Source organism: Arvicanthis niloticus, chromosome 9 (genome assembly GCF_011762505.2).
Source record: "Arvicanthis niloticus isolate mArvNil1 chromosome 9, mArvNil1.pat.X, whole genome shotgun sequence".
NCBI classification, from domain to species: domain Eukaryota; kingdom Metazoa; phylum Chordata; class Mammalia; order Rodentia; family Muridae; genus Arvicanthis; species Arvicanthis niloticus.
This window is the reverse complement of record NC_047666.1, coordinates 65,937,547-66,081,725: the sequence shown is the minus strand read 5'-3', so window position 1 is coordinate 66,081,725 and position 144,179 is coordinate 65,937,547. Positions and strand designations below refer to the sequence as shown.

At 42.7% G+C, this 144,179-nt stretch overlaps 3 protein-coding genes and 2 long non-coding RNA genes across 7 annotated transcripts; 4 read left to right on the top strand and 1 right to left on the bottom strand.

Moving 5' to 3' along the window:
- Positions 1-13,345: 13,345 nt before the first annotated feature.
- Positions 13,346-27,109, top strand: Klrb1 (killer cell lectin like receptor B1). The gene is made up of 6 exons (XM_034511947.2): positions 13,346-13,478; positions 18,935-19,033; positions 19,651-19,725; positions 20,905-21,059; positions 21,360-21,475; positions 25,451-27,109. Exons 1-6 carry the CDS (start codon positions 13,394-13,396, stop codon positions 25,590-25,592), a joined length of 672 nt encoding a protein of 223 aa, XP_034367838.1. The 5' UTR covers positions 13,346-13,393; the 3' UTR covers positions 25,593-27,109.
- Positions 27,110-67,748: 40,639 nt separating this feature from the next.
- LOC117715186 (killer cell lectin-like receptor subfamily B member 1A) lies at positions 67,749-74,736 on the top strand. Its single transcript, XM_034511866.2, has 6 exons — positions 67,749-67,992; positions 69,006-69,104; positions 70,120-70,194; positions 70,899-71,053; positions 71,354-71,469; positions 74,261-74,736. Exons 1-6 carry the CDS (start codon positions 67,872-67,874, stop codon positions 74,400-74,402), a joined length of 708 nt encoding a protein of 235 aa, XP_034367757.2. The 5' UTR covers positions 67,749-67,871; the 3' UTR covers positions 74,403-74,736.
- A 4,085-nt stretch (positions 74,737-78,821) lies between these two features.
- LOC143443548 (uncharacterized) lies at positions 78,822-95,033 on the bottom strand. Of its 3 annotated transcripts, XR_013112643.1 has the most exons (7): positions 94,977-95,033; positions 94,590-94,889; positions 89,499-89,563; positions 86,829-86,987; positions 83,735-83,877; positions 81,890-82,014; positions 78,822-80,361 (listed from the first exon to the last, which is right to left on the bottom strand). It is a non-coding gene; the product is annotated as an uncharacterized LOC143443548 (long non-coding RNA). The 3 variants fall into 3 exon arrangements; XR_013112642.1 differs by lacking the exon at positions 86,829-86,987 and having other exon boundaries at positions 94,977-95,032; XR_013112641.1 differs by lacking the exons at positions 86,829-86,987; positions 89,499-89,563 and having other exon boundaries at positions 94,977-95,028.
- On the top strand, positions 83,876-86,995 carry LOC143443549 (uncharacterized). The gene is made up of 3 exons (XR_013112644.1): positions 83,876-84,097; positions 84,844-85,109; positions 86,852-86,995. It is a non-coding gene; the product is annotated as an uncharacterized LOC143443549 (long non-coding RNA).
- Positions 95,034-100,053: 5,020 nt separating the features above from the next.
- LOC117715661 (alpha-2-macroglobulin-like protein 1) lies at positions 100,054-142,733 on the top strand. The gene is made up of 36 exons (XM_034512568.2): positions 100,054-100,218; positions 100,534-100,717; positions 101,204-101,360; positions 102,881-102,933; positions 103,507-103,527; positions 105,405-105,573; positions 106,078-106,162; positions 109,508-109,625; positions 110,664-110,775; positions 111,021-111,130; positions 111,464-111,622; positions 112,373-112,600; positions 113,420-113,474; positions 114,167-114,312; positions 114,856-115,005; positions 120,197-120,367; positions 121,044-121,194; positions 122,373-122,475; positions 122,951-123,179; positions 123,884-124,013; positions 127,168-127,286; positions 127,973-128,024; positions 129,013-129,096; positions 130,398-130,574; positions 132,040-132,121; positions 132,919-133,075; positions 134,308-134,379; positions 135,714-135,879; positions 136,606-136,817; positions 137,891-138,100; positions 138,982-139,106; positions 139,888-139,978; positions 140,302-140,370; positions 141,472-141,571; positions 142,244-142,320; positions 142,579-142,733. The coding sequence occupies exons 1-35, from the start codon at positions 100,154-100,156 to the stop codon at positions 142,282-142,284; spliced, it is 4,353 nt and encodes a 1,450-aa protein (XP_034368459.1). The 5' UTR covers positions 100,054-100,153; the 3' UTR covers positions 142,285-142,320; positions 142,579-142,733.
- Positions 142,734-144,179: the final 1,446 nt, after the last annotated feature.

The window sequence follows — 144,179 nt, the reverse complement described above, 5'->3', positions numbered from 1 at the left end:
CGACGCTCGCTTTCGCTCTTTGTACATAAAAACAAACACTCGAGGAGAGAAAAAGTCAGACTCTTTACAGCCAACATTTTCCTCCTCTGAGCTGTGGCCGCTGACTCGTTCCGCACGTACAGAACCGAGAAAAGGGTCGCGAGAGGGTTGAGCAGGCGGATTGTAGACAGCAGAGCCTGTAGGGGAGAGAGGGGTGTGGAGTGCGGCGTGGGCAAGCGTGAGGGTCGCGCGTGTGCGTGGATAAAGGCTTGTGAGCTGCAGCGTTGAGCGGGAGCCCGTGCGGCTGGAGAAGCTGGTCCGGGTTGGGCTACGGATATCCGATCAGATTCCGGGAGGAAAAGACTTAGAGGCGGCCTTGTTGTGGTTGGAGGTTTGTTTGGGGTGTAGTGTAGCCGTGGATTTGTGTTTTTGTCGAAAAAAAGAAAGGAGAAAAAATGTGTAGTCCAGGCTGGCCTCGAACGCCAGATCCTCCTGCCTCTGCCTCCTTCAGCAAATCCTACCGGCCTGCGCCACCAGAACCGGCGAAAGCAGTGGTGCCTAACTGCATACTTGAAGCTTATGATTGATGATGTAAGTTGCCATGATGTACCCGTGTTCTTATTTCTAAAATGGAACAAAGAGTTCAGAGCTTCGACAAGACCCCACTTGCTTTCAATTCCTACCTACTCTGTTTGCTCGGCTCACTTTCTAACACTGCTGGTTCTTGTCGGCCTTCCCCCAGCACGCCACTTCTCCTTCAAGGAGCCCACCAGCAAATGGCGACCATCAATCACTGTATGCCTCAGTTTTAGGTCTTCTTGCCAGGGATGGACTCAGGATATCCACATCTTTATATACCCTAGACTTTACTTTATAGACCCTAGGCAACGTGTTCGGAATGTTAACAGCTTTTAGAGCTTTAAGACGAAAGATCCTGTTTGTGAACAAAATTCAATATTCTTGTTTTAGAGAACAAAATTTCAATATTCTTGTTTTAGAGCCAGCATGAGATTATTGTCTTCGACAAAATATCCTGACAAAGGAAACTTACCAAGAAAGACAGGTTGTTTTTTGTTTGTTTGTTTTTGTTTTTGTGTTGTTGGTTTGTTTTTGTTTTTTGGTTTTGTTTGTTTGTTTGGTCCACACTTGAAAGTACAGTCCACCATGGTGGGGTAGTCAAGACAGCAGAAGCTTGAGGTGGTTGGTAACATCACATCCACAATCAGAAAACAAATGTGAATGCCTGAGTGTGTGCACTGAGCTCATTCGTCTCTCTCCCCTTCTCCTTTCTTCTCCCCTTCCCTCTCCCCCTCCCCCTTCTGTAGCCTCACCCAGGAAATGGTCTTCCCCACTATTAAGATGGATAGATGGATCTTGCCATGAGATGATCCCTCAAATACATTCTCAGAGGCTAATCTTAACCTAGACAATCCTTCACAGCTGTGCCCTGAGCCCTGTCTCCTGGGTGATTCTAGGCAGAGGCAGAAGGGCAGAAGCAGAGACAGCTGAGTTGTCTTAGGCTTTGAAATCAGCCAGTGGGCTCTGGCTTGACACTTTAAGAAAGCAGTCGAACTGTTTAAGAAAGACAGCAAGAGAGCAGGAAGGGGAGGCTGAAGGCTAAAAGACCAGGAGGAGCTACAGAAGAGAGCCTGCCTTGCTCTCAAGAGTGTTCTGGAACGCTAACAAGACTACTTAGACAAGGGTCTCAGACCTGGGGCCAAGGATTATAACACTGGCTTCTGCCAAGGTCCAGGTACCTTGGGCCTTTTCTGGCCTCTGTAGGCTCTTGCACCCAAGTGCACGTCCCCTCACAGAAATATGGATAGTTACAAGGAAACGGTAACAGGGCTCTTACAACGCTTTATTCTCACTTTATGTATCGGGGTAAAATGGGAATGTCTACAATCAAATGTGTACCTACAACTAAAGTCATTTTCCATTTTGCTCCTTCAGAGGTAACATGTAAATCTGAGGGTTTAGGGGGTATTTGTATTCATGTATTTTGTATTTTCATCATGAATACGTAATGATAAATGGTACAGAAATTCCTTATATAAGTTTCTCTCTTCCAGTTCACAGAGATCTGCCTGCCTCTGTTTCAGAGTGCTAGGATTAAGGGCACAAGTCACTATGCCTGGAGGATAGGGAATTGTAACACTGTCTATCCCCAGGGACATCAGGCAAGTGTTATTGACCCACTAATACACTAATGGTTGACTTGCCTACCGACCATAATTACAAAGGCAAAGCTGATTGGCTGCTAGCTTGGGACTCTCTGTACTTTATGTAAATTCTGTAACTTTCGCCCCCATCCCTAACTCAACTATCCGTATAACACCAGGTGAGCATCTGCTCCAACTTACATTTCTCATTACCGAGAAGCAGCTTTTTGCTTTACATTTGCTGTTGCCAAGCTTACGCCATGCACTTGAATTTCAATACTTCAACTTTTACATCTGCTCTCCCAACAAGTAAGGTTGGGAGGGTAACAGAAACGTTCGTTAACAACTGACTAATAAGAGAACCGTATTGCTTTATAAAAAGGGGGCTCTGAACATTTTAACTTCTAGCCGCTGTCTTATCCCCCGTCTACAGCTTTTGGTTTTGATAACACAAATTATGTAAGCTGTATTTCTCTAAAACAGAAAAACTAGACACCATTAGCAGGCTGGGAAAGGAAGCTTTTGGTTCTGTGTGCCTGTGTGTGGTTTGGGGGTTTTGTTTGTTTGCTTGTGTTTGAGCAAAGATGCCAATACAGTGACCCGGCTGGCCTCTGTGGAGGTCTGCCTTCTCTGCTTCAGGTTTCTGGGATTAAGGGCTGAGCCACTCTATGGGGCTCACAGCCCTTTCTATCCCCCACAGACATCAGGCAAGTGTCATCAACCCATTAATACGCTGATGGACTAGTCTGCTGTCGTAACTACAAAAATCTGTTTCTATGGAGACCTTTGTGGTTGATATTTCCTGTGGTAAAGAACAAACCGACCAACCTACTTTTGTTTTGCAGTGGAAAGTTCTGTAACTGGAATAGCAAAACCTTTAGCAAAAACCAATGTTTTGTTTTATCACAGTTTTGGAAATTTTTCTGAGGGTCCTGTAATTTTAGTACAGAATAGGTTACAGAAAGATCTCTTGCTATTTGAATGAATTTGTATTTAAACTCTTATGCTAATCAGTAGTTTCACTTGGCGCCTAGGAATCATGTTTTGGTTTTGACCTGCATATATAAATACCCGTATATTTGGTTGTAACCAAGTCATATACACACACAAAATCATTTGGTTTATTTATTTATTTTTGAGGTTTTGAGACAGAGCCTCACACTGTAGCCCAGGCAGAGTTACACAGCTTAGGTTGGCCTGGAATTTGCAGTAATCCTTCTGTTCAGCCTTCCCACTACCCCTAGTATAGACTGATGGAATTACATCATACCTGGCCAATTTGGGGGAATTTTGAAGCACAAAGACAAAGAGCAACTAGAGTCTAATGCACGAGAAGCCAAGAAATGACAACCCACGGCCACTGGAGGATAAGAATTTGGAGGATAAGAGAGCAGTGTTTTCCAGTGATGTAAATGTACCGGACTCAGTCTTTTGTAATCACATTTGAATGAACCAGTTGTGGCGCACTGGGCTCTCTTGCCACCTCACCTGAGGCAGACTGTAGATGGATGGCTTCTCTACACTCCACAATCATCAGAGATGCCCACTCGCCCTCCACCGGCTACTATTCTCTGCATTTCTTCAGTGACTGGACACTTTACAATTTTATGGACATCAGAGACTCCATTGAGCACACTGTCTTTGAGTTTTTCTGCACAGTCAGGGAAGGTTCTGTCTTACTTGCTGTCTCCAAATACTACAGCTGAGTTGATAGGTATTCTCCCCCAATAAAAAATGAGCCAATTCAAGCCAAATCAAAGCACAAAAGCGGATTTATTGGGGGCAGCTCTTGGGTGAGTTCACTGGTCTGACCACACAGGAGGGTGTCAGTAAAGTTCCCTTCAGAGGGAGACAGAGGGAAGGGAAAGAGAAAGAGGAAGAGGGTGGGGTATGTCAGCCATACCCTGCCACTGATAGGGACTGAGGGATGCTGGGAGAACGACTTAGATATGTTAAATATGCACCTCAGCCACTTTTGTCCAGGGTCTGAATCCCAACACAAGTTACGAAAGTTCTCTGCTGAATTTTTTTTTTATTGTAGCCAAAAGTGTATGATATAAAATTTGCTACTCTATTATCAGACTGACAAAAGTGAGCTGTTAAGTGTACCTATTCTATCATGAAAGAGGTTTTATGGTTTGTTTTTTACAGGGTCTTATATAGCCAGGGATGGGTGGGAAGAGGATCCAGGCCCTTGTGTCTGCTAGGTCAGCACTCTGCTGGTGTATGATGTATTCCCGTGTCTTGCACAACTGAATCTACATACTTCTTTCTTTCTCTAACTCCAGACACCCTTCCCTTTCTGTCTCTATGAATTCCTCATTTCTAAGTGCTTCCTATAAGTGAGACCACAGGGTGTTTGAAGTTGTGTAACTGGCTTCTTTCACTTAGCATGGTAGTCTCAGTTCTTTTATTTTGGAGCATACATCAAAATGTCTTCCTTTTTAAGGCCAAGCTTGATACTTCCTTGTGTAGACACAGTATTTTGTCCATTCATCCACTGATGAACAATACTGGGCCTTCCACATTCTGGCTCAGGTGAGCTCTACAATCCTTGAATAACAACATGCAAATGGCTCTCCTGTCTTTAGTCTCTTGGTGGGACCACAGCACAAATTATTTCTTATAGTTGTAGAAGCTGGTAAGACCAAGGTCAAGGTATATGTATTAATGTCTAGTGAGGACTTTCATGCTGCCTTACATGGTAGAGATAAACAGGCAGAAGCATGAAAGCTGTGTCCCCTGGTGGTGGTAAGGCAGAAAAGCAAAAAGATTATAAATTCTGTTTGTCCCGTTTATAAAATCTTAATCCACTCATGAGGATAGATTCCTCATGACTTAATCCCTTCCCTAAAGGTTTCAGCCTTTATATTGACAGAATTTCCATTGTGAGCTCAATTGCACACATGAATTTTGAGAGATACATGACACACACACACACACACACACACAAAAAAAAAAAAAAAAACAAGGATCCCGTTTTTCACATCAGAGGACTCGCCTGTGTTTTCCACAGTGGCAGCGCCATTTGCTTCTCCAATAATGCATACCGCTTTCAACTTCTCCTCATTCTCACCCACATGAAACATCCCTTCATCTTCTTAGAGGGGAAATTGCTTGAGAGTAGTCGCCCAATGAATAGGATGTGTGATCTTAATTTCTGAATCATATGTTTTGATTGTGCCATGCCTGAAACTTTTTCTAGGGTAGCCAGGTAAAGGAAGAACATAATTAGAACTTTAGTGTTCTGGTGAGGTGCAGGGAGAGAGGAATATCATGAGGGTGTTGGTAACCTTCTACTCTGGCTACCAACTCCAGTGTTTCTTCACTATTTCCTTCTGTCTTATGTGAGAGGAAACAGCTAGCTAGAGCAGCCGAGGTTGGACAGTTCCCTTGATCACCTAGAAAGCCAGAGCAGGCTGAAGGTGATGGTTCCATGTTGCAGCCCAGCCGAGCTGCCCCACCCTTCAGGGCCAAAAATGTTGCGGACTGTTCTGTCAATGTTGGAACCCACACTGCCAAAACCTTGAGGGATAAATTGTTAGAGCTCGCACTGCCCCAAGCTGCTCAGGTCCGCGGGTTGGGGTTCAGCAAGAGAGAGAGTGAGGAGAGACTCGAGGAATGGAGACCAGACAGAATGTGATTCAATCCTGTTTATCCTTCAGTCTCTCTTCTTAGTCTAAGTCCCAAGTCTTGAGTTCCTAGTCCCTAGTTCCTAGTCCCTAGTTCCTAGTACCTAATGCCTCCAAGTTCCAGTTGCTAGTCTCTTTCTCAGTTCCAAGTTCTTCTTCCAAGTGCCAAGTGCCTAATGCCTAATTCCTACTCCAAGTTGTACTCTAAATTGTACTCTAATGTCTAATTCCTACATCCAAGTTGTACTGTCTAATGTCTAATTCCTACTCCAAGTTGTTCTCCAAGTTGTACTCTAAGTTGTACTCTTAATGCCTAATTCCTACTCACTAACTCCAAGTGGTACTCTCTGAAGTGTCTGATTCTCTGTTCTCTCTTCTGTCTGCCTCTCGCCTTTTATATGTCTCACTTCTAAGCCACGCCTCTAAGTCACGCCCTTAAGTCATGCCCTTAGGTCTTATCTCTAAATCTGATCTCTAAGTCACACCCTTAAGTCACACCCAAGGGAAGATCCTGGGTATCTAGGATGTTATCAGAGTGTGCTCAGCTGTTATAGGCTATTGTAATCAAATCTCTTATCAGGGTATATGGCTCAAGATGGCTGTAAGGATGATAGCCGCCTTCTGTCAGCTCCCCACAGTTCCATTCTCCATGAGGAAATCGGTGTTGATGGAGTTGTGTCTCCTGTCCCTGGTAAGGTTGACTAAAATCCCAGCCACGTAGATTCTGGGTCCCTCCCATCTTCTGAGAGCAGACATCCATTAGGAAGAGTAGACGGCTCTGTCGTGTTTTTCAAAACATCATTGTTTCTCTTCCTTATGTGTATTTTTATGTAGTGGTTACTATGAAAACTCGGGCAAGTTCCTGGAGGCCAGTCTCATTTCACAAACTGTGGTTTGTGTCACAGCTATGAGTAACTACAAAGTTAACCACACTAAGTCTGTAGCACGTTGGCAATTGCAGCTGAGGTTTGCTGGTTCTGGCTCTCTTTTGGGAGAAGCAGAACCTGAATCTCTGCTAGCATGAGCCATGGCTTCCTGCCCTCCCTCTTCTATCCCTCCAGTACTGGGGGTACGTCTTTGCCCTGCATCCTCACCTCTATTTGTAGGGACTACAAGAACCCTTTGGTTTCCAGCTGTTTCACACTGGTGTTTGTTGCGAGGATGAACTGGAAAGTTCTAGGCTCCTTCATGCAGAACTGGAAACCAGGGATCTTTTCTCACTGTCTTCGTTTCAAGCCTCAGGGGTCTTTCCTCATTGTCTTTGTCTAAAGGCTCATGATGGTTAAGGGTGTGCAACTCCTCACACGCTCCTTGGGCATCTTTATGTTGTTGTGGTACTTAACCTTGATTGCCAGTTTGCCTAGATTAAGAAGCAAATGCCTAAAATCTTAGATTAGTTTTTTTCTTTTTTATATATGCTTCCTCTATCTGCATGTACACCTTCATCCCAGGTAAGGGCATCAGAACTTATCATAGATAGTTGTGAGCCACCATGTGGTTGCTGGGAATTGAACTCAGGACCATCTGGAAGAGCAGTCGGTGCTCTTAACCTCTGAGCCATCCCTTCAGCCCCCGAATTAATCCCTTAAAGGATAGAAATTTGGGAGGTGGTTACAGGTAGGTGTCGGGTTAGGAGGAGATAGTAGCTCACTGGAAGTACGTCCTTGTGCAGTATTTCACCTTGGGCTCTCCCTGTGTGCTCCAGGTTCTTTTCTATGCTTCATGGGTCACCTTGTCACCTGTGACCATTATTATTTTAAAAATCCTTAAGGTCATGTCACATCGTCTTGTTTGTCTATTTTGCTTTCGTTGCTAATATGCTTGATAGTTCTTCCCAGAAGTTTCTGTCCCATGCAATGCCATGACTACTTTCCCATATATTTTCTTTTAGAACTTTAGTAATTTCAGGTTTGAGTTTAGGTATCTAATCCATTTCCGGTTGATTTTTGCATACTAGTGTAAAATAAAAGTCACACTTCATTCTCTATGTGTAGACATACGGCTTTCTAAATATTACTCATTGAGGGATGGATGACTCACCAGTTAGCAACATTTTGTTCTTCTTGCAGAGGACTTAAGTTCAGTTCCCAGCACCCACGTGGTGACACACAACTGCCTATAACTCCAGTTCCAGGAGATCCAATGCCCTCTTCTGACCTCCATAGGCTCCTGCACACACATACTCAGGCACATACACACAAGTACAAATTAAAAGTATTATGCATTGAAGAGACCATTTTATCTAAGTGGATACATTCATCATGATCATTTGACCATATACAGGGGTATTTACTCATCTTATCTGCTCTGTGATCCTTTCTTTTGATCTGCTTGTCTTTATACAAGTAGTGTCTTCATTACTATAAAACAAAAACAAAGACTTTTTAAAATAAAGCAACATGGGTCCTCCAACTTTGTTGGCTTCCAAACGTGTTTTGAATGTATTGAATCCCCCCGGGTTCTGTCTAAACTTACGAGTAGATTTTTACATTTTCTCAAAGGAGATGACTATTAGGATTATAATGGAGATGGCTTTGAACCTGTAGATCACGTTGCTAGTACAGTCATCTCACCAGTACTAGTCCAACCATCTCATTGATCCAAGGTTTCATTTATTAGTGTCTGCTTAATTTCATCCAGCATATTTTAGAATGTTTGCTATGGAAGTCTTTCACATCTGTAGCTGGGCTTGTTCCTGAGTATTTTAGTCTGTTTCATGATATTATAGATGGAACTGTTCTCTTAATTTTCTTTTTGAGTTGCTTGTTATAAGTGGAGTGTAGAAAGGTGACTAATTTGTTATTTCCCAATGTCTGATTTCACCCTCCCTTGTTTCTTCTCTTACTGACTCATTTTGTAACATGTTTTTGTAATGCTATGCTTCGATTCTCAACTCGTTTGCTTTTGTCTCTATTCTATGTGTGGTGGTTTGAATGAGAGTGGCCCTGTAGGCTCATGTATTTGAATGTGGTTCTCAGTTGATGGCCTGTTTAGGAAGCATTAGGAGGTGTGGCCTTGTTAGAGGAGGTATATCACTGGAGACCGACTTTTCGGGGAGAGGGGAGAAGTCCACACCATGTCCATGATGGAAATGGGCTCACTCTCTGAAGTTGTAAGCAAGCCCCGATTAATTGCTTTCTTTTATAAGATGCCTGAGTCATGGTGTCTCTTCACGGCAGTAGTAAGACATTGCATGCATTGGCTTTGTGGTTATTGTTGCAGTTATATAATAACGCTTTTAAGACGTTTTTAAAAGTACTACTTAAATTTAAAATCTGTGTGTACACATGTGAAGATCAGAGGACAACTTGCTAGAACTGGTCCTCTCTTTCTATCTGCAATGTGTGTTCTAGCATCCATCTCAGACTCAGACTTGGTAGCAAGCGCCTTTACCAATTAAGCCATCTTGTCAGTTCCTATATAAAGCTTCTTTAAAATGCAGAATTTTATCTTTTTCAGACAGGGTTTCTCTGTGTAGCCCTGGCTGTCCTGGAACTCACTCTGTAGACCAGGCTGGCCTCAAACTCAGAAATCCGCCTGCCTCTGCCTCCCAAGTGCTGGGATTAAAGGCGTGCGCCACCACCGCCTGGTGCAGAATTTTATCTTAAACTGGCATTAGCTTAATTTCAGCCAGAGACATCCCATTAGTTTTACTTACCCAAGACTTTGCTACTGATGTCGTATATGGCATTATAAAGTATTGTACACACACTGTCATATAATTATTCCTGCTTTTTAAAAGTATGTTCGGCACTTAAAATCTATGTACTCGTATTACAGCCTGTGTTGCTGTGTATGCTGACGACTTTTTATGACTTTGTTTTTCTCCTCATTGTCCTCTCACTTTGACTTGATTTGACTCTGAATTATCCCTTGTGAAACAGGTCCAGTAGTAATAAGTTCCTTCGGCATTTGAGTATTTGAAAAAGTCAGTTTCTTTGCTTTTGAAGGGTAATTTTGGCTGACTGTAATTTTTTGGTTGGAATGAATTTATCACCACTTTGAAGACATCAGCTCTATGACTCCATTTTATGTAGTTATTTTGAAACAACTGAGACCAGAATATGCATAAAGAAAAGCGGTTTGCCTTTTTTTCCTACTATTTATTAGAAGTATTAAGCGTAAAACATAATCGTTTTCTTTGTGACACACTCCACATGTGCATATCCCACGTTTTGGTCATGCTGACACCCCATTACTTCAACAGTCTCCCCTCTCTTTTTCTCCCATTCTGTTACCCTTCACAAACATTCCATCTTCTGATGTCAGGAAAAGAGGTTTGTTTCGCTCACAGTTTTGACTTGCAGTGAATGTTTTATTTCTGCTATTGTAGCCTTTCATTCTTCACATCAGTTTGGTTATTGTTGGTAGACGATTTTGCTCATGTATTTATAGCCTTCCTGTCTTCCTGTAGTTATTTCTCTGTGGTGTTCATCAGCTCCTTGAGTTCCTACTTGCTAACTAATCATCTTTAGGATAATTTTTTTAAGACTCTTCCTGAAGACTCTCATATGTTTGTAGTGCTTTAATTTATAAAGTATTCCTTCCCTTTTCTACTGGGTCACCTGTCCCTGCTTTTGTCTTGTTTGTTTGTTTTTGTATCTGTGTAAAGTTTTCTTTGATTTTGACACATCAGTCACCTCTCTTGGTCTTTTTTTTTTTTAATTTGCTGAACATATTTTAAAAAGCAGAAATATGACAGTGTGTATACACTATACTTTATAACGCCATATACAACATCAGTAACAAAGTGTGCTTTGCCTGCAACTGTATCTGTCTATCAGCTGAGGACTTGGTGACCAAAGAATCTAGAAGAAATATCAGGACCCTTGGGACTGGAGTTACAGACAGTTTTGAGCTGCCAGGTAGATGATGGGAATCAAACCTGTGTCCTTTGGAAGGGCAGCCTGTGCTCTTAACCACTGAGCCATCTCTCCAGCCCTTGCTTTGTCTGTGCAGCCTCTTTTTCATTCCTTCACACTCGAGAGTCAGGCTTGTATTTTACTCTATGTTTCCTACACATTCTAACTTCCACTATTAAAGTAAAAGAGTTCGCCATCAAAGCAGGCTACCACAGGGAAGCTTGTCTTTTTTAATCTTTGAGATTTTCAATATGACTTTGACTATAGCCGCTTTAAAACTCGGTATCAGGGTTTGGAAAGATAGCTTAGCAGATAAGAATGGTGTAGTTCCTGGAATACCTATAACCCCAGCATCCAGAAAGGAGGATTGCAGGCGGGTGATGGTTTTCAGTCTACCTGGAAACACAAAGTCATTGCAAGGTCCAAATGAAACCATGCCTCAAAGGAACAAGGAAGAAAGACTATCCAAAATTCTCCTCTGGCCTCTGTGCATGCACATAGGTGTGTACATCCCCAAACACATGCACATACAGCACACAAACATACACGGTATTGACACACAGACATATAAACACATACATCTACACGGACAAATAAAAATAAATAAAACCCAGGATCACATACTCATTCACCATTTGAGTTCTTTAGATTTCACAACACATTGTGTATGCTTAATATCACACACTTGTACTCTCTCACACACATATACACACGAGTGCCCACTCTCCTTATATTTTATAGCGACAAGATCATTATAGTCCTGAAATCTGACATATTGAGCAGTGGAACTATCATTTGGGCAGTTAGGTGATCATATGACTTTGGTCAGCCAGATGGCCAGATGATTCTGCTGATATGAATTCTCAGGAAGGTTTTATTTTTATCTGTACAGTGATGGCCACGTACCAAAACTTTTGTTGTAAAAAAAATAATAATAATAATAATAACCTTGCAGTAGTTGGAGTCGCCCCTGCCACTCTGTCACAGAAAAAGTGGTCTATCAGCTGCAGGGGGAACGAGGAGCAATGACGATTGTCGTGGGTTGCTATTTTTAGTCTCTTTATGCTTTGCGGCTTAGTCTTTTGGAAGCACTTGCTGGTGAAAGTATCTCCCCTCAAATCTCTTGCTTTTAGTAAGGCTTCTATAGGTCCGTCAGTGTCAGGCTTCAGAACATTCAACATTTCAATGTCGGGCCAGCAGAGATGGCTCAGCAGTGACCGGCTGTCCTCCCAGAGGACGAAGGTCAGCTCCTATCTTCCAAGGCAGTCTGTAGAGCACCACCAATGCACATAAAATAATAAAGCAAACCTAAAATAAACTTCAGTGTCCTCAAAGCGTTATCCATCCTCTAATCACAGCTTCAGACTTCTCTTTACTCTGTTGATCTTTCTAATCTGTCCTCTCATTCACCGACCACAGGGATGTTTCCTTAAGCGTGATCCATGAGCCACCTCAAATGTTTGGAATGTTATTCACACGTTTCCCATTGAAGATACTCGGGGTATCTGGGGAAGGGAGGGGGAGTTAAGTGATAGGAAGTGAATCATTAACAAACTTTCAGGTGGTTCTTATACATAGTAAAGCCTGAGGTGCTGATGTAGACGAAATATATCTATACACTGACGGTTCAGCACTGATTGAAATCAGTACTCTTGCCTGCCAGGTTTAGTAATCTGAGCAAAATAAATACATAGAATCTCTCAAGATGGACAACTCTGGAAAATCTCGTCCACTTGTTGACATCTTAGGTTTCAATAGCATGAGGCAGAGCTCCGGACGTGGTGTTGAGTGAGGTGACTGCCATCAGTGACACCTGAGGATGTTCCACTGCGTCTTAAGTGAGCTGTGAGACCACACACAGACTTCCCCTCACTTCATAATCATCATGATCATGGGAAATGAGTGTGAGCCCCATGTTGTCTGTACACATTCCCTGTCTGCTAGAACTCACAGCCAGCAGACTGCTGCCATTACCAGGTAACTGTGAGCACCTGGTTCAATTCCACTGTAACCACAGAAAGCGTCTTTAAGGAAATCCTTGCTTTTCTTCTTCTTTTTCACTTGTGATATGAGAGTGTGTGACTTGGGGGTCATTTGTAGTCCTTGCTCTAAGGCTCTAGGCCTGAAAATCCCTGGAGGAGTTAGCACATCCCATAGACCAAAGTCCTCCACTCCCTGTCACTCTGACAGATGGAGTCCTTAACTGAGAACAACAGTAAGTGGCACCTGCTGCTTTTCCTGTTGTATCATCGTGGGGTCTTACCACAGCCCCAGCTGCATTCCACATTCTACGGCTCCCTTCACAGTATGCACCTGTGAGGACGATTTTAGTATAAATGCCCTACATCTTAATCCCTGAGGGCTGAGGGCCAAGGTAAATTTGAACTCAGGATGAATATTGCATTGGAGGTCTGAAAGGATAACTCATAACGGATGGTTAGAGGAATAAGAACAAGAAAGACCTTTCCAGAAATTTGTCGAGAAACCAAACCCTATGTTCTGTATGTTGCACATTCTTGTCTTAAAAACAAAACCAAAAAAATCCCCAAAAAAACAAACAAACAAAACCCTAAGCTTGTGTAAGCAGGACAGACACCAAGGTCAATAACTATGGAGAAACCCTCAGCTACCAGTGTGGGTGGGTGTGGACACACACAGCAGAGCTTACACAGCGGACTTCCTTTTTTGCTCATTTCACCTCACAGGACTTGGAGTTTGTCCCTATTCACGAGTTTACTGTCAAGTCCCTGCATCTCCAATGGACATGTCAGTGGTCTATGCAGACTTAAACCTAGCCAGGACCCAAGAGCCGAAGCATGAGTTGCCTCCATCTCTTTCCCCAGGTAAGCAGCTTACTTCTTCTGGCATTTGAATTATCTTCCAGGGTTAAGATCCTCCTCTATAACCTATGGGTGTAAGTCACTGTTTTAAAGGGGACAAGCAGGCATGTGCTACTGTTACATAGTGTAGGCAGCCTGCCTGCAGAAAACCAGTTCTAGAAAGGCCATACATTCCATTTTTACTCATGTAGTCAGAAGGAAATCTGAACCTCACTTCCCCTGTTTAGCCTTTGCTAAAGATCCTAAGAAAGAATATTTTACTCACTTGAGCAAAGGGGTGTTTTAAGAGATACTTGCGGCATTAAATTGCTAATTCCAGATTCATCTACAAAACATGGACACTATGAACTAATTCTACCTTGGCGGCAACCCCAGCTGTCCCTTCACAGTGCTGTGTGTAGACTTCATGGTTAATGTCTTTGTCTCCCCAAAAGCAGGACAATCTTTGGGGGGAAAGTCATAGTCAAAATCAAAGGTCGAATTAAATTAAAAGCTGGTGGTTCTTATATTTAAAAAAAAAAAAAGTTTATTTAATTTTTTTAAAAGCTGATTTTATCCCTCTTGCAGAGCATAATAGCTTTAAATGTATGAACCACAAGGTACTAGGACCAGTTTAGAATTCATATCTCAGTGCTGGCCAAAAGTAGCACTCTTGTCCACCAGAGGATTTAGTAATTCTACCAAAAGAAATGTGGGAGTCAGGCAAGAATTGAAGCACATGACCTAAGGATGGCTGAGGTGTAAGAGACCGGAAGCTCAGGCAGAAAGTGTAGAAAATAATCATAAGAGAATTCCAGTCTGCGGTCTAACTGAACACGGGTCTTAAAGCAGTTGTTTTCCGACATGATGTTGTCTGTGTGTTGTGACATGTGGACTTCCAATTTTAGTGGTTCTTATTAGAAACTATTAAATTGTCAAAGGTGTGCGTGAAAGAGACAGTCTCAGTCACCAAATACGTTTTATTAAAATGTTTACGTAAGAGTCAGTGGAGAGTGGAAGGAGGGCCTGGTTTGACAACTGCACGGGGAGCTGATGGCGCCAGTTATTTTTTGTTGGGAAAAAGCAAGTCTTTGTTTTCCCATCATGCCTAGCAAAAGTGGTGAAAACGCCTTGTTGAAAAGTGTGCACAAAAACAAATATAGAGAAAAATAATAATGCTCTCAAGTCCTACTGTCTATGATCCCAAATCAAGATAACTAGAGGGCTGGAGAGACGGCTCAGCCGTTAAAGGCTGGGCTCACAACCAAAACTATAAGAAAACTGGAAAAAGGTGTCTTTAAGAAGGCTAAAAATTATTCTAAATGTTACTAATCTGGAAATAAACCTGAAGGGGAAAAAAAAAAACAAATAATAGTAGAATAAAAATAGAGCATCATGTTTGAAGAGAAAATGCTGACGCAGTAGCATAATAACTGTGAAACCACCAGGACCTGTTAGCTAAAGGACTCAAACAGTGGTAAATTCGAAGCACCATGATTAGATCTGCCAGCAAAAAGGACCGGAAAGGGGGACTTGGGCAGCGACCTAGTTTGTTTGTGGTTAAATGGCCAAAGGTCTGTTTTGATGGTACGATGGGTAAAATATGTATGAATACCTCTGGAGTTTTTTCCTTTGCTCAGAGATAACTAATTACGATGAGACAAATATTGCTCTAGACATTGGGGAAATAGCCATGAAGAAACAGGAAAACATTTTTCTCCCTGTAGATTTTCTATTACTGTGAAGTTTTAAATCATTGATATAAACACTTGCCATCAACAACTTTGAGATGTTGAATGCTAACAAGGAAAGTATTTAAGCGGAACTCGGGAGTTTTGTCTTGAGAGACAGCATCATGTCAAGCAGAGTCATCAAGGCAGGCCTTCCAGAGAAATGATGCTGGAGTCCAGCCATGAGAGATGCTTGGGAACTAGTCTGAGTGTCTGAGAGATGAGTCTTCTAGGCAGCTGGACCTACAAATGCAAAGGGAGAACTTGTCTATGATGCTGTAGGGGAACACACATGCCTGTTGTGTTTCGGAGACCAAGTCAGGAAGAATGGTGACAGGCAGAAAGGGATTTGGAGGGCATTCCAAATTCCTTGGAGGTGCAGATGTTGAGGGGGAAGCTGCTGAAATGTCTAGAACAGTGGAGATGACTTAGCATTGCATAAATACCAAAAAAAAGAGCTCCATGCAGGTTCTTCCACATAACCAACGCTCACATAGCTTCTTTGGTATATACCTTCAATTGTAAGACAGGATAGAACAGGGAACCCAACTCTGAGAACCAGAGTTCTTTAAATTTTGTCATGAATGGATGAAAAACATTTTAAGTTATTCAAATGACGTTTTAACCTATAATTAAAACAAAACAAAAATCCTCACCATTTAGAAAAAAATAAAATGATTATTTATTAGCAGTTACCACCAGTCAGATGCTACACTTGAGAATTTAGAATGATTATTGCATACAGTCCTCTCTAGAACATTCTGTAGTAGATATTGTCCACATCTTATAAATAAGAACACTCATGGGTTATAAAAATGTTATGGGCTATGGAGTCTCCTTTGGTGTCCTTCTGTCCAGGACACAGCAGCACTGGTAACCCACTGGCCATACCCTCAAACCTAACACAGCGCCTGCTTCCATCCATGACTGTCCTGTATCACCTCTCACCATACAACAGTGCTCACTGTCCACAGAAGATTGCTTCCAGCCATCTGCATATACACTGGTCTCTTACATAAAATGTAGTACTTACAAATAACCTGCTTGCATGTTGCTGTGTGCTTCAGATAATCTGTAGATTACTTATAGCACTTAGGGTAATTTCAAAGCCATAGGAACAGCTACTATCATGTATATCTTTAGAGAATAATGAAGCAGCTCTTCATATGTAACTGTCTTCAGTCTGTAGTTTGTCGGGTCTACAGATACTGCTACAGTGTAAGTCAGACTGTCTTTTGTCTCTTCTGGAACGTTTTTTTCTTCTCTCCCTCTCCATCCTTTGACAGCTCCAGCGCTGCCACAGTACCGAGCTCGGGTGTAGACCTGGGGGATTAAAGAAAGACTCAGACTCCGGTCATCCATTATGAGAGAATGCCAATGCTTTTACTGGGCAGGTTCAATATATACACCAAGCCAGGGAAGGAAAAACACAAACTCAGGAAAAAACAGGAACTCAACTGGGGGGGCAATAGGATGTCAAGTGTAAATTCCCTTCCTGGGGCACCATGCCTTAGTCAGGATGTTTTGATCTTAGAGGAACCGCAGAATGTTACTTAGTAGACAGCAGCACACAGAAAGTCTCAGCCAGGGCATGGCAGTCCTTCGGGGTCCTACACTCCTTTCCTTTCATCCTTTCTTCAGAGGAACATCTTAAAAGGAACTAACTTGCTTCAGTGGATGTCATATCTCAATTCTGGTCTAGAGACTAGAGACAGTTGGTGTTTGTCTTCGGTCTCAGTTATGCAATTCAGTTTCTATGGATAATGTAAAAAAAAATACGGAGAGAAAGTAGAGATGGGTATAAAGGCAATTCTGGAAAACACAATGCCAATAAAAGACAATGTAATAACCTGTCTGATTTTTATTAATTTAACAGTTAGCTCAAAACATATATTCATTTATATTAAGAAATACTTAGAAAATTACAAAGTGAACAGAATATACATATAAATCATAAATCAAATGGTGCTACGAAGAAGGAAAAACCTTCACCAGGTATGTGGTTCACACCTATGATACCTGAACCTGAGATATGATGGCGGCAGGAGTTCAAGGCCACTCTTAACCACATGGAGAGTTAGAGGCCAACCTGGACAAAAAGAGAACGAAGAGCAGCCAAAAGTCAACTAGGAAAGCTTTCTTAGAATTCATAAAGCCACTGTAAATGTAAATGCTAGAGGCCAGACGAGAGCATTGGGGAATTGTAACAGTTACAGGCACAGGAGTTAGCTAGTATTTCTCCGTCGTACTTTCATAAATTAACCTATGGTTATTGTTTCCCATACGACACTCATGCATTCAAAGTTGTCTAAAATCAAAATAAATTGACCAAATCATGATGCTTGTGAGCACATTTTATAACTTGTTGTATCTCAACTTCTGATAAACGTGAGACACTCATTGTACAGTAACTGATATGGCCACCAAGAGAAGCGAAGATATAGGACCCAGTCGTACACCGATGTAGTGTTGTAGATGTAGGCATGTGTTATATATTATACTACCTCCTTCATCTGCCATTTCAGTTTCTGCACTTTCATAACTTATAGTCAACAACAAGTTGATAAAGATTAAATAGAAAGCTCCAGAATAAGTAACTCTGTGTTTTAAGCTGGACATCGTTCTGAACAGCTCAATGAGATGTTGCATGATTTTGGTCAAGACATGAGTCCCTCCTCACCACCTGCCAGTCACCTAGGTTTGTGGCTCAAATAACCCTCATTTTACTGAATAGCAGCCTCAAACTGTGAGTGCTCTAAGTGCTAGCAACCCTGTTGTGTCAAAGGGAAGCCATAGGCCTCTACCTTTACATGACAAGGTGAAAAAAAACCTCAATTTAAGGAAAGGGAAAAAAAAAACACCCAGATTTTGTTACTACATATTAAGCTGTAAAAGTTATAGCTACAGTATGCATGTGCTCAGTTAAGACGGAAAACTCCATGCTTATGTGTGTGAAACCATGTACATAGAGTTTGCTTCTATCCACAGTTCAGCTCACCATTAAGAGTGTGAGAACTCAGCTAGTGTGATAAGAAGAGACTAATGTAGTCAAAATACTGAAAACAACGTGGTGACTGAGACTACTCTGCTTAGAGTTCCAGACCAGCTAGGGCTACACACTGAAACCCTGTCCAGAACAAAGCATCATAGATGCCTAAGGTTTGCTCCAAGTTGCAGAAGATCATTCTTGACAACAGTGAAGAAGGCCCCACCTTAAATAATAGAATTACTCTACATCACCAGCACCAAAGGGGTCGTACTTAGCACAAAACTGAGCTCTCTCTCTAGCTCTCTCTCTCTCTCTCTGTGTGTGTGTGTGTGTGTGTGTGTGTGTGTGTGTGTGTGTGCATGCGTGTGCGAGCATGGGGGGGCACACATGCGAGTGTGCACACACACGTGCTCTTTCTTGGGGGAAATACTGGCTCCTTTCCATAACAGAACTTACACTTTATTTTTGTAATAAAGTACTCACTCAGCAATTTTCAAAACATCTTCCTCATCGATCGAGTTTCTCCCTCCTAACCCCCTTTTCACATGAAACGTGCACGAGAAGTCAAGTAGTCCTATGTCTTCTGAGAAAACACCGTTTGACCCAACTCATCTTGTGGAACTCTACCGTAAGCTGGCTGAGAAAGGTTCTTTTCTGCACCCCACCCTCGACTTGAATCCAATTATCCATGTAAATCACCTCTGACTTTCATTCCAAATGCACTCAACTAGATTAAAAATGTATTTTCTTTAACTTCTCAGACACCTGTAGGTGCCCACGCTGGCATCGGTTGGCTCTGAAATTCGGCTGTGCTGGCCTTATCCTTCTTGTCCTGTGTGTGATTGGACTCGGTGTCTTAGGTAAGTAAGACAGAAGCTTTTGCTTAGAATTCTTTATTTCCACCGTATTTTGGCTTCTTCACATGATCTGGCCACCTTGAGCCTGGGGAAAGATCAATGACGAGCAGGTACAGGACAACATCACCTCTCATGTTTCTTTCCTTTCTTGTTCTGAGAATCATTATGGGGTGACACATGTGTACCTAGAACCCTGCAAAAGGTCACACATGTGACAAGGTGACAATAGCAATGAAAGCCACAATGCCTAAATATGAGTTTATTAGGTGTCTACTGAACCCCAGAAGGCAGTCAGCAACCTTCTGTTCGGTGTGGGTGTGAGTGTGAGTATGCTCACAGATGGTGAGGGTGTGAGTACACTTCCAGAGGAGAAGTTAGAAGCGTGAGCAGTGTGAGAGCCTCAGTAATGCCCTTAGATAACCTGTAGCCTAACAGCCTTGTGAATCCAGGTGATCTGTGCTTTTCTTGTTCTCTCTTTCTTCTGTCTCCAACCAGCCTATTATTAACATGTTGCTAATGTATTGTCTTCTGTCCATACTCAAGTTTGTTAAGATGGTAGATACAATACCCAGTCTAGTTTAACAGTTTTTCAAACTTCTTCCTGTGTTTTCTTATACCAGTGCTATCATTATTACAAAAACCATCAGTAGAAGAAAGCAGCGTGAATGTTCAAAAGGACGGGATGAATACAACAGGTAATTTTGACATCCTGACATTTGATCGCTATCACGACACCTTCAGGCAAAGCTCACATCATGGTGGGTCTTACGTTTGAGAAAACTGAAGCATGAAAAAGTTAAGAACTTGTCAAAAGTCACGTGACTGATAGGTGATGTTGCCGGAAACTTCACTGAAGCTATGTGACCTTGAGATCTAGCATCTTAGCTACCCGGCCATGCTTCCTCAGGCTGCTAGCACAGTTGGTCACCAACAGACAAATATCAAGCTAAAAAGTAAAATCTGGGGGCTTAAGAGACAGCTCAGTAGTATAAGGGTGCTTGTGTGTAAGTGCAAAGACTGTAATTACCACCCCAGCATCCATTTAATAAACGGCTCCAGCACTTCAGGGGGTGGAGACAGGATGGTCACTGAGGCCTGCTGGCTTTCAGCTTTGCAGAAAAGAAAATTAGCTTCATGTGGAAGCTTCTAAGGAATAAGTGAAAAGGGAGAGAGGGGGAGACCTTACATTCTTCTCTGGCCTCTGCATGTACATAAGCCTGTGTACTTGCACACACATGCACATAAACCACAGACACATACCAAAAAAGGAATATGCTTTTGACTCAGTGTTCTATTGCTGTGTAGATACAACATGGTCACAGCAACTCTTATAAAGAAAAGCATTTAATTGGGCTCTACTTACACTTTCTGAGGTTCAGTTCACGTCATCACAGTGGGGAGCACGGCAGCACACAGGCAGACATGATCCAAGAGAAGCAGCTGAGAGTTCTAGATCTGGATGGGCAGGAAGCAGGAAGAGAGGACACTGAATCTGGTTTGTGCTTCTGAAATCTCAAAGGCCACCCGCCATGACATGCTTCCTCCAATGAGGCTACAACTCCAAAAATAGTGCCACTCTCTGATGATTAAGCACTCAAATATATGAGCCTATGGGGGCCATTCTTATTCAAACCACCACAAGAAGTACTTGATTGTTTTAATAAATTTGTCAAATAGTTAACTTTGTCTGAAGTTAATTAGCAGAAACAAAAATAAAGTCTTTGTTATTTATATTTCTTTGATATGTCAAGACAGCAATCTTGTTGCTGCACATGTTAATAAAAGTGTGTGTTAGTAAAGCAACTACTGTGTGTAACCAGCTGTGGTGCAGCAAGAACAGGGTAGAAATACACCATGTCTTTCTCTCGCTTCAGATAGTCCAGCTAAGTTAAAGTGTCCCAAAGACTGGCTTTCACACCGAGATAAGTGCTTTCATGTTTCTCAAGTTTCCAAACGTTGGAATGAAAGTCAAGCTGACTGTGATGAAAAGGGAGCCACTTTGCTGCTCATTCAAGACCAAGAAGAACTGGTAAGTTGTTCAATAAAACAGAGACATGAGCACATTCTTCAAAGGAAGTGGAGACTTTACATTATGGAGCTCATAGTCTGAGAGACTAATTGGACATGTGGGCCAACAGCTACCTGTGTAAGGTGAGTGTCCTTTGGATCATAAATATGGGGCACACATCTCACAAAGAAGGAAGAATCAACTGTGTTGGGGACTCAAGGTGGGTACAGGTGACCCTTGAACTAGGTTTCAGGAGGCTGGTAGAATATGAGTCACCAATACAGACTCAGGGTTAAGTCCTCTGCCCTGTTTTGATTGTAGAGATCCCTACAGGACTTGTCAAAGGGAAAAGACATTTCATTTTGGATTGGACTAAGTTACACATCTACAGACAGGAACTGGAAGTGGATAAACGGCTCGACTTTGAATTCTGATGTGTGAGTACTAGAGGCGCTAACCTGAATATTCATTTCTGTTGCAGGGGGCTTTTGGGGGTTCCTCTTGGGGGCTAATAGTAAAGACATGGAGACTGTTAGTCTTTTTGCTGGGGACAGTCCCTCAGCTAGCCATCTACTCCTCCTGCCTGCCCCGCCCCTGTGTCTCCATCACATGCCCTCTGCTCTGCCTCCTGCTCTGCTCCCACTCCTCCTCCAGCACCAGCCTCCAGCTCTTTTTTCATCCAAAGCCTTCTCCTTTCTGATATTAAAAAAAAAAAAAAGTTAATTGGTATAGTGGGAGGGGCTTCAGAGCTTACTCAGGAACCAATCAGCAGGACTACTCCCATTTATATACTTGTGCTGCCCTTTGGCCAGACTGAGGGCTATGTGACCTCTCCATGGCAGCTTGCTTCTAACATGATAATCTCAGAGAACCATCTTTTTGGGCAGATGAGGAAGTGACTAACATTTACAGATAAAAAACAGGTCTTGTGGGAGCTTTCAGAAATTAAGCCACCAACTGAAGAACAGGCAAGGGCTGAAATTAGGCCCTCGGCACACACATAGCAGAAGTGCAGCTCAGTCTCCATGTGGGCCCCACAACAACTGGAGCAGAGGCTTTCCTTAAGCTTAGCCTAACTGTGGTATCCATTCCCAAAGACTGCCTTGTCTACCCTCAGTAGGAAAGGATGTGCCTAATCTGGCAGAGACTTGATGTGCCAGGGTCGGGGGATACCTGGGGGAGGTACCTCCTCAGAGGAAAAGGGGAGAGGTTATGGGGTTAGGGTCTGGGGGGGGGGGACTAGAGTGGGATGGATGGAAAGAAAGAAAGAGAGAGAGAGAGAGGAGAGGAGAGAGGAAGGAAAAAAGTTCTTGTATAGAAATGGCTATAGAAATGACAATACCATATATCCTGCCACCTTTTGGTATTGGCACAGTAATTAACAACTGAGAAGGCAAGAGTACAACTTCATAGCCAGTTGATCCATTAGGTATGGGGGTACATTACCCCAGTATTTTTCAGGGCATTAGGGCTATATCTAAGATACAGATGAAAGTAGTCATGTTTCTTGCTCATTGGTTCAGAGGGAGTAACACTGATATCAAAAATTAAAGAAGTTCAGAATAGTTTGAAAATATGATTCCAAAGGTGGTTAAAGTATTTTACATATAAAAAGCCTTTTATACCAGCCTTTTATAAGGTTGTGTGTATGTATGCAGGTGTGTATGTGTGTGTGTATGTGTGTGTATGTATGTATGTATGTATGTAGTATGTATGTATGAAGTGTGTATTATGTATGTATGTATGTATGTGTGCATGGATACAATGGAGTGTTAAAGCCAGGACTAGATTAATTCCTTTGGAAAGTGGCTACTCAGAACCTATCAATATACATAATTGCTTTTTCTTTCTTTTATCTTTTTTGTACTTTTCTACACTTTACATGAAATGTCTTAAGCAGCACATTTCAAATGTTGGTGAAAATAAAGAACAGGGTGTCTTTAGATCAATTTGTCATGTCCCAACTAGTATAGAGTATGAAAAAAATATCATCAATAAATATCAGTAGGGATCTCTGACATCTGAAACTACCTACATATTAACAGTCATTGTAGAGGATGCAATAAAATCACTTATCAATCAGCTTTTTATCACTGTGACAAAATACCTGAGATGAACAAGAATAAAAAAATGATTTTCTTTTTTATTTGAGAGGTCTCAATCTGTAGTCTGCTGCTCCATTGCTGTGACTCCCATGGCAGAAACACAGTAGAAGGGCAGAGACAAACCAAGTTGCTCACCTCACAGTAGCCAGGAGCAGAAAGGAGACAGGGCAAGATAGGCCTTTCAAAGGCCGGGCCTCTTCCTGTGAGGCTCCCTTCATTCAGCTGGAAACTCATCAGTGAGTAATCCATTGACAGAATTGGTGTGCTCGTGATCCAATCACCCAGGAGTAGAATCACCAGCTGGACACCTGGGTTTCAAAATGTGCCCAGTTAGGGCACACTTGGTTTATAAGCCATAACTGTATGTAGATCACAAAGCAGCCATTAGCCATCTGCTCTTTCGTGTCTCATTTTCTTATTATGTGAGATTGTCGTGACAACCATTATTGCAATGGGAGAGCTGGTGCTTCATGGTTAAGTTATATATTTTAGCAGAACTCATAATTATTGGTATAACAAGGAGCAATGTATCACAGCTCCAGAGACAGTAGGACCTGGGAGAATGGAGCCGATAAATGAGACAGACTAAAATCTCATGCAATAACCAACTTTATTCAGAGCAGCAGACAATTTATACTGAGGGCTGAGAAAGTTCATGAGTTCAAGCTGTATACAATAGCAAAGACAAGTTGAGCATGACAAATGTGTTCTTCCAGAGAAGCAAACAAACAATACTTTAAACATCAATTATCAATAGTAAGTAGTAATAAGCAATCTGAAATAAACTCAGTCCTTTCTGCTGCAATTTGGAGGAGCACAAAGCACATTCTTTTTTTTTTTTTTTTTTTTTTTTTTTTTTTTTTTTTGGTTTTTCGAGACAGGGTTTCTCTGTATAGCCCTGGCTGTCCTGGAACTCACTATGTAGACCAGGCTGGGCTTGAACTCAGAAATCTGCCTGCCTCTGCCTCCCAAGTGCTGGGATTAAAGGCATGTGCCACCACAGCCCAGCCACAAAGCACATTCTAAGACCATTTCATGTTTTAAAGAAACAGATTCACAAGACTCTTGTCCTGTTTTCTTGGAGTGTTCCTACAATCACTCAAACTTCATGCACTCAGACTTCTCATATGACTCCATTCTGGGCTATGCCATGACAACAACATAACACTGTTTCTATTCCTGCTCAGTTTCGGGAGTTTGTTGTTAAGACTTGTGAGTTGTTTATTTACTGAGTTTTAAGGAGCTTCCCTTTAGAACTTTCTGATTATTTATTATTATTGTTAATTATTTTTATGTTATTTTGGTTTTCAAAACAGGGTTTCTCTGTGTAGCCCTGGCTGTTCTGGAATTCGATCTGTAGATCACGCTGGCCTTGAACTCATAGAGATCCACCTGCCTCTGCTTACCTAGTATTGGAATTAAAAGCCATCATCACCCAGCAAACTTTCTGAATCTTTTTTTTTTTTTAATTTTTTAAAATCAAATCGTAATCTATATTTTTTTCACACAGGGGTTATAAACACAAAAAGGCAGGATGTAGGGAAGGGGATGACACAGGAGCATAGTTGTTCAGGGGGAGAACAGATATCTTTCAGAACAGGGTATCGGCTGGGTGAAGTTTCAGGGGACAAACTTTCTGAATCTTAATGAACCTCCCTCCAGGATGGAACATTTCAGTTCAGAAGAAATTGCTACACAACAGTGTGTGTGACCCTTTGAGTTTAATTCTGATTGATAACTTGAATATGAATCGGGGGGCTATTCACAGGAGCATAGGCAAATAAATAATGGCTATATTACTGATGAAAATGACATCTCCTCACCCAGCAACTACTAACTGCCCATATCCTCAAGGAAGTGTGGGGTCTCAAGAACTCCCTTTCTACCTGGGATGGAATGTTGGCTGTGCAGTCCCAATCTTGTTCAGGTCTTGTGCAGGTCATCACAGTGGCATTGAGTTCATGAGTGTACCATCCGAGTCAAGCCCAGAAGACATTTTCATGGCACTCCTCCTGTCTCTGGCTGTTACATTCTTTCCAACTTCTTTTCCATGATGTGCCCTGAGCCGGGCGGTAGGGGTGATGAAATAATGTTCCACTTAGGGCTGAGCACTCAGCTATCACTTATTCTCAGAATTTTGACCAGTTGGGAGTCTGTGCATTAACTACTTCCCACTATAAAAATAAGTTTCTGTGCGTAGGAACTGTGTGTTCTACAGTCCTTAGGAGTCTAGAGGAGAAGATGACCAACTCAGGACAATTATAGAAAATCCTAAACACTAAGGGTGGCTATTCTCTTTCTCCTCAGATTAAAAATCACTGGTGACTCTACAAAGGGCAGCTGTGCTGCCATCTCAGGGGACAAAGTGATTTCCGATAGCTGTGATTCAGATAACTTTTGGATCTGCCAAAAGGAACTGAAACGTGAAACCACATGTAATGACTCCTGACTGGGAATCGAATCCCGATCACTTTACCATCCACACCAGATCTCTGCATCCAACCTGTCTCAGATGTCTGCCTCCCAGTGCAGCAGGGGCACAGCGCACGGACTCTGAAAGCACCGGGACTCTTATAGATTCTTTAGTCTGTAAATGTTAATGTACACAGACACAGATGTGCCATTCTATGAGGGGAGTTCTGTGGGAAGAAGCCCTGGCAGCTGAGGGAGGGGCATCGGATTCTAATGCTGGAGTCTGTGTGGCTTTTGATGGTCTCTGTGCCTGAGGCCATCTGCAGACATCCACAGAAGACTGTTTGAAAAGTCTCAATCTCTGCCTTATCCCCTCGGAGCCATCACACCGGGCTTTAGAACATTGACTAAAGCCTTTGCCCTCGACTGACACCAGAAGCCCAGGGTTAAGGGATTTGGGGGAGAGACTGACAGAAGTTTAAATAGCACCTACAAAATCCTGGGTAAACTGAGCTCTGGTCACGTGATGCCTCCACCAGGCTACCGATGCTCACCAGCAGACCCTGAGCCAATGCTTGACACCTTGGTGCTAGGCTTCTCAGCTCCATAACTGGCAGAGGCGAGCTTCTTTTCTTTGAAAGTTTTCAGTTTACATGACAGAAAAGCAAACTAAGATAACTTAGCTCTTCCCGCCGCTCTTTGGTCATTTTCGTTCTAGTTTGCTCTGCATTTCCTCTTTCCACGCTTGGGGAAAATTAAGCTTTAAAAAAGATACATCTTTTGAATGTCCCACTTTCTAAAACTTTGCCAAATTGTCCATGAAAATTAAAGAGTAAAAATATTGAATTTACTTTATAATGAAACATAAAATCTTTTTAAAAATGGGCTTCTACAAGCTCCAATCACTCCATTTCAAATTGAATTACTTAAACTGAAGTACATATTATCATGATTCAAATAAATTCTCAACACCTATTTGCCAGGAACAAAGAGTTTTAATACTTGATGATAATGACTTTCAACGTATAGACACTCAAAGAATAATTAGTTTGTGAAAACTCTTAGAAAACAATTTACCTAGGAAACACTTTGGAGAAATGCAGCACTAGAAACCAATTGTTAACAACAGTGATCTTTTAGAAGGAGGCTGTAACTGTTAAGAGCATGCAGCTAAGCAGATATGAGCAGGAGGCAGCCCATGTAAGAAAGTAAGACACCAGGGGACTTTCCCAGTGACCATACATGCCACCAATGAATATGCTGATTAACAGGGAAGGCACAGCTGTGCGGACATCTTGGTCCTGAAACAATTTCAGCAGAGTAGATAAATGAAGCTGGCTACCCAAGGCAGGAACATGACATTGATATAGGAGAGAGGAAACCAAAGACACTTTTCAAAAATCCACCATGCAGAGCCCAGAGAGCTGCCACCCACCTCCAGCCCAGCCTGCTCCAGTATCCTTCTGGAGTCTGTTATTGCTCCGAGTTCCTTTGCCTTGCTAAATAAACTAGGGCTCTAACAATGTCTTAGCTGAACTCTTTCCTGTGAAAGACAAAAAGAAAAGAGAAATCTTTACCTGATGTGTCCGTTAACTTTTTGCCAACCTGACACCACAACTGGGAGGAGTGGACCCCAATTAAGAAAACATCCCCCTTAAAACTGCCATGTAAGCTAGCCTGTCTGGCATTTTCTCAATTAATAATCGATATGGCAGGACCCCCACGGTGGGTGGTGCCGCCCCTGAGAAGATGATCCTGGATAATATAAGAAAGCAAACTGAACAAGCCAAGAAGAGCAAGCCAGTAAGCAGCCCTCCTCCATCACTTCTCTCCATTTCTGTCTCCGGGTTCCTGCTCCTGAGTTCTTCACCTGACTTTCCTTAGAAGATTTACTGTAAACTATAACCTGAAACAAACCCTTTCCTTCCCAAGTTGCTTTTGGTCATGGTGTTTATCACAGCAACAAAACCCTGACTAAAATACCTTGGAATGAAATGATCCATATGAGATAATTACTGACAAGCATGCTGACTAATCCAATTAAAAGTTCTGAGTCCTTTATTAATGGCCAGATCAAGAACGGGCTTGTGCCTCCAGAAAGTTTCTTGGCACCTGCCTTAGTTAGGGTTTCATTGCTGTGAAGAGACACCATGACCAAGGTAACTCTTATAAAGGCAAACATTTAATTGGGGCTGGCTTACAGTTTCAGAGCTTCTGTCCATTATCATGGCAGGAAGCACGTCAGCCTTTAGACACGCTGCTGGAAGAGAAGCTGAGTTCTACATCTTGATCTGAAGGCATCCAGAAGAGGACTGTCCTCCAGACAGCTAGGAGGAGGGTCTCAAAGCCCACCCCCACAATGACACACTTCCTCCAAAAAGGCCACACCTACTCCTACAAGGCCACACCTCCTAATTGTGTGGCCTTACTCCCTGAGCCAAGTATATTCAAACCACCATAGTACTTGAGCTCAGGGGTACAGTATTTTAAAAGAAAAAACCATAATTACAAAAATGCCAGGGTGGGGAACATTAGTGAAGGATTTAGTGTTGCCTAGCAACATCAGCGTTCTTTAAATGGCTCGGGGGCATCTTCCAGATACTACATCCTATGTTTGAGCCATGGTCAAGGTCACGGACAGTTCTAAAAGTACCACCCAGCTGGATATGACAGTTGAAGGTGGAAGGCTGAGAAGTGAACAGGCAGTCACATTGGGACAAGATGGTGTCACCTCAGTCATCTCAGTAACACAATGGCATCATCAGAGCCCACATCTGAAGGGGATACTCCCATCAATGGTCATGTGCATGCTTGGTCATGTGCATGCTTGGCCATGTGCATGCTTGCCTCTTGGGATGGCATTGCTAACAACTTGTTTTTTTGTTTGGTTGGTTTTGTTTTTTGTTTTTGTTTTGTTTTGCTTTTTGTTTCTCTGTGTAGACCTGGCTGTCCTGGAACTCACTCTGTAGACCAGGCTGGCCTCGAACTCAGAAATCTGCCTGCCTCTGCCTCCCAGGTGCTGGGGATTAAAGGTGTGTGCTACCACTGGCCAGCTGCTAACAACTTTATAACACTGTTCAAGATTTGATGAGTCCTACTTGTTGGCTCATGATTCACCCCACACACGGATGTTGCAGATGAAATCAAGTAACCGTTAAAGACCACATTGGGTGGAACATTTTTCTCATGACTCCCAAGAGTTAGATTGTCTGTCTCTGTTTCTTCTGCTTCAGTATTAATTCACTATTGGAGAGGATTCTACTGAGATCATCTCTGGAACTCCAGCTACAAAGGTGAAATTCCACCAGGAAGGTTTATAAAATGTCGGGTCTCATTCCAGTCTCACAGCCGGTCACCACCTCCCCTGACAGACTCAGTGTTTATTGACATAAACTAACAGCGGCTCTAAGCCACATCCAAAGTGTGGTGTTCCAACCGTGTTTCCTATCAATTAAAAACAAAACAGGAGAGCAATCAAGAATGGAGGATGAGGCAGTAAAGAGATAAAGGAATTTATTCGGTCAGTAGCTATTAGCAAAACGCAACAAAAGACTCCCTCCTTCTTTCCGGTACCTATGTTACAACCTTAACTTAGAACTGGTGCTGAGCCGGTATGACCAGGACTGCCTCTCCCTATTAGCGTAGCAACTGTCCTCATAATAAATCTAAATAATCCAGCAACAGCAAGGGCCTTCCCAATGGACTTCCTTTGTGTCCCTAAACTGTGGCCACTTCCTCTTTTATCCACAGGCAGAGGGAACTCAGCATCAACGCTGCTTTCCTTCCCAAAATGTTTATTATTAAAATGATTTTGATGCAGGACCTGGAGACCCATGCCGGGATCACAACATGGAGGGAGGAGGCTCAAGAGATCAAGGCCAGACTGGGCTTCATAGCAAGAGTTTGTCTCAGGAAGCTAAAGCCCAACAAAACAAACACGTCGGGTAGGAATTTACTTTAGCTTGAACCGATTTCCAAATGCCCTCCAGCCTTGATGGGAAAATGTGAACATTATCCATGACCTGGTCTTCTTTCTTGCTCAACAAATCCTTTTAGCTAAGGGAAACTTGACCCCAATCGTTTTATTTTAACAATACGTAGGGGATAAAGTCAGTACCTTACAGAGGTAAATGCGAGGCTAGTTTCATATTGCAGACTATTTATAGAGCCAAGATACGGAATCCACCTAATCAAGCACCGGTGTTTGAATGAAGAATAACAACGCACAGTTGAGTATTAGTTTCCTCAGCTGCCAATCAGAGCCTTGTGTCTCAGTAACTTACAAAATTAATCAGCAAGAGAGTCGGGACTCTGACCCAGAACTCTCTCTGGTCAATGCTTCAGTCTTTAGTCAGCTTTCCACAACACCAACTTGTTCTGTTCTGTTCTGTTCTGTTCTGTTCTGTTCTGTTCTGTTCTGTTCTGTTCTGTTCTGTTCTGTTCTGTTCTGTTCTGTTCTGTTCTGTTCTGTTCTGTTCTGTTCTGTTCTGTTTGGAGACAGGGTCCTGAATCTCTGTGTGGAGTTCAAGGATGGCCCTCAAATCATCTTGCCTTGTTGCCTCTGGAGTGCTGGGGTTAAAGGCAGCTGGGATTAAGCCCAGCCCCACCGCAGCAATTTGGACGTTGACTACTGTTGTGTGAATGCTCTCTGGGCTCCCTCCCTGCCTTCTGAGGCATCTTCGCACATTTCTCTAGATCCAGCAATAAAAGACATTATCTTAGGAAGTTTTTACTTGCACAGTCAGAGTGTTAGCTCATAAATTGAAAAGGGAGTCTGTCGCCACCTTGGATCCACAACGCACCGCTGCCCAACTTTGAAAGCAAAGTGCGGTGGGGAGAAATTTCACTTTTGCCACCTGGTGGCAGGCTCTGTGCTGTGGTAGATAGCCATAAAGCGGGCGATGTTTCAGTCTAGCACATTGGAGGGATTTGTTCCGCAGTAGATAGATAGATAGATAGTACTTTTTAATACAACAGACTATCAGAACAGCATTATTTGCTTGCTCCTCCGGCTCCAAGTTCAGCGTCTGGGGCTAGCTTTAATGACGCGTCGCTTCACAAGCTATTTCTATTTACATAAAAACAATTTCAGAGAATGTCGTTCTAAAGCAGTTATAACTAACCTACTTCTTCTCATGAATACATTCTCAGTGAAATATGTGTCCCGGTACTGAATGTGGTTGCCGTTATCAACACAGAATCATTTCTTATATTTAATTCTTTTTTAATTTTGGTTGTTTGAGACAGGGTTTCTCTGTCTAGTCCCGGCTGTCTTGGAATTCACGCTGTAAACCAGGCTGGCCTTGAACTCAGAAATCCGCCTGCCTCTGCCTCCCTAATGCTGAAATCAAAGGTGTCTGACCGACTTATATTTAATTTATTATTGCTTTGAAAATGAGGCCAAATCTGTGAAGATTAGACATAAGCAAAGATGTCATAGGTATACAGTGTGTGTTTGTATGGAGTGTGTGTATGTGTGTGTGTGTGTATGTGTGTGTGTGTGTGTGTGTGTGTGTGTGTGTGTGTGAGAGAGAGAGAGAGAGAGAGAGAGAGAGAGAGAGAGAGAGAATGTGTGTGTGTGTACTCATGTACACAATGAAAAAACAGCTGCACTGGAAGTCATTTGTCCATCTGAATGGGCTGATCTCAAAATAATCAATTCACTCTAATAAGTGGTTGAATATCTTTGAAATTCAATTCTCTCCCTCCCTCTCCTCCAAACCCCCAATATCTATCTCTCTCTCTCTCTCTCTCTCTCTCTCTCTCTCTCTCTCTCTCTCTCTCTCTCTCTCTCTCTCTCCCCCTCTGGTTTTTTGAGACAGGGTTTCACTGTATAGCCTTAGGCTGTCTTGGAACTTACTCTGTAGACCAGGCTGCTGGCTTCAATCTCAGAGTTCCGCCTGCCTCTGCCTCCCAAGTGATGGAATTAAAGGTGTGCACCACCACTGCCCTGCTAACTTTTCTCATTGTTAATAAAAACATTAAGTTCAGTGGTAATCTCTCTGACAAAGATCTGGCTATAACTCCTGCATTTAGATACACAACACTGTCGATATTTTTTATTACACTATCATGATCAATTTTATTTTATGTGTATGGGTGTTTTGTGTGCATGTGTATCTTCATACCACTTCAATGCCATCGACTCATCTCTCCAACTCCAATATTATTTATTATAAATACTCTATAATTATTATTTGAAACTCCCAGTTGAACAGTCACATAGAAAAGTGATTTTCCTTCTTAAAAGGGATAAACTTCTTAGAATGTTTTGTATAAATTTTAAAATAATGATGAAAGGCTAAAGACTTTTTTAAGAAAAAACGTATTCTTGAGATGTAGAATGCAAATAGCTCACAGCTTGCTCACTTACTTGTATTGTAGTTCATTATACACTAATATTACTTCAGTCAAGTGAATCTAACAAGTGTAAATGTCTTTTTATGACTTGTTTCTGTAAATTTTACATATACTTAACAACATTTTACTTTTTTATTTATTAAAGAGCAAGATAGATTTACTCAGTGAAGAAATACTTCAGTCAAGTGAATCTAACAAGTGTAAATGTCTTTTTATGACTTGTTTCTGTAAATTTTACATATACTTAACAACATTTTACTTTTTTATTTATTAAAGAGCAAGATAGATTTACTCAGTGAAGAAATACTGATAGACCAATAATGGTCAGGATTATAATTATCTATTTATTTATTTATTTGGACATGGGATACATCACTATACAAAGCAGGCACAGATCCTGGTCCTTATACAGTTTACATTTTCTATTGATCAGACTGACAATAAATAAGAAAAATAAGAAAAATACACAAAAGTAAAAAGTCCCATGAAAGAAAGAAGAGGAAATCTTTCTGGTGGAGGGTTTAAAGTCAGTGGTTGGTGTTTCTCTCCTTACATGCACGTAGCCCTGAGACCTAGTCCCGTATTTCCAGTATTACAAAATAAATAAAATCTTTAAACGGAAAAAGAACCCATTTTCTGAACTACTAAAGCAGTATTTCTCAACCGTTCTTTTCTTTTATTCCCTAAAATGCCTTCTTGCCATTTATTTTTTTAAAGATTTATTTATTTTATGTATATGAGTACACCGCGGCTGACTTCATATACACCAGAAGAGGACATCAGATTCCATTACAGATGGTTGTGAGCCATCATGTGGTTATTGAGAATTGAACTCAGGACAGTCAGAGTGCTTAACCACTGAGCCATCTCTCCAGCCTTCTTGCCTTTTAAAAGACATTTTGTTGTAATTGTCATACTCAAATGTCAATGTCACAGAGATAGACGTGTAACTGTTTATTTAATATGCTCTGTGTAGAGCGATGCTTACACATGGCGAGAAAACATTTTCAACCCTTGACCGCAAGTTTTCTCCCCTTGTGGGTAACGTCATCTCTGTGAAGATGAAGACTTCATAGGAGCACTACCAAATAGCACGGAAAGACCCGGATGACCAGACTTGGGAGCAATCAAAGTCGCAGCTGCAGGCTGATGAAAACTTGTGAAAGGATTCCTCCCATAACAGAAGACTGCCTGGGTGTCAGCATGACACGAATGGGAGCACCTGACAAATCGTTCAGAGTCTCTGTGGCTCTGTGGTTTGTTGAAGTGTCGGAGACCAGATCAGAAATGAACAAGCAGAAAGAAACAGAGACATATGAAATCGGAAAGTGGATTTCATTCCATTGGTTGGGTGGGAGTATTCTTTTGCAAAAGTGTTTATTTTTATTACTTTTTAATTGTACGTGTGGGTACTCTCAGAGGCCAGAGGCATTAGATTCCCCTGGAACTGGATTTACAGATGGTTGTAGACCACCTGATACAGGTGCTGGGTGCCAAACTCAGGTCCTCTTAAACCCAGGTTCTCTAAAGAGAAGCTCACAGTCTGAAAGGCCTGGCTGCCTGGCTGCCTGTCTCTCCACTAGTGGGAGTCTCCTTACTGCTGTCTGCTTTTAGACAACAGTTCAGAACCTCTCGTAGAGTGTCTCAAATGAATGCATATCCATTCTTCAGAAAAATGATGATGTCCAGCCACAGGTGAAGGTGATGTGCCCTTTTAATTGGAAAACACAAATCCCAGAACCAACAGTTTGGGGTTTACCCCTTGGAGGAGAGGCTTCCTGAGAGTGAGTCTCATGAGTCTTATGTAGGTTTTTTAAAAGATTATATTAAAAATGCAGGTTTATTGGGAAGCTGCTCTTGAGAGGGTAAGTTGACGGGCCCAGGACTAAGACCAGGGAGTCACCGTGGGAAAGAGAAGGGGGGAGGGGGGAAAGAAAGAAAGAAAGAAAGAAAGGGCAGATGGAGAGAGAGAGAGAGAGAGAGAGAGAGAGAGAGAGAGAGAGAGATTGATTTAATAAAAGGTAAAATTTCAAAGTTATTTAGTAACTCTCAGAGAAGTAAGCAAGTGATGACCAAGACCTGAACACACCTCTATCTGTATGAAGGATGGCTTTTTCCTTTTCTTTCTGGAGTTGTGGACATTTAAATCAGTCATATATAGAGACTGACTTGAACTCAGTGAGAGGGTCATGCTTCCAGATTCAATTTTCATAGCCTGTTTAATAATTTCAAGTATATCATTATGAAATAAAACGAAATTACACTTGCATATAAACATATAATTAACAGTGTAATTAAAATTCCATAATTAGATAATTAATAAATGTAATTTAAAAATTATCTCAACCAAATGCTCCTTGCAGTTATCCGGTTCCTCCAGTTTCCCTGACTCCTGTGTAAAGACTGGAGCGAAGCCTGGGCGGCGCTAAAACTTTTCTCCTGACACTTTAATTGCTTGTAACAAGCACCTGGAAACAGTCATGATCTACATGCTTGCCACAACTGGGAGGCGCAGCAGATAGGAAGTAACTGCCACATTATTGATGCCGAGGAGCTCAGAGGGCGGAGTGGAGCACCGCTTCAGGACCGCTGCATTCGTATTTTCTGATCGAGCTTCTGGTGTCTTCTCATCCACGCCCTTCGCGTATGACCTCTTGCTAGCCCTCACATTTCTTTCATTCGGCTTACGAAACCTTCTGATAGACAAGAAAGCTGATTTCAACCCTGTGTAATACGAGGACACTTTGGCACAAGAAAATCACAGTGCTTAATGTTGACAGAGGGAAGACAAAGGTCTTAGGATAGTCTCAGAGAACACAGAAACAGCAATTGACAAGGTTACACACCCCTTTACGGTGAGGCATTTAACAAACTAGGGGTAGAAGCCCTTCCACTAGCGTGGTGAAAAGCATTTTTAAAAAGGCAATGGCTAGCAGCTTGGGGGCGGGGGTGGGGGGTGGGGGGGCTTATATTCAGGGCAAGTGCTGACCCCTGCTGGCCAATAAGCACACTGCTGCTCAGCATAGAACTGGAGGCCATAGGCACACAAAAGAATAAAAAAAAACAAAGACATTTATATTAGAGAAGACATCAAATCATCTCTGTTAGCAGAGAACATGCTCTTTAAAATTACGTTTATATGTAATTGAAATCTCTGGTTTCTTTGGAGACTCAGTTGTTTCATGTGATGTTTTTATAGAAACTGTCTTACCACAGAATGGTTTTGCCAAAACAGACACACGGGGTGGGGGGGGTGGGAGGAGGGGGGATGTTTTGCTAAGAACAGACACGGTATTTTTTCTGGAAGCTGTCTGGAAAGGGGGCATGTGATGTTTTGCTACAGCGGATGCTTGAGAGAACACATTATGTTTGGGAAGGGCATAAGTATAACCCAACAGACAGTGGGCAACGCTGTGTGGTGCTGGTTCATCTTGCCATTCTTCATTGGTCATTGTTGGGCTTTGCTGATGCTGGTCTTCACTGACAAGGTCATGTGGTATTGGTTCACCTCGCCACTCTTTGCTCGGAACCTTGCAGTTTCTTCTAGATTGAGCAGTCATTGCAGATTTGTGAATGGTGCTTGTGAGTGGATCTAGCTGCCACTGCTGACTTGTGTGAACTGAAATTCCCTGGCAATGCAGATTGGATTCTCCCCAAAGAACTATTTCTAAACAGGTCCACATCCTCCTTTGCCCTATTAACCTTTTCTTTCCACTGCCTCTGATGGGTGGTGGGCTAGAAAGGAGGTCAAAGCTTTTAAGTCCACTTATTAAAGTCAGTCTTGAAAAATATCCATGTACACATTTATGTATTTTGTGCGTGTTCATGTGTGTACCTGTACACATGCCATGACACACATGTGTAGCTCAGGGGACAATTAGCAGAAATATAAGACATGGGTCCCAGGGATGAAATTCATGGTGTTCTCTCTCTCTCTCTCTCTCTCTCTCTCTCTCTCTCTCTCTCTCTCTGTCTCTCTCCTCCCTCCCTTTTCCCTGTGTGTGTGTCTATCTGTGGGGTTGGTTGTGATTCATACGCAAACTCATGACAGCCAGCAAAATAATTATTTAACGTCTTAGACTATAAAATTCCAATGCAGAAATTGGCCACTATATCATTTACCTTTCTGTTGCTGGGATAAAACATCATGTCCAAGGCAATCTATAAAAGAATGAGTTACTTTGGGCTTATACTTACAAAAGATTAGAATCCATAACAGCAGGGCAGGGTCAGCAAGCAGGCATGGCGGCCGGAGCAGGGTGTTAAGAGCTCAAATCTTGAAGCACAAGCAGGAAACAGAGAGCCAGCTGGAAGGAAGGTGGGACCTTACAGTCTCAAAGCCTGTCCCCAGTGACACGTGACATACTTTTTCCAGCAAGGCCACACCTCTTAAATCTCCCCAAACAGCACCACCCCTTGGGGACCAAGTGTTCAAGTGTTCAAGACATTTCTTATTTAAATCACTACAGTCGCCTTGTGAACATCACTAACAACAAGCAAGTCAAGGAGAACGCTTAAATAATTCCACTAACAATATCATGAACCAGACTAAATTATTTAGGAATAAACCAAATTATAAATGCGAATGTTTTACATAATGGAAGTCAGAAGACATTGACGCATGAAATTAAAGCAAATACTAAAAAAAAAAAAATGGCACTTTGGGTTAATAGATTGAGTAAATATTCTTGAGATGGTCATACTAACAAAGTGATCTACAGGTTCAAAGCAATCCCTATCAAAACTTAACACTGTCTTCTAGAACTGTATGGGATTTGAAACGTTCAAAACACTTTGAGTATATACAAAGCTGGAGGATTTAGGTGGGCTTATTTGAAAACATACTAGTAACCTATAATAATGAAATAAGTATGAGATACTGGCAGAGAGAAAAAATAAACCAAAGTGAAAGAATACAGGAATACAGAACAAAGAATATTAAATGTTCACGTATATGGTCACATGATCTTGACAAGGATACCAAAACCACACCATGGGGGTGGGGGGAAGGAGAGCCGAGGGGGAGGATGAAAACGACAGTCTATTGAGCGAATGATGAAAAAGACTGGATGACCGGTTTAGGTCTTACTGTTCACCATGTACAAAAATTAAATCAGAATGAGTTAACGAGATAAGCAAAACCCTAACATTCTAACATTTCTATAGGAAAACATAGAGGAAAATACTAATGACATTGTATTTAATGACTTCTTGGTTGTGACATCAAAAGCACGGTCCACAGACACGAAATAGGCAAAAGAAGCTCCATGAATCTTGAAGATGAGACTGAACGCAGAACTGTAGCCTGACGGTGAGGGAGTGTGATTCCCCGGAAGACCGGCAGGGGGCGCAGGAGCGAGGCGCGCCTTCGGGGCTTGTGAGGCTGTCCTTCCTTAGAGAAAGGGGCGGTGGAGTGAGGTCGGGAGTGTGAGGCCTGCGTGGTGCTCAGGTTTGGGATACAGGAAGGTGGGACTTAGTACTGCAGCTGAGGCTCCGCACTCCTCCTCCATGGGCGGGTCTAGTGACGCCATAAAAAGTCATAGTTAAGTATTTTGGAAACACCCCTCACAGTTGCCGGTCCTGGTGGCGCAGGCCGGTAGGATTTGCTGAAGGAGGCAGAGGCAGGAGGATCTGGAGTTCGAGGACAGCCTGGGCTACACATTTTTTTCTCCTTTATTTTTAAAGCCAAGAAAATACCAGCTACGTGACGCGATAAACTACCCACACACAATAAAACAGAAAATACCCATGAAACCTCATCACATACTCGTCTCACCCTCATTTCGCTCGGCAACCTGCATCTACCTCGCACCAGCTCCTCCAGACACACAGGCACTCGTTCCACACCGCTGCTCAGAAGCTCTTCTTACCCACGCACGGTCTCACACGCTCACCCACACGCCTACCCACGCCCGCACGACACGCTCCCTTCCCCACAATCCCTCTGCTTAGCCATCCCGACCCTTAAGTTCCTTTTCTCTACTTCTGCACGCTCAAGGAGTCTGCCTCTTGACATCGACTTCAGGGCTAATTGAGTGGGTTCACAGGGAACAGCCAGCACAGAGATCCGCAAAGCCAGTCTCTGCTCCACACCCTGCATATGATACACAGATCCGCCGTCTCGTGTCCGCACTGTTCTCTTGCATAGTGACCTCTATTCCTCTTCATTGTGCCTGGTGCACTTTCCTCCCCAGCTGCCCTTGCTGGAGACCCCACAGTCTCCCGTTATACTCCTCGTCCTCGTCCTCGTCCTCGTCCTCGTCCTCGTCCTCGTCCTCGTCCTCGTCCTCGTCCTCCTCCTCCTCCTCCTCCTCCTCCTCCTCCTCCTCCTCCTCCTCCTCCTCCTCCTCCTCCTCCTCCTCCTCCTCCTCTTTCTCCTCTCCCTCTTCCTCCTCCTCCTCTTCCACCTCTCTTTCTTTGATAACTGTCAGTACTTCATGAACCTTCTAAAGTCACCAGGACACATGCGTTCTCATCCTCATTCGTCTTTCAAAGGCTCTTGAGATGGGCCGTCCCTCACTATCCACAGTGATCTCTCACATCCCCAGATCTCTGTAGCAGTGCCAGGGTCCACATGCAGGGGGACACGCCTTCCTGTCCTGGCAGCCATTGTGCTTGTATGCTTACTGACCAAGACTCCACATACCTCTAGGTTGACCTCCTGGGGGGAGTTTTGTGTTGTCTGCTACTGTTGAGGTTTCCTCCTGTCTTTGCTAATGTCTGATGCATTCAGTCGTCAGGACCCTAGCATCCTCTGTGCTTCCGGAGCTAGAATGTAGGGATGAGGCTGGCTCTGGACTCTCAATGTCTCTCTCACTCAGTGTGGGTAGCACATGGGAGGCTGATATTAAATGACCCCTCCTTCTTAAGGCTGAAGAATGTCCGGTCATGAGCACACACCATTCACTGTGTAAGTCTTCCAGACAGCAAGCAAGGCTGTTGTTTCTACACTATGGTCGTTTGGGTCCTGTTGTCATCAATCTGGGCATATAAGTACTTGCTTACAACCCTGCAAGCACATCTCATGGGCCACACTGTGCCTCGAGATAGTTAGGAATGCAGTCCTAAACAAAACTGTAAACTTACTTAAAATATGATGAGGGGTGTGTGTGCTTGTGTGTGTGTGTCGTTTGTTCTTAACTCAATCATATGATTCTCAAGAGTGAACTTTGGACCTCAGTCGGGACTTTATTCTTGTCCTCTTTAAGTGCATTCAAGGGGTTGTGACCTCTTAAGCCCCCTTCACGTCTTTGCTTCTGTTTATCATTTTTCTTTTAAATCCTATGTTCTGTGATTCATCAAGGTAATTCTCACTGGAGAGCATTTCCACAGGACGGTCACATACTGTTTCGGTGTTTGTTTTAGGTTGCCTTCTATCGCTGTGATAAAGTCCGTGAACAAAAGCAGCTTGTGGAGGAAAGGGTTAATCAGCTTCACATGTCCCACTCACTGTCCTGTCCTGAAGAAAAGCTACAACAAGCAGACCTCAAGGCAAGAACCTGGAGGCAGGAATGGAAGCAGGGGCCATGGAGGTGTGCTGCTAACTGGCTTGCTTCCCACCGTTTGTTCCGTTCGCTTTTTCATATAGCCCAGCACCACCTGGTTGGTTATAAGTGGAGAGCTTTGGGGGCTGCTTGGCAGGAATCTGACATTGGGCCATGACAGGGAAGTAAGGTCAGGCAGGAGTCTAATTTTAGGCTCAAACAGAGAAGTAATTTCAGTCAGGAATCTAAGTCTTAGGCTAGAACAACCAACTAGGCCTTAGGCATGAATATGACTGTGGAAGTCGGCTCAGATATTTTTGTCATCCTGATGGCAAGAAGAAAAAATGTGTAGCCCAGGCTGTCCTCAAACTCCAGATCCTCCTGCCTCTGCCTCCTTCAGCAAATCCTACCGGTCTGCGCCACCAGAACCGGCAGTTATAAGCGTCGCTCCGAGCATACTTAGCTCTGTATTTTAATGACATCACTGCCTTCCCTAGTGTGAAAAGATGGATGACTGAATGGAGAAATGAACTCTCCAGGACCAGAGAGGTGCACTCAGTAAAGACACATAAACACTGAAGGAAATACAGGATGAAATGGAGATAAAATTGGAAACCTGAATATCCCATTTGTTAGGGACACTCAGAGTACAGGACACGGGTCACCTTCAGGTAAATAGCTTTTATTGTGTGTGAGGATCCAAGTCCTAGTGGACAGAACCAGACCAGAACCTAGCCAGACACAGCTCTGCTTGGTAACATGTATTTTAAAGGCTACTTAAACCCACAGCGTGAGTTTAAATGGATCTTGTGTCAAGAAAGGGAGGACCCCTCCGGGAGTATGGCAAGGTCAAGCATGGTGTTTTGGTAGAGACCAAACAGCACCGTGGTCTCTTTGTCCTTCCTTCAGGGCCTCCAGGAAGGCGTAGCGAGCTGAAGAGATGTAGCGAGTTTTCTGTACATGCACGGGGCATTACTCAGCCCTGTGGCTGCGTCCTGGTTTTCGTTGCCCTGGCTCTCAGGGGAGCAGCCTACCGCACACTGAGAAGACTCAGTGAAAAACCTTCCTTAGGAGCGCGGATCAAGTAGAAGATAGAATGTCAGGACTTGAAGGCACGGCAGAGCAGCTGGAACACTCATGCAAAGAAAAAAGTAAAATATAATTTAAAAAATTATCAATATTATCAAATAGTAAATGTTTTTACTAAATAAAATAATAATTATTAAATATTAAATAATCTAAAAATAAATATGCAAGAATTTGGGGATACCATGAAGCACAAATTATGAATGAAAGGTATAGAAAAGCCTCTTAGGTCAGGTACAATAAATGAGGTATACAGAGAAGGCCCGGGTTCAATGGTGCTTTTAGGATATGCTGTCTGTGAACTACTGACTCCGTCAGGTCACAGTCTCTTGCCTGGACCAGCTCTTAAAATGCCACCATACGTTGAATACGCCCAGGGATTTACCCATTCATTCCTTTAACCCCCTCAAAGTTTAATAATGGTCATTGGACGCGTCCTCACACTCACAGAGAAGTGCTTTACTAACATATTAGGCATTTGAAGGTGCTTGGAAGTTTCCAGCTCATCCTCGCAACAAACACCAACGTGAACCAGCTGGAAAACAGACGGCTCTTCCGGGCTGTGGAAGAAAGATGAGAACATACAGGAGGAAATAAATGAAAGGAACATCGGAGCTCACAGTCCGAGCCATGGTGTGACCAGCAGACACCCTGAGACCTTATCACACTTCCCTGACCTCACCAGCACACTAACGTGTCTAATTCTGCAGTCCCCTTACCTGGACCATTGTGTCTGCTTACCTAGAAAAAGCCCCGGGCACTGCACAAGCTAAACGTGCGACTGGAAGAGCGAGTGCAAGCCAATGAGGAATATAGCGAATTCAGAGAATGCACGCCTGTGTTTACTGGGGTGACCAGCAGAGGGCGCCGGGCGAAAAGAGGCTTCGGGGCTCGTGAGGTTGCGGTTCCCTAGAGAGGCGGCTGACTTTAGGCTGGGAGTGTGCGTGAGACGGGCGGAGAACAGCTTGTGCATGGTTGACAGTGCGGTTTAGGGAGAAAGCCAGCTGGGCGTTGTGCACCATAATATTCACACTAGAGAAGGCGGTGACGTCATTAGAATACAAAGCTAAGTATATTCAGAGCGAGGCCTATACTTGCCGGTCCTGGTGGCGCAGGCCGGTAGGATTTGCTGAAGGAGGCAGAGGCAGGAGGATCTGGAGTTCGAGGACAGCCTGGGCTACACATTTTTTTTGCCGCCAAGAAAATACCAGCTACGTGACGCGATAAACTACCCACACACAATAAAACATAAAATACCCATGAAACCTCATCACATACTTGTCTCACCCTCATTTCGCTCGGCAACCTGCATCTACCTCGCACCAGCTCCTCCAGACACACAGGCATTCATTCCACACCGCTGCTCAGAAGCTCTTCTTACCCACGCACGGACTCACACGCTCACCCACACGCCTACCCACGCCCGCACGACACGCTCCCTTCCCCACAATCCCTCTGCTTAGCCATCCCGACCCTTAAGTTCCTTTTCTCTACTTCTGCACGCTCAAGGGATCTGCCTCTTGACATCGACTTCAGGGCTCATTGAGTGGGCTCACAGGGAACAGCCAGCACAGAGATCCGCAAAGCCAGTCTCTGCTCCACACCCTGCATATGATACACAGATTCGCCGTCTCGTGTCCGCACTGTTCTCTTGGCATAGTGACCTCTATTCCTCTTCATTGTGCCTGGTGCACTTTCTTTCTCCCCCAGCTGCCCTTGCTGGTGACTACCACAGTATTCCCCTACTCCTCCTTCTCTTCCTCTTTCTCATCTTCCTCCTCCTCTTCCTCCTCCTCCTTGTCGTCGTATTCAGTCTCCTCCTCCTTCTCCTATTCATCTATGTCCTCCTCCTCCTCCTCTTCCACCTCTCTTTCTTTGATAACTGTCAGTACTTCATGAATACTTCTCAAGTCACCAGGACACATGTGTTCTCATCCTCATTCGTCTTTCAAAGGCTCTTGAGATGGGCTGTCCCTCACTATCCACAGTGATCTCTCACATCCCCAGATCTCTGTAGCAGTGCCAGGGTCCACATGCAGGAGGACACGCCTTCCTGTCCTGGCAGCCATTGTGCTTGTATGCTTACTGACCAAGGCTCCACATGCCTCTAGGTTGACCTCCTGGGGGGAGTTTTGTGTTGTCAGCTAGTGTTGAGGTCTCCCGGGCACTGCACAAGCTAAACGAGTGCAAGCCAATGAGGAATATAGCGAATTCAGAGACTGCACTCCTGGAAGTGCGGGAGTGTGTTTACTGGGGTGACCAGCAGGGGCGCCGGGTGAAAAGAGGCTTCAGGGCTCGTGAGGTTGCGGTTCCCTAGAGGGGCGGTTGACGTTAGGCTGGGAATGTGCGTGAGACGGGCGGAGAACCTCTTGAGCGTGGTTGACAGTGTGTTTTGGGGCGAAGGCCAGCTGAAAAGATAATGAGGAGAAGGAGGAGGAAATTGTTCCCTATAAACTTCCCACTAGGGAAGGTGACGTCATTAGCATACATAGCTAAGTATGATCCAAGCGGCACTTATTTCTGCCGGTTCTGGTGGCGCAGGCCGGTAGGATTTGCTGAAGGAGGCAGAGGCAGGAGGATCTGAGTTTGAGGCCAGCCTGGACTACACATTTTTATTGTAGTCCAGGCTGGCCTCCAATCTTCTGGGAAGTATTTTTCTGAAATTCAACACAAAAACAAATTCACGGGCCCACCTCAATCCCAAACACATCTCTATAACCGCTACGATTTCGAGATCCATTCTCCTCCAAGCCCCTTACGCCCACGCTCGACCCTCATGCCTTCACTCCACACTCTGTCATGACAGGATCCCCTTCCAATCCGTGTGCTCAGTTCTCCCGACACTTTTGCTCCATTTTGCTACTGTTGCACAGGCGAAGCAGCGATCAACAGTCGCCCGGGCGAGAAATGCTCGCCGTGAAGAGTTCGGTTTCGTTTGTATTTGGTTTTGACAGGAGTTCAGGGGATGGAGAAATGTCCAATGGCGAGGAACTTCAGACACGCCTGCTACCTACATCAGATCCAGAATCTACCCGCCTGGCGGGCTGGAGAGATGGCTCAGCCGTTAAAGGCTAGGCTCACAACCAAAAATATAAGAGTTCGGTTCCCAGCACCCACGGCTGTCTCTCCAGCCACCTTTTTTGTCTTATACCACATACACGGAGCACGCAACATTAAAAATTAATAGTTAAGAAAGAAAAACGAGAAGCAATAAATCCCGCCTCTCGTCACTAACTTAAATTAGCCATTACAGACAACCTCACTTATTTCAGTAGCCTTTAAGCGATGTAATCAATTTCAATTGATTTTTATCAGATATTTCAATTGGTTTTATCGAAGCCAGCTTCAAATCTACACACACTCCCAATGTTCACAGACACTCAAAGACACAGAGAACACTTCTCTGCTGCTCCGCACCATCTCTCTTGTGCCTGGTGTTCTTGACTCAACTTTAGGGCTCACAGTGTGGGTCACAGCGAACACCCAGCAAAGAGATCTGCACTCCCACACCCCGCTGCTCCACATCCTGACCCGCGGATCTGCGCGCTGGCGTCTGTCCTAGTCACTTAGCGTCGTCCTCCTCTTCCTCCTCCCTTTACTACTCCGCTCATTTTTTAAAAAGCGTTTTGGCATCCATGGACCTCCCTCAGTCCACCGGGACCTAGGAACTCCCAACAGCTTTCCCCTTCTTCTAGGCTCCTGGGCTCAGCTGTCCTCAACTATTCCCAGGTTGCTCAGAGTTCTCCCTCCCTTCCCTAGATGGTCTGAGGCAATTCCATCACATCCAGGAGGAAGGGACCACTCTCCTTTCTAAGGCAGGCACCCTGTTTGTCTGCTCACTGACTGAGGTCCCACTCTTCACTGCAACTCTGGTATGCCCCCATGTGGTCAAGGCCACTAAGTGCGTCTGTCAAAGGTGCTGTGTGTGATGCCAGCTGCTTGCCAGACCTAAGAGCCTCTGCTACTGTGGGGTGAGGACAAGGGTGGACATTGGTTCGTTCTGCCGTGGATTTCCAGGCTTTTCTCAGTGTGAACGGAATGAAGGTGATTGAAACGAAACAGTCCTTCCTTCCCAGGGTGAAGAATCTGGGCTCACATTGTTTACTGGGTGACCAACCATTGCTAGGGATTTCAAAAAATAGTCTTATACAGATTACGACTTCAAAGTTGGGGGAAAACCCCAACCAAATACTGTATCCAGCACACAAACAAAACAAAACAACCAAACAAACAAACAAACAAGCAAAGAGAGTTAGGAGGTGGCTTAGCTACCAAAGATGGTATGGACTTTCAGTTTGTTCTGTACCATCGAGGTGGAAATACTTATTTTCAAACCACATTCCACATTTCCCCTTGTATGGTTCCTTCTTGATGGTTATGTTTGGTTTTATTGAAGTTGAAGAATTACTCCAAAATTCAGTGATTTATTATAACAACCATTATTTCACACAACAATCTGCAGGTCAGAAGAGTAGGGTAGCTGAGCTGGCTACTGTCACCCTAGTTTCTTTCCAGACTTCAATCAAGGAACCTGGCAAGGCTGGAGTCATTTCAGACAGAGATGGGAAGCATGGCCACCTAAGACAGACAGCGGATCTCAAGTTGTTTCTCAGGGGCTGGAGTGCTTGCCTGAGACGTGAGGTTCTGAGGCTGACACAGAGAGAATGCATGCTTGCACACACACACACACACACACGCACACAAGCACACACACAGACACACACACACCCCTCTGGTGGGCGACAACTGGAGACCTCCTTTCTAATATATAGGAATTCACAGTGTGCCCACTGAGGTTGTTCGGAGTCCCTGTTTTGCCTCTCTTTCATTCCATGATCCACGGGCACATGGTCACTTCGGCAATGTTGTCTGCTGTGATAAAGAGAATAAGGGAAGTTACATCCTGGCTCTGCTTCTACATCACACTTCATCATCAAAGGAAGTCAAGACAGGAAGTCCAGCAGGGCAGGAACCTGGAGGAAGGAGCTGATGCAGAGGCCACGGAGGAGTGCTGCTTACTAGCTTGCTCAACATGGCTTGCTCAGCCTGCTGGCTTATAGAACCCAGGACCACCAGCCCAGGGATGGCACCGCCCACAATGGGCTGGGCCCTCCTCTGTCAATCAGTAATTGGGAAAATGCTCTACAGGCTTGCCTACAGCCCCATTATTATGGAGGCCCAGCCCATACCCCTGTAATGTTTTTATTAATTATTTGGGACAGCCTGGTTCTTAAGACAGCCAGCAGTAAGATAGTCATACAAGTTGAGTTGACTACAGTAGTCACATGGTCGTGCCTGGATTCATGGGCACCTAGGTTGTCTCTGTTATGTTCAGATGTCAAGGGCCCTGCAGACGCTGAGTGTGGGACACTTGGTCTACAAAGGATGGGTGCTGTGAGAGGATTGGATCAAGAGGGTTCAGCCTCCACCAGTGGATTGATCCACGCATGGCTTCAGTTAAGTGAGAGAAACTCTCTAAGTCGTGGATCTCCTTGTTGGAGACCCTGAGGTGTTTCTATGTCTCGTCCTTGGGTCTTTTTCTCGTAGTCTCTCATTGCTCACTCAACGTTAAGGGGGAAGCTTTGCTGTGCAGTAAGCACTCTGTCACCTCATGCCATCTCTGTGGGCCCAGAAAGAACTTATCAGGACTAAACCTTCTGATATTGAGTCGAAAGAAGTGGTTCTCGCTTAAACATCTTCAGTCTTATTCACAGAGATGAAAATGAGCAGGCACTGCATAGAAACAAAGAATCGAATCCATTTTTGAACAACACTAGCATTTTAATGCTTTCACAAAGCACTCCCGAATTCCGAACAAGACTGTGTTTCCCCGCGTGTCCGGAGGGGGACGCGGGGCGGGAAGGATGTTCCGGGATCGTGCGGGTGTGTTTCGGTGAGGGCGGCAGATGTGATTCCGGGAGAGTGCGGGAGCTCACCGGAGAGTGTGTGTTGGGAAGGCGGAGAGCGCAGAACAAACGGAGTGCTGTCAGTGTGATCCCTTTCCGTAAGTAGCGGTTAGCTTGCGTCACTAATGCGACACTTCAATAGGATCATTTTCAAGCGTTTTGACGCCGGTTCTGGTGGCGCAGACCGGTAGGATTTGCTGAAGGAGGCAGAGGCAGGAGGATCTGGAGTTCGAGGACAGCCTGGGCTACACATTTTTTTTTTTCCCTCCCGGACAAAACCACAAATCCATGGCTACACTACATCCAAAACAAATCTCTAACCACAACAAGGCCGCTTCTTCTGTTTCTTCCGCCCGGAATCTGATCGGATTACCCGCGCCCCAACCCAGACCAGCTCCTCCAGCCGCACCGGCTCCTCGCTCAACACACTTCTCCTTGCACACACCGGATCCTCACGCCTGCCCACCCCGCACTCCACACCCCTCTCTCCCCTACAGGCTCTCTCCTCTCTACCATGCGCCTGCTCAGCTCTCTCGCGCCCCTTAGGTTTCTTTTCTTTAGTCCTGCACCACAACGAGTTGTCATCCACTGCTCAGAGCAAAATGCTCGCTGCGAAGAACTATTATTTTTTTTTTCTTTTTCTTTTCTCTTTGAGTGTTCGGTTTTATGCACAAGGAAAACAAATGAGAGTTATTTAATGTTGAGAAGATGAATGCATTTGGCGGAGGCGTGGTTGAGCAACGCCCAGGTTGCTACTTTGGAGAAAGAATGCAAGACCCTCTTGGGCTGGTGGGATGGCTTAGCCATTAAAGGCTAGGCTCACATCCAAACATTCCGAGTGAACAGGGCCGTAGCTCTCTCCAGTCACCTTTTTTTGTGTGATACCATTCCCGTGCACAGAGACTACCGCTACGTATAAAAAACCACTATGTTAAACAAAACAAAAAAAGGAATCTATTCCTCACCGATGAAACTTCAATTCGGGTTTAATTCTCAGCGCCTAACCTTACCAATTTAGCTGCCCTGAAATTCTCTGAAACGCCCTGAATTTCAATGAACTGGATTGAAAGTCAGCTTCAATTCTACACAGACATTCACAGTCACAGAGCCACACTTTCTCTGGCTGTTCCGCACCATCTCTCTTGTGCCTGGTGTTCTTGACTCAACTTCAGGGCTCACAGTGTGGGTCACAGCGAATACCCAGCAAAGAGATCTGCACTCCCACACCCCGCTGCTCCACACTCTGACCCGCGGATCTGCGCGCTGGTGTCTGCTCTAGTCACTTAGCGTGGTGACCTCTTTCACCTGGTGCGTGTTCTTCCTTCCCGCTTTTGCTGCTCCTGATGCTGCTGCCATCTTTCCTGCCTCCTCTCCTCTCCTTTCTCCTTCCTTCCTCTTCCTTCCTCTTTCTTCTATTTGTTGACCACTCACATACATATACAAACACCGTTAAGCCCCTAGGACACAAGCATTTTCAGTATGTTTCATATCTTATCCTACCTAGGCTCTTGTGCTGATCTGTCTCTCTTGATATTCAGTAAGGACCCCAAGGATCTCTCCCCAGACACTTGCAGCAGACCCAGGAACACATGCAGGTTGAGGGGACAACCCTTGTTGTTGATGGCAGTCAAAGTGCTTGTCTGCTCACTGACAGGGGTCCTCCTGAGTGTCAAGACTAGCCCTTGGCTCTAGCTGTTTCCCTAAGGTCTGTCAAAGATGATACTGTAGTGGTGCCTGCTACCAGCAGGACACCACCATCCTTGGTGCTTCTGTTGCTGGAGTTTGATGCCAACCCTGGCAGTGGTTCAGGTATATGGTGGTGTGTGATTAGAATCTCGTGATCTAAGTGCATGAATAAAAGAAAACTATTGTATAAAATTGTGTGTATCTGGCGCATACCTAGTAAAATATGTGACATGAATGACCCTGAAGGACCTTTCGTGTGATCTCTGAGCACATGGCCTGGCTGGACTGTTTGGATGTTTGGATGTCTCCTGAGATACAGTGGTTCCCGAACCCACTATCCTCACCTGTGTTCAAAACTTTTGGGGGACAGAGTAAAGAAGGTTCTGGATTAGCACATAGGTGAGGGTTTTAGAAAGGCTGAGATGGGAATGAATTCCTAGTTTCCTGGACCTGCAACTGACCCCAGGAACCTAACTCTTTGCCTTTCCCATAACAACTACAACCCCTTTGCTGCTCTGGAATTGGCCAATACCTTCAGAGACGAAGCTGGGGTAGGAAAAGCTCCAGGCAGTGGCCAAAGGACGGAGAAGGGGGTGCTGTGTTCACAGAACAGCCATGGGGTGAGGGGGACTGGTAAAAGGCTGGTGTGGGGTTGTACCCTTTTTGTACTAACTAGGTTTCTATTGCTCTGATAAAACACCGTGGCCCAAAACAATCGGGGGCATAACTATCAACTTACAGTTAATAGCTCACCAGGAAAGGAAGCTGAGACAAGAGCTGAAGAAGACACAGAAAAACACTGCTTACTGGCTTGTTCCTCGTGTCTTGCTCAGTTTGCTTTTGTCTACACCCCAAGACTACCCACCGAGGGGTGCACAGCCTACAGGAGGATGGACTCTTTCACATCTATCTAGTCAAGAAAACGCCCCCATAGAGCTGCCAATCTGATGATGCAAAGTCTCAGCTCAGGTTCCATCTTCCCAGGTTGGTTCAAACCGACAAACCTGACCAGCACACTGGTGGTATTTCTGGGAATAGCAGCAATTCCCACTGACGCCAGCACCACCTCTTTTTTTGTGACCCACTATTTCTTGTCAGGCTCTGTTGGACATGTCTTTAGGCATTTTTCTACCTGAGAACTGTCCACCTTGGTCAGTCTACAGTATACATCATGCTCACACATACCGCATAAAATACACACACACACACACACACACACACACACACACACACACACATTGGTTTTTAAAAATAAAAATGAACCAAAATATAAAATAACACATACACAGCAAATACATGCACGGAATATTCTTTTATAAGGTTTTATTTTATTTTTTATTTATATAAATGCTCTACCTGCATGTATGCCTACCTGCCAGTAGAGAGGGCATCAGATCCCATTATAGATGATTGTGAAGCCACCATGTAGTTGCTGGGAAGTAAACTCAGGATCCCTGGAAGTGCAGCCAGTGCTCTTAACCACTGAGCCAGCTCTCAGCTCCCTGAATATTCTTAATAGTACCAAACTTTGGGGAAAAAAATAGTTGAGCATTTTTTAAAATGATACTATAATTACCTCATGCCCTGTGTTTTTTCTCCAATGGAAATTCCTATGTTTACATAAAAAAGCTGTCTGTGTTTACAACAGCTTTATGAATTAACCCTATTTTACAAAATCTCAAATATCCCTGAGCTTGTGGCAAAGTAAACCAACATTATATGACACTGGGGGAAATGAGTGAAAAGGGACCAGAGTTCACTCCCCAGAACCTACACAAAAGTGGAGGGAGAGAGCCAACTACATATAGTTGTCCTCTGACTTCTAAATGTGGGCCATGGCACATGTGTGACCCCCCCACACACACACACCCCACCATCACCACCCAAAACAACACCAAACCCCAACCCCTTGCAGTTTATTTAGAGAATCTGACCACAGAGCAGTGGTTTTCTGCTGGGAAATTTTACCTGCCACCCACCTGTTCTCTTTCTGCTCACACGTTACCCACCAGTTTCCTGTAGTTTTCCCTGACCTGTTTGTAACACTGTCTTTCTTTTAGGGTTTGAGATGCATCCTGTGCAATCCCAGCTGGTGCCTCACATCTCTCCTGCGCTGGAATCTTCTGCTGTATCTGACAAGGAGTGGATCACTCAGGTGATCCCATGTGAACCTTCTCCCCATTTTAACCGGTCAAATAAAAACTAGAGCCTGCGATCGGGCAGTGGAAGGGAAAGGAGGGGCTGGAAGAGAGAGAGAGAGAGAGAGAGAGAGAGAGAGAGAGAGAGAGAGAGAGAGAGAGAGAGAGAGAGAGAGAGAGAGAGAGAGAGAGAGCCTGGAGGAGAGAGAGGAAGATGGAGGAAGAGGAGATGGAAGGAAGATGGAGCAGAGCCATGTGGCCTGGGGGAACCGGAAGTAGCAAGTGGTCCCCTAGCTGGGGCATAGAGTGGTACAGTAGATCTGTCTGCCTAATCTAGGCATGCAGCTTATTAATGTTATAACTGAGTCCTGTGGTTTTTGCACGGGCTTATTGGGATTGGAGAGTTACCGCAACACTCAGGAGTCCCATAAAAATACTAATCTGAAAGCTGTAGTCCACGTGCAGGGGATCTAGGGTGGACCTGTGCAGACCTGTGCTTGCTGCTTCAGACTCTGTGAACTCAGAGAGCTTTGCTCAGTCGCTTTGTTCTGCTGATCTCCACATTCTCTGGCTCTTACACTCTTGCCATCTCCTCTTCCGTGGGATCTGAGCTCTGAGGGGAGGAATTTGCTGAAGACATTGAGAACTGCGGCTTCCAAGGCCCCTCCCCCACTTGTCTGAGTCTCGGTTGTTCTCACCTGCTGTGGGAGGAAGCGTCTCTGGTGATGGCTTAGTAACGCACTGATCTGTGAATAGTAAAGATTATATTAGGAGTCATTTAGTCCCTGACTATTTTTTTGTGGGATGGGGTTGGGAGACTTTAATGACTGATTCTATCCGAATGGGGGTTACAGATCTGTTTAACTTGCTTCTCTGATCTTGATTTAAGTTTTATATGTGGTACCTACTGAGAAAATCATTAATTTCTTTTATATTTTCTCTGGATTTCCTCCACGTTTGTTGTTATGTCCCCTTTTTGTTTCTGATTTTGTTAATTCAGATACACTCTCTGCCTTTTAATTAGTTTGGATAAGGGTTTGCCAATCTGATTTTCTCAAAGAACCAACTCTCTGTTATATTGATTCTTCGTGTTTGTTTGTTTGAACTCTACTTTGTTGAGTTCAGCCACGAGTTTGATAATTCCAGCTCTCCTCTCAGATGTGATTTTATCTTTTTGTTCCTGAGTGTTCAGGTGGGCTCCTCTCTTCACTTTGTTCCCTCACTCAGGGTTCCACCACAAGGCACAGCCTCCCTCCCTGTTGACATATCACTGAAGTCAGGAAGTCATTTCTTCTTGTTCTCCCTGGGGCTAACCACTAATGGCTGCACTGTACTTACCTAAAAATGTGTGGAAGTGCTGTTTGTTTTTTCAAGACAGGGTTTCTCTGTGTAGCCCTGGCTGTCCTGGAATTCACTCTATATGCCTGGCTGGCCTCGAAATCACTGATCCACCTCAGGCAGGCACTACTACACCTGGCTTTTTCTCTTTCTTCTTTCTAATTTTTTTCAATTTTCATCTTTTATTGGATATTTTATTTATTTACATTTCAAATGTTATCCCCTTTCCTGGCTTCCCCTCCAGAAACCCCTTTTCCCATCCTCCCTCCCCCTTCTCCTATGAGGGTGCTCACCCACCCACTCCCACCTCCCGACCCTGGCATTCCCCTACACTGGGGCATAGAGCCTTCCCAGGATCAAGGGCCTCTCTTCCCATTGATGCCCAACAAGGCCATCCTCTGCTACATCTTTGGCTGGAGCCATGGGTCCCTCCATGTGTACTCCTGGGTTGGTGGTTTAGTTCCTGGGTAAACCTGGGTTTTGAGAGCACTTTTGACTCCACTTGGTCTGATATATGCAAAAGTGGTCAGAGGGATTGACCGGATGGATAGGTGAGAAAGAAGAGAAGCTTGCCGAGCCTGTTGTTGGTGAAGCTTGAAGCTGGTGTACAGCTAGTGGGAACGCAAAATGGCCGAGCTGTTGTGAAGACAGTAGGGCCCATTACTAAAAAGTAAAGAAACAAATGGATTATTGAATATGAAATCAGTCAATGACAGACTGACTGAATGAGTCAATGATAAAGAGCATCAAATGATCCAGCAATTTGTCACTGGATGCATGTCTTCAGAAGGGTTCATAGTCACTGCAATAGGATTCACAGCAGCCGAGAAGGTAGCAGCAGATAAGCTTGCTTCCCCAGGGACAGTTAGACATCGGGTGTTGTGTGTATAGATCATACTCTTCAGCTTTAAGAAAGAATGGCAAGTTATGGGCTCTATGTAGGATGTGGGGCAGGTGGTATATCCCTGTGCAGGATGTGGGGCAGGTGGTATATGTCCTATGCAGGATGTGGGGCAGGTGGTATATGTCCTATGCAGGATGTGGGGCAGGTGGTATATGTCCTATGCAGGATGTGGGGCAGGTGGTATATGTCCTGTGCAGGATGTGGGGCAGGTGGTATATGTCCTGTGCAGGATGTGGGGCAGGTGGTATATGTCCTATGCAGGATGTGGGGCAGGTGGTATATGTCCTATGCAGGATGTGGGGCAGGTGGTATATGTCCTGTGCAGGATGTGGGGCAGGTGGTATATCCCTGTGCAGGATGTGGGGCAGGTGGTATATGTCCTATGCAGGATGTGGGGCAGGTGGTATATGTCCTATGCAGGATGTGGGGCAGGTGGTATATCCCTGTGCAGGATGTGGGGCAGGTGGTATATGTCCTATGCAGGATGTGGGGCAGGTGGTATATGTCCTATGCAGGATGTGGGGCAGGTGGTATATGTCCTATGCAGGATGTGGGGCAGGTGGTATATGTCCTGTGCAGGATGTGGGGCAGGTGGTATATGTCCTGTGCAGGATGTGGGGCAGGTGGTATATGTCCTATGCAGGATGTGGGGCAGGTGGTATATGTCCTATGCAGGATGTGGGGCAGGTGGTATATGTCCTGTGCAGGATGTGGGGCAGGTGGTATATCCCTGTGCAGGATGTGGGGCAGGTGGTATATGTCCTATGCAGGATGTGGGGCAGGTGGTATATGTCCTGTGCAGGATGTGGGGCAGGTGGTATATCCCTGTGCAGGATGTGGGGCAGGTGGTATATGTCCTATGCAGGATGTGGGGCAGGTGGTATATGTCCTATGCAGGATGTGGGGCAGGTGGTATATGTCCTGTGCAGGATGTGGGGCAGGTGGTATATCCCTGTGCAGGATGTGGGGCAGGTGGTATATGTCCTATGCAGGATGTGGGGCAGGTGGTATATGTCCTATGCAGGATGTGGGGCAGGTGGTATATCCCTGTGCAGGATGTGGGGCAGGTGGTATATGTCCTATGCAGGATGTGGGGCAGGTGGTATATGTCCTGTGCAGGATGTGGGGCAGGTGGTATATCCCTGTGCAGGATGTGGGGCAGGTGGTATATGTCCTATGCAGGATGTGGGGCAGGTGGTATATGTCCTATGCAGGATGTGGGGCAGGTGGTATATCCCTGTGCAGGATGTGGGGCAGGTGGTATATGTCCTATGCAGGATGTGGGGCAGGTGGTATATGTCCTATGCAGGATGTGGGGCAGGTGGTATATGTCCTATGCAGGATGTGGGGCAGGTGGTATATGTCCTATGCAGGATGTGGGGCAGGTGGTATATCCCTGTGCAGGATGTGGGGCAGGTGGTATATGTCCTATGCAGGATGTGGGGCAGGTGGTATATGTCCTATGCAGGATGTGGGGCAGGTGGTATATCCCTGTGCAGGATGTGGGGCAGGTGGTATATGTCCTATGCAGGATGTGGGGCAGGTGGTATATGTCCTATGCAGGATGTGGGGCAGGTGGTATATGTCCTGTGCAGGATGTGGGGCAGGTGGTATATGTCCTATGCAGGATGTGGGGCAGGTGGTATATGTCCTATGCAGGATGTGGGGCAGGTGGTATATCCCTGTGCAGGATGTGGGGCAGGTGGTATATGTCCTATGCAGGATGTGGGGCAGGTGGTATATGTCCTATGCAGGATGTGGGGCAGGTGGTATATGTCCTGTGCAGGATGTGGGGCAGGTGGTATATCCCTGTGCAGGATGTGGGGCAGGTGGTATATGTCCTATGCAGGATGTGGGGCAGGTGGTATATGTCCTATGCAGGATGTGGGGCAGGTGGTATATCCCTGTGCAGGATGTGGGGCAGGTGGTATATGTCCTATGCAGGATGTGGGGCAGGTGGTATATGTCCTATGCAGGATGTGGGGCAGGTGGTATATGTCCTGTGCAGGATGTGGGGCAGGTGGTATATCCCTGTGCAGGATGTGGGGCAGGTGGCCCATGGGAAATGTGCATCTCTTTGGCTGGACATTTTCTGTAGCCCCACACTGCTCTGAAACCTAAAGCTGATGTAAAGAACACCAAGGACATGTCCCCCACAGAGCAAGGATGGTGCAGACCAGAACAAAGGTGGTGCCCTTCATATTTTTCAAAGTATGTCACCACCACCACCCCTGAATGTTGTTTGAAACTGGACTTAAAATTGATTGAAATGAATTTAATTTTCTAAAGAAAATTAAGTGGGATTAGCTTATGTTTAAAAGATGCATTTCAAATAAGTTAAACAAATAAAAAGTCTTCCCTTTTCTTTTTAACAGATCTTATCTTTATTTTTATTGAAGTATGCACAGCTTGATAATAATAATAATAATAACAACAACAACAACAACAACAATAATAATAATAATAATAACAATAATAGGTAGCCTGAGAGACAGCTAGGGTTGTGACCATAGCCTTTAAAGGTTGAACCATTCTCCAGCCCACCGCTGGTTTCCAATCTTTCTCTGAAGTACTTAAGAACCATTTCTGTCGGGCATGTTCACATTTCTGTTCCACAAGGGACTATTTGCCTGATTCAGAGGTAAAAACCAAACACTGGATAAGTCCCAAACCTTTGTAGCCATTCTTTCTGATCTGGGGGCATGGCTGCTCACTGCTTCGCTTGTCCAAGACTAGCGAAAAGGAGCCTACGAGTGCGGAGGGCTGAGGATGCAGATGGATGTAGAGTGTCTTGGGTGTAGAGTGAGGGCGTGGGTAGCTGTGGGTAGGCATGAGATCCGGTGTGCAAGGGAGCAATGGCTTGGGAGCAGAGGCATAGGGTGGGCGCGTGGGCTCCTTACTGGTAGTGGTAGTAGGTGCAAGCCGATGCAGGTAGTCAAATAGGATCAGGATGGAAGAAGAGAGAGACTTTGTGGCTGTTGGAGGGATGATTTGTAGTGCTGTGTCACCATGGATTCATGTTGTCATGTTGAAAAAAAAAATGTGTATCCCAGGCTGGCTTAGCATTACTGATTACCCTGAATCAGTCGCTTCAGTAAATCCTAATGATGGTCGCCTCAAGCCTCAAACCTGTCTTCTTCATTCCAGGGGCCTGCATCCACTGGAGCTCCGAAAGCCCTTTAATCCGCGCGCACCCTGCTGGTCACTCTAGGAAACACACTTGCCCGCAGCTCCAGCTACCTAGTCCCTCTGCTGCTCAGTGCTCTCTTGGCTTATCTGTACTCTCTATTCCTCTGCCCTGTCGCCCTCCACATGCATAGCGGAATATCAGTGATGGAGGAAGGCTGTACATGGAGGTCGCCTTCCTCAGTGGTGACTGACAGGCCTCGAAAGTCAATCCTCGGGCAAGCCACTGGGATCTCTAGCACTCCAAGGCTTGCCACTGTCTTCTAAGTACAGGACTCCAGAAGAAGCCAGGGCAGGGCAGGAAGAGAACTCAACAGGAATACTAAGCCTTGGCCCTTTGGTCCTCCATCGGTCATTTAGCTATAGACACCTCCTTCAAGGAACCCCGTCGCTAAGTGTACATCTCATCTTCAACTTTATATTTCTTTGCCAGGATTAGGTTTAGGGTTTCTACCTATCTGTGTGCATGGACTTTGCCATCTGCTATAGAAGGGCACGGGTAGCATCCTATTAATGGCTTAGGTTTTTTGTTTGTTTGTTTGTTTGTTTGTTTGTTTTGTCTTCTTTTTTCTTTTTGACAACTGGGGAAGCCCCTGCCCTGCTACATATATGTCCAAATACACAAGAGAGTCCATGAGTGATTTAACAGTTTTTTACAAATTTAATAACTGAATAAAAATGGATGAAGGACTTCAACAGACACTACAGCAAAAGAGATACGCAGATGGCCAAAAGAAAGAACATGAGCTTAGTGTAACGCAAAGCCTCCTGGGAAATCACTTCCTGCCTGTCAACCAAACAGAAGGCGGCAAGTATCACAGAGAAGTAGGAGAAGCTGGAGACCCTGAACCTTGACTGTGGGAATGCTAACTAGTGAAGCTCCTGAAAACGATGGAAATCCCTCAAAAAGTTAAATGGGGGCTGCAGTTTGATCCACTAATCTGTCTTCTAGATGCTTATCTGAAATGATCAAAATCCGGGCCTTTAAGAGATATAACCATTCTCGTCCTCACAATCCCTGCCAACAGCTAAGTGTGTAAGTGTAGTAGTCACACAGCGGAATGGTAGCCAGCCCTTAGAAAGAATGTGGCTCGGCAAACAGGTGAATAAATAAACAAGCAACTCACAGAAAACAAACGCTGCCTGATTCCCCACACAGGAAGCATCCCTCTAACTCCACTTCCAGGGAACCCAATAGCCATGCCTTGCCCTCTTCTGGCCTTCCTGGGCACCAGGCTTGGTGGTGCCCATGCATATAGGCAAATACTCATACAAATAAAGCAAAAAATTAATTTTAAAAAATTTAAAAGAGAAATACTGTGTTGTATTCTTACAATAAAAGTAAATAGGAAAAAAAAAAAAGGTGAATTGGCATTGTGACCTAGTTGGAATCTGATTAACATAAGGCAGCCTTTGGGAAGAAGTTGGCAAGGTGTCAAGAGTGTTAAAAATTGCTGGACCTGGTGGAGGACATCTTGAATTCTAGCACTCAAGAGGCAAGCAGGTTTCTGTGAGCTTAAGGCTACCCTGGTCTACAGAGTGAGTCCCAGGACAGACAGGGATACACACTGAGAAAAAGGGGGCAGAGAGAAAGATGTTACAAATTCCAGTGGCACAGCCATGACCACTGGAAACAGTGAGACTCGTGAAGCTGGCACAGTGCTGCTTGACACAGTCCCAGCAAGGCTGAGTAATTGCTGCCATCGCTGTCCTTCTAACTTTTGGATTTTGGTCTCTGCGTATTGCATTCTTGGGGACTTTCTGTATTATGATTCACTTTATGTCTTCTTCCAAGAAAATGATATCTGACTCTTTTTAAGAAAACTCTTAAAATTGCCTTTATCTGGACACTATTTGGAAGTCTTCCTTATGCCCTGGAGATCACTAAGCACATAGCTGGAGGCCATTACTCCAGGAATTGTCTTGGGGTGTCTGCCCCTGAGCAAACCCAAACAATATAATTGGTGCCAGATAAACAGAGACAACTGACAAACTCTGACAGGCCAGGAAAATAGGTTACAAATTTAAGGCCTCTCTTTATTATAGGCTTAGAACTTTCTGAAAATGTAGTTTAAAAATAGGGGGGTTGTATAGGGTACACCCCTGGAAAAACAGAACTCAGTACGTAAGATAGGTTCATAAAATAAAAATTTCCTGCTTTTATAGCATAGGAGTTGGTTATTAATGCTTGCTACTCGTAAACAGACCAATTTAGATATTTTCTGTTTGTCTGGAGTGCTCTCAAACTAAAAACATTGCCATCCTAAAAGCAGGCTATCATATAATAAATGTGTTTGTTTGCTTTCCATTCTTTAAACTGGAGTTGCAGGGTTGATAATAAAAGTAAAATCTGTTCTGTTCTCTAATTGTAACTGAACTTGTAACCCCGGACATATAATGAAAAATCAAACACATAATCTGTACCACTTGGGTAATCATTAGTCTGTCTTTGTTCTGTAAAACCTGTACAAATAAAGCACCTGGTTACCACTCAGTCAGAGCTGTGAAATTCCTTTGGGCATCTCCTGACTCATCCCCCTTCCCTCCTTGTATTGTCTTACTTCTGGATATTCTCTGTGGACCACTCTGTCAGCAACGACCCTCTGCCCCTCCACTGGGGAAGGATCTTGGCCTCCCAGTGCTCTAAGTTCAAAAGATGAATTATTTGGCTAACATCCATTCTTCCTGATTGTTTCTCAGGGAGCACATGGGTTGTGTTACCCAAAAGGTTAAAAACTTTGTTTATTGATCAGACACTCTGGAATATCAACACTATATTTGTCAGTACATAGTCCGTGAATGAAGCTGGGTGAGAATTCAGATTGCCCATGAGAAAACTCCAAGAGAACAGGACAAGAGTCCTGGGACCTCAGATCTCCAAAGCAAAGGGTAGTTCTTGGACTGTGCTTTTGTGCCCCTCCCAAGTGTAGTACATTGAAGTGGGTTTACTTCAGATTACCCATTAGCTCACTCTTCAGATGATGTTCCAAGCAGCGTTGTCCTTGAGGCTGTATACAGCTGGAACTCATGTGACTCCACTTTGCCCTGTGATTGTATGTAGCTTGAACACATGTGAGCCTTGTTCATGTGATCTTGCTCAGCCCTCAGAATTTACATACATTGTCTGATGCTCCAAATAAAGTTGCTATTACATAAGACTTTTGTCTTGCTCCTTCTTAGGGCCCACTTGCTCAGGTTCACGCTGCCAACTAGAGTCATGACAATGTTGTTCTGCATTCTGGAACGCTTCAGAGGAATATTACAGACATCTAGAAATATATTCTGTCTTCTTCCTCCCCTCCCTCCTCCTCCTCCCTTTTCTTCTTCTTTCCAGGGTGTGTTAGCTGGACTTTATATTTCTGTTTAAAATAGCTGAGAGAAAAATTTAAAGCAGGAGGGGTATCTTTGGCCCAGCTTCAGAATTTTCAGCCCTGTGAAAGCTACTTCAGAGCCCATGAAGATGCAGGAAGTGATGGTGGAGAACACGTGGAAACCGGAAGCAGAAGAGTGAGACAGAGAAGGACCAAGGACAAACCAGAGCCTCCAAAGGCACACTTCTGGAGTCTTCAGTCTCCTCCTCCTTAGAGGCTCCCTCATCCCCTGGGGTGTCATCAAGTGGCAAGCTCATCAGTGTACTAAAATGAGGCAGAACCTTCTAATAAGCTCTCAAGGACTGCATCTGTAATCAGTCTGGGGACCCGGACATGGACATGTGAGCCTCCTTCAGAGCACACTTCCTGTGTGAAGGGCAACAAAGGCTGTGGCAGGATTGTACTGTGCCCCTGTTTCAATTCAGCCTTAGCCTAGTGACTCTTGCAGTGAACTAATGTCTAGGATTCGTTAGAGTCGGCATCTTAAGGTCTAACTCACTGTGTTCTCTTCCTCTGCTAAAGCAGAGAACATTGCCAATGCTGTAGACAGTGCCAGTGATCCAGGAATAAAGCAGGCAAGGCAAGAGAACACAGTGTGCACATTGTGATGCATATACACATATATACACACATACACATACATATACACATACATATATATGTGACAAGTGGTTCTTGTGTCTTCTCCCCTCCACTCCTTAACTCTCTTCTGCCCTCCTCTTCCACCCCTCCCCTTACTTCTTCTCCTACTCCCTCCCCTCCTCTTCTACCCCTTCCTCTCCTCTTCCCCTCCTCTCCTTCTTTCTTGCTCTATGGCTCAAACTTGGGGTCTCATACATTGGGCAGGCACTGTGCCCCCAGAACTGAAATCCAAGCCCCTCTGTCTGTCTTAGGTTCACGGCATCTTCCCTTTCCTGCTCAGCTATTTCAGATACCTGACTTACAGACAGTGATGTAAGATATCATTTGTAGACTGAGGAGATGACCTGGTGCATAAAAACAACTTGTCACAAAACATGTTGACCTGAGTTGGGATCCCCAGGATGCATGCAAGAGCTATGCAGAAGTGAAAACATCTGTAATACCAGTGTGGCCCCATGAGGAGAAGCAAGTTGGACACAGGACAGTCTTCAGAAGGTCCTGATCCTCTCAGTCTGGCTAATGGGGTGGAAAAAACAAACAAACACCAAAAAAAAAAAACCAACCCCCCCCCCCAAAAAAAACCCCAAACAAATAGGTTGCAAACAAAGTAGAAAAGTGAGAGGACTCATGCTCACAGTTGCACGGGTATGCTCCCACTCAAGACTCATGAATGAACACACACATACATTCACTCACATATCCCTTCATCCATCTCTCTCTCTCTCTGTCTCTCTCTGTCTCTCTCTGTCTCTCTCTCTCACACACATACACACACACACACACACACACACACAATTTGTTGTATTAAATCACTAAGTTTGGTTTAGCTCTTAGGAACAGTTTTAAACAGTCTCTTTGCTATTAGAAGGCTCATTGAGCTCCAGATGACCCTGCAACCATTCTCACTCAGAGTGGAGGAGAAATACCTCTCTGGTGGTCTAACACACTTCCATGACTGATGCTAAGAGTCCAGCCTGTGATTGGTCCAAAACATAAGCTTCAAAGTCTCTGATTGGCACAAGAGTCAAGACTGTGATTGGTCCAAACAAATTGCTGTGACTGGTCAGAAACCGGTGGCCATGACTGGTCCCAAGGCCTTTTCTTAAGCTATTTAGGAAGGTTGCTCTGCCTTGCTAAGTCTACCAGATGCCCTCCTGTGCTGCCTCCCTCTCCCGGGCCCTCCTCCCCCCACCCCCCAACACACCAATCCTCAAAAGCTTCCCTGAAGTGGCCTTTTCATGCCTTCTCCGAGCAGTGCAGGCTGAGCTGGTAACACTAGGAAAGTAGCAGCAGGGAGAGCAGAGAGACACAGCACAGGACACAGAAGAGCAGAGGCAGGGACCGCTGAGTGTAGGCAGGCCATGCTATGAACACAGAAAGGCAGCTGCTGCCGGACAGCTCAAGAAGCAGGAGTTGGTCCGTTTGTCAACTGTCAGGGTAGGAGGGAAAAGGGAGAAGGAGACAGAGGACAAAGGGAGCAGAGCTGAGGCTGAAGAAGCATAAAGGGCTGTAAGAAGAGAACGAAGAGAAATCTCAGGTCCTTGTTGCCAGAAGAGTCCTGGAGAGCTACCAACTCTTCACGGACAAGGTTCTCAGACCAGGGAGCTGAGAGCTGTAACACAGGTTTCTGCCAAAGGCTGGAGGTTGGGAACTGAGGGTCCTGGTCTTACAGAGCTGCTCAACGACTGAACACTAGAGGGCGCCAATGCTGCTGATTCCCAGACAGTCCCCTTGGCTCACTTCTGCAAACACTGAAGATAGCAGGGAAGCAAAAGCTGCCAGGACCAGAAATGGCAAAGCTTCTTACCTATCCAGGTGAAGGGAAAGAACCTTCACCCAGCAGATCCCTGACATTTCCGCACACAGCGCGTAAGGATAAGAATGGCTTGCTGTGGACTTTGTATAGACACGGCTCTGACATTCCTTTACCACAAACTGCACCAGAATTGGGGGTAAACAAATATGAAAGCTGATGAAGAATTTGTATACAAGTAAGCATTTTAGGATAAATTAGATAAAGTCATATGGCAATCTTATCACAGTCAGTTAAGTTATGGACAGCTGTGATTTTGGTAAGAGGACTTCTGCACTAGCCTAAATTAAAAGAAGGAAGCATGAAAACAGAGTAAATGAGCCTCAGTTAGCAGAGACGGGTAGGACAATGAAAACTAAATGACATAATAGTAAGTTACCTGTCAGCCAGGTTAAAGCAACGAAAGGGTAACTGTTAAATAACCAAGAAATCTCACATGTATATACCTGATATTTCTGAAGAACAAACTGCACAGAAGTTCAACATTCACACAGAAAGGCTTCACAGAAAATAACCTGAGAAGTCAAGGAAAAAACTCATGGGGTGAAATCCCCTATTTTCTGTATAAACAGAGGTAACTCCCAGAGCTAAGAGGTGATATGATGTTTTAGAAATTATTTGCATTTCCCTTTCTCTGAATTCACCATAAATATTTGATGATGAATGAAATATATTTGTTTATGTAATTTTTTTTATCTGGTGGTATACTTGCAAACGAGGACTCTTGGTCACTGGTTTGGAACGTCCTGTGCTTCAGGTACACTCTCTACTTCTGTTCCTAACAACACAACCATCCAATCATGCAACATCACATGAGCACCCACCCCCACCTCACGCTTTTGTTTTTAATTCTGGGAGCCCAGCCTTGTTCGTAACTGTCTTACATGATGTGTATTCTATACTTCAGTTTTTACATGCAACCCTGTTGATAAATAATGAGGCTTGTAACATGTGTAGTGACTGTAGTTACTGAACGGTTGGCCACCTAATAAGGGGACCATATTGTCTATGAAAGGAGATGTTGGGGTCCGGAAATTGCCTCACAAACCACAAAGACACCAATCTCAGTCAGACAGGGATAGTTTATTGATCATATACCCCAGGACTTGTCAACCAGGGCCATGGTCCAGATTCAGGAACTGAACTGTGACCCTGAGTTAAGATCCTACTGGGTTTTTAAGCCCCAAATCCACAAATATCTGTGTTATTTCACCAATCAGGATTTACAGGATTTCCTAAAGAACATGTCTTGGCTGTACATTTATCCTGCTCCGGTTAGTGGGGGATTCAACTGTGGCAGGGACTTGCCTTATCTAAAATTCATGTTCTAACTCGTCTACCAGGATGGGACATATCTAACATTCGTGTTTTAACTTGCCAACCAGGATGTCAATTACCCATGTACACGTCCCTTTCTGTCAACTAGGATGTCATTTCCCAGGGAGGTCTTGGGGTCTTAAATTTTACTGGACCACTACTCAAAATGGAAGTCTTATTCCAAATAGTTTTTTATACTGATGAAGGTGTCTCTCTTATGTTGGGGTCCATCCCAGGGGAAGCTTATACCATAAAAGCTTATCCACGGGTGCAGGAAGTGCTGCTGGGTGGTTGGTTCTGGTTGAAGCTTGTTGTAGGTAACTATACAAAACAGTTTTTATTGACTTCTATCGTGATTGGTTTCCAAGGGCACAGAACATAACAGAATATGTAATCAGTCTTGGCATTAGAAAGTTTCCTAGTGACTGCAGAAACATATGAGAAAGTTTCCTTAAAATAGCAGGCTAGCCAGGTAACTGTTACCTAGGACTTCACATTCCATCTAAGCCTTAATATTTTACCTAAGCCTTAACAGGGGGACTTGAAGAAGAGTGACTTCCAGGGCTGTGGCCCCATCTTTTCCCCATCTATGATCTTAGGTTTTGATAACAGAATAATAGAACCATTTGTTACAGAAATAAACAGAAACAATGTCCACAGACTCCAGGCAGATGCTAATGGGTCTGTTAGTACACAAATGGTTGCTGTGTCTACTGACCAGAGTTACAAAAGCCTGCTTTTTGGAGGAGACCTTTGTGGTTGGTATTTCCTGTGCACAAAGACAACTGGCCTGTTCTTGTTTGCAGTGGAAAAAGTCTGAACCTTGACTATCAAAAGCTTTCAGCCAGTGTCTTATTTCATCATGATTTTGAAAATTTTATGAGTACTGGTGTCGTTTGTTATAGGAGAAGTCAGGAAGAGTGCTTCCTGTTCAGAAGAGTTTGCCTTTAAAGTCCGATGCTAATCAATGGTTTTCTTGGCATTTAGAAGTCACGAGTCTTTGCTATTTGTCCTGTGCACATTAGTAACCATCCATTCAGCTATGATATGCAGTCACACACATAGAATCATTTACGGATAAAGCTGGCTCAGGGGGTGACAGCACTGACAGCCACACCTGATTACCAGAATTTGATCACTAAAACCCATAGGGTGGACAGAGAGACCCAACTCTCATGAGTTCATACATCATAGCATAAACACACACAAATATTAAATATACAAATGTTCTAGAGTGTTAACAATAATAATAAAACAACCCTTGATGCCTCAGAATAGAACTGTACTGGAGACACTTTTGGTTCATTAGCCTAAATGAAGCTGTTAAGTTATGCCCTAATCTACTATGACTGATAACATAAAGATTAGGGCACAGATGGGGGGGGGGAGGACCATAGAGAAACAAGACGATTGCTTTGAGATCATGAGGGAGGCCTCACATGAAATCAACTTTGAGAACCCTCTGATTGTAGACGTTGACTTTCAGAACTCTGAGAATATAAATTCCTGTTGTTTAAGCTGCCAGACTGCGGTACTCTTTATGCAAATCCTAGAAAGTCCAATACAGTAAGCACTCCACATCTGCTCTGCAGTGCAAATAGGGAGCACAGTACAAACACAGCAAATATGTCACGTGTTCACTTCAATATGTACGCAAGTCATCATGAACAGAAGTGGGGAGGGCAGACCCGCGAGTTTTAGAGAGTTTACATCGCTGAGAATGATGTCAATGGCTTTTAGGTTTTAAAAATGTTTTAACACATTGATCGGATAATTGATTTATTGACTAATTGTGTATGTATGTGCAAGCATGACACATGAGTCTCTTAGCGTGCTTGTGGAAGTCAGAGCACAGAGGGCAGCTGTGGAAGCCATCCCTCTCCATCACCTGGTTCCTGACAAACCCAGATCATCAGGCATGGTGGGAGGAGCCTCTTCCCAAAGAGCCATCTCTTAGTCCGCCACTGTCTTTACAGATGGCTTTCCCAATGATTTGATAAACACCTCAGCAGGAGTAGTGTGTAATCTTGTCAAGTGCTGCTTCACCTCTGCGTTCACTGAGGTGACCAAATGCCTTTGTCTTCCTGTTTCCTTCTGTTTATATTGTTAGATAATTTTGTTCGTCACTTCCTGTCTCCTGTTAGTGCTTTCTTTGGGGTTCTGTTAGTGCACTGAGTGTGTTTAGGACGTTTTTAAAAAATTCTGTCAAGCAGCTCATACATTTTAAGTGACACCTTAGTCTATGAAGCATCATTTTGACGGGGCCATTGTTCCCTTTTTCTTTGTATTCTTTGGAACACGCTGTTTCATGTTTCGTGGGCTCCAAAACTGTGATCTGGCAGGGCAGGGTCACTAATCTCTGTGTTCTTCTTCCCATTGTTGCCACATTGAAGAAGTCTCCCTTGTCTGATTCCCTGCTCCTCATACACACTATTGGTTCTCAAGGATGGGCGGCTGAAGCTACAGACTGAAACGGAAGTTCTTTATCGAAATTGACAACATCCCCTCCCATCCACAGTCCAAGTAAGATGACCAGATAAATTCTCCAAGTCTGAATTCTCAGAGGGTTTTATTTCTGTATACACAATAATGATCATGGGATTTTTCACTGTGTAAGTAATTATGCAGGTATTCAACGCTGTTCTCCAGATGCTGTATCAGGCAGAATGGCTGTGGGTGTCTGCAGCCATTCTTTTGGGTTTAGTCACAGGCCCTGAAGAAAGGATATTTTACACAACAAAAAGAAATTATGAAAGTACTCTATTTAAGGAGAGAACACTGAAAACTACAACCACGTTATATAATGTGTGTGTGTGTGTGTGTGTGTGTGTGTGTGTGTGTGTGTGTACATAGAGTCTGGTACTGGCCAGTTTCAGACACAGGAGGCTCTGGGCACTTCTGGTCACTTCACACCTTTGCCAGTACCTGTTAAAGAAAACAACACGCCTCAGAACTGTTACTCTTCGCAGGGCCATTGTGGATTCCTGGAAGCCACAGACACCTTCAGACTTCGTTGAACCTCAGTGTCCCCAAAGCAACATTTGACTCTTCTGCTAAAACCATCAGCCTTCTCCTGACCTTTCTAGCACATCCCCACAGTTTTCATTGGTTACCAGGTTATTAGGTGGTTATAAGCCACCTAAATATTTGCAGAGTTTATTCACACACTCCCCACCTAAAGCCCCCAGTACCTTGGCAAGGGAAGGGGATTATAGACAGAAACAAACATCACTAATAAGCATTGGGTGTGTTCTTTATGTACTAAGGCTTGAGGCCCTTGGATATGTGATGAATTTTTTTGTGTACTGAAAGTTTGAGACTATTTTCATGAATTCTCTATATTTGATTGTAAAATATCATGACTCAAGATGGGAAATATTGTTTTATTTAGATTTAGTTGCTAAAATCTTCAGTCTAGACAAAGTATGAAAGGTCGGGAACATATAGTTAGGTGAAGGAGTGCTTGTCTCAAATTCATAAGGCTCCAAATTTTATTGCAAGCACTGCAAAAAAGAAAAAAAAAAATAGATGGAGCATGGTGCAGAACCCTGTGCTCAACCTGGTGCTGAGTAAAATGGCTGTCATCAGAAACAGCTGAGGAGGTTCCACTGAGTCTTAAGTGAGCTGTGAGAGCACATGTACACTTCCCCTTGCTTCCTTCCTCAGTGGTCTCGGGGAATGATTGTGCTCCTCATGTTGTGTGTACACACTTCTGGAACTCACAGCCAGCAGTCTGCTGCACTGCCGTGTCATCGTGAGCACCTGGTACATTCCACTCTGATCACAGAAAGAGTCTTTAAGGGAACCTTTGCTTTTCTTCTTCACTTTTAATGTGAGAATCTGTGACTTGGCATTTGTAGTCCTTGCTCTAAGGCTCTAGGCCTGAAAACCCTTGGAGGAGTTAGCACATCCCACAGACCAAAGTCCTCCATTCCCTGAGCTCTGACAGATGAAGTCCTTCCAGTCAGGTGAATGATGTGACATCCACGTGGACCTTCAGGACAAGGCAGAGCAGCAAGTGTGGCTCCGCCCTCAGTGCTTTTCCTGTGTCAGTCATGACTTCTTCCCACATTCATGACATTTCCACATTCCACAGCTTCCTTCTCAGCTTGGATGTCTCAGGAGGATCTTAGAGCTTCAACTCATGCCATGCATAACTGTGGACTTTCACATATTACAATTCATTTTTACAACACAGCGTAATATATTGTATCTTGATTGCTGACAATTTGTAAAAAGCAGTCACTTCAATTTGAATTGAGGAAGAATATTACATTTCACTGATCCTGAGCTTCATTCACCTTCAGAGAATAACTCAGAACAACCGGTTACCAGAATCAGTACAAAAGGAGACACGCTGCACCTTCTTTTCTGAGGACAATAACGTTTAATGGGAGCAGATGCAGAGACCCACAGCCAAGCATTAGGCAGAGCTTTGGAACCCCATGAAAGTGGCAGAGGAAGGACTGTGGGAGCCAGAGGCAAGAAGGACACCAAGAAAACAGGCTCCACAGAATCATCTAAGCAGGGCTCGTAGAGGCTCGAAGAGCCTGGAGCAGCAATCATGAGGCCTGCATGGGTCTACGCTAGGCCCTCTGCCTATAGGTTATGGCTGTTAGCTTGGTGTACTTCTGGAATTCCTAACAGTTGGAGTTGGGGTGTCTCTGACTCTTTTGCCTTCTCATGAAACCCTTTTCCTCCTGCTGGGTTGCCTTGTCCAGCCTTGCTATGAGGGTTTGTGCCTAGTCTTACTGAGTCTTGTTAGCCTGTATTCAGTTGATATCACTGGGAGGCCTGCTCTTTTCTGAAGGGAAACAAAGGAGCAGTGGATCTGGGGGAGCAGAAAGGAGGGGAAACTGAGAGGAGAGGAAGGAGGAGGTGAAGGTTACAGTCAGGGTGTTTTGTATGAGAGAAGAATAAAGAAAAAGGAGAAAAAAAAAACAGACAGTAGTGTGTAGGCTGTGTGCGCAGGACAGACAGCAAGGTCAGTAACCATGGAGAAACCCTCAGGGACAGGAGTCTGTGGGTGTGGGCACAGCGGACTTCCTTTTGCTCATTTCACCTCAAAGACGGTGGGGTTTGTCCATGCTCACCAGTTCAGTGTCACATATCCCATGCACAATGGACACAGCAAGGGTCTGCCTCAGTTTAAAGCCATCCAGGACTCCGGGGGCTCAGCGTGCATCACCCCCGACTCTTCCCCCAGGTCAGTAGCTTTCTTTTTCCTTGTAGCATTAGAATATCTTCCAGAGTTATGATTTTTCTTACAGTTTTAAGTTATTGCTTTGAAGGTGAACAACTGTCTGTCGGCGCTGAAGACTGTAGAGGGCTACAACTTTGTGGAGAGAAAAAAAGCTCATCCATTCCACGTTTAGTCAGTTTAGTCAGTGTGAAACTTGGGCAGCCATTCTTTTGGGTTTAGTCACAGGCCCTGAAGAAAGGATATTTTACACAACAAAAAGAAATTATGAAAGTACTCTATTTAAGGAGAGAACACTGAAAACTACAACCACATTATATAGTGTGTGTGTGTGTGTGTGTGTGTGTGTGTGTGTGTGTGTGTAGTACTGTACGTAGAGTCTAGTACTAGCCAGTTTCAGTTCATCTATCCACTAAGGGTTTGGAACTCAGCCAATAAGGAGGGACTAACACAACTGAAATACTGAAAATACCATCTAGATTCATGAGATGCTTCTCCTTGGATGCCATGATTTTGATACAAAATAAAGATCACTGTAGACTACAGTAAAGTAGATTCCATGTCCAGAAATAGAATCATATGTCATTAGCAATGAAGTCCCAATTACCACAAAACTGAGCATCAAAATGTCTCTTGGCTAAAAGAAGATCCTCCTTAGAGATGCTTTGACTCCATTCCAGAAACAGAGCATACCACTTACTATTGGACAGCACTCAGCAGCTGTCAACACATCTTCACATCTACCAGGTTTGATTCAGTAAATGCTCCTTTGTGCATAATGTATGCATAAGCGTTATTCTTTCAGTCGTGCTTTATCAAAGCAAACAGTTGAACCCAACAGAGAATTCATCTCATGGAATTCTGTTTTAAGATGGTGGAGAAAGGCTTCTATCTGTAGTCAATACTGTAGTCAAACTCTACTTGAATTCAGTTGTCCTTGTTAGTCAGAACCACCTGTAACTGTTGTTCCAGATGTCCACAACTGACTTAAATGAGTTACAAGGTTTTTACCTTCACAGATGCCTGTCGGTGCCCACGCTCACACGGGTTGGCTCTGAAGCTCAGCTGTGCTGGGCTGATCCTTCTTGTCTTGGCCCTGATTGGGATGAGTGTCTTAGGTAAGTGAGACAAGAACTTGTGTTCTACTTCTGTCATAAATATCAGTGCCTCTTCGCATGGTTTGGGCCCCTTGGGCCTGGGGGAGGGTCAATGACATGGGTAGGTACAGGACAGTATCCCATACCCAGTGGGAAATTTCATATTGCCTTCGTGCTTCCAAATTCCTCTGAGACCCATTAGCAGCTACTGCACATGAAGGGCTTTGTAACAGACCCAAGCATAGCAAAGATGGCACCAGAAGATTTTGTCCTTTCCCTATTTCCTTGCTAAAGCCCCAAGGTCTATTCCCTTATTTAGCCATTTTCTTATGCCTGATTCATTCCTAAGGCTTATCACTGAGGTCCAGCTCTCAAAGCATCAAGGTCCAATAATCAAAATCTATTATTTGGCTACGCTGACTAACATGCCCTTTTTCTCTTTAAAAACCCACTCTTGCAAAAACACCTGCTGCTGTCTTGCCTGATCCAAAGGAAACCTGACTTGCAATCCCTCCAGAGGAATAAATGTCCTTTGTGCTGAGAATTTGGTGTCTGAGTGTGTTCTGAGCTGACTCCAAACCCCCAGCCCCCAACACACACACACAACATACATGTACTCAGAACCTAAAAATTCATAATTGTGATGAACGCATAACAAAGAAAACTAAAGGACTCAAGTGTTTGGTTTATTACGTGTCTATTAAGCTCCACTGGCACTAAGCTGTCTTCCATGGAGGGGTGTGTTAATAGTCACTCTGAAGATGAGGATTCAGGTGGTGATTGTGGGTAAGCTAAGAGTCTCTATAAGGCCATTGGATAATGTGACTAAACAGAGACGTGAACCCACGTGTTCTGTGTTTATATATCCTGTCTCCACGTTCCTCCCTCAGCCCAGTTTGCTGATATTTTATTCTCAGTCCAGAAGTTCAGGTTTGTTGAAATAACTTGATATCCTGGGGTGAGAAATGGAATACACCCGTTCCACAAGTTCATTTCAGCATTTAATCCTCTCTTTGTGTGTTTTCTCAGTTACCAGTGCGAGTCTTAATACAAAAACCATCAATGGGAAAATGCTGTGTGTTTATTCAAGAGAACGTGAGTAAAACAACAGGTAATTTTTGTGCCTTGTATTTTGCAAGAATAATAGCTGATGTTTGCTGTTTACCAGGGGTTACAATCAGCCCAGGCTTACAACAACCATCTTTGAAGACGCTGTATCACCATATCTTATGTTAGAGGAAATTGCTGCATAGAAACTTGTTGAAGGTCTCATAATTGGTAGTTAATAAAGCTTGAAACTGTGTGTGGGGCTGGAGAGATGGCTCAGTGGTTAAAGAGCACTGACTGCTCTTCCAGAGGTCCTGAGTTCAATTCACAGCAACCACATGGTGGCTCATAACCATCTATAATGGGATCTGGTGCCCTCTTCTGGTGTGTCTGAAGACAGCTACAGTGTACTCATATACATAACATAAAATAAATCTTAAAAAAAAAAAAAAAGAAAAGAAAAGAAAAAGAAACTGTGTGATGTTGAAGTCTGAGACCTTACCCACTTGGCCACACTGCCTAGGGACACTAGCATACTTGATCATTAACTTAAGAAAACGCTGTGTCAAACGGTTAACTTTGTCTAAACTATATTAGTAGAAAAAAGTGTATTCCTTGTTATGTATATTTCTTTGATATGTCATGACAGCAATCTTGTTCCTGCACATGTTAATAAAAGTGTGTGTTAGTAAAGCAACTACTGTGTGTAACCAGCTGTGGTGCATCAAGAACAGGGTAGAAATACACCATGTCTTTCTCTCGCTTCAGACAGTCCAGCTAAGTTAATGTGCCCCAAAGACTGGTATTCACACCGAGATAAGTGCTTTCATGTTTCTCAAGCTTCCAAACGTTGGAAGCAAAGTCTAGCTGACTGTGATGAAAAAGGAGCCACTTTGCTGCTCATTCAAGACCAAGAAGAACTGGTAAGTTGTTCAATAAAACAGAGACATTAGCACATTCTTCAAAGGAAGTGGAGACTTTACATTATGGAAGCTCATAGTCTGAGAGACTAATTGGACATGTGGGCCAACAGCTACCTGTGTAAGGTGAGTGTCCTTTGGATCATAAATATGGGGCACAGATCTCACAAAGAAGGAAGAATCAACTGTGTTGGGGACTCAGGGTGGGTACAGGTAACCTTGAACTAGGTTTCAGGAGGCTGGTAGAATATGAGTCACCAATACAGACTCAGGGTTAAGTCCTCTGCCCTGTTTTGATTGTAGAGATCCCTACAGAGCTTGATAAAGGGAAAAGACATTTCATTTTGGATTGGACTAAGTTACACATCTACAGACAGGAACTGGAAGTGGATAAATGGCTCGACTTTGAATTCTGATGTGTGAGTATAGAGGCGCTAACCTGAGTATTCATTTCAGGTCAGAACACTGTAGGGCTCTAACACTGATAGCATATGAACAGTCAGAAAATATGATTCCAAAGGTGACCATTTCCATGTACGAAAAAAATACCAGCCCTTTATAAGGTTGTATATATGTACACAATGATGTTCTAAGTCTGGGGACTAGATTAATTCCTTTGGAAAGGATGTCCTTTTAATTTTATTTATTTTTTACTTATTCTTTTTTATTGTTTTTTTGTTTGTTTGGTTAGTTGGGTTTTTTTGTTTGTTTGTTTATTTGTTTTTCAGAGACAGGGTTTCTCTGTGTAGCCCTGGCTGTCCTGGAACTCACTCTGTAGACCAGGCTGGCCTCGAACTCAGAAATTCACCTGCCTCTGCCTCTGCCTCCCAAGTGCTGGGATTAAAGGTGTGCGCCACCATGGCCAGGATATTTTTTACTTATTCACTTTACATCTTGCTCACTGTCCCCCTCCACGACACCCCCTCCCACAATCCTTTCCCCCTCTTCCTTCTTCTCTGAGCTGGTGGAGGTCTCCCTAGATACCCCCCAAATTCACATTTTAAAAATTCCTACCTAGAGCCTATAGGCTCATAGAACTTCCCCTTACACTTTATATGTTTCAAAGAGTTTCTTAAGTGGCACTGTTCATGCTGTGGTTCAGATGATCCATATTGTGTCATGAGGCTAGTTTCTGAGTCCCAACCAGCAGAGGAAGAGTGAATGTGGAAGGAGAGGAACAGGTGTTAGCTTGGAGCTTTGACAGCTGAGAGAAATGACCACAAATCACAGATTGCATTATAGCTTAACTAGTGTTATGAAAGAGACAAGTAAGAGTTGTGACAGAAACAGGCATTAGTCAGTTTTCATTGTGATAACAAAATCTCACAGAAAAACAAGAGTGGGAAATCATCTTGACTCACAGTTCAAGGGGCCTGTGTGAGTTGTCATGGTAACCATGAATGCAATGACAGCGATTAACTTCAGAGTTAAGATATACACTTGAGTTCATGATTGTATAACAAAGCAGAATATTCATTCATTTTATAAGCAAAGTATATAGGATTCAATCAAATTTCTATACAGTGCTTTCGATGTGCTTTTCAGGAGTGATATGGAGGACTGTTTTTAATAATCTTGCTTGAGTGAACTTAAGCAAGTCACACAAATTGATATGGAAAATGTACTTGAAACACATTTAGGTGCACTGAACATGTAATGACAGTGTATGAAGTATAGAGATTGTTAAAGACACCAACCTGGTGTACAGGAGAGAAGTGAAGTGTACAGAGTAAACTCAGCAAATCTGTCACTTTACTCTGAGGACAAGACGACACTGTGATTAGACAGAAGCCATTGGTGAGCCTGGAGGCCGCCATGCTCAGTTGGAAAAGTGTCAGTCAAGCAAGTCCACTGTTGTTTTAACTCTCTGTCCCTGGCTTTCAGGTACAGAAAAGGGAGAAACGGTTTCTTCAACAGGATTATTTTGGGAATTAATGAGGGATGTTAGAGAACTCCTCAGGAGTCTGGTAGGAGGAGGCCTGGGAGGCCTTAAAGGAATTTTGAAAGGAAGTCATTGACTTAAACAGATCAGCCTAAAGGAAATTATCCTGAGAGCTGCAGAAGATGCTGAGGGTGGAAGAGATAAAAGAGGGGGAATCATGGCTGGACTAGCATTTGGACCACCAGGATGACCTCAGATTGTCTCTCGCCACCAAGGGCTCCATGAAGAACTAAACAAAGAAAAGACACCCATGAGGGAGCCCTGCCCACTATCATGTACCACCTTCTTTTAAGACCCATCAGTGCATTTAGAACTCATCTCTCCCTTACAATCAACCCTGAGACTCTGTGTCAGAGCTTGAATTTTAATCATGTTCCCACCAGCATGGAGCGATGGGAGCCATGCACTTTTGAAACTCATGTTAACTAAATACTTGTCAACCTAAGGAATGAGAATGAAAAGAATTGTGACTATATTGTGAGCTGAGCCTGTTTCCCTCTCTGCATCCAGTTCTGTGATCTAGACCCTGTGAGCTCACTCTGTATATTGAATACATTCATTGAGCACCTACTGTGTGTAGCCGTTGTCATGCATTCATGGTTATCTTAATACTTCCCTAAATATTAGCTAGTTAAACCACATACATGTATGTATATACATATATATATACATACATACACACACATATATATGTATATATTTTTATGCTTCTCTGCTATTAATCTATTTTTAGAGATTTATTCATTTTGTTTTATGTATACAAGTGTCCTGGTGTCCATGGAAGCCAGAAGAGGGTATCAGATCTCTTGAGACTGGAGTTCCCGACACTGTGAGGAACCATGTGGATGCTGAGAACTGAACTCAGATCCTATCCAAGAGCAGCCAGTTCTCTCAACCACTGAGCCATCTCTCCAGCCCCTGACCCTGTATATTAAACAAAACTGAAGCACAACAACATGAAGCTTTTCATATGATGTGTTAGAGTGTGAATCGATGCAGTGGAATGAGGAGACTAATTATCTCTTTCCGAGCCTTCTATTTTTTGTTGCAAGCTTCTTGCTGGATGGATTCTTTGCCAATGGAGAAACAGCAGTTTTAGAGGTTTCTATCCACTCTGTCTTCAATGTTTACAACAGGATGTTTGTCTTTACTATACTCAATAACCATGAATTTTCATCTCTCCTTTAAAGTCCAAATAAAATCAACAGCTGACAGGATAATTATAGAAAATCCTAAACACTAAGGGTGGCTATTTTCTTCCTCCTCAGATTAAAAATCACTGGTGACTCTACAAAGGGCAGCTGTGCTGCCATCTCAGGGGACAAAGTGATATCCGATAGCTGTGATTCAGACAACTTTTGGATCTGCCAAAAGGAACCAAAATGTGAAACCGCATGTAATGACTCCTGACTGCAAATCGCATCCTGATTACTTTACCATCCACACCGGATCTCTGCATCCAACCTGTCTCAGCTGTCTGCCTCCCAGTGCAGCAGGGGCACAGCGCACGGACTCTGAAAGCACCGGGACTCTTACAGATGCCCGTGTGCAGTTTCTCTATTCTGTAAAGGAGACAGAGATGTTGATATATCATTCTACAAGTGGGGTTCTACAAAAGAAGCCCTGGCAGCTGAGGGGCACCAGATTCTAATCCTGGAGTCTGTGACACCCCTACCCCACTGTCTGTGTCTGAGCTCATCTGCAAGCATCTGCAAAAATCATTAAAATGCTCTTAATGCAGGGACTGGTGCCTCATGCCTGTTTTAACAGCATTGGGAAGGCTGAGCCAGGAGAATCAAGAGTTCAAGGCCAGCCTGGGTGTTGTGGATTGGTCCCCAGTTGGTGGCTCTGTTTGGGAAGGGTTAGGGAGTGCAGCCTTGCTGGGGGGATGTCACTGGAGGAAGCCTTTGAGAGGAAAAGCCACACTGACTTGTAGTTTGCTCTGCTTCATGCTTTTGGTGCAAAGATGTGAGCTCTCTGCTCTCTGTTCCAGGCACCATACTTTCTGCCTTCTTCCTGTCATTATGGATCTGACTCTAGGAACTAAAAGACAAATTAACCTCTTTCTTCTACAGGTCACCTCGGTCATTGTGTTTTATCACAACAACAGAAAAGTAACTAATAAATTGGGCCACATAGTAAGTTAGTCAGAAACAACAACAACATTGCTCTGACAGTTAGCTGAAGTGAACATGTCTGCAACTGAGGCAGGCAAGCACAGGGCACAATTTAGTGACTTGGGAAGCTACTTCATTTGAGTTGTGTACACACCTCTCCTTTGGTAATGCCTTTGGCAGCCTAGGTTCCTTTCCTGTCCATGCTATGCACACACCTTTTCTCTAGAGAATGACGTAACAATCTGTTAGCACCCCCAAGACCACCACACATACCCCAAGACCAGCACATATACCCCAAGACCACCATACACCCCACAACACCACCAGATCTGTAGAGCTGCACTTAAGCCTACCTTAAATCAGGGAAGAAGTCTTTCATCCCCCTAAGGACCATCAAATGGTGACAACTTCTAATCAACTGTGTTATTAATGTATCTAGGAACTATGAGAAATAGCTCAGTCTGGTCTAGACTGGTTTGGGGTCCATGCTCAATAAGGTAAACTGTGTCCTAAAGCGAACCTGTTGAGACAACCTCCTATGCCTAGCACAAATGAGCGTGCGTACTATTAAAAACAGAGGTGTTGTGGGAAGGGTTTAGGTAACTGTAGCCATCCAGCAGCCACGGGAGAACTGGGTTTGCCTGAAAGAGGGGCTGGAAATGAAAAAGGTGGAGGGGGGGGGAAGAGGAATGAAGCCAAGACAAAGTTCTGATCAAGGCTCCAAGTTTAATAATAATCACAGTGTATATAAAGGGAAGAAACACAAAACCCACCCACCCCCAGCTTCAGGTTGGAGTATGTTGCAGAGCAAGGTCAGCACCGGCAGCCCAAACAGCTAAGTTCCCATGGGAACCTGTAACTGCGGCCAAGGCAGACGTCTGTGTCCAGGTTGATAAGACCTGTCTTGGCAAATGTTAAAGGTCTACTTAGCCTGCTCAAGGCTGGGGAGGCCACAGGTAACCTAAGTCAAATCAAAATAGAGTCAAAAGTCAGTCAAAATAGAGAACCTCTCAAATAAGGCTCCTAGTAACCAAACCTCTTAAAGGAAGCCCCAAACAACCATCAGGGCCCTACAGTACTCACTCCCATGGCTGCATGATTTCTTTAGAGGCTATTTCAATTTGTATCATAGCCTCGCGTTAGATAAACTTTCCCAGCCACTTTGCTACTCCTTGAAAGAGGCACCAAGAAGCGGGAAACACCTCACCCTGCCTCGATATCGCTTAATTTACAAAAATGGTTATTGATAATGGGCGTTGCCCTGCTCCAAAATGGGCAGCAGCTGAAACTGTTCCCAAGAGGACTATTTTTCAATAATAAGGCAGAGAATGTAATGATTTGTCAGCATTTGGGGCTAACCCACTGATAGAGCTAGAGCCGAAGTCTGACTACCCCATCAGCCCCCGTCGGGCCCTTTCTCATACTTGTAGGAACACTGGGAAATGAGAGCACGCTGTGCGGTGTGTCCTTTGTACTTACTTCCTCCTAAATTCCCAGCTTATCACATTGGAAAGCAGATAACCCATAACAGTCTTAGTAAGGGTTTCTATTTCGAAACAAAACACCACAGACAACAAGCAAGTTGGGGAGGAAGGGGTTTATTTGGCTTACACTTCTGTATCACTATGTATCACATCGAAGGAAGTCAGGATGAGAACTCAAAGAGAGCAGGAACCTGGAGACAGAAGCCGACACAGAGACTATTGGAGGGGTGCTGCTTACTGGCTTGCTTCTCATGGGTTGCTCAGTCAGCTTTCTTATAAAACCCAGGACCATCAGCCCCGGCAGAGCCCCACCCACAATGGCTGGATCCTCTCCTCAGCAATCATTAATTAAGAAAATGCTCTACAAGCTTTCCTACAGCCAGATCTAATGGAATCATTTTCTTAATTGAGGGTCTCTCCTCTCAAACAATTTTAGCCTCTGTCGACTTGACATAAAACTATCCAACACCACAATTAAGCTTTTGCAGGCATTCAAGCAGCCACAGTGTGCAATCACAGCTTAGAACAGTGCTAACAGGGACAGATAATATATGTGGGATTGTTGACACTTCTCATTGCCTGGTTAGCACATGACCAGGCTGCCTTTGAACTAGTTATGTTTTCCTAAATTGGGATCTGTGGCAGTTACCTGTTAAACACAGACAAAAATAGCCCAGATGAGTAATAAAAGCAAACAAACAGAACCTCCAAAATGTGTTGTTATTATGATCAGAGCAAAGAAATCTGTAGCAAATGATTCAAGATCGTTGCAAATGTAGTTAACAAAATTATCTAAACTATGAAACTGTAATGGCATTACATACAAATGCAGCTATCCCCTGATGTGTATGTCCCTTAACTTTTGCTACATGACAGTCATCTCAGCATCTAGTGGCTTTGCTCTTATGATGAGATTAGCTGGGTGTTTTTGCTGGTCAAGTCTCAGCAGACCCACACATCTATGGAACCCTGACCGGTTGTCTGAGACCTGGCTGATACAGGCTGAGCGCCACCTCATGTGGGACTATGTGATTGATGCACTCATGGGTCTCCAGTTCTCAGTCCAGTTGTTTATGTGGTCACTGTATAGATGTTTACTCCGAACTCACCCTCCTCACATTCTCTTAGGTAAATCAAGCCAAAGAGCACCCCAGGCTCAAGAACCTGCTGTCTTGTCTTTAGGGAAGGTGGTTCAAAGTCACTTTAAAATCAGTATGTGTCCACTGGAGCCTGAGAAACCTACCAATGCCACATCTAAAAAACAAACAAACAAAAAACCATCCACTGTCACTAGCTCCTCTGTAAGGAGTGGGGATCATCTCCCTACCATGCTGGGGTTTGGATGGCTTGTGTAAATAACCCCAGCTGCTGGGAGTCCGTAAATGCAATGGCTATGTCATATCTGGAAGACAGCACTACTCCCATCTGCTGGCTCTCAGGTTCTGCCTACCTCCTCATCTGCAGTGCTCTCGGAGCATCAGAGGTGGGGGGTGATACAGGCAACCCACTTAGGGCTAGTACCCAGTCCCTTATCTGCAGCATCTTGATCAGTTGTGCATCTCTGTCACAAGCTGTTCACTGCACAAAGAAGCTTCTCTGACCAAGGCTGAGAGCAGCCCAGGCCTAGGGGTATAAACATACATATTTAGGAGGCGATTTGACAGCAGAGCCACTTAGAAAAATAACAATAGCAGGTTCAGACAGGACAAAAGAAGAAGGTCCGGGTGTTATTCTAAATTTCTAAATTCTCAGCTGCAACTTTGAAAGGGTAGCATAAGGCAGCAGGCTCATGGAAGGAGCTCTGAGCAAGGCAATTGTGGCATAGTACATCGTGTAATTTTCCTTAGAAGGCCAGTCTATTTCCTCTTCCTAAAAGAAATGTGCAACATTTCAATCTTGCCAGTTCAAAATCTCCCCACCCCATCTTTGTGGTCTCTTCATTCTTAATCTGTTACTTTTAGGAGCTACCATTGATGATCAAGGCAGGAGACTCAGAAGCAGGAGACATAATTGACCCCAAACAACCAGCTTCTGTGGTAAACATAATAGATCCAGACATTTGATATTTTCATTGAAATTTCATTGAAATTTGGATGCCAGCATCTATGTAGAATGGCTCAGTTTTCTGTAACTTTAGTTCCAGTGGATCTGACACTCTCTCCTGGCCTCTGTGAGCAACACACACACACACACACACACCACATTGCAAATCTTAAAAAAAAAAGACATAAAAGTATACATATTTATTTCTAGGATACTGTGTTTAGATACATGTATACACTGGATAATGTCTGAAACAGGATACACATAGCTAATGTCTCAAACATTTATCATTTCTTTATGATGAAAGTGTTAAATCATTCTTCTAGCTCCCTCCCCCATTTCAAGTACTTTATCATTATCTATAGTTGCCCCACTGTGCAGCAGCACAGGGGAACTTTATACTCCTGCCCAGTGATAACTTAGTTCTCACCAATCCACCTCTTTGCTTTAGAAACAGCTTCTGTTCTACAAATAGAAACACTGCACAAAAAAAATTTCATAGCATCTATAATTGCATATATGGATTTTTTGGTTTTGTTTTGTTTTGGTTTGGTTTGTTTTGGGGTTTTTTTTGGTTTTTTGTTTTTTGTTTTGTTTTTTTTTTGTTTTGTTTTTTTAAATAGGGTTTCTGTATGTAGTCCTGGGTGTCCTGGAACTTGCTCTGGCTGGCCTCATACAGAGATCCACCTGCCTCTGCCTCCCAAGTGCTGGGATTAAAGATGTGTGCCACCATCACCCAGTTCAAATTTTTAATTTTATTTGTGTGTGTGAGTGTGTGTGTGTGTGTGTGTAAAACCAGAAGGGAAATGGTAGTTCTTTCAACCAGAAGAAAAGCAGCCCCAAGTCTTTAAAACCAGTTCCTTCATTTTGCCTCTCAAAGCTTGTGTCTTGGTGAAGTCACAAAAATAATCAGCAGGAGAGATGAGACTTGAACCCAGATCTCTCGAAAGCTATCAAATGTTGCTTCTTAGACTTCCAGACGATTTGCATGTTAACTAGTTATTTGAGAACTTTCTCAGGGCCCCCTGCCTTCTGCAGCACCTTTGCTTGGTTCTCTTCCTAGATCGGGCAAACCAGGGAAGATGTTACATTAGAAAGCATTTGCTTTTGCATGTTGTTTTGAGTTACTTGAGTGTTTTCATAGAATTTCAAAAGTGAGTCTATCGCCACCTTGTGTCCATAATATACAGCTGCAACGTTGAAAGTCAGTACTTAGGGGGACTTTTCACATTTATCCAAATGATGGAGAATGTTCAGTGTACACTGGTACCTCTCAACTCAGGGCCAATCATCATTACAGTTTTGTTCAAATGTACTTCATGCCTCTCTTGACTTCTCTTTTCTGAATAACTTGAAAGTTTCACATAGAGTAAAAAAACTAAGAAATAAAAAACCAACCTCACGTTCTAAGATACATTCTACATCTGAATTTACTAAGTTTTACTAAAGTATCATTAATATATTTTAGACACCTCCTTCTCAATCCAGGGTCCAGTCCCAGTTTAGAGTTTACAGTTGGTCATAGACACTTTGGTCTCTTTTAATGAAGAGCACCTCATCCTTTCCTCTCCCACTGGCGTCCACTGAAGAGTCCAGGACAGGCGTTCTGGGTGTGTGTGACTGAATCTTTTATCCTCATTTCAGTTTCAGTGTTAAAATTGGGCTCTCAAGTTCTTTGACATTTTCCACAGGAAAGTGGATATGGAGGATGGTCTCCCCTTCAGTCTGGAGATCAGAGGAGGATAACATTTAAACCATGTTTTGTTTTTAAATGTAAACTGTTAATAAATAAAATCAATTAGGATTATTTGAGGAATGTACAAATGACTGCATAAAGACTGGATAATTTTCTAATAAAAGTTAAACACTGGGAGCTTTTCTTAAGCAGAGTCAAGCACTCAGTAGGAAACAGCAATAGGTAGTAATGTGTGAAGAAAGATAAGGCATGAAAATCTCTTACTATAGCTGTAGGGCCGTTACTTCGCTCCCGAAGAATAACATCTAAAAGTGAACCTTTTGAAAAAGTCATGTGGAAATCTACTATTTTATGAGCTACTTAAAAATACACATTAGCCAGGTGGTGGTGGTGCACGACTTTAATCCCAGCACTTGGGAGGCAGAGGCAGGCGGATTTCTGAGTTCGAGGCCAGCCTGGTCTACAGAGTGAGTTCCAGGACAGCCAGGACACAGAGAAACCCTGCCTTGAAAAACCAATAAATAAATCAATCAATAAATAATAAAAATAAAATAAAAATACACATTAATAAAGAGCTTAAAAGGGAGGGACCCTGCATGGGTGGATAATACTGCTCCCAGATCATGGGTTTTACAATTAAAAGCATATATCTTTTAACAAAGCTGGAAGCTCCTTCCCTTCTGGTGACCATACATTGTGTCTGAAGGTACTTCACAGGCTTCTGCTGGAAAAACAGACTCGTCAGTCGTCATATCCAGCTGTAGACCTGGCATGATGCATTATTGATCTCCCAGGCAAGGAATGCTACTGAAGCAATAATGATATGAGTGTTTAGGGTTGGCCAACGGCTCTGCAATTGGGTTTGAGTCCTCTATACATGCATGATACTTCAAGCTTTGTCAAATGGTAAATGGATATGCTGTGAAACTGCTTTCTATTGCACTCATAGACTAGAACAGCTTTCAGCCTTGGCCAGAGAATCTCCTTTTTGCAGAAGGCAATAATTCATGCAGAGGCTTATTATTTAGCTGAAGTATTGAGGGTAAGTGACAGTTGCATGCTCAGCCATAAATAGGACACCAGAGTGTAGCAGGAACAGAGGGGCCAGCTCTACATAAATGCCGGAGGCACGCTCAACAGCACAAAAAGCATCTTCTGCATGAGGACCTAATTGAGGACTTCCTGAGAGATCAAGGATTGCTGGCACAGACAATGCCAGCTAATCAGGAACTGCTGTTTAGAAGAGATGCTTTCTTGGGACCAATGGGGTGCGGATGGAGGGTATTAAAGGAACTTGCAGCAGCATTCAGATGAGCTTGTGCAGAGTTTCTCACCTGCACCCGGAGTCTGTGTCACTGACTACATGACCTCACCTCTGACCCCCAAGGGCAGGTAGGGTCAGGTAGCAAGTAGTCCAGGGCACAGGCAGCATCAGAGAAGAAAAGGCAGAATATAGGAACTAGATGGTAAAGAAGATTGCTGTAAACTATCTTCTGGTTATGGCCGGACTGTATTGATTATAAGCAAACAGCAGCCAAGGACACCTGCACAAGATACCTTCAACATCCACCATGGATGGGGAGCTGCCACGAGGCCCGCCGCTTTGTGATCGTTAATGCTTTCCAGCAGAGAGCGTGTCATTTCCATCAGTGCAGTAGCAGCTGGTGAGTTGCCCATTGCTCCTGCAAACAAGCCTAAGAAACTCAGTGCGTCAAAGAAGGGGGAGGGAGGAGGCACAAAATTCAGAGGAAGAAAGGATGACAGTGAGCGGTGGAGGGTTGGCTATAATCACAATACACTGTGTGCATGAATGAACACACTCAAAGAATAAGGAAAATAAGTGAAATATCCCTAACTATCACCAGATACAATGATTTCCTTCTGCGCTGACTTGTGGAATGCACTAGCAAAATGATAGGATGGTTCGCCAGTTGTGTAAATACATCTAACGTGAGACAGACAGAATTATCTTTTAGACCAAGGACCTCATTTTATGCACTTGAATGTTTAAGATGTATAGTCACTCAGGATTCATCCTTCATTGTTTTGAATGAGCAAGAGACAGTATTGAGTATCACGAATAAGTTTAGCAAGTTGTGTTTAATTCCCTTTGATGGGAATGAGTATTAAGCCAGGTGTACAGCTGCAGAGGTACTCCAGCCAGAGAATGTGACAACAACGTAACTCAAGATGATTCTGTAACTACGGCATAAAGAACATCTGAAATCAATGTGTACTGGCAGCATTCACACCCAGTGTGTACTGGCAGCATTCACACTCAGTGTGTTCTGGCAACATTCACACTCTTGCATTCTTTAAGCATTTTCTCAGTCATTGGAACATATCTCATACTCCATATTTTTAAATTTAATTTAATCTGAAGTGAACAAAGGAAGAATGAAGGCTAATGACCAAAGTCATTGTGGGCTCTGCTAAAAAGCTGCTCTCTCTCTCTCTCTCTCTCCCTCTCCCTCTCCCTCTCCCTCCCCCCTCTCCCTCTCCCTCTCCCTCTCCCTCTCCCTCCCCCCTCTCCCTCTCCCTCTATCTCTCCCTCCCCCCACACCCCCACAAATATTGTCCTAGCGTGATGAGATTTGCTACAGATACTTCAAAACTCAGAGTAAATTTATGTTTAGACTTCTAGCTAAAGTAGTATTTGATCATGTATCAAAAACACTTGAGAAATTTCAAGAAAATCTGCTTTTTCCTGAAGTATATAAACCCTGATTTTATGTGTGGTTTTTTTTTTTAAGATAAATACAATTGTGGCTGTTGATTTAATATCCCACAAGACTCTGACTGTCTCTGGTTGGACAAACACTATATGATAATAATGCCCAAATACCTCAAACTCAATTTTTTAAACAAAAAAATGTATTGAGTGTTCAGAAAAAGTGTTTCCTAGACTGCAGCCTGCAGCCTAAGGCAGTAGGTTTTGGTTTTGTCTGTCTATTTATTACCCACACAGAGGCTCACAGTAGAATAGCATGGCCCCAAACTCACTCTGCAGCTGTAAATGACCTTGAACTCCTAGTCCTTCTTCTCATCTCCTCAGTACTGAGATTTCAGGTGTGTGCCAACAGGCCTGGAAAAATCCATATCTGTAGGTTTCATCTCTTTACAATACTTCAGACCAATCTATTCAATTGCCTAGTTGGCTTTGCTATGTAGTATTATTAAAGGTGTTTTTATTTTATGCACAATGGGAATAAAGTGAGATTTTTAATAAATGATTAATTAACACAGCACCTCAATAAAGAACAGAGGATTCATTCCTGACTCTTGATCTTTCTTTTAGATTCAAGTCCCAGCATCCACATATCAGCTCAGAACCGCCCATGTGATGGTGATTCTTAGTTGTCAACTTGAAATGAACCACAGTCCAGAAAATGGAAAACACACCTACAAGAGATTTCTTGCTTGGTTTGAAGTAGGTGAATCCACTTCTAGTCTGGACCTTTGATGTGGGAAGACACACGCCATTAAACGACACCGTGAAGTGAGAAGACACGCCTTTAATCTGGGCCACACCTTTTGCAGGACATCTATATAAGGAGAGAGAAGAAGGAAGCTTTTGCATTTTGCCTGTTTGCCCTCACCTTGCTAGCACATCCATTCCTTCACTGGCATGAGAGCCTACATACTGAGATTCTAGTATCTACTGAAGACCAGCTGAGACATCCAGCTCTGTGGACTGAACAACTAGTGGATTCTTGGACTTTCCATTCATAGCCAGCCATTGTTTGAGTATCTGGGTGGCAACATGTAAGTCATACCAATAAATCCCCTTTATAATATTAGAGAAAGTTTCATTATAAACTCTGTTACTTTAGAGAACCCAATATAACCTGTAAATCCAACCCCAGGGGATCTGTCGCCCTCTTCTGACATATAAGGGAACTGCATGCAGGTGGTTCACAGGCAGGCAAAATATTGACACGCATAAAAAATAAAATTAAAATTGATCTAAAAGCTATTTTTACTGAAAAAGCTAAACTGGCTATTTGAGAAATAAACTTAGTTCACAACTAGTAGTTAACTAATTCATATTGGGTCAGTTCCTTCATAATATTAATATAAGTAGCCATTCATGTAAAAATACATACAATTACATTCATGTAAAAATACAATTGTCCTATGCTTCAAAACAGAAAGCAGAAGAAAGACAGGTTTTGTTTTCTGCTATTTAAGTAGAAGAGACAAATAATCAATTAGCAATGTCAGAAGCAACATGGGTGAAAAATTGTAAGTTCTACCAGGGAGAATAAAAACAGTCATGATGAGGGAAGGAATTCTCCTGCTTGGGAATCGTGTTCAACAATGTTGTCTTACGAATTGGTTCAAAATGTACAGGCTTCCTAGGAAACAAGAGATTAAAGCATTTTATGCTCGGACCCTAATGTGGGCAAAAATCTCCCGATAACAAAGACCTTTGGGTTTGAAGAAGTCTCTGAGGAAGTCTACTGGGTCTGAAATAGTAAACACGTTTTTAAATATTTGCTTTTCTTTAGGAAGGTGTTGAGTTTTGTGATTGTGAAACAGGCATTCAAGAAAGAACAAAATGGAAATCCGGTATTACTCTAAAGCAGTGTGAACGGAGTCTGTGTATCACCAGCTCTTCGTGACCTCCAGGACCACCTTCTGCTTGTTCTGAAGTGGGATTTCCATAAACTCCACAGGCCTCACACAGAGTCAGCACCTTCTGCCCTGCCCTGCTCAATTCAGAACTCATGCTGGTGGTGTCATTTAAGCACTAAAGCAAATGGCCCAGCATACTGTAAGTCAGAGGAGTGCAAGTGGGATTCCAGCTAATCTTTTTAAAACTCTCTCATAGAAAACAGTAAAATGGACATAAGGGGGCATTTGGAATTTCAATTGTACAGGATAGTAATTTCTAGAAATCTACTATAACACACTGCACTTATTAACAGTATTAAATTCTGCTCTTAAAACTTGCTAAGATGGTAAATTTCATGTCAAATGTTTACACCATGAAAAATAGTTCAAGAAAAAATACTTTTAAATAGAAAATGATTAGATTAATTCATTAGATGTACAGACAATTTGTTTCTAATCTTACTGGTGTCATGGGATAAAACTTTGAGGCAGTAAAAAGAATCGTATGTATCTGGACCCCCCAAAGGTCTTGTTCTATGAGGCATTAGTTTGTGTGGCTGAGTAATTTCTTCAAAACTAAAATTTGACTTACATTATTTTTGGTCAGGGTTATCTTTCATGATAATCATTTTGCCTAAAAATTAAAACCTCCATTTTTTTTTTTTTTTACCGTTTCCCTTTGATATAGGACAATAGCATCCATAGAGTCTCCCTGTTCCTCCTTCTAATACTTAAAGGTATCACAGGTCAGTGAACAAAGAGAAACTGGATACAGTTCAAATCATAAAAGGCTTGACAGAGACATTAGTGTTATGTGGACTCTCAAATATTTTCTAATCCCAAATAAGAACTTCCTTATTTATACTAAAAGAAAATACCTGGCCTTGGAAAGATCTCAGTAACACTTAGATTTTGTTTGGGGTTGTTGTAGTTTGGTGTTTTGTTTTTCTTTTTGTTTTTTTCACCGCCCCACTCCTCCCCTCCCAAGCTTTCATCCTGGAAGAAGGAGGAAACAAGGAAGCAATGTCTCTGTGCTTGGGCTGAACCGAATTAACCAAACATTGTTGTAATCATTTGCACAGTGACAGATCAATTAGGCAGAGTCCAAGGCACAGCAAAATATTTATGGTCCTCCTCCTTCCTGGAACAATGCAAACCACTGCCTGGCAGCCAGCCTGCGATCGCTCACTCTTCTAAGCAAACTGACCTTTTCTTTGGCTTGGGATGTCAGTTAAGCTAGCCATAGACTAGGCTGAATAAACATGCATGGAACCATAGAGACAGAACACTGTACAGTAGCCACGTTCTACAACAGCACAAAGACCATCACCAAGGTTGGCTCAGGCCCAGATTCTCTACTGATTTATCAGTCTCAATATTTACTGGGTTCATGCAGTTGGCCAAGCACCGTTCTAAATATTTTGTCATTAATAATTCATTCAATCTTTATTTAAAATCCATGTTGAGGATGCTTCTGCTTTCCTCACTTGACAGACAAGGACACTGATTTTCTTTTTCAAGAGATTTCAGCTTTCCTAATAATGTTCAGTTTTGCCCCCAAAATGAACAACAAATATTTCTTTACAAGTTTCATACTGTAACATTATATCACTTTTTCTAGTGAATAAATGCTAAACAAATCTTAATTTGTAATTAGTAACGCCTCCCCTTTGAGACAGTTATAAAACTCCAGCTTCTGTCTTATTTGAATTTTTTGTTTGTTTGTTTTTAGTTTTGTTTTCATTTTTCAAGACAGGGTTTCTCTGTGTAGTCCTGGCTGTCATGGAATTAACTCTGTAGACCAGGCTGGCCTTGAACTCAGAGATCCACCTGCCTCTGCCTCCCAAGTGCTGGGATTAAAGACCCTGTGTCACTCCACCTGGCCTTATTTGAATTTTTCAGGATAACCTCCTCCACTGCTGGCACAGGAGGCACTCAGTCAACTTGGTGAACGAATGAATCCATGGACAAGGAAGATCTATGTAGTCATCTGAGTCGGAGTTGCCTCTTGTGAAGTTATAATCTGGAAATGTAATTCCTCCAAGAGAAATGGAAAATACCTATCAGAAATGGTTGCTATTTAAGATATAGGTATAACATTATACTCCCGGAAAACTCAAAATACTTTCTTTTTTCTTACATATTTTTTATGTAAGAAATTATTTGATTTATTTACATTCCAAACATCCCCATTCCTGGTCGCTTCTACCAGAATTCTTCACTCATATTAAATTAGCGCTGCTAATTCATAATGTCTTAGTGTCTTTCTTTCTTCCTTCCTTCCTTCCTTCCTTCCTTTCTTTCTTTCTTTATTTATTCTTTAATTTTTTTTATAGTCCAGTTGTTATCCCCCTCCTGGTCCACCCTCTGACTGTTCCTCATCCCATACCTTCTTTCCTGACTCCAAGAGGATGTCCCCACCCCCCAATCCTCACTCCACCAGACATTCCTACTCCCTGAGGCCTCAAGTCTCTTGAGGTGCATCTTCTCTCACTAAGGCCAGACCAGGCAGTTCTCTGCTATATATGTGTTGAGGGCCTCATATCAGCTGGTGTATGCTGCCTGGTTGGTGGATCAGTGTCTGAGAGATCTTGGGGGTCCAAGTTAGTTGAGACTGCTGGTCTTCCTATGGGGTCACCCTCCTCCTCAGATTCTTCCAGCTTTTCCCCAATTTAGCCACAGGGGTCCCTAGCTTCTGTCCACTGTTTGGGTGTAAATATCTGCATCTGTCTCAGTCAGCTGCTTGTTAGTCAAAATACTTTCAAATGCCTCTATACAACATAGCCGTAAGACATGGAGGGAATATTCAGAACTTCGGTGGACAAGCAGAACCAAAGCAAAGTGAAATCATCTGTCCTTTTGTCTCTGTTCTCCAGAGTCCATGTGCTTCTGTGCTAGAATTCATGGACCAGGCAGACTAACACATGAGCTTGTGTGAAGGATAAAAATCTGATCACTCATGGTTTTAAGGTCTATGGAAATGAGATGCCTGCAGAAGCCTGGCATTTGGGAAGAGAAAGACAGAGTCTTTCCTGGGGTCAGGGTGGGAGGTACAGGAAGACTTCCCGGAGTCTATAATGAAGGCTGTCATCCAAGCAGTAGGTAGGAGTGCCTGATGGTGAGGACAAAGGTGATCTCCACTGAAAGACCTATTAGTGAGATCAAGGAGAAAGATGTAGAGTTGAAACCCATCTCATTTTTCTCTGCACCAGAAAGTGATAGCTACAGAGAGAGGCAGCAGCCATTCCTACAGGGCCTCATAGGTCAGGCTTGGGTTCAAACTTTGAACAGCTTTTGCAATGCAGAAAAAGCGCTCTTTACCTTCCTGATGTAAGTGGTCAGTATGAGTGTTTGTCTAACGAGCCTTGTGTCCACCAAAAATATGACTCTTTGAAGACAATAGTTTACAAAGAGAGATCAAGGAAGCAAAGTTTAAAATAAAAAGATAAAAGTGAATTCTTCAGGCACCTAGATAAAATGACAACCAAAAGTCAATTCCTCCTTTGGTTTCTTCCTTTCTCATGTTTCCTTTTTACGTCTTCTTGTTTCCCTGTCTCTTTCTTTCTCTTCCAGTATGGGAAGCATCAGAGTCCATTTGTACAGAGGGAACCCAGGGAGTCGTGCTGGGAGCAGGTTAGGTGCTGAGGCAGGGAAGGAGAGCCAGGCAGGGAGGAGCACAGTCAAGGGAGGAGGGGGATTTGAAGATGGAGAGATGTGCTGGGGAAGTTTGAAGATTTATCAGATCACAAATAACTAAATTGGTTAAGTAAATAAATAAAGGATTATTGATAATGAGCACCAAGCTTCACCGTAATGGAGAATGTACCTGTAAACACGTCAAGTCAGAAGTCCAGACTAATCCTAAAGTATTAGATTAGAATCTAATAGAATCAGTGTGAATTAGAGATCCAGATAGGTATGTTTTTCTTACCTTGTCTTGTTATCCTTTGTTTTTTGAGACCAGGCTGTCCTAGAACTCACCAGGGATTCCAGGCTGAAACTCACAGCAATCCTCCTGCTCTAACCTTTCAGCACTAAGATAATAGGTGTGAGCCACCACGGGGCTTCAGCTTTTTCTTTCCCCTCCTCCCATTCTTTCTTTTCCTCTTTCCTTTGTCCTTTTCTTTCTTCCTTGCTCTCATTAATGAGTCATCTAATGGCCAAAACCAAACGGCACTCCATTAGTCATAATAACATAATTCCCCCCAAACCTGTCTCCTAATCACTGTCACCTAATGAAACCATAGGCTGAGCTGGAAGACTGCCCTGGTGGTTAAGAGCACAACATTGGCTGCTCTTCCAGAGGATCCAAGTGAGGGTCTGTACCTCCATCCTTTTCTGGTCTCTGAGATACTCAGACATTCCGCCAAAACATCCATACACATACTTTTTAAGTTCACAATGAAGAAGAATAGGAGAGCATGGACAGCAGGGCATGAGTGAAAAATGTCCCAGACTGAGGGGCCTGCATCCTTTGAGAAACACTCACAAGCCATAAAACTTACATTTACTTATTATTTCAACTAACATACACTTACTGCAGACTTACTGTGTTTGAAACTCTGTGTTCTTGCCTGGCACAAAGTCCTGGTGGTGAACTGTATAGATTCTGTCCTTGGGGAAAACACAGCACAGTGAGTAGCTACTAAATGAATGTATTTCAGTACAGAAATCTAGTGTTTTCTAAAGCAAAATATGCATCTTGTAATATACACATTGATGATAATATACCAATAGGAGTTTGAAATGTCTCAGGTATACAAGATGGATCCAAGCTCAGAGTCCCTGCCATGCACTGGACCGAGTGTCCTTCTTACTTGCAGTATCCAAATGTAATGCGTGGGGAGCTGATGAAACCCTCTGTGAACGTGTATGATTGACATGGGCACCGCCATGTCAAGGACCACAATGCCTCAGACACACGGGAATGGCAAGGACTTCCCCTGGCCCATGTGCCAATGTTGACAGTGTATACAGAAACTGTGGCGGACTACTCTCTTTTCCAGAGCTTTTACAGTCTGAGTCTGTTCCCCTATAGAGACTCCCCTACAGAGACACCTACAAAGATTAGTAAAACCCGCCCCTCCTCAAGCTATAGACAATAAATCCACTTCCTCCTCCACTCAGATGCACAAAGATACTGAGTTTCCAGGCTACTGCTATTGCATCTCCATCAGATCACGTGGTCTACCTGATCTCAGCCTTTTAGTGTGTGTGTGTGTGTCTGTGTGTATCTGTGTGTCTGCGTCTATGTATGTCTCTGTGTGTGTCTGTATATCTGTGTGTGTGTCTGTGTGTCTGCATGTGTGTCTGTATCTCTGTGTGTGTCTGTGTGTCTGTGTCTCTATCTGTCTGTTATCCTTTCTTCATTCCCTTATTATCCCAATCATGTGAATCCCTAAAGCCATGCAGAGCAAGGCAGTAATGCTTGCAAGCGCTGCTCGGATCACAGGAGAAGGGAACTCCATGGTCAATTTAACATGTGCAGTTCTGGAGGATGAGAAGCATGAGATGATATATAGTAACATAAAGAAAAGCCAAGTCAAATAGAATGCTGTAACTGGGTTAAGTAGTTAGTAAGTCATTTCACATGGAAATCATTATGAACTGTTCCACATTTGTGTTTCTTCTTCCAAATAGTCAAATTCTTACATTGCTCTTTGAAATTTTTAAATTTTTATTTAATTTTTACATGCATGAGTGTTTTACCTGCATGTGGGTGCCTGGCACCCTGAAAGGCCAGCCAGAAAAGGCCATTGAATCCCCTGGGACTGGAGTGACAGACACTTGTATGCCACCATGTAGGTGCTGAGACTTGAACCTAGGCCCTCTGGAAGTAGACCGTCAGTACTCCTAAGCCAGCTCTCCAGCTCCTGCTTCTTGAATCTCAAAGAACAAAACACCTGAGGTGACTTGAAATTTATGCTGTATAAGCAAATTTACTTTGGCAATGATTTTAGGACTCAAATTAGGAATCCCCTTGTCTAATACAGAACCAAGGGCTGGGAGCTTTAATGGTTTTGATAGTCAGTGGTGAGCACAATGAACAGAATTTAAATGGCCTTAGTTGTCTATCCAGTCCTTTCCTCTGTGCATACACATCCTCTGAAGCTCTTGGCAGGCACTGATTTCAAAGCTGCAAAGAGACCCGAGGAAGCCAGCTTCTCACAGCCCAGACTGCCTGGGAACTACAATTTTAATAGATAGTCTATAACCCATCTAACTAGTAGTATAAACTAAACAATACTAAAATTCATTATGGGGCAAGTGGCTCTGACTTTTAGCCTTCAATACTGATCTATGAAATTAAGTCTAAGAACTGATTTCATTCACTTTGAAATGTGGACAATTCAGTGAAAAGGAGACTTTTACAGTCTCAGAGGCTGATTGATTGATTGATTGATTGATGCATTGTGGTGCTGCCCTGGAGGAGGGACTCAGGCCTTCTGCATGCTAAGCAAGCACCGTGACTCTGAGCTGCAAACTCAGCCTGTGGCTTTTTTGTGACAGGGTCTTGCTGTGTAGCTCAGGCTGCACTGGGACTGACAGTGACCCCCACTCAGCCCTGCACATACTGCTGTCTTGGAATGAGCCACCATGGCCAGCTAGAAATTATTACAAATCATCTATTATAGCAGGAGTAAATGAAATAGAGCATAAAAGACTTAAAAAGGAAACCATCTTCTTGCATTGAGAAAACTTGGTTAGTAAATAATAAATAGAAATACTAAACGCTACATTAAGAAACACTGAATTTGTGAGCAGGTGTGTGTGTGTGTGTGTGTGTGTGTGTGTGTGTGTGTGTAGGCAGGCTGCTGGGGCTCAAACCCAGGGTCTTGGGTGTGCAAGACAAACCTTCTACCACTGAGTTATACCTCCATTCTGGTTTGTTGAAACAGTGTCTCACTATGAAACAGAGACTGGTCTCAAACTCCTGTGCCTTCTGGCTTTGCCTTCAACTGGGGATGGGACTTCAGGCCTCACACATGCAAGATAAGCACCTACCACTTGGCTCTGTCCCCAGCCCTTGACTGGATTGCAGGTACATATACCCATGCCTGGCCTTAGTCAATGTTTCAGTTACAGAAAATATGGACATTAAAAACAAAGCTAGGAGGGCATTTAAAACATCAAGGAGAGAAAAGTAAGCATGCACTTATTATTACATAAAATGAATTGGCTCAAAGGCCCGGAACTATACCCCTGCTTCCCGGAACAGGTGATATACTTTGGCATTAATATCCATGGAAGAAAAGATTCTTTCTTCACAAGAAGATCAGCGGCAGCCCTGGCTTCAGGAACCTCCCAAAGGGTGCTCACATTTTCAACTGGGCTGTGTTATTAGAACAAAAAGCCCTTCTTCCCAGTCAAAGTGCCCATTCTTGCCTGTGTGTCGAACAGTCACTGCGCTTTTGAAGCCTCTATTGAGCTGTCTAATGACACCACTCTTGACTCCGAGGGACTGTCCAGAGGCCTTAGAACAAGTGTGTCCTCCCTGAGCAAACAGCAGCTTGTCCAAGCTGTCAATCCGAGGAATAAGCAAAGCTTTGTAAGTGAAGGGATTGGAAGGAGAAAGTAAGCATGTGAACAGGAGACTTGGGGCAGTGAGGATATGGTTCCACCAGCCAGGCCAACAATAGTGCTCCCATGCTTTCTCTGGATTCCACGACAGTATATATGTGGCAGGCTGACACTGGCCAGAATCCTTCACGTGTCTGAGCCCTGTGGCCCATGTTCTGTAGTGCACTGAAACACTCTGGCTGATTAAAGAACTGGCATATTCTATGAGCTTTGTGTCAAATTATATTGGGAACTATTAGAGGCTGATACTCTAATAAAAAAACAAAAAATAAATTTTGAAGACTATGAGCCAGGCATGGTGGTGCACACCTTCAGTCTCAGCACTCAGGAGTCAGAGCAGGCAGATCTCTGTGAGTTTGAGGCCAGCCTGGTCTGTAGAGTGAGTTCTGGAACAGCCAGGGCTACAAGGAGAAACTTTGTCTTGAAAATAACACAGAGAGAGAGACAGAGAGAGAGAGAGAGAGAGAGAGAGAGAGAGAGAGAGAGAGAGAGAGAGAGAGAGAGAAACATCTACTGAGCAGATGTAGTAAGTTTTCCTTTTAGATTTTTACAGAAATTATATCACTCCATAGTTCTCTCTTTAAAAGAAAGTTATTGTAATTTAATGTTGTTCTCCTGACACAAAATAATCCCACAGTTTACTGTTCCTAAACTCTACTGCTAGCATTTTGACTTCCAAGTATTTTCAATATTTAGTTATTTTATGTTAAAATGCATTTAACCATCAAATAGCTGACACCTTAGCCATTACAATCAGGTCAATTTACAAGTGACAGAATAAGATTCTGTCAGAATGGAATCTATGAGGTCCTAGTTCCAACACTGCTTTGACCCACTTAATCAGAATTAGCCAGGTATTTCCTTGAACATGTAAGGGTATTTCTCTTTTGGAAAGAGAGCTGTGAAATTATCTCTAAGGCAATTACACAATACAATAATATAACATAAAATTGGGAAATCAACAAAAGATACCTAACTTATAATTTCCCTGAGTTAAGAAAAACATCTTTTAAAGAAAAGCCAGGGAGAGGGCTGAGTGGATACAGGGCTTGCCGGTGGGACACAGGGAGAGAAGGTGGGGCTTCCCTGTAAGAAATATGAGCTCTGCCTCATTCTCAACAAGAAAAACATTTCAGTTGGTGGCTAAACAAAGCTGCCTGTCCCTCCTTCCACGTGGGCCAACTCCAATCAGCTGGAGACCACAGAGAGCAAAAAGGCCATGTTCTGCCTGACTTTGGAGCTAAGACATCAGGTTTTGCCAGCCTTGCACTAGGATAAAGGCACTGCTAGCTCTGGATCTGAGCTGTTGGAACAGGAGTGGAAATTACAGCATCAGCCATCGTATCTTGTACCGCAACTGTCATGACAGTGTGACTAAACATGCTTTATATTTACTTTCACAGAAATAATGTCAGAATCAGGTGAAAATTAAAATGGTCCTGAGGCAAACCGGATGTAAGAAAATACCTTGAAACTCCATCTCGGGCTGAACAATAAAGCTCACCTCCCTCAAACACATCATCACTGTGGCACAGGGATAGAACAGAGTGGTGGGAAGATTAGCATGTACAACACAAGTCACAGTTAAATATAACCTTTCAGATATCACCACAGAACACAGTGAGCTCGGCACCCAGGCCCAATGGGTTTCCTAGCTTACTTGACATTGCCCTGACCTTCACAGAGTCGGCCAGACCTACCCAGCTAAGGATATTCCAATTTATTTTAGGGTTTGTTTTTTTGTTTTTTTGTTTTTTTTTTTTATGTTGCAAGAAAAAAAAAAGATATGCAGAAAATAGGACACAACTTCTCAGCACCTTTCTTGTCCTTCAGAGTTAGTTTTAGATTATAAAAGTTAGTTTTATAATCTGGGAGTTGATGAGAGACATAGGAAGAGTCTAACTCGGGGGAACCCCTTTCATTTTCTATTGCAGAGACAAGAGAAGAAAGTCGCACCTTCTCTCTCAAAGCTAACACACAGGCTCCGGGTTCAGCTTGTGTGTGGCCTATCAGCTTCGTTATATTATTTCCACCCAATCTCAGTTCCTGGAATTCATACCTCTAAATGGTTTTGAGCCAACACATAAGTCCATGCTGAGGCTGTGTCTGAGGTTCAGTGCTTTGCTGAGTCTGTGTTTCTCCCAGTTTCAGCCTGCAGCTTCTTGCAGAAGGAGGGTGGCTTTGGAGATGGAATGCACGTTTCGTTTTTATGACTCACCCACATCATTCTTCCTACTTGCGCATCCGTAGCTCCAAGCTCTTGATATTTCCTCTAGCATAAAGCCAAAAGTTAATACGTCTCCACTGATGATTGTTAGATCATCTTCAATAAAAGTCCATTCCACATTTGTTTGTCTGCCTGGGTGAGGTGACATTTAAGGTTAGTGGACTGTTGGCAAATGGAAGAATTAAAATCGAGCTTTTGTTCGTGGAAGCTGGCACGTACTTGGCTCTGCCGACTAGCCAGGTGGAAGTACTCACTTGACCTTCCTTAGGGACACCTGTCTCTCCCCCCAGTCACCTCTTTTCAATCACTCGTCCACAGCTGCACATTGTGCCTGGAAAGTTCTTGCCCAACAAAGATGAAGTGACACAAGAATTAAGTATCTGAGAATGGAGGGGCACCTCGACTTGTAAAACAAACTTATTGCTCAAGGAGGAAAAGACAAGTTCCCTTTCAAAAGATTGCCACATCGGGAACCGAGTAATTTCATTTAGTCTGAAGCATAATTAGCTGAATACAGGTTACTGGTCTTGAGTAATCCTTGAGTTATGTTGACTTTACCATTTCATAAAGGTGAGCTTGAAGTTCAAGATGTTCTCAGAAATGTCAGAATAAACTTAACATTTATTCTGCGTCTTAAAATGGACCATGATTAATTATGGCCTTAAGCAGGCCATGCCAGGACCACTGTGGTGCCCTGCTCACAATCACAATGGCCAGGGAAACAAGCACACGCTGCCCAGGTCTGCTCTCTCACCAGCCAGCTGGCAGCACAGACTTCCTCATTCAGTTTCTGAATGGCTGCACCATGCAATCATAGCGATAACCACAATGCTAATATCACCCACATGTTATAACAAGTCCTGAACCTTTGTCTAACTGTCCTCACATCGTATGTCTTGTTGTTCATGAGGCCTAGTGGCAGTAATGCCACCTCCTACTTCCTCTATATGGACTCTCTATCCTGCCTATTTTGGCGATGGTCTTGCTTCACTAACTGCAGCAGTATCCACCTCAGTACCAACCGGACTTTCTTCCGTCTTCAAATCCTCATCAGAACAGCTTCAAGTTTAAGATCCCAGATAAGATCCAAAGTCACCACCCAGGCCCTTTTCTTTGTAACTGTTGTCGAACAGTTTCTGTAGGTTTTGCCCCAACCACCACCACCACCACCACCATTCTAAGTCCACTTTCCTGGTCTGTGTGGAATGTAAGAATTGTTATACTTATGACTTTCTTTTCTTTCCTTTTCTTCTCTTTCTAACCTCACTGTGTATCTTGAATTGGCCTTGATTTTCTTTCCTACCTACAAAATTCCTAATCCTGTTATCATTTCCAATCCCCTAAGCACCTCCTCATTAGGCTCCTTTGTAATCTTCTCGTTCACAGCGCTAACATAATTCCACAGAACACTGAACGTAGCTCCAACATAAACTGCCAATTATGTCCACTGGCATTGGCGTCTATATTTGCATCTTCCTCTGAGTAGACTGTGAGGTGTTCTTAGGAAGCATCTGATACTGTTCACTGGGTTGTCACCATACCATGGCACAGCCCAAGACCCTTATAATATACATTATCCACACCCTGTACTTATTTCTCTGCTGCATGGCTTATGCTGGTTGCAATAATAATCTGTCTGATTAGCCATTAAATCTTGGTCTTTCTGGTAAGAAGATTGCTTCAGCCACTTATATTTACCTCTTTCTATCTACCACCTACCATAACACTAGTAGATTAGTATGCATTCACTTAAGAGCACCCTGAGTGCCGGGCAGTGGTGGCACACACCTTTAATCCCAGCACTTGAGAGGCAGAGGCAGGCAGATTTCTGAGTTCGAGGCCAGCCTGGTCTACAGAGTGAGTTCCAGGACAGCCAGGGCTACACAGAGAAACCCTGTCTGAACAAAACAAAACAACAACAACAACAAAAAACAAAACAAGAGCACCCTGAGTAAGTATAGTGGTAAACACCAATGACCTGCATGGTATTGAATCTATCAGGGGACAGAAATTCGTGTTACTGTCCTCACTGATTATAGATTCACAGTCAATGCTTCTAAAACAAACGGCAGCCTGGGAAGAGGCACACATAACAGACTTACTGAATACAAGTTTTAGATAACACGAAAGAGCTCAGAAATGGGGACACAAAGGCCCTGAACTATCCATTTTAGTGCTTAGGTATGATGGACACTAAGCTCAGAAATGTGGTTGGTCCAAATGTATGCGACCTTGTGATAACACAGGAGAGGATCCCATCAAAGCCCGAGTGCTGTCGCTCTTTGTGCGGATGTTCCTGGCTCCTGAGAACAAAGTGGGACTCCTAGAATGAGGTCCTTAGGTCTACTATCAGCTGAGGTGGATCAGGGAACTTTTTTTTTTTTTTTTTAATAACAATGATTAGTCAGCTTTGCATTGCTACCAAAAAATAACCAGGCAGCTAATTTTGTAAAGAGAAAGGGTTTATTTAGTTCAGAACTTAAGAGTCTCAAAGTCCGTTGGTTTGACCTTTGGTGATGGCATTGGATACTCAACACACAAAGGCTCAAGGGCTTATGTGTGGAAGACCTTAGCTCTCCAAACAGGAAATCAAAGAGAGAAACTGGTATTTCACAATCCCTTCCAAGGGGCAGCTTCAAAACTTCAGAGGCCCAGCAAAGGGTCCTCCATCTCCCAACAGCACCATCTTGTGGATCAAGCACTCATTACAATGGACCCTTGGGGGACTAGGCTACCATTCAAGCCAGCTCTGAGGGACGGTCTCTGACTGTAGGGTGGCCTTTGGGGAAGAGGGGCTCTTATTTCTATGGCTCCCTCCTCAAGAGACAGGAACCCTTAGTTTTTTGGCCCTCCTTGGTGAGAAAATGGAAGACAGGAGTCAGTCCTTCAGGAAGACGTCTTAGGGCGGGTGAGGTCCGGAGTGCAGTCCTCCAGGACACAGATTGCTAAGACTCAACATTACCACGCATATCTAACTTTGTTTCTTTTCTTGCTCAGCTTTCGGCTCAACAGAACCCACTGAGAATGTGAGCATATGGCTCACTGGCCTCGCCTATGTTTGTTTTAGGTAGCATTAAGGCCAGATGGAAACACCTCTTTCCCTCTCCTGTCTCTCCTTCCTTCCTTATGTCCTTTCTGTCCCTTTCCAGCTTCTCTTCATTTCTCTACTCTTTCCTTCTTTCTGTCTTTATTTCTTTCTTAGTATTTTATTTATTGTGCCCTTAAACACAGAAAATTGAACCCTATTTATAAGTGACTTTCTTCTATAATGGCTGCTTCCACAGTGTGTGATGGTTGCAGCTTTAGGACTTATTCCCATTAAAGTATTACATTTAATTAACACAGTTCTGATACTCATTTAATATTATACTTTGATACATGTGTATGTTATATATTATTCAATCAAGATGATTAACATTATCATCTCTGTGGCTGAATAATATCACATTATATGTCAATATATAGATAGGCAGACAGACAAATGTTACGTTTTTCAATGTAACTGAACATCAATGGATTCCTTGGCTGACTACTTGTCATGACTTCCGTGAAAAGAGTTGCAATAAATATGAGATATAAGTATCTCTTTGACATAACCTCTTCATTCCCTTTAGATATATGCCCAATATCATGTGATAATTCTATTTTCATATTTTCAAGGAAATGTAAAGATATTTTTCATAATGATGATGTCATTTTGCATTTACCTCCAATAAGGAAAGGTTTCTCCTTTTTTCCACATCTTTGGCTAGTATTTGTTATTCTCTCTGTCTCTCTCTCTGTCTCTCTCTCTCTCTCTCTCTCTCTCTCTCTCTCTCTGTGTGTGTGTGTGTGTGTGTGTGTGTGTGTGTGTGTGTGTGTTTTGATAGTAGCTGCGGTGGCTGGAGTAGATATCTCATCACACTTTTACTATATATATATATATATATATATATGTGGTTTTTTTTCCCTGCATGAATGTCTGTGCACTACATGAGTGCCTGATGCCTCCATAGGTAGTTAGAAGGCATTGGATCTTCTGATGGTTGTCAGCCTCCCTGTGGATGCTGGAATCAAACCCGGTTCTCTGGAAGAGCTTCCGTTTTTTTGTTTTGTTTTGTTTTACTATTAGTGTTTTTGAGCATTTCCACAGACTTATCTACAATTTACACATGCACCCTTAGGGAATGCCATTCAGATAATTTGCCCATTTTAAAGTCCAATTGTCAGTTTTACTACTCAATAAAGTTCCCTATTTATTTTCAGTATTACTCCCCATCAGGTAAGTAGTGTCTATAGATTAAAGTCAGTTTCTGTCTTTCCTACCCATTCTCACATTCCTCAGTGCCTATGAACTCACTTCTTCACCACGTGAAGTAAAAGGAATGTTTAAAAAAACAAGACAAACAAAACAAAAGCAAAAACAACAAAACAAAGGAAAGTCATTGAAAATGGGAGACTTACCACACTGGAGATTTGATGGACGTTTACCAGATTCAACTGGGTGTGGTGGCTTTTGTCAGCAATTTCAACACTGGGAGGATCACTATGAAGACTAGCCTGTGCTTGACAGGGTGTTCCAGGCTATCGGCATGTGCTACAGAGTGATTAATGATAATAATAATAATAATAATAATAATAATAATAATAATAGCAACAATAATAAAAAGAAAACTGATTTCAGCATTTTATTGGCATGAACTTACAATTAAATTGTAGTACTTTTGATTGATATTTAGTTTTTGCCAGTGGGGCTTATATTTTTACAGTTTCTCTAAATTTTTCATGATATTGGAAGATACAGTGAACATGGTATGTAAAACATGACTAAGAAAGTCATGCTAACTATTGACTACAAGCCAACATTCTAACATTGAATTCTATATTGTAAAATTATAAAAGTGCGACAACATATTTAACTATCCAGACGATGCGTCTGTATTGCAAGGTGTGATTCCCTGAACACATTTTTCTTTTGAGAATCGAGATAAGGTTTTACAGAGAAATTCTCTTCCAAACATTACTCCCTCAGTATGCAGCATTGCTGCAGCCCTGTGTGGAGGATCAAAATCATATGAACTTCTACGTGTCACCCAACTACTTTCTTTGTTTTTCTCTTCTTCCTGTCTGACTCGCACTGCCGACTCCAGCCAGGCCAGCATCCAGCGAACTTTAGCAGGAAGTTACACATAAACGGATACCCCCTGGCGAGGTAACCTGAGAGGTGATCTGAAGTGATCATTCTCAGGAGCCTTGCTCCAAAAGGTAATTGATCTTCCCTTCTGTGAGACTATAAAAGCAAAGGTAGACTTAGAGCCAGAGGAGGGAAAGCAAGCGGAACACCCAGGTAGCTGACTTCTAGTGAGAGGAGGGAAAAGACGAGTCTCCTAAAGTCACCCTCCAGGCTCTGGGACAACATGGTGCCTACCATCTTGCTCAGTGCCTTTCTGCTTCATCTCACTGATGTTGTGGCTTCAGAACCGTAAGGGAATTCTAAACTCTCTGTATCCAAGTACTGACAATATCATTTTGATAAATGGATTCTGTGTTAAAATCTAGCTGCTTCATTATTCTATTTCAACTTGAGCAAATGCTGGTCTGCCCTCTAAGTGTTGAGCAAATGCCAGAATGAATACTATATTCTTAGGACACCACTGTATGCATCCAGTTTATCATTATTCTGCCTGTAAAAAAAATGCACAGTTTGGGGAATCCTTCAATAGCTCAAGTTGTTGTGTGTGGATGTAAACAAGCCTCTAGATTTGTTTGCCAAGCGCTGGCTGTTCTCTTTGTTCAGGCAATACATCCTGTGGGTTTCTTCCGTGGTACAGCGATTTTCCTCAGAAAAAGCTTGTCTTCATCTTTTAAATCTCAACGAGTCTGTGTCCTTGAGTGTCACGTTAGAATATGACGGATCCAGTACTACTATCTTTGACCAGCACGTGGAAGAGGGGAACTTCTACGCTTGTGCAAATTTCAAAGTGAGGCACCAAATTCAATGCTGCGGGAAGACGGACCCGCTTTCTTAACGTTTCTTTTCAATAATACATCTTAGTTTTTGAGTGATTTGATTTGCAAAATCTAGGGGGAGGATGTGAAAATTTCAAGAGAAGCAAGAAACAAAGGGAAAATGTTTAATACACAGCAGATCTTGCTGTTGCTGCTGCCGGCAATTTTCTATTATAGGAAATGAGGCAACTGCTGTTTTAGAGAGAGCATGTTTCACAGAGCCTAAAAGGGAAAGGTGGGCTAAAGGATGGAGGGCTTTGGCTCAGGAATACATAAAAAATAGACTTCAGGAAGACATGAACCTGAGGTTGTTAGAATATTGAGCCAAGCAATTGCAACAGGTGACCAGGGAGTCAGGGAGTCTTTGCTGGGAAGTGAGGGGTTTACAAAGCTTTGTCTGTCTCTCCATCTAAATGAAGACACACAGCCTTCCCCTCTCTGCTCTTCTTCATAAACAGGTGTCTCACATGTCCTCAGAGCAGTTGGCCTTTGTGACATTACTTGTTCAGGGAAATGCTCTTAAAATCTCTGAAAGAAGAGCTGTAGCCATCGCTGCCGAGGAGACCACCACTTTTGTGCAGACAGATACACCGGTCCACAAACCTGGAGACACAGGTAAGTCACTTTAAAAAACACTTTCTCCAAATTAACCTGTAAAAATGAGTAAGATTTGTCTTTAACACCATCGGCTGCTGCTTTCCCATAATTCCTATAGTTACGAGACAGTGTTGTTAGATTGGAGAGCTTGTGTGTGGCTTCATAAGACTCTGTGCATTCTTTGATTGCACATAAATCCTACCGACGAGGCTTCATGGTACAGTGGTTACCAGAATGCAAAATTGTAATTGTTTGATCTAAACCAATGATCCATTACACACTCATTGGACAAACTCATTAATTCTCCTTCTTAAGCCAATTCTTTCATTCTTAGGGTACTGGTAATGAAAGTTTCTTTGGACTTTCAGGGGGAAAAAATGAGAGTCTTTGTTAAAAAAAAAAAAATAATGCCAATAACCGCAAAGACCTCACCAGCAACATTTATGAATTCTGCTGTTCTATTTTTATGTCAATTGATATAAGATGAGAACGTCAGCCAGAGCCTCTCTGCTTTCTTAACTATTGTTCTAGCAGAATTAACTAATGTGGCATAAAGAATACAGAGCTATAATTCAAAGTCTCTTGCTTCAAAGCTTAGCTCTGCTGACCGGTGATTGACCTCTGGCAAGTAAATTCTGATCCTTGAGATATAATGTATTCATCTGTAAAATGAAAGGGTTAGAGATGAAACCACCTGTGAATAATATCCGGATTCATACTGCATATTTCTATGATTTGAAAAAAAAAAAAAGAAAGAAACAAAAGACCTGAACGTAAAATGTATTTTGGCTTAGACAATAGACACTTATTTCTGGCAGCTGAAGAAGTGGCCGATGTGAAAGTGTAGGGGTGGCTTCCTCCCAGGATTCTCTGGGAAATGTGACTGTGTCTTGGGCAGGGGAATTCCTCCAAGGAGTCTCTACTGTCCTCTAAACAGCAGGCTTATGTAGGCTTCTTTCCTTTTTCTTTTAAGTCAGCCCACAAGGCAGTACATTTCATAATGATGTTTTCACATTTAATATTGCAAAGATAGTGCCTAAAGAGAGATTTTCACTTCCTGGTGTTCTCTTTCCTGCTCTTACTAAAATATTAGAACAAACTGTACCTTTTGCAGAGCTGACATCTTTCTTTTGCAGTTCTGACAAAATACCTTAATTTTGCTAGTATTGTTTTCAAGGAAAATTATACTCATCCATTCCCATAAATGTCTTATATATATGCTTCTATGGATAATAAGTCTGTCACTAATTTTGTTCCAAGATATCTCAGCCTTATGTCTGTTGGGGTAAAAGCTTCTAAAGGTAGCTGGTGTCAGCACTGGGGACAACAAGAATCATTAACAGAGAGATAATAAGTTCAAAGAGAGATTTTCCTCAATAAACTCCTAACCTGAAAGGGTCAGATCAGAGCTGTGGGAAAAGCACTGTGGAATCCTGTGATGGACAAGCAATTACTTATGTATATTTCTTAAAGCAATTATTACCATAAGGCGGGGATCACAAGAAAATCACTTTACAGCCACACCCTCTTTTCCTTAGTTCACTTCCGAGTTGTGACACTGAACACCTGGCTGAAGCCTGTTGATGACTTGGTGAGTTCATAACTGCTAAAGGTACAGTGGGCTTGAAATCCATTCATCAAATCCACTGCTGTACAGAGAACCTTCCAGAAATGTAAGCCAGCGTACTTCAGATACCTGCACACCAGGCTTATTCCTGTACTATACATGATAGCCAAGGGGTGGAAGCAGCCTAGGTGTCCATTGGCAGATGGATAAGGCAAAGGTGGTGTGTAGGCATGCGGAATTTTATTTGACCATAAAGAATGAAATTATGTCAGTTTCAGAAAAATGAATGGAACTAGAGGTTCTGGTATTAGGTCAAATTAGCCAAATTCAAAAGATAAATACCATGTTTTCTTTCATAGTCAGGATTACACACAGACACACACACTAGAGTGAAAGGAGAGGCGGGTGAACAGGTGAGGGTAATATGAAGTGAACCCGATCATGATGTAATGATATATATGTATGACAGTATCACAGCAAAAACCATCGTTTTTATACACTAGCTAAAAGAACTGATTAAAAAATAAATCTTGGAACTAATACTATTTGGCAAAAGAATGTTTCATTAAAGTATCAATCTGTGTTTTTTTCTTTCAGTATCCCTTGATCACCGTTCAGGTAAGACATTTACTTTCCATGTCCAGTTATCCATATCCAGTTTAAAAAAAAAAAAAATCAGATTAGGAATGGGGTGCTTCCAATTTTAAGTTTTATATAACTGAAAATTAAGATGATTAAAACAAACATAAAAGAAATCTGTGTCTGAAGACAATTAGAAGTACAATTAAAATGTAATTTTGAAAACTCTGAAGATACTTAGGAATCCTGATTTCTTATCCATGAATCCCTAAGTATAATGTGCTGAGAATTGGAAAACAGAGACTTGTTTGTTTTTCCCACTGTGTATTATAATTGTAAATCATAACATTCAAACATATTTTATTAATTTTTAAATTAGATATTTTACACTTATCATATAATTGGTTGTATTTACAGCTTACTTGTAAATAACAGCAGATCTCAGCACCTGTATTTTGTCTCTGTGTGCAGTGAGGGATACCATTGTTAGCTATTTCTAGGGCTATGAGATCTAGGCTCAAAATTCACAGTTATATGGGCAAACACAAGATACTCATAAACTTCCTACCGTCCTGTCTACTGTGTGGGTGCTTTAAGCATTTCATATGTGTAACAAACAGCTCATTCTTTAAGTGACATGAACTTCAGATTAGCAGTCTCACGTTCTCTGCGTTACCCAGTCGTTTGCTTTCACATCTGACCCGGGTAACGCTGTGTTCTACTGAAAGAAACACAAAGCTTAATTAACACTGGCTTATGTGAGTAAAAGTTCACCATTCACAAGTCACAACCTGTCCGTGTGGACATTTTGAACAGCACCAGTGTTATGGAATCGGGTGTCTTAGCTTCAGTGTGTGTAAAGTCTGGCTCTTTGGGGAAGAATTTATTCTGCCCTGCAACATCCATTCACATCTAAGCCAGCATGGGGTCTCATGGGCGGCCGAACAGAAAGGAGGTCCAGGATATTCAATTTTCTAAACATTAAGGAGAGGAGAACAAATCACTAAACCTTTTGAAATGGTAGTAACAATTTTGTTTCCTTACATAATCTATTAAGCAAGAAGCCTTTAAATCAAATCTTTTCAACATAATCTCTTTAATCAGAGTTGGAAAGTGTAAAATGTTTATTGAGGTGAACTTGTGTGTGTGGCAACAGGCTGACAGCAAATGAAGGTTATATTCTGACAACTGTGCCTTGCCTTTTAAAATCACAAAAAATTCCACTTAGGTGTTACTACATAATCCATGACCAACATAGAAAGGGACCAAGTGGAAATCCGTGACAATGATTTTTAATTAATTAAATAATGTATTGATTTAATTACATCATTCATGAGTGCATGGGTGTTTTGCCTGCATGTATATATTTGCATCATATGCATGCAGTGCCTGCAGAGGCCAGAAGAGAGCATCAGATCCCCTGGAACTGGAGTTGCATATGGTTGTGAGCCACCACGAAGGTGCAGGGAATAGAACCTACATCTTCTAGAAGAGCAACAAGTGCTCTTAACTACTGAACCACCTCTCCAGCATCACTGTGAAGTCATTTTAAATGTTTGTTAGGATGAGTGTTCTCTTATATACTCATTGGTATGAGTCCACTCTGCTTTGGGGAGCACTATTCTGGACTCATTATGTTGAATTTTTAATTCTTTTACTACTCTGCTCTGGAAAGATAAAAACTAAATGTATCAGCTACAAATTATTTTTCACATGAATATTAGTTTTAATAAAAATACCTATTGAATTTGAATATGTTGCAGTAGTTACATTGTTTCTGTAATTGAAGTCATTAGTTAAGTATTAGGGTAGTTCACTCTTTACTCCCAGTAACTATGGAGAACACCCAGAATAAGGGGAAAGGGGAATTTTCACACACAACCTCTGACTGTCGTTCTTCATTCACTGTCTTCAAGGACCCCCAAAGCAATGTGATTTTTCAATGGATAAATGTGACCACTTTCAGAAACATCACCCAGCTCTCATTCCAACTGACTCCGGAACCAATATTGGGGGATTACACAATCGTCATAAAAAAACAATCAGAAATGACGGCGGTGGATCATTTCACCGTTAATCAATATGGTAACCAAGTACTGTTTCTGATTCTCCTATACACAAGTTCAAAGCAACAGAACACAATGTTTTAGACACAGGCACAGGAACTGAAGCTCAGATTGGGTCTCTGCTGTCTGCTCTTCTGTTCCATTCGGGGTCCTCTCTATGCCTCATTCTGAGCCTAGGTCTTACTTTGATTCTTGCCCACCCCTCCCCTCACCTAAGAAATATCTCATTTTCTGAAATTCAGGTACTCTTCTAGAAAGGATCTAAGACATTAAAACATAACAGTGGGTGATGTTTTTTTAGGCTAAATAAATAAATACACTAACTACCATCGTCACCAACACCAACAACAAAAGAAACAGAATAAACTGGCCTTTAATGAGGCAGCTTCACAGCCCCCAGCACGCTGGCTGGGGCCTTTGGAGGCAAACAGCATGCATGAAAACAGTTTGCTATGGTTGTTCTAGTTTTGCTCTCCAACTTTGTCAGCTGAAGGGTGGTTTTTGTTTGCTTTTCTGTCTTCAGTATTGCCCAGATTTGAAGTTGAACTCACTGCACCCGAGACAATAACTATTGCGGACCATCAATTTGAAATGGTGACATGTGCAAAGTAAGTGTTTATTCATTTATTTCCCCCACAGGGTAAATCATCTTAAGCTTAACCATAAAACTTGATTTATATACTTACATTAAAATTATTGTCGAAATTTTAAGAGTTTGAAAACAATAAAGGAGAAGATAGAGACAAAACTCCAGAGCGGTCTACCAATTGCTAACACGTCATAGATGATTCCCCCTCATGCTTTGAGAAATTTTTCTCTGGTTATATTTATTCTTTTCTACCCATCCCATTCAATATTTAAAAACACGTGTCTCCATATCTTTCTTGCCTTTCTATCTATTCCAACTCCTTACCTTGCAAGTGTATCTTCATAGAAAAATTGCGATTTTACTTATTGTTCTACCATATAACATGTAATCTACTACATTGTGTTTCTAGCAATTAGTTAGTACAGTTGTAGTAGATGTCTTCTGTAAAACTGTATAGTAGCCTGATTTAGAACTGGATTGCTTACTTAAGAAATATTTCCCCTAAAGGAAATTACCAAGTCAAAAATATATAACATTCTTTTAGTCTTTAAAATGCTGTGTTGCTCCCCTAACTCTAAAAACTGTCATGAAAAGACTGACTTCATTGGCTCTTAACCATCACTGAGTGTTCTCATGTAAAAAAAAAGAAAATGAGCTATCAGAATTTCGTGGAAATAAAAACGTTTATAATTTAGTTTGAATTTATTTGAGTCCCTTAACATAAAAACATCCTATCTGATCTTAGGAACATTTATCTTCTATTTGGGAAATTATTTCTGATGCTCTTTTATCCTTTTGTGATATCTTTCCTAAAATGTGTTAACAATTTAAAACAGATAATAGTTATTAGGTGACAGCTACAAAAATTATTCCCAGGATGCCATGAGATAGGAGCTGTTATCGTCTCAGTTTTATAGAGAAAGATCAGCTGTGAGTACTGGGATAGCATCAGGCTTGAGGGTCTTCTGATGAGTAGACAGTTATACCTGGGCAGTTTGGTGCCATCTTTTGAACAAACACCTGGTGAGAGTTGTTGGATGCTTTAACAGATAACATAAAAACACTAACCTTTGGAGACTTTTTAATATATCGAAGTTGCAGTCTGTAAAAGGATACCTGGGAAACATGACTAGAGAGGGGAACTCTTCATGATCTCCCCAGAGAATCTTGGAATCAGTCTGTCTCTCTCAGAGAAGGATCAGACATTTCTCTGCCTTTCAGTGCAGAGTAACTGAATGTGTTTAACATATGTGAGATCATACATAATCTGTGCTAAAAAAAAAAAAAATGCTGGAATAAATAATATAAAGTTGGAGAAATCCAAGATCCTAAACTAGTTTCATTAGAAAACCCTTCTTAAAACCAAGAACTTACATTATCATTAAGGCCTGCAATTTATTCATCTGCCCAGTTAAATACTTTAAAAAAAAAAAAAAAAAATGGAACCAAACACTGGAAAGCCCACTTTCTTTTCTTAGGATATCCTGAAAACACATGCAGACCAAATGCTAACACAGAATCGGCAGATTCTTAATATTATTTGGGATTATAATCTTCTATTCTGACTTCTTGAAACCTCCTTAATGCTCGTGCTAGAGGGATGAATGACAATAAGAAGTTGGCATCCGCTGGGCGGTGGTGGCGCACGCCTTTAATCCCAGCACTTGGGAGGTAGAGGCAGGCGGATTTCTGAGTTCGAGGCCAGCCTGGTCTTCAGAGTGAGTTCCAGGACAGCCAGGACTACACAGAGAAACCCTGTCTCGAAAAACAAAACAAACAAACAAACAAAAACAAAAAAAAAAAAACCAAAAAAACAAAAAAGAAGTTGGCATCCTGGCTGGAGAGATGGCTCAGTGGATAAGAGCACCCTCTGTTTTTCCAGAGGTCCTCAGTTAAATTCTCAGCACAGACATACCATGACCATCCACAATGTGATCTGATGCCCCCTTCTGGTATTCAGGTGTATATTCAGACAGAGCACTTAAACATAAATATGTAATGTCAGTAGTTCTGATGTAGTCTATGTGACTGTCAGTGCCAACTACGAGGTGAAAAATGCTAGGTCAGCTGCCCACACTTCTTTTTTTTTTTTTTTTTGCCCATGAATTTAGTTTGGAACCTGGCATGCCAGATTATGTCAGCAATCTCAGGAATGAATAGGCTTTTAAGAGTGAAGAAAGAATATTGAGTCAAAGTAAAAAAAAAAAATTAATTATCTTATCATCTATAAAAGCCACTCAAATCACAACAATGAGAATGACATTTTGTCCCAAGCAAAGACAGTAACCTACACGCTCCAAAGATGTATGCTAACCTGTAAAGAATACTAGTTTATAAATGAAAGACAGAAAAATGGCCATTACGAATAGCACTGCTAGCCCAGCCTTGATCCAGCCTCTATTTCACTTGTGTTAAAAATCAAAACCCGCAGATGGTTTTAGTGACATAGGCTGGGTTGAAGTCTCACAAGCACAGTGCTCGTTGGGAGGATGGATGGAGGAAACACGGCTGAAGTGGACCTGACTTTGACCTTCACTTCCCCAAAACACCATGTTTTCCTGGAAAAGTCCAGGAAGCTCGGAGAAGTTAGTTACTTCTCAGTTTTGTAAACAAAATTACTAGAGGGAAAAATGAATTAAATGTTGTATTAAACATATGACCAACCCCAGTGCTGGAGAGTTATTGAAAGGGCAATGTAATCTGCAAGCTTAAATATGAGGGTTTTAGTCAGCTGTATTATACACAAATTTTGTGCTTGTTATTAATTCAATATATAAAGTCAAAATAATCCTCAAATTATAAAAACAACAGACAACACAATGCCTGGTTTTGCCTTTGAAGTTTAAGAAATAAAAATTGTATTGTGCTTTAGCGGGAAATAATCTGTTAACGCAATGTTGGCTCGTACCTACACCTTTGATGCCAACACGTTTAATATGTTATATGTTAGATGGTGGTAAAATAAGAATAATGTTGAAAACACTGATCTGGAAAGACTTCAGTATCCATAATCATCAAGTTTTACCTATGTTCATATGCATTTACTAACAGAACCAGCTCATTTTCCAATACTTGTAACAAATTAGATATATTTTAAATTTTTGCTCATTAAGTTTTTCTCCACTGAAATATTAGATCATCTAAAATTGAATGAAACTGTGAACTTATTTGTTTTCTAAACCAGCCAGATCCTCTTCATAAATTAAATGTCTAAGTAGACCCGAATTCTGTGGGAGAAAATAGCCTTAAAGACAGTTAGATGGAAACACCCGGTTTCAAGGCTTCATATATGATTTCTGGTGAGGTCTATAAGTGTCACTATGATGCTGCCCATTTATCATCACGATGCTCCTTTTCCCATCAGGTACACCTATGGCCAGCATGTGCAGGGAAAAGCCCAGATAAATGTGTGCAGAGAGTTCTTCTCCCCCGGGTATTGTGAGAGCGGAGAAAAAGAAATCTGTGAGCAGTTCACTGCGCAGGTGCGGACCATGGGCTAACTCCGGAGGGAAATTCTCATAGGGATTTTATGCCACTTATAGAAAGGACTTACGGCACTTTCACTGTGTGGCTGGCTAGTCGGGGTGAGAGCTAAGTCAGGTGAGGAACATGAAGATAAGACAATGCTTAGCGTAGTTCCTCGGCTTCTGGGTGCTTTGGGCTGTAGGTTTTTAGACCTGCAAAGTTGCTCATGGCCTGTACTACCTGGGTGGTCTCCACAGTCTTTCCTTGGAGAATCCTTCCGCAGGCAGTTCATTCAGAACCACCGCCACCCAGAATGTTCTGTGTTCGTTGTTCCAGACTTCTAGTTTCCTTCATTCCAATTCCTAGTTATGAAAACCTCATCTTTTCTGCTGGGCTTGACTTTTATGAATATTTTTTTTTCTGCATGTCTGTAAGTCACTAGTTTTAATTGTATCTTTTTAATTCATTTTTAAGAACTTTTTTATTCGTGTGCATGTATATGCGTATATGATGGGTGTAATAATACTGCCTAGAGCTAGTGATAGCTTTGAGGGTCAAATGAATGAGTGCATCCTTCTGATGTTTAAAATTTGAAGTTAGTACATCGTTCTTATTTTAAACTATAACTAAATTTACAGTTTTCTCGTTTCTGCTGTAAGTAGTGAAAATGTACATTTTCCCCCGTTTCAAATAGCAGACCTTCACAGCTGCTGACTTCCACTTACTCCATCTAAAAAATGTTGGTTCGTCTGCTGTTAGTTTCTCCAGGGGGTTAATTCCTTATTCTCAGGATCTCATTAGCTTTATTCGCATCCTTTAGCTATTTCACGCCTACGTTGCTTCCAGAAGACCGTCCTTGAACCCTAAGGCGTAGATATCCCCTTCTCTGGTGTAAGTCTTCTCAAAGCTGCTCTCTCTACTGTAACTCTTTCTTCGTCCGTTCAGTAACTCATCGAGGGAGACCTGGGTACACAGGGGTGGAAGGTACCTGTGCTAAAGTTCCATGAGACTCTTGGGTCCCTAACTTTTTCATTCCACCTCTGTTTATTTTTCAGCTGAAAGATGGCTGTGCTTCTCACATTATCAATACGAAAGTCTTCCAGCTGTACCGCTCTGGATTCTTCATGAGTTTAAATGTTAACGTAATGGTTACAGAATTTGGAACAGGTAACAATTGTATCTTACAGACAACTTTCTACTGCTAAGGGGAAAATGTTAAGCTAGAAATATAAATTATTAATTATAAATCAGTTGTCCCTCACTATGGTAAAATGCAACATCTTTAAAGGTGGCTCTGTGAGGAGCGGAGGGATTGAATCCAGATCTTCACATATCCTAGGATGCATGCCCCACCCTGGGGGTTTCCAAATGATCAATTTCTTCCTGATGCTATGTTTCATCATTTCTTACAGGTGTGCAGATCAGTAAAACACACCCAGTTTTTATCACTTCTGTGCTTGGCACTGTGAGCTTTGAGAACATGGACTCTTTCTACAAGAGAGGGATCACTTATTTTGGAACTGTAGGTTTGCCTGGTACTTTTAAAGGACCTTCCTTGGGTTTTTTCTGTTCATAGATTATCCCTTGAAATTTTCCTGACACTTTTATTCTAGGTCTACAATCCATTTTTAATATTACTATGTCTGCTATGCCTAGAACGTTCTAGGGCTAAAAGAAACCAATGTATAAAACAACGGTTTCTCTTGCTTTATGTGTAAACACGTATGCACAATTAGAATGGATATTTCTATTCACTGAAATTTCTCTTAAGTGATCGCTATCATGGATGAAAAATTCCTTGTAGAAATGTGGAGTCTCGAGTCCTAAGAATATTAACATTTCTGCTTTTGTACAGCTTAAATTTTCTGGTCCCAATAATACACCAATGGTGAACAAGCTTTTGCGACTGGAGCTCGATGGCAAACCTCTAGGAAATTACACCACAGATGAGAACGGGGAAGCTCAATTTTCCATTGACACGTCAGAGATATTTGATGCACAGATCAGCTTGAAAGTAAGACATCCAACAGCTGGCAGAGACTGTCAAGAACCCCAGAGGCCCCAGTGCTAGGGACGTGGAGAATAGAAGGCTCTTAGGTAGTAACATCTTTTCTGTGACTTACTTGCCCGTTCAGTACTCAGTGAGAGAAACTTTCATGTCCAGAATGTCTTCTATGGAAGTAGAAGTAGCATGTAAGAAAATCTAGCCTTCTCCCTCGCATCACCCCATGAATAGACAGGGAGCTGCCATGAGATATCTTTTCTGAACCTTCCATAGAAATTTGCAGTTAAACAGTTTGTCATGGCTTGCAATCAGGTGAAGGATACAGAACTTAAATCTAATTCTCTGACTGTAATTAAAAGTAAAAATCCAAAGCATGCCTGTAATCCTAGCACTCAAGATGCTGAGACAGGAGGATCTTGAGTTGCAGGTCACACTGGGATACATGGCCAATCATCTCACATACATGCACACACACACACACACACACACACACACACACACACTGAAAGGGAGAATGGTATTATTATCTCACTTTGTACGAGTCAATGGTTCTCTCCTTCCCACCACAACTGTCCTGAGAATAAAACTTGGCTAGTAAGGCTTGGTGGCAAGTGCCCTCACTTGGTGAGCCATCTCACAACAGCTGTGAGCTAGGGTCCTTCCTGGTTGGGAAAGATGACAAGCCCTATGTCCGGTAGCACTCCCTGTCTTAGAGGTGCCCATTGTTCTAAAGCCTTTCCTTTGCTTCCATCCTGCCAGGCCGTCTACGTCCGACCTAGAAGCTGCCATCGTTCCAGCTGGTTGTCCCCTGAGTATTTGGACGCCTACTTCTCAGCCTCACGCTTTTACTCCCAAAGCAGCAGTTTCCTAAAGATCAATCTCGAGCCAAAGCAGCTTCCATGTGACCAGGAGAAGATGGTCTCAGTGCTTTACTCCCTAAACCCTGAGGCCTACAAGGAGGCCTCAGATGTGACCTTCTTCTATTTGGTAAGCTTCAGCTGTTGGATCTGTCTAATCAGCACAGCACAGTTTAGGAGGTGTCATCTGTCAGACCTTGTCAATCTGAGTGAGCTCCGCCTACCCACTTTACTGTTGGATACTCTTGGCTCCATAAATGAGGTCCCCTTGCAAACCGATCCCAGGCACTCTGAGTTCCCCTGAGACTGAGCCACTTACGTCCTCAATCATTCCATTGTACTTCACATCCAGTGTCTATGACCATGTGTGAAGGGTTAAGTAACTTGGAAAGTTCAAAAGGATGAGCAGAAAAGGAATCTGTTCTCATCCCCTCCCACCAAGGCTTCCGGGAGAGTGAAGACAGACTTGGAAATTAAACCATCCCTATTCCCACCCCTCCACTCTCTCCCAGTCCTCAAGCACGTGTGTCCACCTTGAACACGCTGTTCAGATGCTTTAAGCTCTGGTGTTCTCAGCTGTACATTCCTAACTGGAAACATTAGTGGAATCAATTAGACTCACCAAACCGGAAAAGGAAGTAGGCCTGAGGCACAGTTAGAGTTCCGTGCATATTGAGTCATCTAGTTGGCCGTATGGGCCTTCCATTTCACAGCTTGGACCAGAGGCAAATGAGTAGATAAGGGGCAGGTGAAGCCGCTACCTCTCACATGCATTAGATGGCTTCACAGAAGTTTGAGTTTTTTTCTCTGTTCTGGCCCAACATGTGTGAAGTTCCCTTTTAATATTTGTGGAAGCTACCTTGTTACAGGACAGAACAGTCACTAGATTAGCCCGTGAGGACATGATGTAAGTTCAGTACTCACGCTGGGTCTTCTCTCTCTGGCACAGGTGTTGGTGAGAGGAGGCATCTTCCTCAGTGGACAGACGGAAGTCAGAGCTCAAGGTGGATATGATGCACTTGCTTTGGAATACGTACCTTATCTCTGTACTTTCTACAAGTCAGGACGAGCACTGACTGCCACGAGCAGGTGGAGGGCAGTAGGTAGCATGGCCCGACGTAACACTGAAGAGTTTGGAAAAGTCGATTGCTGCCTTTTTATCATCACTCTAGTTTGCTTTCTAGCCAAAAGCTACTTCAGGAAGACAGGGTTTGTTTCACCTTATAGTTCAGGTAACATCTCCATCATGGAGGGAAGTCAGAGCAGGAATTCAAGACAGCAACCTGGAGGCAGGAACTGGAGCAGAAACCATGAAGGAGCACTGCTAACTGGCTTGCTCTTGAGGGCTTACCCAGCCTGCTTTCTTGCATGCCCTAAGTCCTCCTATCCAGGAATGGCACAACCCACAGGCTAGCCCCTCCCACCTCCATCATTAGTCGAGAAAAGGCCCACAGGCCAACCAGACAGAGGCAGTTCCCTAACCGAAATTTCTTCTTCTCAGCTGACTCTAGTTAATGTCAAGTTGACAAAACTTAGCTGCACCCATTAGTCAGTTAATTATGTACATGGTAGAAAAGTGATGTCTAAGGCAGCACTACTGTAGTATCTTCATCTGTGTATAAGTCCCCTTTTTACTTGCATCGAGAGACAAGCGAGCGCCAGCACAGTGTCATCTGTGAACTGCCTGTTTCCACAGCCTGGAATGGAAACTTCTCTTTCCCAATCAGCATCAGCGCGGAGCTGGCGCCGGAGGCTGACCTGTTCGTCTACACCCTCCACCCCAGCAGGGAAATCGTTGCGGATAGTGTCAAGCTCCATATCGAGAAGTGCTTTAAAAACAAGGTGATGTTTCCTTTATCAGCAGGGTGGGCATGCTGCTTCCTGCTACCTCCTCTTAAAGGTTCGTTCTTACATGAACGTATTTATTTGGTGTGTATGGATGCGCACATGCGCACGTGCGTGGGTGCCCACGAAGTGAGCGCGTGAAGATCGGAGGGCGGTTTGCAGGACTCCATTCTCTCCTGCCACCATGCAGGTTCCAGGGATAGACCTCGCGTTGTCAACCTTGATAGCAAGCATTCTCACCCACTATGCCGTCTCTCCAGCCCTGGCTCTGTCTGCCGCCCCCCTCATAATCTTCACACAGCAATCTTACAGTTGAATTACCAAAGAATGAGAGTCACGAGGGTTATCTTGCTGATGCCTGGTCATGGGAAGCTGGGGGAGATGGGGAGAGGGAAAGATATTCCCGCAGGGAACTGAGAATGGGCAGGAAAATGTATGTACAGAAATCAGTCAGCACTTGTTTGGGAAAGACAGAATTTATTCTGGTTTTCTTCTCATGTAATTGCCTTTATCCTCATCACTTCCCTTCCTCCTCTTTAGGTTAGCATAAAGTTCTCGAAGGAGAAGGACCTTCCCGGCTCTAACACCACCGTTCATCTTCAAGCAGCCCCTGACTCCTTCTGTGCCCTGCGAGCTGTGGACAAAAGTGCCATTCTACTGAACCGTGGACAAGAAATGACACCTGACAGTGTAAGCAGCATGGTTCCCCAGTGTCCCCAGCGGTGTAGCTGCAAGCCCTGCCCTTCCTAGGATGCTTTTACTTGAGATGGGACATGTCGAAAGCATCAAGTCTTTGCATCTGTGCTCCATTCTCAGTTATTAGCATGGGTTATTAACTATGTGAGTTCTCTGTCTGGCATCCACAGCAATTCAGAACTCTATACATAATTACAACAGGTTAAGAACTCTAAAACAATGTAATATTTTAAAATCATAGTGAGAGCAGTTTTTGTTTTTTTAAGTTGGCCTCTATGTTCTTTGACAATGCCCAATTATGTTCTTGATATTAACTAGTCTCCTGTCCCAGGATGACCCAGGATGACCCAGGCCTGACTTTACTTTCTTTGCACCAGCCTTGAAAACGGATTTTTGTTTTCAGGGAGCCCTGTTCCTTAAGTATGAGATATCTATCTAGTTCATCTTTTTTTTTTTTTTTTTAATAAAATATATCCAGTTGACATGTTGTCTCTGCTCGGGGGACATGAGACACTGCCCTTATCCTGGACTGAATTTCTGTTTGTTCCGTTTATTTCTCTGCTTTATATTCCACTGGTTTTTCTTCTCCACTGCCAGTCCCTCTGTTTTAACAATAGAGATTAATTTTTGGTGTCAATCAACCCCTTTGGCCGGGTAACTCCAGGCATCTCAACTCCAGGGCACCCCTCGCTGTTCTAGTTGATTTTCAATATCCAACTTACTTCTAAGTTCTCTAGCTCAGGGAGAGAAAGCTAACTGGTATTTTTACTGTGATTACATGGGATTTACAAATTAACTTTAGTGTTGTGCCCCTAATGGGGAATTATTCCAATTCAGAATTTTAAAGTGGCTTTTTCATTTATTTTCCAAGTATAATTTTTCTGTTATTCATGAATTACATTTAAAACAGTTTTCCTATGTGAACTTTTTATTCTGTTCACAAGTGTTTCATAGTAACTGTTGCTGTTGTGAACAAGGTTTTCTCCCTCTATTTATTCTATTGTTACTTGTGAACCCAGCAGTTGTTTTGCACAATGATTTAATTTTGCTAACTTGCTAAGTTCCTTGGTTAGTTGAATTATATTTTTCATTGATTCTCTGTTTCTGTGAATTACAATGTTGCCATCAAATAGAAAGTTTCCTTCTTTTCACCCTCCCTTCCTGTCCTTCCCCCTCCCTGTTCCCTCCATCCCTCAGTCCTTCCCTCCTTCTGTCCCTCCCTCCCTCCTTCCCCCACTTGCTTCCTTCCTTTTTATTCCATGCCTCTGTATTCTCCATGCCTGATTCCAGCACAGAACTACACTGTGGGGACAGTAGCATCCTTACCTTGTTCTGGCCTGAGTAGAAAGAGAAACATAAGCTCCCAGTGACCTGCGAATAACCATTTAACCACTCCCTGTGCTTGTTTTATAAAAGGCGGCTTATTTAAGTATTATCTCTCGATTGGTGCTAGCTCTGCTACATTTCTTTCGTTCTTTCTTTTTTATTGGATATTTTATTTATTTACAGTACAGATGTCATCCCCTTTCCCCATTTCCCCTCCCTAGAACCCCCTATCCTATACCCCCTCTTCCTTTATGCTTTTATACCATTTTGATTACATTCGTGTATTAAAGTCAGTTCTAGGTTGAGGGTCTAGCAATACAATGGATGCAAATAGTCAAAGAACAAGCAATACAATAAACACAAATAGTCAAAGAAAAAGCAAGGCATTAAACCCAGTTACGTGAACACTCCCGTGATCACTGTTTCTAAGGGCTTATCAGAATGACCAAAGTATCTGAGCCTACTTCCCTGTCCTAGCCCAAGGTCATTTTCATGTCTGAAGCCTACTTCCTTATTCTAGTCTAAAATTTAGATTCCTGCCTGAAATGACTTCTTTGTTCTAGCCTAACATTTAGATTCCTGCCTGAGATTACTTCTCTGTTGTAGCCTATGATTTAGACTCCTACCTGAAATTACTTCTTTGTTCTAGTCTAATGTCATATTCCTGTCAAACATCCCCTTTCCTTGTCCTTGGCCCATGTCAGCTTCTTGCCAAGCAGCCCCAGAGGCTCTCCATCTCTCCCCCTTTTTTATTTCATTAACAAGACTGAGCCTGTCTTAGCTCTGCTACATTTCTTAAGAGATTAAGATAAAATATTTTATTGTTTTATGTGTATGAATGTCTTTTCTGCATATACATCTATGGATATTGGAAACTGAACCCAGATTCTCTGGAAGAGAAGCCAATGCTCCTAACCTACCTCTCTGCCCCCCTCTGCCCCTCTCTGCCCCTCTCTGCCCCCCTCTGCCCCTCTGCCCCTCTGCCCCTCTGCCCCTCTGCCCCTCTGCCCCTCTGCCCCTCTGCCCCTCTGCCCCTCTGCCCCTCTGCCCCTCTGCCCCTCTGCCCCTCTGCCCCTCTGCCTCTTCAGGATGAAATTAAAAGTCTAAGCCATCACACACAGTTTTGAAATTTTATTGTAGTGACTTTCTCAAGAATAGTATCACTTCACTTTTTTCTTGCTTAACCTTGAAACCCAGCCAGTCATTCCAAATAATAGCCAGTGAACCTAGCCAGTGGCCAGCTCCACAGTCAGTACTTGACCGTTCCCTTTCTCGTACCTTAAAGTTGCATTCTTCCTTCTTTGGGAGAGCACATCCTGCTTACAGCTGTGCTTCTGTATTGCTCCTGAGCTATCCCAGTGTCCGGGTCATCTTTCAGTGACATAAAGCACATTCTCTGCTAGCTTCCTCAGAAGGGCACAAGAGTTCCATCACATCTTCATACTCAGAATCATCTTTCTTTCTTTCTTTCTTTCTTTCTTTCTTTCTTTCTTTCTTTTTTGTTTTTGTTTTTGTTTTTGTTTTTGTTTTTGTTTTTGTTTTTGTTTTTGTTTTTCGAGACAGGGTTTCTCTGTGTAGCCCTGGCTGTCCCGGAACTCATTCTGTAGACCAGGCTGGCCTCAAACTCAGAAATCCGCCTGCCTCTGCCTCCCAAGTGCTGGAATTAAAGGTGTGCGCCACCACTGCCTGGCCAGAATCATTTTTCTAAAGCCTGGACATAGACGCTGGGCTAACACCTGTGACATCGGCACTTGGGAGGTACAGGCAGGAGGATCAGGAGTTGAGAGCCAACCTCAGCTGCATGAGGCCTGTTTCAAAAAACAAACAAACAACAAAAACACCTACAGAGTTCCAGGATAGCCAGGACTACACAGAGAAACCCTGTCTCGAAAAACAAAACAAAAACACACAAAAATCCAGAGCTAACAACAAACAAAACCTTTTTAAAATAAAGAAGAATGGAAGACGGGTTATATGGCTATTAAATTTGGGGCTTGTATTTTTCTCTAGGTTTCTTGAAAACCCTGCTCCTGTGTACCTCACTGTGAACATTTTTTTTTTTTAAAGGAATTATGTTTTCAGATTAATTTATTCTCTCTGGTAGGTTATTTGACCTTCTTGTTTGGAGCCCTTAGAGGGTTTTTTTTTTTTTTTTTTTTCCTCCTTTATATTTAAAATAAAAAAAAAAAAAATTTTTTTTTTTTTTTTTTGGTTTTTCCAGACAGGGTTTCTCTGTGCAGCCCTGGCTGTCCTGGAACTAACTCTGTAGACCAGGCTGGCCTCGAACTCAGAAATCTGCCTGCCTCTGCCTCCCAAGTGCTGGGATTAAAGGCATGCACCACCACTGCCCAGCTAAACTAAAATTTTTAATAAGATATCTCTTAGGATTTATTGTGTGGGAGAAAATCCAAAGTTTAGCCTGCATTATAACTTAAAAATTAAGCTTTTTGACTTCTTTCCTTTTTTGAATAATTTCATTCACGTGTTAGCTCATTTTCACGTGTGCTCAAACTCTCGAGTTTGCCCGTGACCGGCTTCGATTCTTTCTCTTTGGTTTTCTATTTCCCTTCTGGAAGCTGGCTGTGCCGGGCGTGGTGATGCACATGTGTAATCTGTTTGCTTGGGAGACACAGGGAAATCAGGAGTTCAAAGCCACGAGCCCCTGCCTCAACAAACAGACGATCAATGGCTGGTTTCTGTCTGTCACTTTTCTCTTAGGCTCTTTAGCCTTTAGAGTTCGTTTCTGGTGTGTTCGTCTTCTGAGTCCATTCTCAACTATTTCTTCCTCAGTTTTGCCCGTTTTTATACTTTCTTTGTTGAATTTCAGATTCGTGATCTTTTAAAATACCTTGCATGTCAATTTTTTAATATTCCCTTTATTCCAAAATATCTGAGCAATGCTTTTCTCACATTAGTTGATTATTTGGACTGAGGCGTTTCATTAACTAAACCGTGTCCTCTGTTTTATCCTGTTCCATCTTTCCTTCCCTTAAGCGCCATCTCCAAGGGTCCGTGTCCTCCTTTATTGACAACACTATTTCCCCCACTTGATAACCCTCACCCATGCAGTCAAGCATTTGAGCTAATGGAAGCCACCCCTTCATCTCAAGCCCTTTCCTCTTACTGGGAGCTACTGTATCCCGGGAAGATGGTTCCTATTTTGACAGGAGTTGGAGCGTTTTTTACGTGGAATGAATTTGGTTTGGGTTTCTTCCGATCCCTTCATGCTGTTCTCCCTCCGTGGTGCATGTAGTTTCCGAAGCTTTCCTTCAGCTTTACATATTCTCAACTTTTCTTGCAGTCTTTCAGAACAAGGTGCCCATAATTCTACCAGTGACTGAAAGGTTACAGGAATAATCACTGTCCCTTTCAATCGTAAAAGTATAAGTTGTTGATCTTACTCCTTGTTCACTTTTTGACTGCTGCATATGCATTGCACATAGTGCCGAGGGTCATAAGAAGAGTTTCCTATGAATATATGAAGTACTTTGGCTGCTTGTTCATTGCTTGATGCGATGTTTTATCTGGATGAGTTTAATTCATTAATACTTAGATTCAGGCAGCTGACATCATCCTCCAGGTCTACAAACTCTAGCACTGTAACTCCAGGCAGTTATCTGTGTGCCAGATTTGGAACAACCAAGAGTTCTCCATGACCTTTCTTATTTGCTATCCCCAAACCTACACTATCAGCCAGAAAAGTTTGCAAATAACATCGACTACACAAGACAATATTGGTCTCCTCATTTGAATTTTTGGAATTTTTGACTCAGTAGTAAGTGGTTATGACATAGATTTCTCCTTGACAGTTATGCAAGGAGAGCTTCAAGTCACCAAGGACCATATCTTCATCTCCTAGGTATACAACATGATCCCATATATCCATCAATATGGCTATTTCTACAATGGTCTCAACTTGGATGATGAGAGAGCAGACCCATGCATTCCTCAGAAGGACTTGTTCCACAATGGACTGTATTACACACCTACAAGCAATGTTTGGGATGGAGACCTCTCTGATCTTATCAGGGTAAGACCACAGATGAGTCTATAAAACATTCCCTCTTGTAGCTTTAGTGGTCCTGACCTCATCTCTCTCACACTATAGATTCTTTCTATACTCTTTAAAAGTACTCTTTAAAAAACAGATGTTAATCCTGTTGACTTTTTTTCTTTTTGCTAAAAAGAAATTGTATGGCTAGAATCATGGGACCATGATGAAATGGAATTCAATTTCTTGCAATCTATCTTATGTGTCAAGAGTTAAACCAAGAAGATAATTTGCAGTCTGTATTCCATGTAAAGGGAGTCTGTCAGCCACATGTGCTCAAGGGCCTTTGTGATCAGAATCACTGTGGGTGAGGAAGAGAACACTGAATTAGACAGGCTTTAGTTCAAGTCCCAGTTCTGCTGATTAACGCATGTGCACTGTATAGACATGCATGTGCATGTGAACGTGCATGTTTGCTGTTAAGACAGCGATAGTGCTGATTTCTTGTGCTCCCTTAAGCATAAATAGAAAAAAATGGAAACATTAGCACACTAATAATAACAAACATAGCGGTTATTGGAGACTTGATTTCTGTGATCCTGAGTCCTGGCTGCACAAAAAATATATATAGTTATTGTCTGTTTATTATGACTGTAGACCTCTCATAATTCTCTCAAGAAAGCAATGTATAATTTTTTGTGTCTTTCTTTGAAAGAATATGGGTCTGAAAATCTTGACAAATCTCCGTTACCGGAAACCGGAAGTGTGTTCATCCCAGGAAAACCAACCCTTGCTGAGGACACTGGATCACCCAAATGAACGGATAATCGGTGGTGTCGGTGGTGGTGCACCACCCGCTTCTGCCTGTGGGTAATCTAGAACTTCCCGTTAGAGTGGTATTCAATAGAATTCTTTGGATTGAGTGTTTGTAAGATAAAAACCTTTCAAAACAAGGGCTTATAGATGATTTAGGATATTTTAAGCAAGAACTAGAATTTCTGCAGTTCAATGAGACAGGCTGGAAATATTTTTGGTGATAAAGAATAATTAGCTTTTAATATAAAAAGAAGTCCAGGTTTTGGTTCTTTTTTATTTTTTTATTTTGTTTGTTTCTTAAGACAGGGTCTTACCCTGTAGCTCAGGCTGGCCTCAAAATAGTTGTGAAGACAACTATAAAGGATAATGCAGGCAGCAACTAGACATGGTATGATGCACGTAGCCCAGGTTGGCCTCAAGTTTTTGATGTAGTCAGGGATGACATTGAACATCTGATTATCCTGACTCTACCTCTCAAATACTGGGATCTGAAAGTATATGTCACCATGCCCAGCTCAGGAGTTACTATTTTGGTGTAGAAACACTAACTAAGCACATCATATGTAACCTATAGGCCATTCCTGTAAAGGAATGTGTTCTGGACAATTACAAGTATTAACGGCAATAAAAAAACATAAGCAAAAGTAATGCCAGTCAGAAGAGTTGGCGGGTAGCAGCACGTCAGACAAGAGTCAGTGAGGACATTTAATTCATCCAGGCTTGGCTGTGGGTGATGTGTTGTTTGTTTGTTGTAACTTTTAAACAAATACTGAAATTTGAGCACTGAAAGAGTGATACTTCGGTTGAGATTTGAATTTATGAGAAATTAAGAGCTCGTCTAAAGGGGCTGGGAGACGGCTCGATGGGTAAACTGCTGGCTGTGCTGTTGAGAGGACCTGAGTTTGGTCCCTAGTACCCACGTAAATGCCAGGCGTGCCAGTGCACACCTGTCACCCTCATGCTTAGGAGCAGCCACGGGGGTTCTCCAGGAATTATTGGCTGGCCAGTCTAGCTGACACAGTGAGGTGAACATTCAATGAGACCCTACCTCAAAAATTAAGATGGAAAAGCAAGTAAGGAGGACATCTGAAATGTCCTGTGTGACATGTACATGCACACACATGAACACACACAGCTTAACCAGGCATGTGGCATCGAGGCACAGCACATACTTTTGCACTGTCTGCATAGGGCATTTCTTTGCATCTTCCTCTCTCTCTTGTTTTAGTTTATGATGCTGCAGACAGCATCAGCCATGCAAAACTGGCCATCAAAGAGACAGTCAGGACAAACTTCCCCAAGATGTGGATATGGGACCTCATCAGCGTACAGTGAGTTTTATTTTTCCATGCTTCTTAGATTTTTCTTAAATAGATTTCTCCTCTTTGTGTTTCTATCTCTATTTTATCTTTTGATTTGTTAACTTTTATTCCTGGGCAATAAAGTAGTGAAGTATTTGGTTTTGTTTTTTTAAAAAAGTTGTTCATTTGCCCATCCCGATACATGTTTGATGGTTTGACGGTTAGTTTGCTTATTTGTTTCAGTAAAGAGTTACTTTTCCACCAAGACCTTCACTTGTATAAATTTCATGCAGGTAGTATATGCTACCTCAATTTTTTTTAAAAAAAGTATTCATAGAAATATGGCATTGCTAAAGTTCTACCCCACAGACATCAGATAAGGGCTATGTATCTAATGCCTTACCCAAATATTTCCCATACCTTCAGTCACTTTATTTGTGTGTGTTCTGCATAATCTCAGGTTCCCACTCACAGGATGTGTGTCACCAACAGCCTTTCTTTTCAGTTCCTCAGGCTCAGCAAACGTCCCGTTCCTTGTCCCCGATACCATCACCCAATGGGAGGCCAGTGCCTTCTGTGTCAATGGCAATGCTGGGTTTGGCATGTCACCCAAAGTGTCTCTACAGATCTCCCAGCCCTTCTTCGTGGAAGTTACCTCACCCTTTTCTGTTGTTCGAAGTGAACAGAGTGACCTGGTTGTCACTGTCTTCAACTACCTGACTACATGTATCGAGGTGAGCCACCTCCTTTGATCTGGAAACAAAAATCCAGCGAAGTTAAATTATTTATTATTTTTTTCACTAAATATCACCATAGCTTCTCTATTAACAAATGAAAATACATACTCTAAGGAAGTCATTTCTTTCTATAATCTTTAGAAATAATTATTTAAAATTTTAATTTTATGTTCTGTGTAGGACTGTTTTAACTGCCCATATGTACATGCACCATGTGCATTTCTGGTACCCACAGAGGTCAGAGAAGGACATCAGATCCCTTGAATTGCAGTTATGGACTGTTGTGAGCTGCCACGTGGGTGCTGGGAACTGAACCCAGGTCCTCTGTAACAGTAACTACCGCTCCTAACTGCTGAGTGACCTCTGTGACCCCAGAAACAATTGCTTTAAATCACAACAGTGGCTCTCAGTTTTAGTGAGAATAAGATTTGTGAGGATGCACAGTCTACTATTCCGTGAGTTTGTGACTGAGTCCTTAGGCATCTTTCACTTTGCTGAGTTAAAATAAAGAGAATCTTCTTAACATGACAAATGTCAGCTTCCTTCTTCTTTGAAGACATCGAAGAAACCATTGTGTAATAAGTTGTGGAAATTAAATCAAAGCAGGGAGAGAGAGAGAGAGAGAGAGAGAGAGAGAGAGAGAGAGAGAGAGAGAGAATGAATTTAAAATGCTACCCCTGTGGCCATTATTCTGTTTTTAGATTTCTGTTCAGTTAAAAGCATCTGAGCATTATGAAGCAAGCATCAACACCCAGAGTAACACTAACAGTGAAGTCCTCCAGGCTGGAGAACGGAAAACATATGTTTGGGCCGTTATTCCAAAGACACTGGGTAAGCAGCTGTGCCGATCTTTACTGGATTGACCACATTTTATCAACCTGTTTTCCTTAGATTTTATATATATATATATATATATATATATATATATATATATATATAGTTTTTAGCTTCCTTTATTCATTTCTCTATTCAAAATTCTTATAATGCAATTTCTCTATTTAAAAAGACTTTGTTTTATTTCTATGTATATGCATTTGCCTGTAAGGATGTATGTCACCATGTGCATGCAGGCACCCAAGGAATCCAGAAGAGTCCGTTGGAACCTGAATTACAGATGGTTTTGAGTTACATGACATTAGTACTGGGAACCAAACCCAGGTCTTCTGCAAGAGCAGCAAGCGCTCTTAAACACTGAGCCCACTCTCCAGCCCTGTAGCTCCTTATTGTCAATACTCCATGGTACAGAGCTCCATTCATTCACATAGAAATTATAATAAGATTGAGCCATGGCACGAATGCTAATTTGTGTGATTTGTCAACGCCACACATCACATCTCAAATGAAGACCATCCATGTTTCTTTAATGTCACCCTGATTCTTACAATGGCTGTTTTTATCCAACATTCACACAAAATGCCAATTTTACAAAAATTTCTCCTCCGTCACAATCATCAATTATGAAAGTCACTGGAATTATTTTGTTTTTTAACTAAGTGTACTAAAAAGGCCACCAGATACAAAAATACCAACCATTGGGTGAGGATTAAATACTGAGAACTTTGCCTTAGTACCTGGCCATTTAGAAAAGTAACTTTAGAAGTCTCTGGCTGCTGATGTAAAAGAAGGAGAAAGTTTAAAAGTTTAGTGAACCAGAAACTTTTAAACCCCGTGTCATTAAAAATATCTTATTTCATGTCTTGTATTCATTGTATTATTACATCAGTGAGAAATGCAAGATTTTTTTAAATTCATTGTATTATTACATCAGTGAGAAATGCAAGATTTTTTTTTAATTTATTGTATTATTACATCAGTGGGAAATACAAGATTTTTTTAAAATTCATCTGTGATAGTGATTCACCACAGGCCATTTTTCTATTACACTCAGACTTTCTTAATTTTTATGCACTGTAAGATCTTCAGATATCTCACTCTGGATTTCGAGGCAGAATCCTGCACTTGCTGCTGCATTTTTGTGGCACTCAAAGATTTTTCGAAGCAAAGAAAGAAATAAGCCAAACCCACAACAAAGAAACAGGAACAACATATTGGTTGTGTCTGCAGCACACAGATGATGTTAAGCCTTGTGAATAAGCTTTACCAATCTTCCAAGTTCTATAAACAAGGACACAGGAGATCAGTTTTGATTACATACTGTGATACCACAGAAACTGAAATCGACAAATTCCTTGCCAGCACTCAGTTTGTATCTGGTGGCCCTTATGCTATATTATATTTTACTTTTTCTGTTTGATCGCAGGAAACATTAGAAACCACAGTTATTAGCAGGTGGGGTGGTGTTTTTCTTTGATCCTGAGAAACATTAGGAACCAGTAATGTTGTTATACATCATTTGTTCCAGCCCTCAGGAGGAAGAGGCTGGCAGATCTCTGTGAACTCTAAGCTTGGTCTATACAGTGAGCTCTAGGCCAGCCAGGGCTACATGGTGAGACCCTATCTCAGAAAAAAAAAAAAACAAAAGGAAGAAGGAAGGAGGAAGGGAAAGAGGGAGGAAGGAGGAAGGGGGAAGAGGGAAGAAGGGGGAAGGGGGAAGAGGGGGGAAGGTGAAAGAAGGGGGAAGGGAGAAGAAGGGGAAGGGGAAAGGGGGAAGAAGGGGGAAGGGGGAAGAAGGGGGAAGGGGAAGGGGGAAGAAGGGGGGAAGGGAGAAGAAGGGGAAGGGGAAAGGGGGAAGAAGGGGGAAGGGGGAAGGGGGAAGAAGGGGGAAAGGGGAAGAAGGGGGAAGAAGGGGGAAGGGGGAAGAAGGGGGAAGAAGGGGGAAGAAGGGGGAAGGGGGAAGAAGGGGGAAGAAGGGGGAAGGGGAAAAGAAGGGGGAAGAAGGGGGAAGAAGGGGGAAGAAGGGGGAAGAAGGGGGAAGGGGGAAGAAGGGGGAAGAAGGGGGAAGAAGGGGGAAGAAGGGGGAAGAAGGGGGAAGAAGGGGGAAGAAGGGGGAAGAAGGGGGAAGGGGGAAAGAAGGGGGAAGAAGGGGGAAGAAGGGGGAAGAAGGGGGAAGGGGGAAAGAAGGGGGAAGAAGGGGGAAGGGGGAAGGGGGAAGGGGAAAGGGGGAAGGGGAAGGGGGAAGGGGGAAGGGGGAGGAAGGGGGAGGAAGGAAGGGGGAGGAAGGAAGGGGGAGGAAGGGGGAGGAAGGGGGAGGAAGGGGGAGGAAGGGGGAGGAAGGGGGAGGAAGGGGGAGGAAGGGGGAGGAAGGAAGGGGGAGGAAGGAAGGGGGAAGGGGGAAGAGGGGGGAAGGGGGAAGAAGGGGGAAGGGGGAAGAAGGGGGAAGAAGGGGGAAGAAGGGGGAAGAAGGGGGAAGAAGGGGGAAGAGGAAAGGGGAAGGGGGAAGAGGGGGGAAGGGGGAAGAAGGGGGAAGAAGGGGGAAGGGGGAAGAAGAGGGAGGGAGGGGGAAGAAGAGGGAGGGAGGGGGAAGAAGAGGGAGGGAGGGGGAAGAAGAGGGAAGGAGGGGGAAGAAGAAGAGGGAAGGAGGGGGAAGAAGGGGGAAGGGGGAAGAAGAGGGGGGAAAGGAAGGAGGGGGAAAGGAAGGAGGGGGGAAGGAAGGAGGGGGAAGAAGTGGGGGGAAAGGAAGGAGGGGGAAGGAAGGAGGGGAAAGCAAGGAGGGGAAAAAGGAAGGAGGGGGAAAGGAAGGGAGGAAAGGAAAAGGAAAGGAACCGGCAGCTCTTTGATGTTGTACTGTTCGATATCATTCTGTAAACAATGTCAAGGTGGTGGCACAGGTTCATAAGATAGTATTTTTCTTAAAATTTTTAAGTTCTAAGGGAGTAACTGAGTAACTTGCTGCGGGGAATCCTGAAACAAGTAGAACAAGACATATTGCCTTATCTCCAGGCAGGAGAAGCCGGTAGTGATCTAAACTTTCATGTGATGGTAAAAGTTGGCCCATCCCATTCAAGACATGATTGATCAACCTGACGTCCGCCCCACTGGAGAAGGAGTCAGTATCCTTTACCTTATGCTTGACAATATTTTCCAGGTAAAGTGAATATCACTGTAGTGGCTACATCCAAACAGAGTAGTGCCTGCCCAAACGATGCCGGTGAGGAGCATGATGTCAACTGGAAAGACACTGTAGTCAAAACCTTACTGGTAGAGGTATGTAAGTGTGAAATACGAAGTTCTTTCCGACGGGAAACAGTATTTAAGAGATAAACTAAAGCATTGTTCTTGAAATGTTTAATTGACTTTGGGCACAAACCTCCCACTTTGAACAAATTGCATTATTGTGCACACATCCTTTCTTTAATCAGTACCTCAGCCCTGGCTTGGTGTGTGGCTCAGTGGGTAAGTACTTGCCTAGCTTGTGCAAAGACCTGGGTTCTGTTCTCAGCATCTCCAAACCCAAGCAACAAATGGAGCCTCACCAAGGATGACCAACCCCCTTGAAACCTACTTTCTTATTTCTTGACTATCTTCTTGGCATGCAGCAGCCTGTAGCTGTCTCTACCCTTTTAACTGACCCTCGAGTCCAAGAGGCAAATCCTTATCTTGCTCTATGCTTTGAGCAGTTCCTGTTATTCTCAATAAAAAAAAAAAACCAATGGAACAGCTGAAAGTGTCACTCAATGACAAGGGTTCTCCTTGCACAACCTATGGGAGCTGAACCCCCTGAGGGGTATATAACGTACAGAGACGTCTACCTAGGAAGGACAGGGACAATGAATGGCTCTCAGGAACAACCGTGAGCCAGCCGTACCTATGAGAACTGATGTTTGGTCTCTTTTTCTTTATGGAAAAATGATTCAACTTATTATTTTGTTCTTTTGTTTACTTTCTAACAGCCTGAAGGTATCGAAAAAGAAACAACCCAAAGTTTCCTTATCTGCCCAAAAGGTAAGAGGGCTCGCCTGGTGATCACTTAGTTCCAGAGAAAGTTGTGAGCATGGCAGATATACTTTCTCAGCCTATGCACAAGCCACGAGCCATGAGCCCACTCGCCATGTGGATGCATTTTAACTTCCTCTTGCGGGCTTTACTTCCCGTTATGTCTTTATTGTATAATTTTTAGCAAACAAACCATATGAAATTTTGTTTGTCTAATGAGATTAGTTTTCCACGATTCTTCTACATTTTGGTCTCTTTGTTCATATAATTGACTCACAATCTTGGCCAATGGAAAACTCAGGATTTTGTTAGAGAACACTAACAACACAGTGGTTGCTCTTATATTCTCGCTATGAAGTAGTCTGTAGATTCACTACTGGCCCCCAGTTACCTGATTTGTGGCCATCATGAGTACTGTCCTGTTGGAGCCAGTCGCTGGTAACCTGATCTTAATGAATCCTTTGAGCATTCCTTCTATAAGCTATGAGTCTTATATCTTCTATTTGTCCATGCACAATTTAAGTACTAAACTGATGGAAAATAGAGAGACCACTGTCTAAAACGAAGTATACTTTGTTTCCTGGATATATTGATAGTCTAAACTAGCTCGAATTCTCAGTTTAGTTTTAAATTTTTCATTACATTCATTTGTGTGTGTGTGTGTGTGTGTGTGTGTGTCCACACATGCATGTGTAACTGTGTGTGCTCGTGTGTATGAGTATGCTTGTATATACCATGGGGGGTGGGGCGTAGAAGTCAAGGACAACTTGAAAGAGTTGTTCCCTCCTTCTACCATTGGGTCCTGGGGAATGAACTCAGATCATCAGACTTGGTTACCCTCTGCAACATCTTGCTGGCCCAAAGTCTCAATTTCATTTAGCCTGATAAATAAAACTAGCTGACAGCCTGTTCCTTCTAATACCGCTGCTCCAAAAGTCTGCTGCTGTGACTTGAGGAAGGGAGCCTTTGCAATGTTTATACGGGTATGTTCTTTCAGGTACCAACGCCTCAAAGCAAATACTTCTGGAATTGCCAAGCAAAGTAGTAGACGGATCAGCCAGATCCTTTGTCACCATTGTGGGTGAGTTTATTAACTTCTGTGTCATAGTGATTTGAAAATCTTACTTGACGTGGTCTATAAAAAAGTCCTAACATAACAGAATGGAGATATTTTCATAAGCTCTCAAGGGAGGGATTGTGGTTAGACCGTCCTTTCTGCCTGTTTTCATGTGGGATCTGAAGACATGGCGCTCTCAGACCTGCATCTCTACGAAGCACTTGCACTGGTGGGTAATGGCAGGTGCTCAGGAAAAAGGAGAGCCTGTTCTAACCTGTATGTGTGAATGCCTCTTGGAGATTATGATATGTTGTGAAACTGGGAATTTTCTCAGTATAAAGAGAGAGATGTTCCCTAAAAGTAATTTGTTTATCATCAACATTCAGACCTGTAGAAGATGGATATGTTATAGTTTATATTTCATCAGGTCAGTATCTCAAAACACAAATCAGAAGCAAGTCAGCAAATGAACACACTTCCAGTGCTTCCTCTTTGCTCTGGAAATGAGGTTTTTCAAAACTTTTTCATCCCCAAAGCCCCTCTAATTCCATACTTCAGAACCACCTCCTTCTAAATTCCCTCTAGGAAACTTGGTTTGTTTATGTGTTTTATTTATTTTATTTTAAATTGTGCATATAGGGGCAGTATATGCACATAAGTGTAGTGTCCACAAAGGCCCAAGACATTGATTTCCCCTAGAAGTGGAGTTAGAGGCAGTCAGGAGCCACCCAATATGGATGCTAGAAAATGAATTCGGGTCTCTTAACTACTGAGCCACCTCTCCAGCCTCCTATTTTTTTAAATTTTTTATTGGATATTTTATTTATTTACAATGCAGAAGTCATCCCCTTTCCCCAATTCCCCTCCCTAGAACCCCCTATCCCATCCCCCCTCCTCCTTTATGCTTTTATTCAATTTTAATTACATGCATGTATTAAGGTCAGATCTAGGTTGAGGGTCTAGCAATACAATAGATGCAAATAGTCAAAAAACAAGCAAGACAATAAACATAAATAATCAAAGAAAAAGCAAAGCATTAAACCCAATTATGTGAACACTCCCGTGATCACAATTTCTAAGGGATTATCAGGATGACCAAAGTGTCTGAGCCTACTTCCCTGTCCTAGCCCAAGGTCATTTTCATGTCTGAAGCCTACTTTCTTGTTCTAGCCTAAGATTTAGATTCTTACCTGAAATTACGTCTTTGTTTTAGCCTAGAGTGAACTTTAAATAATTTCCTGTTCCCAGCATGCCCTGTGGTTATTAACACTAAGGCAGCAGTATAGCATTTGTGTGAGTGCCTGACTCTCCCTTTCTGCCTTTAGGAGACATTCTGGGAGTCGCAATGCAGAATCTGGACAGCCTTCTCCAAACGCCCTATGGGTGCGGTGAACAGAACATTGCCCAGCTAGCATCTGACACTTACATCCTTGACTACCTGAAAGCTACCAAGCAGCTGACAGAAGAGGTCAGATCCAAGGCGCTGCTTCTCTTATCTAATGGTGAGAGGGTTAAGTAGTTTCTGCCCACAAAGGTGAAATCAATTGCAACCAATATCAAAACATGATCAGTCTTACCCTGTGGTCTCCTGGTGAGACAAAAGTGGACCTTTGAGTCCTCTGAGTCCTAGCTGTGTGTTCTTTTTTCTTTAAAATCTCTGTTCATCGTTTAGTCTCCTGACGTAGAACTGTAGTTTCAAATTGTGAATTCATCTTTATCTTTAAATTTTCTTTATTCATACATGCATACAATGCAATGTGGTCATACCCACTCCTATGTCTCTCCCTCAACTTCCACCTTACCTTCCCCTACATGCCCTCTCCAAGTTTTGTGTTTTCATTTTTTTATTGTTTTATAACCCACCAAGTCCAGATAGTACAGTCCATGATATAGGGCCCTCTCCTGGAATAGGAGCGAGCTCCCAGCGACCACACCCTCAATAAACAATGAGTCTCCTACCTGCTGCAAATATTACCAATAACCTCTTAGCATAGAACTGTGCCTAGAGATCCTCTACCCCATCTATGCGAGGGTTTTGACTGGCTTGATCTTCTGTAGGCCTTGTACAGGCAACCACAGCTCATATGAGCTCACAGTTGAGATGTCCATGTCATGCTTTGAGGACAGCATTCCATAGCATACACACCCATCCCCCATCATGGGAATCTTGCATTCTTTCTGTCTCCTCCTCTGGGATGCCCCCTGAACCTTGGCAGTCATGGAGTTAATATCAGTGAACTCGTTTGTAAATGTGTCATAGTTACCATTCTATCTTGTTTGTTGTTGCTGGGAACAGTGGCTGGAAATGAGTCTTTTGTCAGCCCATAGACCTACCTGCTTGGCTGTGTTCCAATGCAGTGACGTGATTGAACCTGAATATTGAAAGATGCATACAAGCGACATTAAAATGGGATATTGAGGACAAGCCCAGGAGGAAACGCATTTTGGGTTTTCTTCTTAGGAACTTAAAACTGAGTAAAGTAAAATATCCTTAGGGGAAGGTACTGAGTGCTAAGTACAGTTTGGAGCCAGCTTTAGGTACTGATTGCTAAGTGCAGTGCAGAGCCATAATCTTAAGGGAAGGTACTGATTGCTAAGTGCAGTGCAGAGCCATAATCTTAAGGGAAGGTACTGATTGCTAAGTACAGTGCAGAGCCATAACCTTAAGGGAAGGTACTGATTGCTAAGTACAGTGCAGAGCCATAACCTTAAGGGAAAGTACTGATTGCTAAGTGCAGTGTGGAGCCATAACCTTAAGGGAAGGTACTGATTGCTAAGTGCAATGTGGAGCCAGCTTTTAAGTAAGGTATTCTCTCTGTACACAGAGCTAGACAACCTGTGTTGTCTAGAGATCGACATTGAAGTGGTCACAGTAGCCCAGGCCAGACCTTGTATTTACCCAGTCTATTTCAGGCTTTTCCTTCTCTCCCAGGCTAAGACACAGCTTCCTACTCTGTTGTGTTTTAGGTTACCAAAATCACTTGTCTTTCAAAAACCATGATGGGTCATACGATGTGTTCTGCCAGAACAACCAGGAAGGAAGCACATGGTGAGAGATTAAAACTTTATTTTCCCCAAGGGGGGGTGGGGAGGGTGGCTCCCTTTCTCTGAGGAGAAGGAGAGAGAGCAATGGGGAAGGGATTTGTAAGGATGAGACTGAGAAGAGAGGTGGGAGGAGTGCTGTGATAGGGATGTAAAGGGAATTAAAAAAAAAAAGAAATCAGTGGAAAAAATAAAACCTCTTTGTTTTCCATAATGTAAGTTATTTTCTAAACAGGATTTGCAAGAAGCTGAGAGCAGCTAGTGCTGGGGGGGGGGCGGGTCCCAGCCAAGTGGGTTTCAAAGTGGTTTTACAGAGAAGGAAATAAAACCCAAAAATGTATTCTTTTCGGTCTGATGAGGCAACATCCCCATAGTCTCATGCAACTTGCTTAGCCGTCTGATTGCTTAGTGATGGCTTCTGGTGATGACACAGCTCTTCAGCTCCATGCAAGTGTCACATCTTACTCTGTACCTCCCAGTCTTGTCTAGGTCCTGGAAAGGGAAACTAGACAGCCCCGTAGCATCTAGTTTTAGATCACACCAGTCTTGTTTCTGGGCATGGATAATCAAATGGACTATACAGCCAGGCCCTTGAGCGGCCAAAATCCACCTGCTCTATTTTCTACACATTTGTTGTTCACCATATTTTACTGAGCCCAGTGAAAGGGCCACTGTCGATCTAGACTAGTAACTGTCAACATTAGACAAGTATGAATGTTTTACCAAAGGGAACAGTCCTGATGAACCTGTGGCGTGGTGACAACATTTTAACTCTGGCGTTTGCTTTGATGGTGTCTATTACAGGCTCAGTGCCCTTTCTTTCAAGACATTTGAGAAAATGAAGGACTATATTTTCATCGAAGAGATAGTCCCCAAACAGACCTTAATCTGGCTTGCAAAGAAACAGAAATCAAATGGATGCTTTAGAAGGGAAGAGAAGCTTGTCAGCAATGCGCAGGAGGTACGAGACTCACAGGAAGGCTTCCGTCTCCGGTTTCTCTGTGTTACCTGCCTCTGCTGCCTTCCTTCATCTGGAATGCATCATCTTTGTGAATGCCATGCCTTCTGAGTCAGCTGTAGTCTCGGGTCGTTCTTGCTTGTGTCACGTGGGTCCTCTCCATGAGCATCTGTCCGGCTTCGTGAATGTTTAACCAGGGCCTAGGCAGAAGTCTGCATATGTCTTTTGTTGAATCAGGCTCCTGTAATTATTAAACTGGGAGGAGGGAGGGAAAAGGACTCAGCAGAGAAAGAAAGCACCTGGGAATTTGGAGTCAGATAATACATTGAAGGGAGGCAGAGTTGAGTGTATGAGGAATTTCTTTCCATGCCTTAGTCCTGAGGTTTAAATCAAGGTCTCAGGTAGAAAATGCAGCTCTACCTGCATTTGATAGAGTGTGTCAACACAGAAACACAGCTCCTACCTCAAAGAAAATAAGAGATAATTTATTCTGAAGCCAAGTATGACAGACCATGGTCCAGGAACACAGATTTAGGTCATTCCAAATTCCATGTTGCAATATTGTTTGGTTAAGATTTTTTTTTTTTTTTAAGTAACAGAGCAAAGAAAGCTGTAACTCTGAGAACTTTTCAAATACATTGATGGTAACACTGAGTAGGCTGTCCCCACAAAGCCGGGAAACTCAGCCCTGGGACTCACAAGCTATCTGGTAACACTCCTAGGCCTACATTGGTGGAAACTACAAATTTGTTAAATTAATACATTCCCAGATGTTTTCTCTGTTAGTCACAAGATGTTGGGTCAGACACAGAGGAGAACAAGGAATGGCTACTTAGGAGGTTAAAGATCATTGAACTAGTTCTGGACCTGCAACATTCCAACCTCTCTGCAACCACTGAGGTCTTTGATCTCCCCTCTGTCTCACCCATCAGCAAAGTGTTTCTTTGCTTTGTTCAAATTAATACCAACACAGCCACACAAACTGCTTAGAATTCAAGCCAAATACCAGGGCACAGAATACTATGCACAACATTCCTATATTTAAAATCAAATGTTAATGAGTCTCCCCAGATGGCAAGACTTCCATTCACCTAACTTTAAAACTATATGTTAAAGTGTTTTCGTGACTAAGCTTGTTTGTTCAAGCACTTTTTCCTAGCTAGTCTCAATTCAGAGACATGGCTGTTGTTTCATGGTCTGCTCTCTTAAACGGCTCGCTGTCTCTTTGTTTTCAGGGCAGTGAGGAGGATATTGCGCTCACTGCGTATGTCGTCGGGGTGTTCCTTGAAGTTGGACTCAATTCCAGTGTATGGATTCTCATCATCGCTGGCCTCACTGGGCTGAATGCACCTTAGATAGATTCTAGAATCAGGATGAAATCCTTAGACAAGATAAGATACCAAGACAACACTTGATTCACCACCATTCTTTAAACTGATGATGTTCAAAATTCTTTTGATTCACTGATCCTTTTGATGAATAGAATTGAGGTTTCCCCCAGGTTGGATACACTCTTGGAAAAAAAAAAAAAACTCAGTTTTTCCTGTGATCTAGGGTATTTACATGTTCCCTGAAGGAAGTGCAAGTGTAGCTATGAACTTCAGATTATGAACCTCTGCTTTAGTGGGTATGATGGCACATACCAGTATTAGTGGTAATTCTGGTGTTCAGGAAATCATGGCAAAAGGATCATGACATTTGAGGCCACTCTTGCCTATTATAACCAGACCCAGACTCAAAAACAAAAGCAACTGTCACTGAAGAAGAATGTCTGCTCTCAGCAAAGCCATAGTCTAGAAGTTTGTTTCCAAGTCACTGAAGTATTTTTCAAATTGCTTTCAATCCATGGAGCATCCATTCACCAAATTTGTTCCTAAAAGAGAAACTACGTGTTTCTGGGGTCATTAGTATATCTTCAAATGCAAACCTCTATTAAAAGCATGAAAGTAAAACATTTTAAGTCAAAAAAAAAAAAAAACCTGTACATGATCCTGGAAGTTAGTCCAGTTCCTAAAGTACTTGCCTCACATGCATGAGGACCTGAGTCCAGTTCCTAGAACCCATGAACAAATGCAGGGGAACATGGAGGCACATGCCTGTCATCCTATTACTGAGGAGACAGAGAAAAGAGTATCTTGGGACTTGCTGGCCAGGAAGGCTAATATATTTGGTGAGCTCCAAGTAAAGAGAGACATCTCAATGAGGTAATTAGTGGTCTTCAGGTTGTCACTGAAATCTGTGGCCACCATGATACATGCATATACACATGGCTATGCACACACACACACACACACACACACACACACACACATAATTATATGTTTTGTGACATGAAAGAAGTTTGTATTATATCTAAAAGATTGATGATCTGATATTAAAGCACTTCACTCCTTAAATTTTGTTTCCCCCTCCTAAAATAGTAGTCCAAATTTATGGTGTTTTAAAATTATAGTGTGTGAATCTATATGGTAGGTTTATACATAAAAATAAAACATGTGAGTCTGTATGATAGAATTGGATGTAAAATGTGTTTCAGGGATACAGTATATACATTATAGGCAGAAGTTAGCTTAAGTATTCATCAAACTCCTGAAATGTTGAGGGGTTACTAAAAGCATATCTTTTCCTCTCCCCCAACCAGTTTCCTGCCCTCCGCAATGGTCTTTACTGTCTAGAAGAGGCGCTTTCCAATGGTGTCACCGATGGCTACACTCAAGCTATTCTGGCTTACACATTTGCATTAGCTGGAAAAGAACAGCAAGTGAAATCCTTACTCCCAATCCTGGATCAATCTGCTACAAAAACAAGTAAGTCTTATTACCAATTTGTCTTTGCTGGTCGGCAAAACTTCTGAGAACAAAGTGCAGATTGAATAAGCCTTCCACCAAGCGCTCTGGTGTCTCTAGAACATGTCGGCATCTATGTCTCCAAAGATCACCAGATACTTAATTTCCCTCTTTCTGTTTTCCACCAATTTTTCTCAAACGCATAAAGAAAAAAAAATTAAGCATGTTGTAGACACTAACAACTACCTCTGAAACCACTTAACACCCTAAGGAAATACCATATTTATTTCCCAGAATCTGTCACAGAAAAATATCACTGACTGGTTAATTTAAACCTCAGAATGTTTTTTCTCTTTAGAAGGTAGAAGTGTAAGATCCTGATAGCAGGAAGTGTGGGCTCATTGCTTGAAGTGGATGGCTTCTTCCTCTGCCTTCATGTGTGTCCTCTATGTGTGGACACTCTTGTCTCCCCCCCTTTTTTTGTCCATATTTCATCTTCTCATAATCACCATCAAATCAGATCATGTACCACCTTAGAAAACTCATTTTAACCTCATCATCATCTTTGAAAGTACTATTCTGAAAGCTGAGGTCAAGGCTTCAGTACATGCATTTAAAATCCAGGCCACAACAGGAATCCAGAGAATAGAACCTGTCCCCTCTGAGTGGGTAACTTATAGGAGCCTGTTTGAAAGACTTGTGGAAATTCTTTGCACAGAGGCTGATGTTTTTCCCCTGCTTTCTCAGATAACATGATATACTGGGAGAAAGATGAGAAACCCGAGACAGACAACTCTCCATCATTCATTCCTTCGGCACTTTCTGGTGAGGCAGAGAAGACGTGCTATGTGCTGTTGGCTGTCCTGTCCCAGGACACTCAGGACCTCGATTATGCCACCAAGATTGTGCAGTGGGTCGCCCAGAGGATGAACTCCCATGGAGGCTTCTCTGCCATGCAGGTGATTGGCTGATATGGGGTGAATGATTTTAATAAGGAAGATGACACTCAAGACAATGATAATGATCATCAGAGTAACAGAGCTCCTGAGACGAATGCATTAGATATCCTTTTTAAAGATTTATGCATTTTTTGTGTATATCAATGTTTTGCATGTGTGCGCACCACATACACTGGATCACCTTGATCTGGAGTTAGAGATGCTTGTTAGCCACCTTCGGGGTGCTGGGAATCAAACCTAGGTCCTCTACAATAGCAATGGTGCTCCTACCCACTGAGCCATGTCTCCAGCCCTCACATTTCATATTCTGAATTATTTAGCCTATGATTATTCATGGGCTCATTCTTGTGTTTCAGACACTCTTTCGAGGAGACTATCTTAGGTGATAAATCAGAGTTTCTCTTTAAGGAATTTAGGCTGACTGTGTCTCCATTGCACAGTGGAAGCAGAATGAAGGTCCAGAAGAGATACTCTTCCTAAGAACAGAGTCTAGGCATTGTAGATATTTGATGGTACAATGGCCAAAGACATGTCAATTAGGTATGGAGATTTCTCTATGCTTCTGTGGTCTCTACATCAGAGAAAGCAAAAGTGGGAACAGAAAACAAGAAAATGAATGACCATGAAGCTGTGGGTGATCCCTTCCCTAACAGGGAAAACTGAAAGTCTGGGGAAATAGAGTTTCATTTAATGAGGATGATGCCCTTTTCTCCTCCTTGAAGGCTGAGTCCCCATAAGATAGCAGGATGATGAATTTCCAAAGACCTCTTTCTGACTTTTGTCTCTCTTTGAGGATAAAGGGAAAGTAGTGCAGTCATCACACCGTGGTGCTTTTCTGACTAAATTTTACATTATGTCAGCAGTGGAGATGGTGATCTATTTAAAAAACTTTCAGAAAAATAAAACCAATTAATTTGCTAAAGACAGTGAATTGGCAGCAACTCGCATAATTAAGCATTCTCCAGTTTTGGTGGCATCGATTCGTGTCCTATCGGTAGCTTCAGGAATGTTTATGGAGACTGATGGAAAGTTCGTGATCAACAATGGCTGACCTATACCACTGTTCTGTTCAGGACACCATAGTGTGCCTTCTGGCCCTAACCCGATACATGAAGTTAACTGGCTCTAACCCTCAAAACACCGTCACCCTGAGCACGGAAGAGTCTAAGGAGGTTTTCCCTGTTAACAGAGATAACCGCCTTCTGGTACAGCACTCAAAAGTATCCAAAGACCACAGACAATACACGGTGGATGTAGAAGGAGATGGCTGCTCATTTATCCAGGTAATGGAAGGACCCTTCTGTCTTATAGACAGGAGAACTGAGCCTGTCTATAAGAATCCAGACCACCATTCAGCTATGTGTGATGTGTTGTGTCATTTTGACTTTTCCTGGTCCCTGCTTCCCTCATAGTTTTCAAATCAACGGCAAATGCAAGATACATTATAGAGAAGCTATTCACATTTGTATCATTTTTAAAGTGAACATAGGGACTGGAGAGATGATTCTATAGTTAAGAAGACTGGCTGCTCTCCTAGAGGATCAAGGTTCAATTCTGAGCATCCACATGGTGGCCACAACTCCAGTTCCAGGAGATCTGATGCCCTCCTCTGACCTCCAACAGCAATGAACACCACTCTGTGGTGCATAGATGCAGACGGAACACCCACACACATAGAATAAAATAAATCTTCCAAGAATAGTAAAATTGGCATACAGAGTAATAAGTTTTCTGTTAGCATTTTCATGCATGTTTTGTTGTCTTCCTTCCCTATTCCCATCACTCCCTTCACCCCCTTTTGTTGAAGACCCACCCAATCAATATCCCCCTTCTGTTATCATGACATATACACCCCATTATCTCCCCAAATAAGAGCTCTTTCTATCTCATAATGCTCTTTCTAGTTTCCCCCCAACCTCCCCCACAACACATATATACACACACACAAACAAACAACAAGCATTTTTAGTAATTAAATGTGTTCTTCTGGTGGAAACTATTCTGCCCTCATCCAATTACATCTTCACACTGTTCCCCATAAACATTTAGTTGATCCTGGTTCCCTGATGATAACGTTCCAAAACACATTAATAATGCAGTTAAAGAGATAACAGGTTCTTCAGTGTTTACTACAGGATGATTTTCAAGATGTTATCCTTCCCAGGCCACCCTCAGGTACAATGTGCCACTTCCTAAGGAGGCCTCAGGATTTTCCCTTTCTGTGAAAACTAGAAAGAGCAACTCTTCAGATGAATTCCAGACCAAGTTTGACCTCACGGTGACCCTCACGTAAGTGTAACGTTTTGATATCTGCTCCCAGATTAGAGAACTCTATCAAAGAATTGTCTCAAATAGGACTAAAGAAAACCAAATCTGGGGCTGGGGAGATGGCTCAGTGGTTAAGAGCACCCTCTGCTCTTCCAGAGGACCTGAGTTCAATTCCCAGTAACCACGTGGTGCCTCACAACCATCTGTAATGAGATCTGATGTCTTCTTCTGGTGTGTCTGAAGACAGCAACAGTGTACTCACATAAAATAAATAAATCTTTAAAGAAAGAAAGATAAGAAAACCAAATCTGAACGACAGTGACCACAGTGAGTCCTGTGTTGACAGGTGATCTACCATCAGGTGATCTACCCCATGGCCACGTCACTGCCTTTTCAGATGCTAGCTTATTAAATCGATCTTCAGCAATGTCTACACACGTATGATTCACACTCCTCAGCTGCTGCCTGAGAGCTGTTGTCTTGCTGACTGATTAAGAGTGTGGAAGGTCTCCTCGGGTGTTGGGCAAATCTAAAGTTGACGGGAACATACACGACGTTAACAAGGAAGTTCTGTCTGTAGGTTCTGACTTTGTGAGATTCAGGAAGGCTGTGTGTTCATGGAGGTCATGATCAGAACCAGCTGACCACTGTCACTGGACTGTGACTGCGCTCAAATGGTTGAAGATGAAGTCTGCCAGCTCTCCAGACTTCAGGCTTATAAGTGCACCTGTCCACCTGCCCCCCTCACTGAGAGAGCTTGTGCTTCTAAACCCATGTAGAGATGTTTGCTTTTACATCTCAGGTACACTGGAGCTCACGAAAGCTCCGGCACAGTCCTCGTGGATGTGAAAATGCCCTCTGGCTTTACTCCTGTCTTCTCATCCATCGAGGAGGTAAATAAAGATAGCCCTGTTCCCCAGCACAGAGAAAGTGAGAGTGCATGAAAAATAAACTGAATGATGGAATTCTTCATCTAAGCACATTTCTTCGGAGTTCACGTTTGAACTGGAATAGGAGGGATGATTTTTATTCTGCAGAAATGCGGAGTCATTATGCCAAGTATTCATCTTGTGTTTCTTTGCCCAGTTCCCTTGTATACTCACCGAGTACACTGAGGAACAAAGGGAACTTTCCCTAAACAGCCAGCACAGTGCTTATTTCTAGAGAGGGACTCTGGTATTCTGATCCTCACCTCTTCTTGTCAATCTCTTTAAAGCTTAAATTCATTAGTCAAGTAATGAAGACGGACATAAAGAATGCCCACGTTCTTTTCTACTTGAAAAATGTAAGTTTAACAACAATAGTTTGTTTGTTTGTTTGTTTTTTCATGACTTTGTTTCTGAGTTTTGTTTCGTGGCTTCGTCTTCTGTAGGGTGTTTGAAAAACCTCTATTTATTATGGACATATGTGAAAGACCTTGTTGTTTTAATGAAACATGGAACATAGCTGTGTTCTTTCCCACTAATCATATCCTTTGTATTAACATGTTATTTTGTGTAAGGCATGATTGCCTGATTCATGTTCAGAATCATCTTTAATCCTTACAGAATATAATGTGGTCAGTTACAGAGATGAATAATTCTTCTACAGCTTGAAATCCAATGAAGACGTGATTTTTTTTTTATTGCTTGAACTGTATACAGTTAAAATATATACTGTGACACACAATCTCTCCCAACTTCATGTCCCCTTTTAAGTAACCCACCAAGTCTAATTAGTATTGCTATACGCACATGGATATGGAGCCATCCATTGTGACATGTTCAACCTATCAGAGACCACACCCCTGAAGAACAGTGGCTCTCCCTGCCTAGCAGACATTCATTATCAATAGTGAAAGGTGTCCATCTTCAAAAATGCCAAATAATTTCCTATCATGCACATGCCATGGTTTCAGTATCCATCAATCTGTTAGTAAACGGGACATGGATTATTTCAGTACCTTGACAATTTGACCACTGTTGAAGTGAGCATGGCAGTGCCTTTTCAAGACAATAATCTAATTTTTCTTGGATGTGTCCTCTCAAGTAGGCTTTCTGAATCATGTCATAATTCTATTTTTAATTTGGGCATGAGAAACTCCAAACTGTGGTGTGACTTTCAAAGCACTCTTCCTATACGTACATCATCCCCACTCACACAAACCTACACTCTCTAACATGTTTGAGTACTCCCTTAATTTAAGCACTTACGCACCTTAATATGAGCAGTGCAGCTTAAATGTTTACATGATTTAATGTCAGCTAACTCATTGGTTTGCTATTATATAAGCTAGTGGTGGGCTTGGTGTCTAAATTATGTAGGTCACAAGCTCACGGAGTAAATTTCTCAGTGACTTTCTTTTTTCTGACCTAGTTGGACTTGCTTATCATTCATGTCTTTATAGGTTCCCAAGGAAGCAACCAGCTTCACCTTTTCTATTGAACAAACCAACCTTGTAGTCAACATCCAGCCAGCCCCAGTCACGGTCCACGGATATGAAAAAGGTAAACAACCACATCACAGTGATTGAACATGTCTGTAGCTCACACTCTGAGCCATGACATACCCTCAAGTCATTACCATTCATCTTCAAAAGGTGAACAAGTGATGGTCTCATGTTTAGGGATAATGGGTTTCATGTTTTTTTTTTTTTATTCCATGATGTGGATTCTGACTGGGCCAATTCCCAGGGTATCCTAACCCTTAGAATTTCCTTGCTGTATTGTGAAAAGATTCATCCTTAACTTGCAATATAAATGATACTAACATTCCAAGACTTTCTTTATTACCATTGTTATTGAGTCAAAGACTTACTATTGCATGGTGCTTCTATGATTTCAACTTAAGAATGGAAGAAAAAGCATTATAGGAAAAAATGTAATAGATTATGCTTCAAAGCAGTGATTTGTGGAGACCATGACACACCCCCTGGGAAGTGAGCTTGGTCGGTTTCTTGTTGGATACCATAAAAAGTCTGTCAAGGAGTAGATGAACACAGTCTGTTCTTTACTAATTTAATGCACTCCTTATCATATGACTTTCTTTAGTAGAATATATAAGGCTCAATAAAATGGATGAGTGGTTACTTCTCTTGAAAAATTATTGGAAAGATTAGGTTTAGTGTCTTACACACAGTTGGAGATCTGGTAAAGACAAATGCTCTTTTTATTTTCCAGATGAATATGCTTTTGATTCTTACAACATCAATAGCATGTAGGATTCCGAATAAGACAAAGAAACGCACAGAAAAAAAGTAAGGACATTGTATAGAAGTCATGCATATACTTCTTAAAGTCTCTAGTGTTTTTCTTAATACCTTGACATATATATATATATATATATATATATATATATATATATATATATATATATCAGTATTAATGTTATGTTTATAGAGCTCTGTGTGTGTGTGTGTGTGTGTGGAGAGAGAGAGAGAGAGAGAGAGAGAGAGAGAGAGAGAGAGAGAGAGAGAGAGATACATGTGTATTTACTGTTTAAACTATGATTTAAGTTACAGGTATGAGAATATTTCTTTGAATAAACTCTTCTCCTGGTCACCATCCTAACAGAATGCCTGACCAAGCACCACACATGCTGAAGATTCACAATGATTTCTTGTCAGCCTCACTTCCTTCCTTCTATTAAATGACATCATTTCAAGTCTGAGGCCACTGTTTTATATTCTTTGTAGTTTTCATTACAGAAGTCTCAGAGCTTTGAGTGAAACTGAATGATTTGCTTTATTTCTGTCAAGTTTAAACTCAAGTTTGGGCACCTGAATTGTACAGAACCAGAATCCCAAAGACAGAGAGAAATAGATTGAAGTGGAGGAGATTAGATTAAAGTAGGAAAGTACTCTGTTTCAGCTCAACATAGAAATACACACGATAAAACACAGTCTTTCTCAGGGAACAGTGAGAAATCGTGGAAGTGGGAAGCAGAAAAAAAAGCCATGAGTTAAGGGATAGACATATTGAGCACAAAGTTGAGAGGGTAACTACAGAGCTTTTTGTCATTTTAAAAATCAGTGGGAGAGGATGTCTAATCCTGTAGATACTTGATGCCCCAGGGAGTGAGGAGGTTGGGGGGGATGAGGTGATGATGGGGGTGGGAGTTGGGGAACACCCTTTCAGAGGCAAAGGGGAGGGAAGATGGGATAAAGAACTCTAGGAAGGGAGAACCCTGAAGGGAAGCAACATTTGGAATGCAAACAAATAAAATAATTTAATAAAAAAAATAAAAAATTAGCTGGGCAGTGGTGGTGCATGCCTTTAATCCCAGCACTTGGGAGGCAGAGGCAGGTGGATTTCTGAGTTCGAGGCCAGCCTGGTCTACAGAGTGAGTTCCAGGACAGCCAAGACTATATAGAAAAACCCTGTCAAAAAAAATAAGTAAATAAAAATAAATAAAAATTAAATTAAGTTTAAAAGGTGCCCATTTAAAAAAAAAAAAAAAAAACTATTGTGCTGCTTCACGCTTATCACTTGTAACTGGAAAGCAACACTGTAATCTACTCTTTGTCCGACTTAGCATTCCTGGTGGGGTAATGAATCTACATTAAGGGCAGAAAAGTGGGAAACACCTGGAAAAAATGATAGAAATGAAAAGTTTCTGTATCAGCTTTAACACAGGCTTCTGGATGGACTAAGATTCTTTTACAGACAGGAAAAGGCAACCAACAGATTCTCTAGTCACGCAGTTAAAGAATTTGGAACCAAGATCTCCTAGACCTTCCTAATGCTGTGACCCTTTAGTACAGTTCCTCATGCTGTGGTGACTCCCATCACAAAATTATTTCATCACTACTTCATAACTGTAATTCTGCTACTGTTATGAATCATAATATAAATATCTGTATTTTCCGATAGTCTTGAGAGACCTCTATGAAAGAGCTATTCAACCCCTCTGCAAAGGAGTCTTGATCCACAAGTTGAGAATGCTGCCCTAGACTATTAGGATACAACAAAATTTGAAATTATGAAGCATTGGGGTAGTTAGATGTGTTCATTCATGTAGTTCTTCTGTTCAGGGTATCATGCCCATAGTCCTAAACACATTTAACAATAAGCCCATTATTGATTGACACTGAAGTCAAGTCTGTGTGGGTGACTA

Coding starts and splice junctions, on each gene's coding strand:
- Klrb1 (XM_034511947.2), top strand. CDS start 13,394: ATGGACATGTCAGTGGTCTATGCAGACTTAAACCTAGCCAGGACCCAA. Junction 13,479..18,934: donor GCCTCCATCTCTTTCCCCAG/GTAAGCAGCTTA, acceptor TTAACTTCTCAG/ACACCTGTAGGTGCCCACGC. Junction 21,060..21,359: donor TTCAAGACCAAGAAGAACTG/GTAAGTTGTTCA, acceptor TTTTGATTGTAG/AGATCCCTACAGGACTTGTC.
- LOC117715186 (XM_034511866.2), top strand. CDS start 67,872: ATGCTCACCAGTTCAGTGTCACATATCCCATGCACAATGGACACAGCA. Junction 71,054..71,353: donor TTCAAGACCAAGAAGAACTG/GTAAGTTGTTCA, acceptor TTTTGATTGTAG/AGATCCCTACAGAGCTTGAT. Junction 71,470..74,260: donor TCGACTTTGAATTCTGATGT/GTGAGTATAGAG, acceptor CTTCCTCCTCAG/ATTAAAAATCACTGGTGACT.
- LOC117715661 (XM_034512568.2), top strand. CDS start 100,154: ATGGTGCCTACCATCTTGCTCAGTGCCTTTCTGCTTCATCTCACTGAT. Junction 111,131..111,463: donor GGATCACTTATTTTGGAACT/GTAGGTTTGCCT, acceptor GCTTTTGTACAG/CTTAAATTTTCTGGTCCCAA. Junction 138,101..138,981: donor ATGGCTGCTCATTTATCCAG/GTAATGGAAGGA, acceptor TATCCTTCCCAG/GCCACCCTCAGGTACAATGT.